This window comes from Lepidochelys olivacea, assembly GCF_965140295.1.
Source record: "Lepidochelys olivacea isolate rLepOli2 genome assembly, chromosome: 1".
Classification (NCBI taxonomy): Eukaryota; Metazoa; Chordata; order Testudines; family Cheloniidae; genus Lepidochelys; species Lepidochelys olivacea.
Window position 1 is genome coordinate 286,609,227 of NC_140411.1, and position 144,179 is coordinate 286,753,405.

General features: G+C 43.2%; 2 protein-coding genes across 3 annotated transcripts; both read right to left on the reverse strand.

Moving 5' to 3' along the window:
• Window positions 1-259: 259 nt before the first annotated feature.
• On the reverse strand, window positions 260-91,769 carry TBC1D15 (TBC1 domain family member 15). 2 transcript variants are annotated; one of them, XM_084652095.1, is made up of 18 exons: window positions 91,614-91,769; window positions 74,897-74,995; window positions 74,555-74,629; window positions 67,105-67,243; window positions 57,921-58,131; window positions 50,849-50,951; window positions 50,073-50,123; window positions 49,579-49,776; window positions 47,614-47,742; window positions 38,909-39,012; window positions 38,559-38,653; window positions 36,680-36,796; window positions 36,095-36,195; window positions 29,340-29,439; window positions 28,777-28,874; window positions 3,168-3,284; window positions 2,446-2,532; window positions 260-1,619 (listed from the first exon to the last, which is right to left on the reverse strand). In XM_084652095.1, the coding sequence occupies exons 1-18, from the start codon at window positions 91,635-91,637 to the stop codon at window positions 1,401-1,403; spliced, it is 2,067 nt and encodes a 688-aa protein (XP_084508221.1). In that variant the 5' UTR covers window positions 91,638-91,769; the 3' UTR covers window positions 260-1,400. The 2 variants fall into 2 exon arrangements, with proteins under 2 accessions (XP_084508221.1, XP_084508222.1); XM_084652096.1 differs by lacking the exon at window positions 50,073-50,123.
• A 28,949-nt stretch (window positions 91,770-120,718) lies between these two features.
• On the reverse strand, window positions 120,719-139,718 carry RAB21 (RAB21, member RAS oncogene family). Its single transcript, XM_084609925.1, has 7 exons — window positions 139,336-139,718; window positions 128,835-128,894; window positions 128,455-128,562; window positions 126,962-127,025; window positions 124,655-124,709; window positions 123,513-123,601; window positions 120,719-122,211 (listed from the first exon to the last, which is right to left on the reverse strand). The coding sequence occupies exons 1-7, from the start codon at window positions 139,489-139,491 to the stop codon at window positions 122,072-122,074; spliced, it is 672 nt and encodes a 223-aa protein (XP_084466051.1). The 5' UTR covers window positions 139,492-139,718; the 3' UTR covers window positions 120,719-122,071.
• Window positions 139,719-144,179: the final 4,461 nt, after the last annotated feature.

The window sequence follows — 144,179 nt, forward strand, 5'->3', positions numbered from 1 at the left end:
GTTGTTCCAAAGTAGGAGGGGGAAATACCTCCTCTGCCTACTCACTATCAACAACCGCCTTGAGATGAACAATATATTCTGTTCTGGAGAAATCAGATTTTTCCATTGCCCTTCGTTACTCATTCAAAACAAAATTTAAGTGACTTGGAAACTGCTATTAGCTATGTCCCATCTTCTATCTGTTTTCTCATATCAACAACCAGACAATTAAGTTTTTTCTCTAAATATGATTTAATTAAAAAACACTAAATTGGTTTTGAGGTTTATTTTATAATATGTACAATAGTTGCAAAATAACAATGAATATATTGAATCAGTTTTGTTAAATACCACAAGACTTGAGAAGATCATACAGCATGGCATGGTATAAACTCACACTGCCTTTTTCATATACAAAAGAATGTTTTATTAAGATCATTGTGATTACTGTTTTCCAATAGTTTTGTACCTGCTTTTAAATGCCCTAAGGAGTCGGACATAGAAACAGTTTAAGTAGGAGTTTACTGATCAGTTAATATACTACTAGCAAATTTAATAAACATTATTGGTAAAGATAAACTTTGCAAGAAATTAATTGTAAAATTACACCAGGCGTAGGACTGATCATGCCCACAAGAAATAGTTATTATTTAGAAAATAGTTTTCAAAAAGACCCCAGGTTGAAATTGTTGTGTATTAATTTGGTCAAACTGACTAATGAACAGTGAAGTTTATTCAAATATTGAAAATATGCCTATCCTTTTAGTATTCACAAATAATTGCTTATGTATATATATGTAAGTGAAGAGATGTTAAATGTAAAAAATATATTGTTTGTCCATTCCTGGGTTACACATAATTCAGCATCTGGACATTAAAACGTCATAAGTCAAAACGTCCATTTCAAATCTACATTCAAACAGCAACAAATATTTTTGTAAACATTTGAGAAGGAAAAACCTCTGTTCATCTACAAAATGTTCCTCTTCTGGAAATCAGCATCTTTTCAGCATGGAAATGCTGTACAGGAGCTTCAGTTTGCCCATTTTGAATCTGATCAAAACCAAAGAATCACCAAAGCTTAGAATAATAAAAGTCAAAACTCAGCAGATGCATCATTTCCAAATCACCCACCTTGTAACTATTAGCCATTTCCAGTTCATCACCAAAAAAGAAATGCACTTTGCTACAAAAATAGTAAGGAATGTTATTGAAAACAAAAGGCTATTTCGGTAGAAGTATCTACAAAAATAGTTAGGTCAGGTCATGTTGTAAAGCTTTAATGCAAGAGCATTACAGTACAGAATTTCTTTCCAAAACCTTAAAGCTTAATCAAACACCAAATTTTAAACATCCACCTCTCAAGTGCTTGAAAAAAGAGCTGCAGTAAAGTGTCTCTTCAAGAATTTAACCAAGTGTAATTATGTAGGTGTCAATCTATGGGCAATATGTGTCACAGCCATATGTTGTGCGTTATCTTTTGTTCCGTTGGCAGCAGTTACAGGCATGGAGATATTTTGATATGTTGATGCAGAACGACTCATCATAGTAACACTTTCATCTTCTCCAGTGTCTGAATCTGGTGTTGTTACAGCACTGTTCTCCATCCCCAGGATCTCACAAACTGCTTGAGGCAATTCCTATGAGGAGGAAACATTTATCATTGTATTTTTTATTCTATTAAACAAATTAAATTGAAGAGTTAATTGAAACACATTAGCAAGCATATTATGCTTAATAACTTCTTGAAAGCACTTATAAGAATAAAAGTCTAATCTGTAGTGAAAATGTGTTTAAATATTAATTTTGCGTAAAGGTTGCTTGTTTTCAAGAAAATTACCAGCTGCTATCTTTGCTCCCTGAAAAGATCTTTAAAGGTGATAGGGAACCTTTATGCCACAGTCTAAATTATATTAAATAATTAATGTAATTATTATCTGATTAACAATGCTATTCATCTTTGCTCTGAACCCAAAGTATAAGTCAAATCAAATCAAACCAACCATTATAAATTTCATAACACTGCCTAAAACTTTTTCTACCAATCTATCAATACTCAACTTTTCAGCACACAACAAAATTAAGTCTATGTGCTTTTAGTCCAGCAGGCAGCAGGGTAACTCAGACTCCCCTCTCACCCCTCCCCACACATCAAAAATCAACTCAACTGTATACCAGCTAATCTAACCTGAACGAAGTAAAAATAACCTATCCAAGAGCAAAACTCCAGCTTTTTTCACACAATAATACACTGATAGTGAATGTACAACTCTTGCCTGGACAAGTATATGAGGCTTTTGTAAATATCTAATCAAAGGCTGACAGCATATTTCCATCACTTCCAAAAACTGAACTATTTCAAAAGGGACTATTTCAAAAGCTATACATGTATATGAATATAGACAACTATGTATTTATTTTTTTACTATCTCAAATACTCATAGATATACTTTAAAATAACTTTACCTTGCAATTCATCATCTGGATAGAAATTGCTTCCGCTTTACAGAGTATATCTTCCACATCAATTTTCATAGACAGTTCATTTATATGCTAAAAATATATTCACAAAAAATAAGAATGGAAAACAGTAGACTAGAAAAAAATATGCTGTTGTATTAAAATAATAATATTCTCCTCTATTGTAAGTGCCACGATGGACATTAAGGGGTCAAACCTCCAAAATGCTCAAAACACTGCACATGCATTGATAAACAGGAGCTGAATGTGTTGAATATCTCAAAGCAATTGATCAGCATTTTATAGGATTCTTAAAATGAGTATGTATCAGTGTTTCTTACTCTAATGTAATATACAATAGCATATCACACCAGGCAACCATAATTCCCAGAGCTGAAGAGGTAATAAATAAGTGTATAGAAGATAAGGTAACAATGATTTAGATTTATGCAACTTCCTAGACGGTTTAAAAAGAGTAAGTGCTGAATATTCTATTATTGACACTTATTAACCCAACACTAGAGGTTTAACCTCTAAATATAGGTGAAAAATTACTGATTCATAATTACATTTGTTGGGTTGCCTTGCCCCTTAAAGAGTTCTGGAATGAAGTAACTATAACTGCTCAGGAGACACATTGTACATCTATGTCTTTTTCAGTGTAGAACCAGAAAAGAATCCATTCAAAAAGTTAATTTACACTTAAAATTAAGAACCTCAGCAGATACCTTTAGTATTTCATTAAAACCATAATGCTTGTCCATTATTTGCTGCTTTTCAGATTCCAGGATAGCACAACAGATGAGAAGATGAAAATTCTGGCAAGGCAACTCTGTCCACATTACCTGTTAAAACGTTAAAACTGCTTTTTAAATTGGAAATGAGAATTTATGCCTTTCTTCTGAAGAGCAAGACAGACATTGAAGTATAACAACTTTTCACATTTAATAATACAGCTTCAGTATGCTTCCTAAGCCTAATGGTTTAATTAAACAACAAGCTCCTTTTTTAAGCCAACTGAATATTACTATCACTGGCCGAAAAACAGTGATAAATAAGTCTAAGTAGTTACATGCACAGTCCATCAAGACCATAGGTCCGCTGAGGATGTCTACGATGGATACTCTCAAGCCCAATGTGCTTTTATGGTCTTACTGATGCCTGCTGGTTCTGTCCTAGTTCAAGAAAAAAAATCTCTTACGCAAACAAGAGGACAGGTAATTGTGTACAAAACATTTATGAATTCTAATTGTTTTACATGGCTTGACAGGTCTTGGTATAAAGCCTGGAGAATCCAGCAAATTGACAGAAACGCTTACTGTGCTTTCAAATCTTTACAAAAGGTTCTTATAAACCAAACTGCCCCTCCATCCTCACCCTACCACTCTATAACAAGCCTGTAGTCAAAGAGCATGTATGCAAACTAATGGCTTGCTGCTTTGGGTCAAATACTGATCAAATAAATCAATAGAAAAACCCTTCATTGCATTCAATGGGACCAAGATTTAGCTCTTTGAACACAGTACACTTATAATTATGATGGCTCCATTTTAACATTAGGATTGATGACTAAAAGAGTAGATTATAACAATTGTTTGACGGAAGGGGGAAATCAAAAATGAAAGACCGAAACCTGAAAAATCTACTTGCAAGAGTAGTCCTTATTCAAGTGAGTAAAATCACCGAAGTTAATGGGACCTACTCCTTTAGCAAAGATTACAAACAAGAGTAAGAGTTCAAAGAATCAGGCTTTGTTTAGATATGACATGGGGGGGGTGAAGAGCGAGAGGAAGGTTTACATAAAATAAGGTTCTGAAGTTGCTGCTTTCCACAAGGCCCGCACAAGTTTATCCCCCCCTTCTCCCTCCACACACAGTCATCTTGCATTCTTAAATGAATATTCAATAAAAGAGGATATTTTCTAACTAGAAAACTCTTCACTGAACATCCTTCAGGGAATAGTATGGAAATGATTAATCAAACATCTTTTGTGCCAGGTATTTTCCCCCATATACATACAGGCACGATGGCAATCGACAATACAATCAGTAAGCAATATTCTTAACATATTTCAATGAAAGAGTGGCCTTCCTGACAGCATCTTATTGGATTTTTACTTTTACTAGTGAAACAAAGCATTTTACACTTCCAAGGATTGTACAAACATCAATCAATCAATCCTCAACACGCTTTTGTGGGAAAATTGAGGCAGAATGATTAAATGACTTGGCCCAGGTCACAGTGATTCAGCAGAAGATCCAAGATTACAAAACACAGGAGTTCTTGATTCAGAGGTCCAAAATCAACCCACCAGACTATGCTATCCAAAGACAGCTTGGATTCTGGGTTTTTACACTGAGCTGTTCATGTTCTAGAAACGCAACTTTTTTAAAAAAAGAAGCAAAAAAACTGAACACTACACTAACCATATGAAGATTACGACCTAAAAATCTAAAGCTGGAGGCTATACAATTACATATAATTCATTACTTATATTAAAGTACTGCTTTGCAATCCCAGCTCAGACCAATGTCACATTGTGGCTGTATGTCCAGTGGTGGATTTAGAGTTAGTGGGCCCCGTGTGCAGCTTCATTTTCGGCACCCCACCCCAGGGGACCCAGCCAAGAATAAGAACATTATATCTCCCGCCCATTTTTCATTCTTTTTTCCTTCATCCTCCTCCTATATTATAAGTAATGGGAAGTAAATGAAAATGAAGTGAGGTACCTTGATTGGGGCAGAGGGTTGGGGTGTAGGAGGCCGTGCAAGGGTTGGAGTCTGGGAGGGAGTTTGGGTGCTGGGTGCAGGCTCTGGGCTGGGGCAGGGGTGTGGGAGGGGTTGGGCTCTGGGAGGAAGTTTGGGAGCGGGCTGGAGCTGTGGAGTCGGCACCCAAGGCAGGGGCAACGTACAGAGACGCCCCCACCCAGAGGTGGCAGGGATATGCCGGCCGCTTCCGGGAACGACACAGAGAGAGGGAGGCAGAGCGGGCAGGGAGCCACCTTAGCCCTGCTGCTGGCAAATCTCTGTGCGACCCTTGGGGGGAGGGAGGCAGCAGGCCCCTGTGCACTGCCCAGGGTGGGGGCAGCATTCAGAGTTGCCTCTCCCCAGCCAGGTGCACACAGAGAATGCCAGCAGCTGGCCCCTTCCGGGAGTGGCGTGGAGCCACTGGCCAACGGCATGGAGGCTGCCTGCCTGCGCCTTGCTGTGCCACCGGCCATGACTCAGGCAGGTTGTCAGATGAGATTTGTCCTGCATTTTGGGGGCTCCGTGCCATCGCACAGTCTGTTTCATGGTAAATCTGCTCCTGTGTATGTCTGCCTGAGCTGGGAATTACACCTCCCAAATGCTGTAACCTAAGTGACTTGCCTGATGTCACACAGCAAGTCTGTGGTAGAGCCAGGAATCTAAATCAGATCTCCTGAGTGAGTGCTTTAACTGCAAGACCATCCTTACTCTTAAATCAACTAATGATTAAGAGACCGTCAAGCAGAACTAGAAAACATTTAAAATTCCCAGAGCAGATAGCCAATTGTATAGGCTAAGCCCCACCATTCACACAGTAAGGGTAATGGCAAGAACTCAGCAAGAGTCACCGTTACTTTCTATGTTTACATTTACCTTTTTCAAATTTCCTGCCAAAATACTCTTTTGGTTTAGAGTAATACCATAATAAATATATGAAATGTCCTTTCCCCTTCACCTCCTTGCCCATGTTTCAACAAGTATCCAGCAGTTGTGTTCCACATTTCTTTACATTACTGTGGTATCTCATATAGTCCAAAAATATTTTTTTGCTGAATTACAGAAAAAACAAGTGATTTTTTTACTACAATAACTTAAGACGACTAGAGAAAAACACACACGAGTTTTGTGTCACTTTTTCCCAATCTACATGTAGAAAGTAAATGTTTTCATTTAGGTATGAGCAGCAGTACTTTCAGCAACAGTCAGGAGCCCAATTTTGTACAACTCTCAGAGCAAACAAAGGCAGCCTCAAAACTGTTCATCATGTTAAGAGTCAGCAGAACAAGCAAAGGATGTGATGTTCTGCTCCTCTGCTTCCAGCAAATGCTTCATTCTCTGGAGAGCAGAAATTCTGATTTCACCAAAGAACTCTGCAGCAATCCATTTATATTCCATTTTTCTCTCCATGTCTTTGGAAACCAATTATCCCATTTTCTTTCTTCATGCAGATTACGGGAACCCACTGGGCTCTAGGAATTGTAGGAGAGGGCAAGTTTACAGTCTGAGGCCTAAAAAAGATCACTTTTCCATGATCCTCTCCTGAGAAACTGTCAGTGGACAAAGGCCATGTCTACACTGCACACCTCTTGCAGTGGCATGTAGGGTATGTGTAGCTACACGCTGCAATGAAAAGCAGGTGTCAATGAAATCACAATTGACTCAGAGCTCTCAGATTTGAAGGTAACTATTTCCACCTCTCAGTAAAATAGGATCATACGTAGTTTTCTGAAGTCAGTTCTGACCATTCCTAACTCATGTTCCCATTTGGAGTGGGATCAACACTCAGTTTTCACCACCTCTGGCACTAGTAGCCAACCACTTCTAGTGACAGTGGTGTAGTTTTTTTTTGTTTTTGTTTTTGTTTTTTTACTAACTAGATGATTTGTCCTTCAAAGAAAATTCCCCTCAAGGAATGTGATTAAAATTCTAAGTTAATTGTTCTATTTCAGAGTCTAGGGCAACCAAAATAAATTCATCTTCTAGTTAACAGATAATGTTTACAATAATCACGCCGGGATTCAAGGGTATCAGCTGCATTCCTTCCTTCTGACTTTTTCTGGAGTTCTAGGTAGCAGCCTTGACAGCAAGAAGATTTCAGCTAGAGACATTACTTTTTACTACTATTTATTTATTCTTATTTAACAGCCTCATGTACCTCCGTGACCCCCTTTGAAAAGATTAGTACTGGGTGACCTCATCCTAAATTTATGCCCACCCAACAACCTGGGACTATAAGGTACAAGTTGATTTAATAGTATCTTCCTCACAGGGATATTAGCCATCCCCAGCTTATAGGAGGAGGACCGGAGAAGAGGCCCATCCGCTATTTAGGCAGTTTTGGAAGCTAAGGGAGGCCATTTTGGGTATAAGGTTGCCGCTGCAGAGCTCTCTTCCCACAAACCACAGGAAAAAAGTGGTCCAAGTTCTCAAAGACAACACAACTACCACATATGTGTTTGTTTTGTTTCTGTCAGGAATTAGAACAATGATGCAGAAAAATGGAGGTTCCCTAAGTGGTTTCTGAATTTTATCAGAACGTAATCATGTCTTCCAGTTAGTTTGTTTGGGATGTTTCTTTGTTTAATACACAAAGCAGCACAGCAATTCTGAGGTATGTTATGCAGAGCACCAAATCCTTTGCATCAAAAAGTATTATGCAAAAGCACCAAACCCTTCTGGAGATCATCCTAGTTCGAGGTTTTTGGCAAAAAGTCTAAGGTGAAGCAATTTTTGCCCCGAGATTATTTAAACAATTTAAGTTTTACATTTAAATCAGCACTAGAGACACATGATACTCATTCTGCCAGAATAGCAACCACTTCCAAGATTTCTCTCTGAAAATGTATTTATTATAGATATTTGTCAGATTGCCACTTGTCACTTTTACTCAATATTACTATTTCATAACTGGAGCCAAACTGAATGCTCATTTCAGTGAAGTAGTCCTCCAGTGTTTAATCAGCTAACCACTTTTCAAGTAGTATTTCTGAGGAATGTTGCCACTTATTCATCTCTTGTAGTGTAGATCTGCATAGGTAATTTCAGGTTGGGGAAAAATTACTTGCATATGGAATTCTCTGAACTTATTTTCTTTGCACAACCACACTGACCCCCTTTCCTTCCCTACTTCTTCAGATTTGTACAACTAGTTTAGAAGAGGCAGGGAGGAACCAAAGGTGGTTATGGGATAGTACCTTTTATAACCATGTTGGAACATCTGAACTGTAGGACAGCATTTACATTACTTTAAAATAGTTCTGGGATAATAAAGCCTAGCAAATGACTCTTACAGTGGGAATGTGAAGAGGCAATATATTTTGAGAGCTCGGTACTGGCAAGTAACCCTTCATTGTTTGAATTTTTTTTATTATTATTACAAACAGATTAATATGTTATTTCCAGCAAGTTTATCTCAAATTCCTAAAGTTCCACTTTAGCTAATATCTTGCAAGCTATATTATTTAAATGAGATGGGCATATAGTTACTACATTTATCTCCTCTCAGTCTCAAGTGTTATAAGTGCACTCCTGTGGGAAACAAGCAGTAAACCCTCTTGAAGGCTGTACTAAAAATGTTTCCTAAATTTTCAAACCTTTGAAGGAAAATAGAAGTTGAGACGTCATTTAACATGCCTGTTTTTCTACAGCTCAAATCAATTTAATACCAATTCCAGAGCTGCAACTGATTGACCTACATTATCTTTCTGGGAACTTAATTACCTTCGCAAATATATTTTTCAGAAAAAAAATCATTCAGTTGGCATTGGCAGGGTGACTGACTATTCTTTTCTGATACAGATTTTCATTTGAAGATATAAAATATTTCATTAACATTATCAATGGCTCTACTCAAACCTTTTTTCAACAGGTCATAGCATGTCCATTTTATTGTTATTTTGCTTGTTTTTTCTATAAATTAAAGTTTCCCTGCGTTTTCTCTCAATTCAAAAATTCATGCTTTACTACAAATAATGAAAACAGTTTAGATTTTCTTTCCTTACAGGCCTCAGGTCTAGTTTTCATCAGTTGTGTTAATAATTACTAATGAGGCAGAAACTTTAAGGAACCTAGGAGGGAAGCACTTAGAAGTCCTGAGGAAATTCCTCTACAGAACATCCAGGGCTGAAAAGAACCAGAAGGGAGCTCCATTATAAAATTCTACCACATCCCTTTTCGACAAACTCAAAAATAGAGTGAAGAATTCTTAGCTCCAGTCATCCCTGCCCAAGTATCAAAAAGAGGAACATTGCCCATGTTTTGCAAAACCTTGAAATGATGGCAACCTGGAAAAGACCTTGTTTGAAAGGCCAGGATTTTGTCTTACTGGCACTGGGTGCCAATCTCTATAGCAAATATTTGCTTGGTGGTGTTCTCAATTATCCTATCACCAATGAGCCAAATCTCACAGTAAGAGATGGGCAGATTTCCTTTAGCCTTCATGAGGCAAGACAGATGGTAGTTTGACTGGGCCAACCTAATATGCAACTCAGTTTTCCTGGTACACAGTGGATCTGACAAATAGCAGGAAGTTTTGATGCTTTCTGTAACGATGCTTTGCTTTTCAAGACTTTCTTATTAGTTGACATAGATGGCTAACGCTATGCTATTGATAAAGAGAGACTTATCTGACAAAGAACAGTTTGAGACTTCTCAGGGATAGCACAGGAGTAGCTTATCTATTACAGATCAAGTGCAGCAGCTGCCTCTGTGTCTTCTCTTCTTAGAACCATAGTTTAACCCTACACCTAAACCAAAAAAAAAAAAAAAACAACAACCCACCTGCACTTGAAGCATAAACAAGAGTACAACAAAAAAATAAAATCCAACAGAAGTCCAAAACCCTTTACCTCATGAGTGCAGGGCTCACCCCAGGTAGCTCAGGGACTCTCAGAAGTCTTTTGCCAAACAAAAACTTACCCCACTCTGAGGCTCTGTACACAACTCCCTGCCTCCTCCACAGACCTTTAAGAGGCTTATTCTGACACCTCGTCCAGGCAGTTCTTCCCTGTCTCCCTCTCAGCTAAAGACCCTACAGCAGGTCATGGCCAGTCATCAGTCACTGGAGAGCCCAGCACATTTTTGCTTGGCCACCTCACCACTCAGTGGTTTAGGACGACTTATTTTAAAGAAGCCAGCAGAATGACAAACTAGCTATGCTTCAAAGTTTCAAATACCTTAAGTATTGAGTAATGTCTACTTAAACTACATAAAAACATATTTATATTGCATTTATGGTTGCAATATCCATGTGATGAACACCACCACCATACAATATATCATGCACATTTTACCACATCAGCAACAGTCTGTCCAATAATCCCTCTCTAATGAGACTACTTGTAACATTCTAAACTTTTGAGCAGCTTTACACAGCTGCCTTTCCTTCTTATGTGGAATTTCCCTGTGTAATTATACTGGTCTACAATAAAGAGCAATCCTATAAAACAACTACAAATTTATGGTTTGGTATTTGGCAAACTATCAATGGTAGAAATGGATGTTTTATAGCATTGAAGCACTGGGAATTCCCCCTTTCCAAAATAATTTGTCATTTATTTTTAGCCCTTATTGTGTGTGAGATAGACATTAAAATAATATTAAGATGATCTATAATAACTTTTTAGAATATACATTATTAGAGGCTTCTAAAATGAGTTAGCTATAATTTTCCTCCCCTTCGTAGACCTGGTATCTTGGCAGCCTGGGAGATCACAAACGATACAATATTTTATTGGCACTATTTTTTGTAAAGGTTTTTTTTTTTTTTTTTGAAGACTTTCTAGAGTTTTTCTGGAAAATAGGTGGCTTAAACCAAATACACACTTATATGGCGAGGTATAAAGGTTTTACTGCCACTGCATAATCTACTCATAGTATTCCAACTCATGAATAATAAAAGTCATTCCAAAATCATACTGACAGAACATTTCTATCTCAACTAACCATCATAAGAACGGCCATATTGGGTCAGACCAATGGTCCATCTAGCTCAGTATCCTGTTTTCTAACAGTGGCCAATGCCAGTTGTTTCAGAGTGAATGAACAGAACAAGAAAATTACTGAGTGATTCATCCCATCATCCACTCCCAGGTTCTGGCAGTCAGAGACTAGGGATACCCAGAGCATGGGGTTGCATTCTTGACCATCTAATAGCCACTAGTGGATCTAGTCTCCATGAATTTCTCTAATTCTTTTTCTAATTCAGTTAGTTTTGGCCCTCACAACATCCTCTAGCAACAAATTCCACAGGCTGACTGTGCATTGTGTGAAGTACTACTTGCTTTTGTTTGTTTTAAACTTGCTGCCTCTTAATTTCACTGGCTGACCACGAATTCTGCGTTATGTGAAGTAGTAAAAGACAGTTACCTTTTCTGTTACTGGTGTTCTTCAAGATGTGTTGCTCATGTCCCTTTCATATCAGGTGTGTGTGCTTGCCACATGCACCAGTGCTGGAACTTTTTCCCTCAGCAGTATCCATAGGGGACTGACTCTGACACTCTCTGGAGCGGTGCCCACATGGCGTGGTGTAAGGAACGCCCCCGGCTTCCCCAGTCCCTCCTCAGTTCCTTCTTGCCGGAAACTCCGACAGTGGGGAAGGAGGGCAGGTTGCGGAATGGACATGAGCAACACATCTTGAAGAACACCAGTTACGGAAAAGGTAACTGTCTTTTCTTCGAGTGCTTCCTCATGTCCATTCCATATTAGGTGACTCCCAAGCAATACCCCTGCAGGTGGGGAGGAGTTAATGGACATGTAGATTACAACACAGCTCTGCCGAACTCAGCATCATCTCTGGCTTGCTGAGTGATGGCATAATGAGCGGTAAACGTGTGAACAGAGGACCACATTGCGGCTCTACAAATATCCTGGATAGCAATGTATGCCAGAAAGGCTACCAAAGACGTCTGCACTCTCATTGAGTGGGCTCTGACAATCGGCGGCAGTGGAACCCCCACCAGGTCCTAACAGGTCCTAATGCACAAGGTGATCCAATTGGAAATCCTCTGCAAGGACACAGAGCGACCCCTCATCCTATCCGCTGTAGTGATGAAGAGTTGAGTCGATTACGGAAAGGCTTAGTACGTTCTAAGTAGAAAGCCAAGCCTCCCTGAACGTCCAGGGCAAGAAGATGCCTCTCCTCACTGGTCTTGTGTGGTTTGGGACAGAACACTGGGAGGAAGATGTCCTGGTTCAGATGGAAGGTGGAGACCACCTTTGACCGGAAGGCTGGGTGGGGCCACAACTGAACCCTTATCTTTGTAGAAGACTGTGTATGGAGGTTCTGAAGTCAAGGCTTTACTTTCAGAGACTCGTCTTGCCAACGTCACCAGGAACACGACCATCTACGAGAGGTGGGAAAGGGAGCAGGAACCCAGCTGCTCAAAGGGTGGGCCAGTGAGCCTAGAGAGGACCAAGTTAAGATCCCACTGTGGGACAGGGGCCCGTACCTGCGAGAAGAGTCTCTCAAGCCCCTTCAGGAATCTGACTGTCATGTCATGACAAAACACCATCTGTCCTTGGATCAGAAGGTGAAAAGCGGAGATGGCTGCGAGATGCACTTGAATGGAAGTGTGCGCCAGGCCCTGGTTCCTCAACTGGAGCAAGTAGTCCAGGACAGCCTGTATGGAGGAATGTAAGGGAGAGATGCCCCATTCAGACACCCAGCAGGAAAACCTCGTCCACTTGGCTAGGTAAATCAGTCTAGTTGAGGGCTTCCTACTTTCCAGGCGGACCTATTGGACTCCTTCCGAACAGGTCCGCTCCTCCAGGTTCAGCCACACAGACAGGTGGAGAGACCTGATAGGTTGGGGTGTAGGAGTTGACCGTGGTCCTGTGACAGTAGGTCCGGTCGGTTAGGCAGGGGCCAGGAAGGGGGCGCTGACAGGCTCATGAGCGTGCTGAACCAGTGCTGGTGAGGTCACGTTGGGGGTTCATGATGACCTGTGCCTTGTCTCGCATGATCTTTGCCAGGGCTCTGTTGATGAGTTGAATCAGAGGGAATGCATACATCAGGCTTCCTGAGCACGACAGGAGGAAAACATCGGAGAGGGAGCCCTTTCTCAGACCTTGCCAAGAACAAAACTGGTGGCATTTCCTGTTCTGTCTGGCAGCGAACAGATCCACTTGGAGAGTTCCCCATCTTTGGAAGATCATGCAGGCTACCTCTGGATGGAGCGACCACTAGTGGTCAGAGGAGAAGTCCCTGCTGAACTGGTCCGCCAGCGTATTCCTAATGCCAGGAAGTTGACAAGCTTCCAGGTGGATCTCGTAGCTGATGCAGAAGTCCCAGAGACAGAGCGCCTCCTGACAGAGAGCCGATGAGCGTGCTCCCCGTTGCCTGTTTATATAGAAGATTGAGGCTGTGTTGTCTGTCAGGACTCGTACCATCTTGCCCGACAGGTGGGGCAAGAAGACTCTGCACACCAGATGGACTGCTCGGAGCTCTCTGACATTTATGTGCAACCACACTTCATCTAGGGACCACATCCCCTGAGTCTAGAGGATGCCGGTATGTGCCCCCCCAGCAAAGGTCCAAGACGGCCGACACCAACTTGATTGAGTGCTGAGGGTTGTCAAACAGAACCCCCTCCAGGACTGTCCTGCGGGCGGTCCACCATCACAGCAAGATAAGTATCACCTGGGAAATGGTAACGATCTTCTCCAGGTGGGTCTCGGGACTGGGAATAGACCATTGCCAGCCATTGCTGCAGGGGCTGCATCCGGAGCCTGGCATGGTAGACCACGTAAGGGCACGCTGCCATGTGACCCAGGAGACGCAGACAGACCCTGGCTGTAGTCAGAGGGAATGCGGAGACTTCTGTGATGAGGTTTGCCATTACATAGAACCTTTCCAGCAGCAGGAATGCCCTAGCACAGGTCAAGTTGAGGACTGCTCCAATTAACTCTATCCTCTGCATTGGCACGAACGTCAACTTTTTGTCATTTACCAGAAGGCCCAGAGAGTGGCACGCAGCTTGAAGCACCACAACATCCCTTTGGACTTGAGACCTGGAGCTGCCCTTGACAAGCCAGTTGTCGAGGTATGGGTAGATATGGATACCCCGGCGCCGGAGGTAAACCGCTACTACTGACATGCACTTGGTAAACACTCTTGGTGCTGTTGCCAGGCCAAACAGGAGGACCGCAAACTGATAGTGGTGGGGCCCCACTGTAAACAGGAGGAAGTATCTATGTCCTTCAAAGATGGCTATGTGGAAGTATGCGTTTTTCAAGTCGAGGGTGGCATACCAGTCTCCAGGATCCACAGAGGGGATAATAGAAGCTGGGGAACCCATGCAGAACTTTAGCTTCTTTCGGTACTTGTTGAGGTCTTGCAAGTCCAGGATGGGCCACAGACTGCCCTTGGTCTTTGGGATTAAAAAGTACAGAGAATAGAACCCCTTGTTCCTGTACTCAAGAAGAATATCTTTTATTGCACCCAGCTGTAGCAACCCCTTTACCTCCTGCACGAGTTGACTTTCGTGAGAGGGGTCCCTGAAAAGGGATAGGGAAGACAGGTGGGACGGGGGCAAGGTGGATTTGATTTAAATCACTAGGCAGGAAGACTATTTAATCATGGATTTTTACATAAAAGTGTATTCTTGTTGGCTGTTACAACCTTATCTACTCAGAGATAGATGTAGGTTTCATTTTTAGAAGGTACACACTATACATTTTTAAAGTGATTTATTTTAAAAACTTTTCAGATTAGTTTTACAGCTATATTAGAAAATGAATGATTGTTTGGTTATTTCATTTACCAACGGTAACTGAAGCACGTATTTATGAAGTCATTGGGAGGTGAACTATCTCCAGTTTAACAAGTTAATCATTAATATTTGGTTTCAGAGTAGCAGCCGTGTTAGTCTGTATTCGCAAAAAGAAAAGGAGTACTAGTGGCACCTTAGAGACTAACCAATTTATTTGAGCATAAGCTTTCGTGAGCTACAGCTCACTTCATTGGATGCATTATTAATATTTGGAGGATTTTCTTGCCTGGCTGTATTAGGAGGAAAACATCACCAGACAGAAATTTAAATTGTTTTATTTAAATAAAACAACAACGTTATGTACTCTTGATTTTTTTCTTCAACAGCAAACATAATATTTTAACAAAACAAGCATATGAATTTTTGAATTTAAACAGTTTTTTAAAATCAGGTTTGTTTTTGTTAAAATTGTTAATTAAAATAGTTAAATGAAATAATTAAAAAAAAACAAATTAAATTAAATGGACTATGTCAGCCAGATCAAAGGTAACTGAAGCAAATATTTATGAAGTCATTGGGAGGTGATCTTCAATTCAGAAAGTTAATCATCAATATTTGGAGGATTTTCTTGCCATGCTGTATTAGGAGGAGAACATCACCAGACCTTGCATTTCTTTGTTGCACTGTTTGCATTTTGCACACATGCCTGTCTTAAGGAACTTCACTAAAATATTCCCAAACTGGGTCTCTTTTACGGCCTGCTGCCATTATAGGTTTTCACTTCTAGTGAGAGAATGGTATGGTAAATCTCAAATCAATGAAGGCTACACTCAGAAAGACCTCAAGACTTCTGGAATATGCTGCTCAAAGACGTTTCACTTTTGTTTCTACTGCCTGTTCCTCCCTTCTCACATTTATCTCCAGACTTCTTCTCCTTGTCCAGATCTAGTCCACCCCCAACAACCTTCTATTCATTGAACTTCTTAAAACATTGTACTTTTAGAGAAAGTTAAGGGATTGACAATGTGTACACAAATTTGCAGAGGGACAATAGGGTTGAGGTCTGTTATTTCTCACCTCTATATATTTAGATATTTATTTAAAAACATTTTTGCTGTTAGCAAGCATGTTATCTCTGGAGAGACAAATCCACAGTCTGAGAACTGCAAAAATAAGCATCTCGGATGGTATCTTCTAGACTGAGCACTGAGTCCCACTGCGTAGATTGAAAGATTAACCTAAATAATCTATACAGGAGCCCCCGGAACCCCATAAGATTGGGTCCCTAATCCATGAACTACTGGAAATCATTTACAAAACTTTTCTTAAACATTACATGAATATATTGTCTCATACTATAGAATTAGAATTTATAATCCCTATTCCATGGTGAGATATCTTTGAGCTATAATCAGGGCCGGCTCTATGTTTTTTGTCGCCCCAAGCTCCAAGAGCGCAACTGCCCAAGCAAAAAAGGATGGCCAGAATGCTGCATATGCTTGGTTTGATGGTACCTAAAGCTGGTCCTGGCTATAATGTATCTTAATTAAAAATATCTTCAGATCGGTTTTTTTGATAAAATGCTTTTTGAGGAAAAAATACTATTTTTATTTATTTATTTATTTATTTTAAAAAAACATTGATTTTTATCCACCCTGGAAAGGGGAGGTAAAAAGGAACTATAGGGTATAACCCTGTTCCACTGTGCTGAGAACCCAGTGGTCCGAGGTTATAGCCTTCCGACAGGGAAGAAGAGGGAAAGGCGGTTGGAGAACATTGGGAAAAATGGATCTGGGGAATAGTATGGTAGGTCGCCCTCGGGCGTACCCTCAAAATGACCATTTGGCCCTCTGCTTATTCTAGGTCGAGCCTAACTGAGAAGAGGGTGGAGGTGGGTGGCTCAGACGGTGCTTGTAGCCCTTGGCTTGTTTATGGGACTGGTCCTGCCGAGTCTGGTTCCCCTGGCCCTAAGGCTACTGCGGTTTCAACTGCTTATGCGCCGGGGCTGGGACATAGAGACCCAGGGTCTTCAGAGTGGTGCAGGAGTCCTTGAGGCAATGCAATTTTCTGTCTGTTTGCTCTGCAAATAGGGCCCAGCCGTCGAAGTGCAGGTCCTGCATAGACGCCTGGGCCTCGGTGGACAGCCCAGAGAGAAGCAGCCAAGAGACTCACCACATGGAGATAGCGGAAGCCATAGTGTAAGCAGCAGCAATGTCTGACACCACCTGGAGGGCTGCCCTGGCTGCGGTCATGCCCTCATCGAGGATCCCTCGGAACTCCTTCCTGGAAGCCTCAGAGAGCAATTCTTCCAACTTGTTAAGTTTTGTTACTTTTTTATTTTATATATATATATATGTATGTAGCACTTTTATCCCAAATGCTTTACAACAGTTAGCAAATGGTACAAACAACATTTGGAAAGATCATTAAGTGGTTCGATGAGACCCTCAGCAATTTTCAAGTGGTCTGCGAAAAAAAAAGTTTAAGAACCACTGGTATAAACTAATTTAATTCCTCTCATTTTGTATGTATAATTGGGATTATGTTTTCTATAGTGTATTAATTTGCATTTATCAACACTGAATTTCATCTGCTATTTTGTTGTCCAGTAACCCAGTTTTGTGAGATCCCTCTGTAACTCTTCACAGTCTGCTTTGTGCTTAACTATCTTGAGTAATTTTGTATCTGCAAATTTTGCCACCTCACTGTTTACCCCTTTTACCAGATCATTTATGAATATGTTGAACAGCACTGTCCCAGTACAGATCCCCGGGGGACACTGGTATTTACCTCTCTTCATTCTGAAAACTGACCATTTATTCTTTCTTCCTACAGCATATGAAGCTCTTGATTCATGAACTAATGTCCTACACCCAGCATTTCTAAGATATAATATACTACGCTCAAAACATAAATCGAACTACTTTCACATTTTATCAGAATTTTCTACACATCCTAAACTGATAACATTTAATTTGTATCAAACAAAGGTTAATTATAAAGGATGGTATATACAGGGCAATAACTTTTTACAATATTTTCATTTTGTATGCATATGCAATATGAGAACATTACAATATTATATTGGTAAATGCTGAAATTATGTACTCTGATGTAACCTAACAAACTTTTCTACAAAAAATGTCACTATACATATATACATGAATGAGTCAATTTGAAAAGACAGCTTGTTAGCTCTATCCCATTCCAAAAGTTTTAGCAAGACATGTAAGCTCTCTTCCAGCTTACTCTGAAGAAGTTGCTTAATTATTACAATTACACGGTAAGAATGGAAAGTAGTAGTTTAGTACTTTGGTGTTGAATGACCTTTCACACTATTCTATTACATGTTTTCATTTTAAAATATTTTTGCACAGTATTACTTTACTTGACTATTTCAAGTAAGAACTCTTTCACTCAACCTACTGTATTTAGTTATTACAGGAGCATGAAAAAATGGGTTTACTCCATGGTTAGAAGTTGATCTTGCAGCCTATAAAGCAGGGGTCGGCAACCTTTTAGAAGTGGTGTGCCGAGTCTTCATTTATTCACTTTAATTTAAGGTTTTGCGTGCCAATACTACATTTTAACGTTTTTTAGAAGGTCTCTCTCTAGAAGTCTATATATTATATAACTAAACTACTATCGTATGTAAACAAGGTTTTCAAAATGTTTAAGAAGCTTCATTTAAAATTAAATTAACATGCTGATCTTACACCGCCCGCCCACTCAGCCCGCTGCTGGCCTGGGGTTCTGTTCACCTAGGCCGGTAGCGGGCTGAGCGGGGCCTGCACCCGGTACCCCGGCTGGCGAGGGGTTGGCAGCCAGAACCCCAGACCGGCAGCGGGCTGAGTGGGGCCAGTGGCCGGGACCCCAGACCAGCAGTAGGCTGAGCGGCTCAGCCCACTGCCATTCAGCCCACTGCCGGTCTGGGGTCCCGGCCCTGTCCACATAGAGTAGGTACCTACTTTCTCCCTGATTCTGGCCCATTCTCTTCCTCTCTCTGCACTGAGATGAGGGTGGGAGTGCCCTGAGAACAGGGCTGGGGGTGAAGGAGCAGGCTCGGGGTTGGAGTGCAGGGTCTGGCCAGGAGCTAGAATGAGGGAGGGGGTTCAGGGTTGGGGCAGGAGGTTTGGGTGTGGAGCGCTTACCTGGGCAGCTCCCATTTGGTGCAAGGGGTGCAGGTGTTTGTGTAGGAGCTCCCATTTGGTGCGAGGGGTGGGGATGTGGATGTGGGGGGTGCAAGAGTCAGGGCAGGGGGCTGGGTATGTGTGGGGGGTGCCGGAGTCAGGGCTGGGATTGTGCAGGGGTGAGGGCAGAGGGCTGGGGTGTTTGGGGGGTGCAGGGGTGAGAGCAGAGGGCTGGGGTCATGGAGGTGCTCCCAGCCGCCTGCCCTGAGCAGCTTACGGCAGGGGGCTGGAGGGGATATGCCGATTCCACCCGCTTCCCCAAGGTCCCCAGAGCAGAGAGCGTGCTGTGGCTCCGCTTTTCCCTCTCCCACTCCATAGCAGGGGCCATCAGCTGATCGGCCGCAGGGCAGGAGAGAAGGAGGGGCAGGAACCCTGCACGCTGGGGGAAGAGGCGGGGGTAGTGGGAAGCTTGCCTGCCCTGCAAGGAGAGAGCGGTGGGTGGGAGCGGTGAAGAGTAGGCCGGGCTGGGCAGGATTTTTAATTGTATTAAAAATTGGCACGCGTGCCATAGGTTGCCGAACCCTAATATAAAGTAAGGAGAGACTGCCAGCCTTAAACTCATAAGCAATTCAGAGTTACAGCAGACCTTTCAAATTGCTGTAAACACCTGTTGCATTTAATTTTACTACCATATAGATCTCACTTATTTCCTGTGGCAAGCTTTATGAAGGATATTCAGCTCTATACAGGAACTGTTATAATGCATCATTAGTTTTATGCTGTTACATCCAGAAATCAATAAATTCCCTAAAGCAAATGCTGTACAGAAGGCAGACATTTATTAGGCCAGTTAAACAAGCCTGGTAACAGGGAAAAGGTATAAGCAATTCCTCCTCGAAATCTTCTGGTGCTCCGTTTGTGTCTTTGATGTCAGGGGGTTGATATTAGAAGTAATTTCTATCCTAGCTAGCACAATTATAGTTTCTGCACTATTTAAGATTCGGGGTCACTGCTATTGAAGCTAAAAGAATAGTCTATTTCATTCTTGCACAATTGTCATTGCAATGCACCCAGCCCTTCACTAGAACTGCATAAATCTGAGTGATATCCAAACTAAATTCAATTAAAAATGTTTAATTATAATGCAATTAACCTTGACAGTTTCATTTTACTAAGCCATGACACAGATTAAGAATCTATTTCAAATATCCGATATTCCTTTTTGTAATTAACTGTAATTCATTCTTTAGAAAGAAACAATGTAAAAGGGTTGATAAATAGAACAAACTGTATCAAAGTGAATTGCATGCAGAGTCCACTTCTGTGATAATTTTCTTTTAATTCTGTCGTTCTCACACTATAAAATAAACACACATTGATTGCCACGCAAGGATGTTGCTAGCAATCAAATTGTTGCCCACCCCCCCCCAACTTCCCTGCAGTATACTCATAAATTCCCCTGGTAGATACATCATTATTAAGGTCCTAATTAATTCGCAATATTGAGGAAATTGTGGATTCCAGAGTATTAGGCTTTCAGCGTAATTTTGCTTTAAATTAGCTTACTTTGCACAGTCCACAATTTTACGTACATTTTGAGGTTTGCAACACACTTTTTTCCCCACTAGTACATTAAATAATCTTGGAGAGTTTTGGGTAGGGCTCTAACTAGGGTGAGGCAAGCTGTGTATCCGCCCAGAGTGCACAGCCGGATGTGGCAGTGGTCAATGGAAAAATGACTAAAAAAACGGAAGGGGGTAGAACCCTGCAGCAGGCATGGTATTGCCACTCTTACTTCTGTGCTGCTGCTGGCAGAGGCTGCACTACCTTCAGAGCTGGGCAGCTGGAGAGTGGTGGCCGCAGGCCAGGCGCCCAGCTCTGAAGGCAGAGATGCCAAGAGTAGCAGCGCAGAAGCAAGGGTGGCAATATCATACTCGTTTCAGGGCTCTATCCCCTACTTTTTCTTCTTCATTCCCACCCCCCGTGTTCCACCCGTCCCCAGCTTTGCACCCTGGATGGCTGCCCCACACACCCTACCCTGGTTATGGCCCTGTAGTTGCATCAAATTGTCTGGTTTCAAAAACATTTGAAGGCATAACATAATAGTTGAGTGTTTATATCGTTCCAGCAAATTTTTCTTAAATACATCTACTGTGGCTTTTCCAAATTACTGCTTTTAATAGAGGTCTATTACTTTTCTGAGATTTTCCATATCTTGTACGCAATTATTTGAAGATCATCCTGTGATTCAGTTAAGGTCTTAATCATTATATATAAACATAATCACTAACGTAACAGGTATAGTTACTATTAACAGAGATCTAGCAGCATGTTAAAAGGAATATGGAGCTGAAAATGTCCCCTCCAGGAATTTAAAATTGTACATCAAAACACAAATGATGGACACCAGCCTACAGTAAAGATAGTGGAATCCTATCAAAATACAGCTTTGGTTAAAGGTCTGTCAACTTGAATATTTTTTCAAGTTTAAATTTCTTTAAAAAAATGTGGTTTTCTAATAGAAACCCCTTTAAATCAGATATACTGAATTTTAAAAATATCTTTTAAAGAAGAAGTTTTTATAAAAGAGGAGATTACTCACCCTGTGCAGTAACTGACGTTCTTCGAGATGAGTGTCCCTGTGGGTGCTCCACTTCAGGTCAAGGTGCATCCCAGCGCCTTCGATCTGAGATTTCTACAGCAGTACGCCTACGGACTGCACATGTGCTGTGCCTGCTTCTTGAGCTGTCAGCGTTTGAATAGCGAGTGCATAGCCCGGGCTCCTCAGTTCCCTCTCTACAACCGTGTGCGTTACTAATTCCGAAGTAGAGGGGAGGAGGGAGGTAGTGGAGCACCCACAGGGACACTCATCTCAAAGAACGTCAGTTACTGCACAGGGTGAGTAACCTCCTCTTCTTCTTGCTCCACTTCAGGTGACTGAAAAGCAGTATCCCTTAGGATGGTTGGGACTTTGGATGAGGCAAGAAGGCTGTTGACAAGACAGCTCTACCCCATCTGGTGTCAGGTGCTGCTGTGTGGATGAGAGCATAGTGATGAGTGAAGGTAAGATTCGATGCCCAGTAGCTGCCTTGCATATGTCAGACACGGACACGGAGACAGACACAGAGAAAGGCCGTGGAGGTGGAGACAGCTCTGGTAGAGTGGGTTCTAATTGACATAGGAGGCTGTATTTGCTTGAGTTGGTAACAAAGGCGTATGCAGTCAGCAATCCATTTGGAAAGTCTCTGTGTAGAGATAGCATTTCCTTGTAAGCGCTGAGTAGTAAAGACAAAAAGTCTGGGGGTTTTCCTAAACGGTTTTGTTTTATCCAGGTAAAATGACAATGCTCTGTGAACATTAAGAGTGTGCATTGTCATTTCAAAGGCGTTAGCATGAGGTTCTGGGGAAAATGTTGGAAAGTGTATAGGTTCACTGAGGTGAAAGGAAGAGTGTATCTTAAGTAAGAACCTTGGATGCGTTCGGAGTGTGACCTTATCGCAGAAGAACATGGTATACAGAGGGTCCGCCATAAGCGCCCCCACTTCTCCTACTTGTCTGGTAAACGTGACTGCTATGAGGAAGGCAGTCTTCATGGATAGGTGGAGAAGGGAGCAGGTAGCCATCAGTTCAAAGGGTGAATCCATCAGGGCTTTGAGGACTAGGTGTAAATCACAAGGTGCAGCAGGCGGTTTCACGTCTAGGTATAACATCTGGATACCCTTCAGGAACCTTTTGGTGATTGGATGGGCAAAGACCGTTACGTTGTCAATCTTATGGTGGAAGGTGGTGATTGCTGCGAGGTGGACCTTGAGTGAGCTCGTGGAGAGGCCAGGTGTAACAGGTAATCCAGTATCAGTGGGAGTGAAGCAGAAACTGGAGAAGTCTGCTTGTCAGCGCATCAAGATGTGAACCGTTTCCATTTATGCAGGTAGGTAGTGTGCGTGTGTGTGTGTTCTGCTGTGTAGCAAGACAGTGCATACTTGGTCCGAACATGTTACCTCCGCATTACAGACCCATTAATCATCCAGGCCCTCAGGTGGAAACGTTGTACGTTGGGGTGAAATAGTTGTCCCCTGTGTTATGAAAGAAGGTTGCTGAGTGGGGGAAGGGGAATAGGTGGCTTGACGAACATGCAGGAGGAAGGGGTACCATGATTATCTGGCCCACGCTGGGGCTATGAGAATGATGTTGGCTCTGTCTGTGCGTATCTTCTGAATTACTCTGTCTCATAGAAGCATTGGTGGGAACGCATACATGAGAGTTTCAGTCCAAGGGAGCATAAAGGTGTCTCCCCATGAGTGTTTCCCCAGGCCTACTCTGGAGCAGAATGTCGGGCATTTGTTTGTTTGTTGCTGTGGCAAGTGGATCCAGTTGGGGATAACCCCAGGTCTGGAAAATGTTGGAAAGAATGGTGTTGTTGAGTTCCCACTCGTGCTGTACGGGGAACGATTGGCTGAGCTTGTCCACGGTGGTATTCTGAGAACCTGGCAAGTATGAGGAGGAGATATGGATCTTGTGTTGAAGGCACCAGTTCCAAAGTTTTACGGACTCTGCACAGAGGGAGTGTGACCGGGCTCCCCCCATCTGTTGACATAAAACATGCACATGATGTTGTCAGTCATTATTCAAATTCGGCAGTTTTGGATGATGGGAAGGAAATGGAGACAGGCATTGCGTACGGCCCGGACCTCTAGCAAATTTATGTGAAGCCTGGTTTCTGAAGTGGCCCAGAGACCCTGAGTGGTGAGGTGTCCGATGTGGGCTCCCCATCCTGTGAGGGATGCATCTGTGGTGATGGTAATTCAAGGGGGATCTCGTCAGAAGGGAATCCCGGTGCAGAGGTTGATGGGAGAGGTCCACCAGAGAAGCGAGTCCTTGACTTTCTGGGGCATAGTTAGTAACTGGTTTAGCCTGTGCTTGTTTGGTTTGTATACCATGGCTACCCAACCCTGAAGGCATCACATGTACAGGCGAGCATTTGCAACCACAAATGTGCAAGTAGCCATATGTCCTAAGAGCTGTATGGAGTCTCGGACTGCAGTCTGTGGGCTGGCACGTATCTGGGTAATAAGGATGCCCATTGTGTGGAATCTGTCCTGGGGGAATTGAGGTAGGTGCCGATGAAGTCGATTTGTTGGGTAGATTGTAAGGTAGATTTGTTTTTGTTTATTTGCGTGCCCAAGGTGCGGAAGCAGTGAAGAGTTGCAAGAGTTGCGTGGTTTGCTTCTAACTGAGTGGGAGACTTGAGGAGACAACTGTTCAGGTAAGGAAATATGAGAATTTCTTCTTTCCTGAGATGTGCTATTATAACTGCTAGAATCTTGGAGAAGACACGTGGTGCAGCGGAGAGGCCAAATGGGAGGACTTTGTACTGGTAGTGTTGCGCTTCCACAGCAAACCTGAGGAAATGTCAATGGACAGGGTGGATAGAGACATGGAAGCGTGTGTCTTGGAGGTCGAGGGTTGAAAAACAATCTCCTTGTTCCAGCATTGGAATTATCATTGGGAGAGTAACCATTCGGAATTTCGGTTTCTTGACAAAATTTTTAAAACGTCGAAGATCAAGGATGGGGCGCCAACCACCATTTTTCTTTTCCATCAAGAAGTAGTGGGAGTAAAACCTTTTCCCTCTGGGTTGAGGGGGTAACTCCTCTATTGTTCCGAGATGTATGAGATGTTGTACCTCCTGACAGAACAATTGTTCGTGGGAGGGATCCCTGAAGAGGGACGGGGTGGGAGCGAGGTAAGGAGAGGAAGGAGACGGCATAACCCAATCTGATAATTTCCAGGACCCATCTGTCCATAGTGATGGTTTGCCAGTTGGCCAGGAACAGACGCAAACGGTATAAAAAAAATGGTTGGTTGGAGTTGGCGCTGGAGAGGGTGCGAGGTTTTCCATACCCTCGACCAAGACTTCAAATTTGTTTATCTGGGTTAGGAGGGTGGGTTGCCGTTGTTAGCGGAGGGCGACGTTGTTGGTTCCTGGGCCTGTGTCGTTGTTGCGTATCATAGTGTCTGAAAGGTGGATGTTGCACAAAGGTATGGTAATGTGGTTGTTGGTATGGCTGATATCTATATTGTCTCTTCTTTGAGGCAGGTGTTTGGATGCATAAGGATCGGAGTGTGCCACAGGAGCCCTTCATAGAGTGAAGGACCTCATTGGTCATAGAGGTGAAGAGCTTGTCTCCATCAAAAGAGAGATGCTTTCCTTTTGCCTCTGGAGGGTGTCACAGAGGTTTGCTGGGTCAGACGCAGGTCTGAGGAAGTTTTCCAGGAGAAACATTGTAACCCTGAGCTCCCTGTCCTTGCGGGTCCGCGCTTTCAATTTGTTACAGTGGATGCATTTTTGGGGTACACGAGACTCCCCCAAACAGCATATGCACTGTGAATGCCTATCTGAGATGGGGATGGCATCCTTACATGAGGCACATCTCTTGAAGCCTGGGGAGCCAGGCATCTCCGAAACCACGGAGGTGGTTGTTTTTTTTTTTTTTTTAAATAAATGTATCAGCTAATGTAACTTATCACTCTAATGACTGAAACTAAACAAACTGAGAAACAAACTAACTAGCTAGTCTCAAAGAGCACTGCTAAACTCCATCTCTAGCTGGGGACAGTAGTGAAAGAATTGAGGAGCTCAGTCTGCGCACGCGCTATTCAAACACTGACAACTTGAGAGGGAGACACAGCACGTGCGCAGCCCGTAGGGGTACGGCTCTAGAAATCTCCAGTCGAAGGCGCTGGGACACACCTTGACCTGAGGTGGAGCACCCACTGGGACATCTCTTGAACAGTTTTTCTGCTCCATGATGAAATCTTATAGGGCCTGATTTAACTACCATGGAAGTATTGTTGACATCCATCAATTTTATTGGGAACAGAATACGGCTGAGAGAGCAAATGAATGTGCTGGGCTTATCCATATCCTATCCATGTGCACAGCTGCCAGCTGCTGCTTCCGTTCCAGACTTTCTGATAACAAGTCTTTCACAAAACAAGGAGAAGAGTGTACACATGAGCTCCTCCAGGGGAGTGCATGACAGTCATGTTCCAGATTAGCAGATGCGAAAGGAAGTGAAACCAACTAACAAAAATTAAATTGAGCATATACAAGTGCTATCAAAATCCACAATCTCAAAAAATTGAGAACAAGGCTTCCCCCCACCTTCTAAGTTTTCAGATACAGTCATCTTAGGGCTTACTTATGTCCACTGCTACCTCACTAGGTATGAATATCTGTAACAAGTACTAACACAAAAGTCCCAGTTCACCAGTGTCATTCAAGTCTTATGTCATTTGACTTGCACCAACGTAAAATGGGTTTAACACAATGGTGAATAAAGCCCTTACATGTGTTTAGTACATATTGCAAATACCCGTGACATAAGAGCGGAATGGTCCAACTCTGCTAAATCACACTTCTGTCTGAAAATATTGCATTTACTGTAGACAAGTAACCCCTACATTTATTGTATGTGAAAGAAGTTTGACTTAAGAAATGGAGTATTTTTCCTGTTTATATTGTACATTTGACAGCACTCTATTTTTGTATCAGTAGAATGGCCTGGGTATAAAACTGGAGTGATGTAGTGGTGAATCAGGCTCTAACTTTCTAAAAGAAAGGCATTAATCTTCAGATGGAGGAAATGTTGGCATAAATGCCTCAACTTGATTATATGTTAAATGGGTTTCTGAACATTTTAAAAAGCAAACTAAGCATGTGATTTTTAGCTCCACTTCTCCTGGCAACAAAACTGAAAAATAATGTTTGTACCATATTTTTTAAGATGCACTGGAAGGACCCAACAAATTATTTTAGTAGGATTCCACCAATATCTTAGATGTCTTTATTCATTAGTTGAAAGGGTTTAAAATAGCAAAAAACAATCACTACAGAAAATAAATTGTGTGTGTAGACCATATTTAGATAAGATAGAGATGTTATACAAAACTGACATAAAATGTCAAACCAATAATTAGCAATACTGAGTTTCAGATTCCTCTATAGACTTTTTAGAAATATATATGTGTTTATATAGTTCATTCAGAATCAATAGTGCTCAAAATGGCATTATCCTGAACTAGATTTCTCCTGATTAAATTTTGAGGGTCTCATCTTACAGCCTCTTTGTGCACAGTACCACACACACTGAAGAAAATGACAGCAGTGGTGTTCTGTGCTCATAGCACACAACTTAAGGAAGATGTTATTGAGGATATAAAAAAACCCACCAAATATGAGAGAGACAATTTAAAACTGCTATATCAGAACAACCTGTAGATCCACTGTCTGGTAACCTGTCTCAGCAGATGCTTCAAAAACGGTGGGGTGAGGAACCTCAGAAAAACAAAATAGCCAGCATACAGTGTTACAACATTAGAAAGGGAAAAGGAAAGAGGGTGGAAAAAACTTCTTCCAAACTCCTCTTTTGTGATCACCTTATGCCATGGAATAATAGGCTAAATTCTTTTGTATTTGTGAATTGTGGTTCATTAGTAAATGTTGTTTATAAAGTTACCTAATCATTTAAAATTCTGATGAACTATTTGCCTCAATAACCTCTTAAAACAGAAAATTCCATAGGCTGACTTTACAATGGCTAAAAATGATTTTCTCTTTGCAGTTTTAAATTTACTGCCCTTCCCTTTCGTTGAATGACCCCTTTTTCATTTATGGAATAAAGTGAATAAAAGTGTCAAATCAGCTTTCATTGTAATAATAACTGTACATACCTCAATCCGGCTGTCTCCATTTTTTTTTTCTGTTCCAGGCCAATTAATTCCAGTTTTATGTAATATCTTTCTATTGCAAACCCATCTGCACTGAGCCATTCATTATGCCATTTTATTTATCCTGTCTGGACCTTTTCTATTATCTACTATACCCTTTTTGAAGTAAGTTGATATATACTTGGGGTAAGATCATGCTAACATTTAATACGGTGTTGTATTTTAGTTTGTATTATTTCTCACTTTTAAAAAATATATTCAAGATTTTAATTTATTTAATTGGCATCATCAGGATAATTCCTAGACCTCCTCAGACCACAATAGTATCCCACTAGCTCAGAGTCCAACAGTATTTCCATTTTTCCAGTAAGCATTGTTTTATATTAATCTACATATTTCTGGTATTGTGCAGTTCAATTACCCAGACTGATTAGATCCCCCAACAGCATTTTACAACCCCCTCCATTTGGATTAATTTAGTTAGTTTTGTGTTAAAAGCAAGTTTCCTTGTCTCACTATTCACTTCTAGACACGTCATTTATAAAAATATGGAACACCTTTAACCCCAGTACCAATCCTGGGAATGCCCCAATAGACTTCTCACACTTCTGAGAAGCAGCCATTTATTTTGGCTGTTTCTTATGACCTAACCACTTTTTCAACCCTGACAGAGCATTACCTCTTATTCTCTGGTTATTTATTTTCCTTAAGAGTCTTTTCTGATGGATCTTGTCAAACACTTTTTGAAAAGCCAAGTAAATTATATCCATCGCATCACTCCACTATTATTAAGACTTTAAAAGTCTTCTTATAGGTTAGAGGGCCACAACTTATCTACAAAAGCTGTACTAGTTTGTCCCCATCATGTCAGATTTATTCCACTGTTTTACTACTCTGCCCTTGATTTTGCTTTCAGTCATCTTCCATAATCATTGCTCCTTATCTGAATAAGGGAACCACATTCAGCCATCTTCCGAAGACAAATGGAATTAAGTTTAGATTAAATATCTATGTTCTTACCTCCCATAATCGAAGGATATCTTGAAAGCTAAATTCTCTTTTAAATCGGATCAGAAGCCACCGGAAGCAAAAATAAAGGTATCCCGAGTCTTGAGATTCTAGGGCAAGAATGTCACATTTCTTATGAATATCAAACAAAGAAAATATGATTATTATAGGGCTGTTATCCTGCCATCAATTTGTAAAACTAAGTCTCCAATAAAGTCAGTCGGAAGTTTTGCTTAAATATCAATGGCATGACATAGCTCTGTTATATTTTGCTAGCCACGAAAACCAATTAAATATTCAAATTAAAAACATTTAATAGATTTTTTTTATTGTTCATTTAGGACAACAGTATAGATAGTGATACATTAAGGACTCTGCACTCTAGGGCTCAGAGAAATACAACAGTAAGTTTCTATTCTTTCAGAGGCATTGTACTAAAGCCAAATTATTAGAATGCGGCAGTCCTGCATTAATAATGAAACAGATTCATGTTGGAAAAGTGTTTAAGGGCACTTTAGAATGTCTATGCATCTCTCTCTCTAAAAGTAACAAGTTGTTTGAGTTATTACACATACCTAAGTAACTGCAAAATCCACTGTCTAGCAAGCGGAGCAAAGTACTCAGTTGAATTAGCTGTGTCTTCATACCCTGCATTTGTTCCTCAAAGTTCTCGTGCTTGATAGGAAATAAACATTAGCACTCTGTCAGGTATTGATACTGGTAAATAGTTCACTGGGTCAAATACTATTATAAACCACAAAACTATGATTAGTTTACATGCAAGTTAAATTAATTGTCCTGATGACAGACAGTATTATCCTTTAACTGTTTCACATACTAAGCATTTAAAAAGATGGAGCCAAGGTCTGGTAAATTTTTGCCTTCAACTGGAAGCTTAAAGCAACTAACAACAAACCGTGTCTCTCTGGCTCAGGGATATTTGTACTTAATCTTCCACAATCATACTTACACTGAAACTTGGATACAAGATTTGGAGTGAATAAATTCATCTGCCTCCAAATTGGAGCTAGAGAGTTGCAGGCAGGAATAGACAGACTGGAGAAAATTGTTAAATTTTATCAGAAGACCACTGACTGTATTTTATTTTAAACCACTGTATTTATGTTTCACAACATCCCATATACAAAGTTATTCTTGGAAATGAGCACTTGTTTAAATGAATAAAAATTATCAAAACTGTAAAAATTATATTACCCCTACAAGAGCTTGGGCATCGACATCTTTGCCGTGTATCATACAAGCAGTATACCATATATGTAATAACAGTCATTCTTTATGGACCAGACCCTCAGCTCCATCACTGTTACGCCCAATCCAGCAGGACAGAAGAGGAATTTACTCACCTTGTGCAGCAACGATGGTTCTTTGAGATGTGCGTCCCTATAAGATGTTTCACACTAGGTGTGTTTGCCTCCCTTCACTGCTGATCGTTGAACTTTGGTAGCAATGTCCGTTCGGCCCACACATGGGCTATGCCCACCCTTGTGCTCTGCCACGAGACTAGCCAGCATTGTGCAGGCAAACCCTCCTTAGTTTCTTCTCTACCACAGAGTCAATAATGAGAACTCCAAAGTAGAGGGGAGGAGAGAGGGTTGTGGCGTGCCCATAGGGGGACACATCTCCAAGAATCATTGTTATGGCACAAGGTGAGTAACTTCCTCTTCTTTTTCAAGTATTGTTCCTAGGGGTGCTCTACTGTAGGTGACTCCCAAGCAGTATCCCCAATGGGAAGCTGGGGCTTCAGAGTCGAGTCTGCTATGGATGACTGCACAGCTGAATCTAGCATCGGCATCAGAGTCTCCCATGATGGCATAATGTTTTGCAAAGGTGTGTGCAGATGCTCAAGTAGCTGCTCTGCAGATTTCCAGGACGAGGACATGGTTGAAGAAGACAACCGACCTTGTAGAGTGTGTATGGATTGTAGATGGAGGTACTAAATTGCGAGCCTGATAACAGAGTTTGATGCAGTTTGAGACCCATTCAGAGAGTCTCTGGGCTGAAATCACTATGCCTTTAGACCTATCTGCAATGGAGAGGAAGAGCCTATGAGATTTCATATAGGCCTCTGTCCTGTCCAAATAAAAAGCCAAGGCTCTCCTTACGTCAAGCGTGTGTAGAATAGTTTCTTTGTTATCCTGGTGAGGTTTGGGATAAAAGGTAGGGAGATGAATGTTTTGATCCACGTGAAAGGTGGAAGTCACCTTGAGGGTGAACTTTGGGTGTGGTCGGAGCATGACTTTGTCAGGAAAGAACAGTGGAAAGGGGGTTGCGCCATAAGAGCCACTATCTCCCCTATACTCGTTGAGGTGATGACGACTAGAAAGGCAGTGTTCACTGAAAGGTGTGCTAGTGAACAAGTGGCCATGGGTTCAAAGAGCAATCTGGTCAACGCTTTTAATACTAAAGTCAGGTCCCATGGTGGGGTAGAATGTCTGGGTTGGAGAAAGAGGTTTGTTATGCCTTTACGAAACCTCTTTGTAGTTGGGGGAGAGAAAACTAGTTACCCTTCTATCTTTTGATCTTTTGCCGCCAAGTGTACCTTTAGTGAACTAATAGAGAGTCCTGATTTCTTAAGAGTCAGAAAATAGTCTAAGACTAGTGGTAGAGTAGTCGATGTCCGGTAATTCCTCTAGAATGCACCATATCTGAAATCTGGTCCACTTTTGTAGATAAGTATGACGAGCAGTCAATTTCCTGATGTATAGTAACACTTCCTGTATCTCCTCAGAGAAGGATCTATCTATATGCTGGAACCATGAAGAAGCCAGGCTTTGAGCCAGAGTATACATAGGCTGGGATGGAGAGTGCATCCTTCTTTCTGTGAGAGGAGATAAGGAGTGGGTTGATGAGTGATCGGTGGACACACTGCCAGTTGTGACTGTTAAGGGTACCACATCTCTCTTGGGCAGGTAGAAGCAATCACTATGACATTTGATTTTTTTCTCTTTATTTTCAACAGGACTTTCAGCAAGAGAGGAAACAGTGGAAGGCGTAAAGAAGGCCCTTGTTCCATGAGAGGAGGAGAGTACCCCCCAAAGAGTGCTCTCCGAGGCCTGCTCTGGAGCAGTATTGCGAGCATTTCTTATTCAGGTAAGTGGTGAACAAGTCTATTATTGATGTCCCTCATTACTGGAGTATGTTGTGGAGTATCCAGGGCTGGCCTTAGGGGAAATGGCACCCTGGGCAAACTTGTATTTTGGCGCTCCCCGTTACTCCTGGCCCCCATGGGCTCGCTCAGCTTCCCACACCCCCCTTCACCTCTGGGCTCCGCTGCCTCCCCCAGTGTTGAATTTGTGTTGAAAGAGATGCCAGAGCTCAGCCCTGGCACAAATTAAGCACTGGCAGGGCAGCCTGATACCGGCGGGTGCTGGCTAGGCACCCAGCTCTGAAGGCAACGCCACCGCCAGCAGCAGCTCTGAGCTCAAGGAGGTAGATGTTAAGACACATCTCAGAGGGCGACCATTTACCCTGTACTGTGAGGTCATTGAGATGTGCACCCAACCCTATGAGGGATCCGTTGATGGTGAGGAGTGGTGGAGGAGGAGGCTACACAAATGGGATCCCCATGCAGACGTTTGCTGGGTTCTTCCACCAATTCAAAGATTGTTTTATCTTGGTTGGTAGAGATAGTGGTTTATTCAGGCTGTCTTTGTTCGGTCTGTAAACCGAGCTGAACCATGACTGGAGGCATCTCATACGAAGTCTGGCATGAGCCATCACAAATGTATCCATGGCCACGTGTCCCAGAAGCTGAAGACAATGTCTGGCCAATATCTAAGGGCCGGTTTGCACTGTCTCTATAAGCATGGAGAAACTGAGCAATCTGTGTTATAGAAGGAGCGCTTACACTTGGACAGAGTCAAGACTGGCTCCTATGAATTCTACACTCTATACTAGGGTTAATGTCTATTTTTGTACGTTAATTTGTAGGCCTAGTTTTCTTAATAAATCCAAAGTCGTATGGGTAACCTGCTGAGTTTTGTCAAAGGAGTGTGCCCTGAAGAGACAACTGTCCAGATAAAGGTAGATTATGATCCTCTGAGAGCGTAGGTGGGCTGCCACTACAGAGAGGACCTTGGGGAATACTATGGGAGCCAACAAGAGGCCAAAAAGGAATTCTCTGTACTGGTAGTGGTCCTGCCCTTGTGTAAATCTGAGATATCATCTGTGAGAGGATATGACTGAAATATAGAAATAAGCATCCTGGAGGTAGTGGATTGAGAACCAGTCTCCCTGTTCCAACGCTGGAATAATTGTTGCTAAAGTGACCATCTTGAACTTTTGAGCCTTGACAAATTTGTTGAGTGCTCTGAGATCTAAAATGGGTCTCCAATCTCCCTTTTTCTTGGTATCAGGAAGTAATGAGAGTAGAAACCTTTGGTCTATCTGTTCTCGTAACAGATGGTTGGGTTGAGAAAAACCGTGTGGGCAACTGTGGTAAGCCATGAACACTCCACCTGCCCTGGGTCGGGGGCCCGCAGGGCAGGGACACAGGCTGGGGGCTGCTCTCAGCCCCCTCACCCTGGGCAGATGTGGTGAGGGTCCATGGCTCCTGGCCTGCTCTGGCTTCCAGTTTGGCCTGGGGCAGGGCCATGGAGGGGGTGGGGGCACTGCCCTCCCCCACTTTTGGGAAAGCTCTGGTGGTGCTGACCTTTGGAGTTTACCACCTCCACAATGATTGAATTGGGGTTTGGGGGTGGGAGAAGAGAAATTCTGTGTCTTTCACTGGCACGTAATATTTCTTATTAGCCTGCCTACAGGTTGGCCGGACCGCTGCAGGGGTCTGCCACATAAGTTTGATTGGGTATAATAGAGCCTCGTTGATAGGGAGAGCTACTCTGGATGAGGCAGAGGGGTGTAAAATATCCAGTAACTTATGGTGGGATTCTGTCACCTCCTGTAGTGGTAACTGCAGTATGTAAGCCACCCTCTGAGCTAGTTCTTGAAAAAATTTAAAGTTGTCTGCTAACAGTGGTGGAGGGACATCACTGTTTCATCTGGTGATGAAGATGAGAAATTAGTTTGGGGTGTAACCTCTTCCTCAATATTGTCCTCCTGTTCCTTCCTCATCTCTTTAGGGGGCTCAAAGGCTCTGGCTGCAGTGGCAGAAGGAGGGTGCCTCACTGGTTCATGAGGCCACTGGAATGGCAGGAAAGGTCCCAGTGTTTGGTACCATGGCTGACCATACCAGGAGGCTGAGGGTCAGATGGACAGGGAGGCTGAAGAGGTCCAGATTGGTAATGGATACCATAAGGTGCATGAGGAGCAATGGGAGACTACCTCCTCCTGCTCATTGACTCCCTGCTAGAGAATGCGGGTGAAAGGCAAATGCAGAAGGAGAATCTGGAACTCAAGGCAGACTTGATACCAGAGCCCTGGTAGTAAGTAGAGGAGACTCCAGTACATCAGACACTATAAGGTCTCTTGAGTATCTGAAGTCAGGAGGTGCAGTAGGTAGCGGTACTGGGGGTGGACGATGGTGCCGGAGTGAGTATACCAATGGAGTTGGTGATGCGGACCTGGTTGAACGGTTCACCAGTGGTTCGCATACCTTTGATGGTACAGATGCCATTGTCCATACCAATGGAGCTTTCCCCAAGGCAGAGTATCTCTGTCTCACCCAGTCGTTACCGATGTTTCATTGCCTGGGCCCATCGGGTCCTTAGGCAGCCTAACGTGTTCTGCTGGAATAGTACCATGCGAGCTCTAGGTACTGCATTTGGATGGCTTCTGTACCGTCCGTACCGATGATACTGAGTGAACTGGCGGTTTTCGGGCTTGCTGTGGGGACTCATGGCTCTCTTTTTAAAAGCCTTGTGTGAATGGCTCATAGGTGTCTTCTTAGGCACACCCTCCTTGGATGTAGAGAGCTGTGGTGAGGATTCCCACCATACTGAGTCTTGACATGGGTCTGAAGGCAGTTGGAGAGCTGCTTCCACTGGAAGAAGTTTAAGTCTCAGTTCTCTATCCTTTCGGGACCACAGTTTCAACTGCTGGTAAAATCCACACTTCTGGGCAATGCGATCTTCCCCAAGGCAACAGACACCAGGATAGATTCTTTGCAGCTGAGATGGTGTGGTCCCAGACGTGTACGTGTACGTGAGAGAGAGAGAAACCAAAATCAAAAATAGATATATTTTTAAGACTAAAAAAGGGCACACAAAGGAAACTTCAAGGAGTAGTTAGAAAAGAAATGATTAACAAGTCTTTGGTAAATTAATAATCTGATAAACAGCCAGCTAAAAGCTCCATCTCTAGCCAGGGGTGGTAGAGAAGGAACTGAGGCAGGTTCGCCTGCGCAATGCTGGCTAGCCTTGTGGCAGAGCACAAAGACGGCCGGGGGTGCAGGGGACGGACGGACGACGGACAAACCATGCGTGGGCCGAAAGGAAACTGCTACCAAAGTTCTTTGGTCAGCAGCACAGGAACGCAAACACACCTCTACTGGAGCACCCATTGGGACACTACTCAAAGAAGAATAATGGTAGCTTTATCTTGGTGCCAGCCAGGGGCTATTTTGGCCATCAGCATAACTCAGAATAGCTTCAGGGCTGCAAGCCCTCCCAAGAGAGCTATGTTCCAGCATACAGAGATCACAGCTGCACTCAGAGAGGAAATAGGGGTCCTTAGAGAAGACACTGTCACACCCAAGACCTCCTCTTACACTAGGAGAATTTCCCCGTAGCTGGTAAACTTTCTGGAAGCTTTATATTCCCAGAAGATCAAAAGCTACCATAAGCTGTGTCAAGGACCAAATGTGTTTATTTTACATATAAACAAACAGAAGAAATATAAGGGAGAAAACAGGAGACTTGGAAAAAACCCTATCTTCCCAATTTTTGTCTGTCGCTGAAGTATGTATACACATTGATAAACATGAGCACTTTTGGGTAACACAATATAGCCAGCTTCTCACTGATGGTGTAACAGGACTTGGAAGCTGAAAGGTTGTGGTGGTGGTGTACTTTTATCAGTCCACAGATGGTGTAAACCTCTAGTGACTGACTGGCCATGATGGGCATTTGATCCTCCTATCTTTAAAAAGAGAAGATAAACAAGTGCCACCTACTTTACATGGGCATAGTCCATCTATTGGACAAATGTGCCTCTGAGCTATTCTGCAGTCATACATACACCAATATTAAACTGTTTCTTTCTGCTTTGCAAATATTAAAGACAACAGAGGAAGTAATGCAAAATTTTCAAGTCTAGTCATGAAGACATAAGAGATAAAATGACAACGTTTTACATCTAAATTCAGATAATGAAAGCTGCATGAACACTATGAAATAAATAATCTTGTTTTTACCATTTGATCCATGTATGATACAAAGCACCAAAAGGCATCCACTTCATTTTCCATGATATACAAGACAGGAGAAAGCAAGTCACTCATTCCCTGAACATACCCTTAAAAAAAGAAATAATTAAACTTAATCTTAGACTGTTAACTAGTGATTTACACAATTATGAACTCTAAATTAAATTATTTTCCTTCCTTATCTTCCAAGATGCCAAGCTTCAAATTTGTTACTGAACACTCATTGTTTGTACAATGGTACAGCAGACTGGTAGTTATGTTCCAAATCAGCATAACCAAATAGTCTGAAAATTCAATTTCCTCTGTATGACTTAAAAAAAATACGTGCATTTGATCATTAAAAGTTTATGTTCTGCAAACATGGACAGAAACTGTATACATATATACCCTTGATTCTCCAAATCTTTAGAAAACATACACCCACATTTCTATTTAATTTAACTTTAACAACCTTCAGAAAGTATATAATTATACAGTAAAAGATTTTTGAAATGCAGTAATACTCTGAAAAGTGATCCTTGCTCACTAACCATTAACTCTTTATAAAAAAATATTCAGACAAGTCCCACTTACCTAAATCAAAGTCATACATACAATAGGTCATCAAAATGTCATGAAGCAAGATCAATCCTGGATTATCTTGGCCTTCATAGAACTTGTTGGTTCGGTCTGTTCTGTTTACATCTTTTTCTGAGAAATAACCCACAGATACAAAACACTTTCAAAACAATTTTTACTAAGCCTATATCTAACAAATGCACAATGCTCTTTAAGTTACTGATTTCTCAAAACACTATTGCAGAGCTTTGAAGTGTTTAAGAAACCAACTATATTCACTGAATGTCATTATAAAATATTTAAAGGGGATTTTAAGAGTAAGTATTTAAAAGAAAATTCTTCCTGTCTGGAAAAAGATATACTTACAAGCAGATTTTCCATTTTTTTTTTTAATTGTTACACACTTTTTACAGAACCCTCATGATTAAATATAAAATATTTTTACTGAATTCAAAGCAACAAAGACGACTACTTTAGATGAGTTAATTGTAAAATGCCACTCAAATGCATATGATATGCAGCATAATTTAAAAACTATAATGGGAAAAAGCTAATATGCAAACAAGCATAAAGTGATTTTGTGACACTTGTAATTGGTTGGTTCATTATAGCAAGTATTATTAAATTTTAGTTTGTCTTGTTTCTCTAATCATTACTGAGCTGAAACTGCCTGCTTGCTCCTAGATATAGACTGTACATTTTTTGTTGTTTCAATGAACAGAGTTCACACTTCCTGAATTTGATTACAAACTGCACTTCTCTTGTATGGCTGGGGTAGAGCAGCAACTACAATTTCACCTAAAGTTGATTGAGCCAAGTGGCTACATCAGGAGTAGCAGAATTTATTGCAGTGATGCCTCCCTCATATTTATAAATTGGGCAGTAGATAGGGATATGTTCGATGGTCTGTTATGGGGAACCACACACACACACACCAAGGAGTCCTTGATTTTCCATTTGTGCATTAGATGTCCACATCTAGCATGGTTGGTTCAAATTCGGTTCAGAGGTGACCCAGATAACTATAGAAGGTCAAATCCAGGAACCTTCTGCGTGGGATCTGGCAAAAGGTGCTTATTTTTTTTTAAGTCTCGTTTAGCCCAGTCTGCTTTCCAAGCCTCCTCCTGATCATAGCCTGATTGCATGAGGTTAAACAAGTGTTCCCAGAAAGGCTTGCAGGACTTAAGACATTGTGAGGTGGGGGGGTGGAGTGGAGGGTGTCAAGGTCTTGGTGAACAGGAAGACATCTGTTTTCACAGGTTCACTGAGCTTCGCAGAACGTTGCACCAGTTCGGCGTATTGGCGGGGGAGCAACGTTAGACAGGACAGGTAGCCATGGTGTTGAAGTCAACTTAAGGGTTCTCATGATGCACCGCATCACTGTACTTAGCTAGGTATTCACAATTTGTGTGTGGCTGCATCTGCTCCATACTGGTGCACAACAGTCAGCTACTAAATATACAAGTGCTATTGCAGATGTTCACAACACTGATGCACCCCACGTCGTACCTGCTAGTTTCTGGATTATGCTGGCTCTCATTTTTATCTTAAAATGAGATAAAAATGACAAACTGTACTCAATATTGCTTTCATAATTTCAGAGCCACTGAAGACTGGATGGTACTCCTTTAAAGCAAGCCAGTGCCCTTCTTCACTGGGGAGGTCTCTTATTAATTGAGGACATACCCATGCACTCCAAGAAGCTTTTTAAGAAAGTTAAGTGAAAGCTGAGATTTTGGAGCTTGATTATGCAGCAAATTCTCTGGCCACAAGATACACTGACCAATGGCTCTAGTATTCTAAATCTCAAGAGCTTCACTTCTCTTTTTTTTTTTAAATCTTGCCATTAATCTAATCCATATGTTGCACCCTAAACCTACAAAAGGAAAATTACCTATAAGACTCTTATAGTCTCTTAATCTTGAATTTCGTTTTTCTTGCTCATCACTGACTGATTTCCACTGAAGTTTCATCCTGAAATATTCATCTCTAAAGAAAAAGAAAGGTCATTTTTAAACTAAATGCAACTTGCTAAGCCATTTCACTTTTCACAATTTGAATGTCACAATCTCTCAAAAAATAAAAGAACAGCGCAAACAGGAGTAAGCCATGGATAACTGCATTCAATAACATTAAACAGTTAGACTTAGGAAGACTTCCACATAACTACAATAAGCATATGCTTGAAAAAATTCTGAAACTATTTAAACCTACTTCGTAGTACAAAAGTATGTCTGTACTCACGTTTTTCTTTTTTGCAAATTAGTTCTTTCCTCTCTGGTACTGTGCCAAGGAAAATAACCCAAAAGGAATTTCCATACTTCTTTTCTCAAAGCATGGCAGAGTCCCTAAGGGAAAATATGCATATGCAATAAATAAGAATCAAAGAATGTAAGATTCTAGCTCTAGCGATGAAACAATGCCACAGTAAGCAGACACGGCTGAAAGTAATAATTGAAAACAAAGGTTAAGATGACTTTTCAGATTAGCTGAAGGCAAAGAGTATCCTCCCATACAGCTTTACAGTACCTACCACCTCACCTTATTAGGTTTCACAGGCGACGTCTACATTACAAGCTAGGGGTGTGATTCCCCAGTTTGTGTACACATACTCGCATTCTCAACACAATAGCAAAAGTATAATAGCAGTGTGGCCACGGTAGCACAGGCAGCAGCAGCAGAGAGACAGCTGGGCTGTGCTGAGTACATACCCACTGATTTCAGATGGGGTTGTACTCAGCACAGCTCAGATGCGCCTCCACTGTTGCCCTGGATTTGAGGGGTGTGTAAACCCCAGAATGTGATTAAGCGAATTGCAATCATGTTGTGTGCATTCAGCCACCCTGAATTAATTAAACAGGACGCCACATAGTTAAGGGTTAATTTGGACACTGGCTTTTAGAAACAAGGTCAAATCTAGCTGGCAGTTTCTGCCAATCAGAATGGGAGGAAGGGACAGACAAGTAAACAACTGAGTCTGAAAACCTTGAATTTAGACACCTCTGATATTAAAAGTTTATTGAAAGTTAGAAAAGTGATGATACAGTAGGGGTCATTATGACCTATGTGTTTTATAGAAGTAAGTTATAAAATATTAGCTAATAGAGTGTGCTTTGGAGCAGTCCTCTGAAGCCATCTTGAGAGACTTTTTCCTGACACCCTTTCTCCCCGGTGGGCCACTGGCCACTGCAAACCTGCTATTAATTACTCAATACCATTCCAGATGTTAGGTTTAGAACATCCCACGTATTTACCTATTGCTTATGTTTGTGTGTGCTTAAATCTAATAAACTGCAGTTTTAGAGCATGCTTACTTGCATTTTTCCTTGATCAGACAGAAGTGCCGAGTTCCTGTTGATTTATTCCTTATACCGCCTGGAGTGAAATAGTTTAGTTGCCCCTGTTGGGGGTTCTGAAAACCCTGGATAAGACCACTACCCATGTTACTGTGGCCTCACTACTATTTATATTCGCATTAGCTTGACGAGTAGGGCCCTCCCAAATTTCATGGCCGTGAAAAATGCGTCATGGACCATGAAATCAGACTTTCCCTGTGAAATCTAGCTATTGTAGGGGAGGGGGATTGACAGGGCTGTGGGTGCCTCACGGGGGACTCCCATGCACAGGGCTCCAGCTACTAGTCCCAGCAGGGTTTGGGAGAAACGAGACTTGCTCTGCACAGCTGCTCCTGCAGGGAGATCAGACCCACCTCCGGGTACCTCCCCTGGCTTCAGGAAGCTCCAAGGCTGTGTTCTGAAGACGGCAAACACTGAGCTTCCTGAAGCTGGGGGAGGTTGCTGGAGATGGGTCTGATCTTCCCCATGCTGCTGGGGAGTGCCCCAGCTGGGAGTTCCTAGCTGTTAGTCCCGGCCAGGCTGGGGAAGGATAGGACTTCCTCTTCCTCTGCATGGCTGCTCTCAGGAGGGAGATCAGGCCCACCTCCGGAACCTTCCGTATCTGTAGGTGGCTGCTGCCTTCAGAGCCCAGCCCAGCTCTGAAGGCAGCACAGAAATGAGGGTAGCAATCCAATGACCCCACTACAACAGCTTTGCGACCTGCCCACAAACCTCTTTTGGGTTAGGACCGCCACAGTTATAACATGATGAAATTTCAGAGGAAAACATCTGAAACCTTAAAATTGACTATTTTAAAAATATGATGGTGAAATTGACCAAAATGGACCAGGAATTTGGTAGGACCCTACTGATGAGGATCTACACCAACAGGGGAAATCACACTCCTAAGCTCATAGTGCAGACAATCAGAGACTTGGACAGAGAGAATCTGATTAGCCTTTATCTAGAAACACATTTAAAGAACCAATGCAATTGGTTTGTCAAATGACTGGAATAAAATCAAATGATTACATAGATGCTAGTGAAAACTACCAAAGCATCAGGCACAACCTGGCAACAGTGAAAGAAAATATCACTAAAAGATTAAGTCACATTTCACCCTACACTTCTCTCCCTCCTCAGAAACATCATTCTTGAACCTTTGTATAAGCATTAAAAGATAAGATAAATTCTAGACTTAAAACTCTGTACTGTAACTAACGAGTCCAAACTTTATTTTGCAACCCCCAAACCTGCTCTCCATTAGACCCAATTACCCAATACTCCAAGGTCTGGTACACCATTTGTAATATAAAATACACCTGGTGTCATAACTATAAATAAGAGCATATAACATGCAGATGATCCCACCACACAACTCATAATATGGGTGTGTACTTAAGAATGTTTATTTCTCAATAACCTTTCATAGTAAATCTGGCACTTCCTACCACATTTCTTTCCTATATCAAGGACTACTCCTGCCTGAATGTTACCTGCCTCAAATAGGACAAGCCCCTGCATCTCCTATGGGCAAGCATCTGCACTGTGCCTGGGAGAACAAAACAAATCTACTTCTTGAACACTGTTCAATAATGAAATATTAGCCACTATAGCAACAGTATTTCTTTACTCCTCACTATATTCCCCTCTTCTACTAGGTTAAAACAGGTACAATAGTGCCAAATATTTGCTGTATCACTTGGCTATGCCACCAAGTCAAGTGTAATCAAACCCAACAGATGGGAAGCAAGTTGGGACCTGGGTTTACTTCTCAGGCTGTCAGATGCTTAGGGCATTAAAACATGCTGGCCTTCTACGTTTAGGGTTTACAGGGTAATGCTGAGAGGGCAAGCAACACGCACATGGGCTGCACTGTGACAACAGCCAGCCAATGAGCCTGCTCTGCAACAGGCTCCTGGACTGACTGCCAAAAAAACCAAACATCACACATGACAACTGATTAGGAGATGTGTCCTTGCTATAACTGTTCTTCATAACTTTAGTTTGTATTTACTACTAGATTTGCACTACTGAAGCTGAATTCATATAATACAGGACTCCACAAAACAAGGCTAAAATTAACGAAAATCTTCAGGGTCAGCTTTAGCACAGCCCACAACAATTTCGCTACCAGAACAAACCACAGAGAGCAAGAAACAAGGGCAAGATAGGAGAGGAAGACTACGAATTCAGAAAAAAGGGGACTCACTTTCTAAAGAAAATAGCACTTTCATTAAAGCATTAACAGTTTCTTGGGAGGCACCTTCTTAGGCCTGGTTTACACTGCAGAGTTAGGTTGATGTAAATAGCTTTGCATCAACTTGTTTGCACTCACATTTATCTCCTGTCAATGTAAGCGCCTCATTACGGCAAGGCAGCAATACCACCTCCTCGAATGACGTTGAGCCATGGATGACATATTGTGGTCACCACAGCGCGAGCGCGGACACTGTGAGACCCGTATTGATGTTAATGATCCTCCAGCAGCTTCCCCAGTGACCGACAGTGACCGCTCTAGTCACATTTGTGAACTCCATTGCCCCTGGGTCATGGAAGCCACCCCCTTCAAAACTCTATGTATTTTTGAAATGCTTTTTTCCTAATTGCACTCCTTGGAGAGCACACCTAGCAGCTCTCCCTCGTTGTATGCGACTGCCCAACTGACCTGCTGGCTACATGCTCTACACTTGCTCCTGCCTGGAGTGGACAGGAGGTATTGGATCTCCTGGGCCTGTGGGGAAAAGAGGCTGTGCAGCCACAGCTGCAGACCAGTCATAGAAACATACACAATGATCGCACAGGGGATGCAGGTGAAGGGGTATGACAGGGATCAGCAGCTGTGCCACACGAAAGTGAAGCAACTGTGACAGGCGTACCAGAAGGCCAGGAAGGCCAACAGTTGATCTAGTGCTGAGCCATAGGCCTGCCACTTTTACAATGAGCTGTACACCATACTTGGTGGAGACCCCACCAAGCACCTCACATACCACTGTGGATACCTCCAAGGAGCCCAAGGCCTCAGCCATGAACAGCAAGGAAGAAGCAGAGGAGGGAGATGTAGCAGGAGGGTCCAGCTGTGCTGCGAGCCAGGATCTTTTTGAGACTCTACCACAATCTAACCAGTCCTACCAGCCGGGCACGGGTGAGCTCAATGAAGGGAAAGGAATCTCAGGTGTGCGCATGCATTCTCCTTTACAGTATTTAAATGTGAAAATGGCACTCAGCCCAATCCCAAAGGTAGAACTACATAGTTATCTACTTTTCATTGTTTTTCTCATATGAGAAGAGATACAACAGAGGTAGAGCTCTCATCTGCTATTTACTCCACTGTCAGGTTAGTGGGGAAAGGGGAGCCATGTGGAGCAGTTTGTTTATGCACATTGGGATGTCCCTAGAATCCTCTTGAGAGATCTTGATGAAACTTTCACAGAGGTAACTCTGCAATCCTCTTTTGAAGACTTCTAGGGATGGCAACCTTATTTCTTCCCTCACAATAGGACATTCCCATGCCACTCCACGATGACTTCTGCAGGACTCAGTTGCAGTAAACAGGTCAGCAGCATACAGACCCAAGCAGCTTTAGGACACCAGCAGCAGCTGTGTTCACTGTGCCTTTGTTGCCCCAAAGAATGAAGTTATCAGCTGAAATCATTACTCCCTATGGAAAATAGTGCCAGTACTCATTGCCACTACCCTGTGCTCATACCCATGGAAACGGGATAAAATTTTATTGTTTCATGCAACCGAACAGTTGCCTCATTTCCTACCCCACCATCCATCCCTCGCAGGTCAGACTCCCCATTTCAAAGAGGCACTTCAAAGCTGCGGCTCCAGAAGGACTCGGGCCTTCCACCCTCTGTGGCTCTTGTCCGGGTTCAGGAACCTGGGCTGGAGGCTGCCACTCCCTGCAGCTCCAGCCCCTCTTCGGCCTGGGCTTCCACCCCATGGCTCCTGCCAGGGATGGGGCACCCATTTTTCAAATTGTCCAGGGCCCCTGGGCCCATACATTAATCCACCACTGGCCCCGACGAGCAGCTAGGATCCCCCGGTTGGGGCGTTCCCAGCAACACTGGGGAAATCAGACCAGCCTCCACCTCCGGGAGCCTCCTCTAGCTGCAGAAAACTCCGCAGCTGCTGTCTTCAGAGCTTGGCTCTGAAGGCAGCACAGAAATGAGTACGGCAATCCTGCAACCCCCCTACAACAACTTTGGGACCCCCCCCACCTCCTTTTGAATCAGGATCCCCCCAGTTACAACAGCATGAAATTTCAGATGTAAACATTTGAAATTGTGCAATTGACCAATTTTAAGACCCAGCGGCTGTAAAATTGACCAAAGTGAACCCTGGATTTGGTAGAGTCCTATTAATAACATGCCTAGCAATACTCAAGGCACATCACTTGTAACAGAACAAGACCACAGAACTCACAGGTTCAGTGAAAAAGTCGTGTAATAATTATAAATGTAAAATAGACAGCACAAAGTTCACTGGTTCATTTAAAGATGTGATTCATAAATGTACACCAAGTGCTATGCAATTCCTAGTAACCCTCAAAACTTCAGGGCCAACTAGAGCATAGTCCAGCTGAACACACTACCGTGGCTGACTATTAAAGTGCTCTTTCAAGTTCTCCTATCAGCCACATAGCGTCAAGCTGAGTTCTTCTAATTATCTTTCGTCTTGCTGTTCAAAGTCAGTAGACAGCCTCTCCACCTTTGCCCTCCACTCCTGCTGCAGCAGCTTTTGCCCCTTTGCCTCACAGATATTAGGCAGGGCACAACAGGCAGATATAACCATTAGGATATTTTTCTCACTGAAATCTAAACTAGCGAGTAAACACCGCCGGCATCCCTTCAGTCTACTGAAAGCACATTCAACTGTCATTCTGCACCTGCTGAGCCAGTAGGTGAAACTTTCCTTGGAGCTGTCAAGGTGACCAGCACACAGCTTCATGAGCCAGAGAAGCAAGGGGTATGCTGGGTCTCCCAGGATCACTATTGGCATTTCAACATCACCAATGGCAATCTACTGGTTGGGAAAAAATATCCCCGCTCGCAGCTTCCTGAACAGTCCTGCATTCTTAGAGATGTGAATATCATGCATCCCTGACCAGTCCACATTGATATCCATGAAGAATCCCCATTGATCCACCAACACTTGCATAACCATACAGAAGTAGCCCTTTCTGTTGGCTGGTACCGGAGAAACTCCCCAGACTCCATTTTATATTTCTAATCTCCATTTTCTAACCCTAGCTTTCCACTTGAATAAGCAGGAGTCACTTCACCACTGAGTGTTATGGGTCACATGACCACTGCAAGTAAAATGAGGTCTAACGACAAAGTGTTTCTAGGCTGAGTATACCCAGTGCAAAAAATGGGGAAAAGGTCATTGGCAGAAAGCCAAGAATATGTAAGATGGTGACTTGGCAAAAAGTCAAGTAGGGCAAGGTCTTAACTGTGCAGTAAATAACAGCAGTGAGCATGTGCAGAATGTTAGCATACATCCAAGAATGAGGTAATGTTTAACAGTGAGCATGCTGTCAGAATAGAAAGGTTTAAAAAGGTGAGCAGTTAAAACAGTTGAGAGCAGAGCAGAGCAACTGCTGAAGGAGGTCAGCAGTGTAGCTGAAAGAAATGAAGAGCGGAGCTAAGAAGAGGGAGAACACATGCCATGCTGGTAACTAATGGGAGTTGGCAACAGCAATCAAAGAGTGACATCAACGGATTTTAGAGTGTTTGCTAAATCTCATTATAGTATAGTGTGGGATTAGCGTGTGTGTGTGTGTGTGTGTTGATAAAGGTGCATAAAATGTTGTGTTCACTCCAATTTACCTATGTAAAATTGGAAGTTCAATTTAAGAACTGCTGTCAGCACCCTGTACAGACTGGTCATCTGTAACAGAACACACCCACTTAACGTCATTCAAACTGTACTGCAGTTTGAGTTCTCTTTAATTTGCAACAAGTGATTTGTGTTTAATCCATGCTTTTAGATTACACTGTATTAGGGATTATTAGTTATAGTAATAAAAAGATACTTTGTGTTGGAAAGAACACTGCCTGTGTCAATCATTTTAATCAGAAGGCTATATCCGTATCCTCAAAGTGTTTCCTTGACTACCCTGGAGACCCATACCTAGGGAAGGACAGATTAAGGGAATGATAGGAAGATTATTCTAGGGGTGCCCGCAAACCTATTTTTCAGAGTAACAGGGCTGGGGCCAAAATAGGAACGTGCATGCCATCTATCACTCCACTGCAGATCAGGAACCCAATAGCTGCAAATCTAGCCACAATATCCTGCACACGGCCTAGAGTCACAGTCCTGCATTGCAGGATACAATTAACAGCTCTAAACGCTTGCATGACAGTGGCTGCCATTACGGATTTTCCAACTCCGAAAAGATCTCCCACTGACCGGTAGCAATACAGCACTGCAAACTTCCCAGAGTGCAATCACCACTTGCTTCTCAACTTGCAGCTCTCATTCTGGTGTCTGCGCTGAAGGGCTTGGGTGAGCGCTGTATACAGATCCAGGAATGTAGCGTTTCACATCTGAAAGTTCTGCAGCCACTGCTCATTGTCCCAAACCTGCACTACAATGTGTTCCCACTAGCTGGTGCCTGTTTCCCAGGCCCAAAAGCTCCATCATCTGCAGCTACTCCATTAATGCCACCAACAACCTTGAATTGTTTTTCACTATGTTCCACAGTCATCTGTCCTCAAAGAAATCAACATGTCCTCTGTTGTTGCAGAACTTCCTGCAGCTCTGAAAATACCAGAATATTGTTCATTCTGTGTTTGCAAGGTTAATGACAATAGCGCAGAGTTCTACGGGCTCCACGCTTCTGTCAGAGATGGTTGACAGCAAAAAGTGCCATGCGGGTTTGTGGGATTTTTAGAGAAGGCATAAATTGTGGGATGGGGACCACATTATGGGATGGGAAAAGTTGCATGATGGAATCTTGACCCTTTATTCACAGCTCCCCCTACGCACAACTTGTGTGTGCTCTACAATGCACTGCAAAAATTCTGCAAAAGGCACTGCACCACAGGGTAGTGTGTGGCATACTGTAGTATCTACCCATGATGTACCACACTTTGCATCAACACAAGCACTCCTGGAGAGCGGTCAATGCAATGCAAGCAGCCAAATACGAACTCACAAGTGATGTATTAACCACAAAGGCTTTTACACTGGTGTAACTTGCGTCAACCAACGTCTGTCGCATAGACATGGCCGTAGTTAGAACACTTTCCCTCCCTAAGTAATTTTGCCTCTTCTATTGTATTGGCCAAGGTCCAGTCACCTATCTCCGCCTTTTTACTTCCAAATTCTCTTACCAGCTAATAAAAGTCCTCTGTGTCTTGGGACTGCATTTCTTTGTGTTGCTGCAGACTTGCCTTAACATTGTTTGAACACCTCAACAGACTTTGTTTAATCTGTCCAACAACACTGACAAGTTCAAAGCCTTCTGGAAATTGCAAGCATGATGAAATCAGCTCAGTAGCACAGTTTGCAGAGAAGTGGAAAGAGAACTAAAATTTGACCGTAAGGGGTTGGTTGACTCGGTTCCTAGCAACAGCTTCATTAATGAACATAAATTACCCCTTTGAATATCATTTGCTTTATGAAGTCAGCATCTAAGATTCTTCCTTCTGAATCCATGTTCTTAGTCCATTCTTCAGCAGACACTGGCTCTCTTCTGATAACGTCAGGTCGTTTACCTAGATCAATCTAAAATATTAAAAAACCCTATGTTACATGAATGCCATTACACTGATCCATTAATTTTCTTTTAAAAAAACCCAAATGATAGTATTAAATCCAGCTCTCTCCTCCATATTCACTTGGGGCTATGGCCACAGCAGATGCACTGTGTATAGGGAGTTAAAAGGAAAGGGGGAAATGGACAGATTTGAGGAGCATGCCACAGTTCCAAAGGGGGTTCTTGCACATCATAGCATAGTAGGGATTTGGGGGTTAGACTAGCAGATCATTTGCTGTGTGTACACACTGGCTATTCTCCCCTCAACTCCGGAGAGAGGGTAGTTTTGAAAGTGCAGCAAAGCTCCATGGCCAGGAAATTACTTTCCCCTCAGTCCCCAACCCAAATATGTGAGCACTGAGTAGGGCTCAGGCTTCAGACATAGTTTCTATTTTAGCCCTGCTGCTCGAAATATTTTGCTCATGGCAGCAACAAAGCCTATTTCAGCTCAAGTGGGTTTTAACTGCTTAGAAGCCACACAAGTTTAGCATATCAAAGCACACAGGTCAACATTATCTCAAATAAATCATATACTTTCTGTAATATCCATGGTTAACTGAACAACTGCTGGGTAGTAAATCCAAGGAATCTACAGATTACATAGTTGAACTTGCTGACAATTTTCATTTTCAGCTATTGAGAAAACCTGAACAATTTGAGTTTTTAAAAAGTTTTATAAAAACTGCTTCTGATATATTTAATGCCACCTCAAAGCATTGGGCTGTTTAAATAATTTCACTGCCATGAATCACTTATATAAATAAAACATAATTATTTTATTAACTGTAAAAAATTTATATCCACAGAGTTCACAATAAGTGAGTCATGGTAGAATTACAAGTGCATGGAATTACTTGCTATCCCCCAGTCTTTACAATACAACTGATCATTCCATTTAGTATTTTGTTTTAATACAATTAGACCTGTGTAAGTATAAATGGATAGTCTAAACTGTTTAAATTAACCATACAGAAATAAGGTTAATTGCACATATATATTAAGAGAGATTGAAGGTATAAGTATATAATATAGATCTAAAACCAAACACAGGAAATAAGCCAAACATGAACTGAACCAGTTTCTATGGGGATGGTCTTGTAAGATGAGCAACCTGAGCTTCCACTGGCGTCAATGGGAGATAAATTGGATGCTAATAAGCAACAACGCTATTTTTCTCTGAATGCATGAAAGGAAGCATTTTGATATACATTCTCAAGCTATTAGTATTGATCTTATGCTATGTCATGGTTTATAGTAGTGCCCTGCAACAAGATGGGACGCAACTACAAGTGCATGGTCCGGATCGTGTGGAAAAACAACTGGACCCCCTTGGGCTCTCCTCCTCCAGTCTGTGGGGTTGGCACAGCAGTGACTGCGTGCCCTGCTCTCGTCATCCACTACCACCTTGCGGCGTCGTGCCTTTCACTTCGCAGCGCACACATTGCGCAGCAGGGGCCGGCATTCAACAGTAGCAGAGCATGCAGCTGCTGCCATGCCAACCCCACAGGCAAGAGGACAGCGGAGGTGCTAGCTCAGGTTCAAGGAGAAGGGTCAAGGTCTGGTTGGGCTGTAAAATTTGCTGACCCTCTCAGGCTCAGATTAAGTCAGGCGGGCTTGGATTCAGCCTAAAAAGTTAGGCCTGAGCAGACCTCTACTTTCTAGACAAGACATAAACCAAAGCCTCAAGAACACACACAACATGCTTCAACAATTCTAAATTCAGTGATTGTAGCGGTGAAGATATTCAGGATGTAAGAAATGTGCTTTCTGTCTGTATTATGCTACTATGCTATCTACACACTCACTCGTGTAATAACTTCAAATCCTGGTTCCTCCTGTTGATTTATCTTTAGCCCTGGAATAGCATCACTGAGAAAGTCTGCCATTTCAGATGGTGGTCGCTGTTGAGTTGAAGAGTCAATTCCTCGCAAACTATCAAAAATATAGTTTGTCACTTTGGAAAATCCTCCCATAGTTGCTGTATATGGATCCTTCTTCAATTTCTATGTAACAGTAGGAGAGGAAAACAAGTTAACAGTAACAGCCTCATATTTCACACAACTACCCTAACAAAAATATAAATTATAACCAAAATTTCTCAAAAATTATTCTGAAAGTTAAAGGTTTTATAATAGCAATTTTGCATAGCATAATTTTAATGTGCTAAAAACGTCTAAAATGAGAAATCACAACAGGTAGTAGTATAACACTAATGATTTAATTTGAGAGATTGGCCAGTGATGTGCTAGCTAAATCTAGCCTACTTATATCAGAATAATAAGTCATGTCCAGTGCTTACTTTCCAATGGTGAATGGCCCAAAATGTCTTTCTTCTGTCTAGTTGCTCTACCTTCACAGAGAAAATACATCTTGAAGCAAGAAGCATCCTGCTAGAAATCTTACAGAAAAACTCTCTTTGATCACTAAATCTGAAAACTAATACAATTTAGTCAATATTACTTCCTTTGTAAATCAAATCAATGGGATGAGATCCTGGCCCGAAAGAAGTCAATGGGAATTTTGCTATCAATGGGAGGCCAGGATTTCACCCAGTAATTGGCAGTTATAAAACAGAATAGTTTCCATCTGTGCAATATTGTGCACTGAACAGCACATATATTAGGTGAAAGAACATTATTGGTGAAAATATTCTTTCCTTGAATAATTACCTAACATTTGGGCAAGACTTGCCTTGTGTTTCTTCCCCCACCCGCCCTATGAAAAAAAGTTATGGAGTATATTTGAATAATCTAAAATACTTATATCTTTATGTATAAGGCCGTAGGCAAAGCTGAAGTAAACAAGGTTTTGCCTATTGAAATAAAATCTGTACAACATGGAGGAGCAACACTTGGACCTTAAGGAATAGCTGATCATATGAAAAATAATGAAATTTCATGAACACGTAGTTATAGTATACAGGTAGAACATAAGTTCTTCACTTTCTACAGAAAGCTTGCTTAATTGTTTGGGAAGTTTTTTTGGCAGCGGAAGGGCAGAGGTATTTTTAGATGACTTCCTTTTAAAATCTGAAAGGAATACTGAGGAGTAGTAGGTTTTATACATAGTACATACCTGTATTAGACCATATGTTGGTTCATCAAGGAGATTTTCAAAAGACTGTGAAAGACTCTTGTTCTGACAATTGACAAGAAGAATTCTTTTATCCTGTGGAGATCTGTAATAAAATACAGTTTGTATCACAAGATGCCAGTTTTTCTACAAATGTTTTTAAAATTTTAGGTTTTGTAAGTTACAATTGGTGCTGTGTGTGAGAAAAGCTGATGCTGAACATAAAATCATTCTTAGCCCCTTTACACAATACACTTACAAAAATATTTACAATATGCAATTTCTTCATTTTTATACATAGTTCTCAATCTATTTAATTGTCAGAGTCGGATTGCCATTTACAAGGTGCATTATTTTGTTATACTCATTATATTCTGAAACAGAACTGTCCTATTACAGCCCTGCAAAAAGGTATTCTAGTTTGGAATCCAAATGCTAAATCCACTCTGAAACCTGATCATCAGATGGCTGCTTTCAATGTACTTGAGCAATCTAGTATTTCAGAGAAGCATCTAAAAAATTATGACAAACCCCACCCTCCACTGCCCTTCACCTGAGGCTCACTATTCGGGAAATCAATTGGTTAAATTCACTATTTCTAGTCTTTGAAACAAAAATTATTTTATTTCATTGCTACATAGAACACATACTTGGCTATTAAAGCCTAAGATAAGAACTTTAATAACGGTTATCTCTTTTCAGTTCCAACATGACAGGATACAATGTTAATGCAGGAGGATATGAAATTCAACAAGAGATCTCATTTCAAGTCTGCCAGACCACAGTCATAGGTCTCTGGCAATGGCAGTTAATAAACCTCAACTGGGTTTTGCTAAAAGCAGCAGAGGGGACAAAGATTGAGTCATGTACTATGATTTGTCAAGCCAGGAGGATGAAAACCCTTGTAAGAAATTTCCATTTTAAATTAAACATTCTCTCTCTGGACAGATACTTGTTCAAAACAAAATGTGGAGCTACGCACATTCACAAAAGCAGTTATTCATGGAATTCCAGCTTTGACAATGTGGCATCAGAACAGGATTGTATTCAATAAAAACAGAGATACAAAGCCAAACTAAATAGCACAGAATGTTCAAAGTGATAAATCTAATAAATATATTTGTTCCATCTCAGCCACTTCAGACATACTGACTTGAGCAGTGACTGAATACTTTCATAACAGAATATTATTAGATGGAAGGCAAAAAGGTTATCAAAGTTCAGGAGGAGGGGGGAATGCCAGCCTGCCCAATTATTATATTGTTTTACAAAGCAGTTATGCTATCCCTATATGAATAACAAGGGTACAGTATGTATGAATAATGGAAACAGCAAGAAAGCAAAACATTAAATAACTGATTATGTAACATTTTTATATACTATGACATCACAGAGATAATAAAAATAGTGCCTTTTCCCAGAAAATATTGTAACTGAGGTTATACATGTCAGGAAATAAAGCAAGGAGAGATGATACTAGCAAGAGGAGGGAAGGAGATTTACACATAATAAGGTCTGAAGTTGGTTGTTTTCACAAGGAACATATGATCTCTTATTTTTCTTTATGTTGATCATATTAAGCAGACATAGAAGTTCAAATATTTGTTGGAGAAACTATAGAAAGAAGTGGGTTTAGAAGAGAGGGAAGATGTGGGGTACAGAATAAGAAAACATTATTCCAAGTTGAGGAGGGGAGAAGAAGACTGAAGAATTTCAAAAATACACATTTATTAAAATTAAGATTTTTAAAAGCAGATAAGTCAATGACACTTGATTATAGATCTGCATGGAGCTAGGACCACACTAACAACCTCGATTTTTTTTAGCTACCACAACCATGCATAACTCTCAAGCACTCAAGGCACCCTACTTCTCATCATATTAAAGTAAAAATCATTATTAGTCAAAAAAACATTAGAAAGCACTTTTAGTGTTTTTATATCAACGTACTATGCACAGTAACAAGCTGAAGAGCAAATGATGGGCAGAACAAGGAAACATCTATAATGATGCAACAATAAAAATGTAATGTAAGAACGGCCATGCTGGATCAGACCAATGGTCCATCTAGCCCAGTCTCCTATCTTCTGACAGCAGGAAATGCCAGGTGCTTCAGAGGGAATGAACAGAACAGGGCAATTTATTGAGTGATCCATCCCCTGTCACCCACTCCCAGCTTCCTGCAGTCAAAGGCCAAAGCATGGGGTTGCATCCCTGACCATCTTGACTAACAGGCATTGATGGACCAAGCCTCCATGAACTTATCTAATTCTTTTTTGAACCCCGCTATAGTTTTGGCCTTCACATCATCACCTGACAATGAGTTCCAGAGGTTGACAGTGCACTGTGTGAAGTAGTGCTTTCTTTTGTTTGTTTTATACCAGCCGCCTATTAATTTCATTGACTGACCCCTTGTTCTTGTGTTATGTGAAGGAGTAAATAATACTTCCTTATTCATTTTCTCCAAACTATTCACGATTTTATAGACCTCTATCATATCCCCCCTTAGTCATCTCTTTACCAAGCTGAAAAGCCCCAATCGTTTTAATCTCGCTGCATATGGAAGCTGTTCCACGCTCCTGATAATTTTTGTTGCCCTTCTCTGTACCTTTTCCATTTCTAATGCATCTTTTTTTGATATGGGGCGACCGGAACTGCATGCAGTATTCAAGGAGTGGGTGTACCATGGATTTATATAGTGGCATGATGATATTTTCTGTCTTATCTATTCTTTCCCTAACGGTTCCAAATATCGTTAACTTTTTTGATTGCTTCTGCACATTGAGCAGATGTTTTCAGAGAACAATCCACGATGACTTCTAATCTCTTTCTTGAGAGTTAACAGCTAATTTAGATCACATCAAAAATAAAAGTTCCGTTATCATAGGATGCACAAGTCCTGACCAAGACAAGTTGCTAAAAATTTTAAAGAATGGGCACACTGAAGATAAATCAGAACAAACAAGTAGAAAAGACTTCTCCCTAAACTGTATTAATTATTCTTTTTGGGAATTTTACTCCTCCTTCTGAAGCATTTGGTACTGGATACTAGATCTGGATAGAGAAAGCTGATTATGTTTAGCAGAGGATTTCAAAATGTGGTTTCATTCCAATTTGCAATGAAAACTAAAAAAATTTCAGAACTCTCAATGACCCAGACCCTCTTGATAGACTGTACCAGAGCTGGGGACACTTGAAACCAGAGGGAGATAGCTGGAGGAAACCAGACAGATTTCCAATGGAATCCTGCCTGGGTTCTGTCAGAACTCTGTCAAAATTAAACTGTCTCTGTGAAATGTTTAGATCTCAACCAATAGCCAAATTCCAATGAAAAAATGTTTCAGAGTGTTTCACCACCAGTGCTAGTGGACGCTACCAGAAAGGCGACACCATACTAGGAAGACCATTAGTCTGATCTAATATGGTAGTTCACATGCTCCTAATCACATGCTACTTTGGGGCCAGGTTGCAGCCTGTGCTGCATACCAGCTCAAGGGAGTAGAGGCAGGGGTGGACATGGGGACACCCTATTGCTCCCTTGTACCACTGCTTCCTGTGTGAAAAGGGAACTCGGCTTTGCAGAACTGTTAGGTTTCCCCTCCCAGACAGGTGGGCAAGAAGGAAGGGAGTCATCACGGCACCCCTCGAAAGGGCCTGGCAGCATAATACACCAGTGCATCATGAAGTGTAAACTCCTCCCAATGGTCTCGGGAAATCTGGAGGGAAACTGACTTCCTAAATCACAATCTCTCTCCCAGGCTGCTCCAGGAGCAGCCCTTTACTAAGGATTGGACCACAAACTGACAATCCAGGCTTTGGTAGAAGTATACTTTAAACAGCAGTTATATATTTGGACCTGGTTTGCACTTAAAAGTTTTGCTAGTATAGATAAGTTACTTAGGGGGTATGATTTTTTGCTGACATAATTATTCAGGCAAAAGCATTAACGCATATGTAGCTATACCAGCAAACCTTTTAAACAAGGTCTAATAATCCTGCCTTATTTCTTTTTGTGATACTGCTATTATCATGTTTATAGACAAACAAAGAAGGATGTTTGTTTTGGTTCAGAGCACACTTAACGTCTTACAAATAGTACTGAATGCATGTTGTGAGAAGGTATCGACTTTACTGTCGAAAGAGTGCCACTTCAAAGGAGAGTTGTCAAGAAAATAAGAGACCATACATTCATCTTTGGGCTACACTAATGCAACAACAGATCACGTTGGAAAGGAAGTAGTACAGAATAAAATATGGGCCAAATGGGATAGGTGGAGATAAGGATAAATTATTCTTGGCTTATTCTCCAAATGCATCAGATTTATACTTAGTTACAAAAAAGAAAAAAGCATTAAATTTTTGTGCTAACAAACTAAAGTGATATTAAAGTGTAATACTAAAGTATTACAATTACTGTATTTACAGATTCATAATTTATCTTGCTAGTTGCCTTAAATTACTTTTCTGATGTAACAAGAAAAATAAATTGAATGTGTTGCTACCTTAATGTTATTTCTAGAAAACAGCTGGAATATTGTTTAAAAAAAAAAAGAGAGAGAATTAACTCACAAATATAGCTAACATGCTTCCGAGTCACAAAGTACGTGAACATGAAGCACTCGCTCTAATCCCCAAAACATATTTTAAACACTAGATAGATCTGTAAGAAAATACAAAGCACTAGACAGCTTTTCAAATTAGAGGGGAGTTGCATATCGAAAGGATATTTTTCAGCTGGAAATTATAGTCTATAATGACTATTATGACTGTCTATAGTAACTATGTTAACCCTGTGAAGCTTGTCACACAGTGAACTGATCAAAATATTTATTACAAAATTTCATAATCACTATTTCCTTTTTTGACAAGGTGGTATGTTGTGGCCTAATGTAAAACCATCAGATTTGTACTAAGAAAAATTGTTGGGTCAAATGGAAGCCTCAACTAAAAGTGTGCATTTCTTTCCTTATACCTCACAGATCAGTACAGAAAACCTCCTAGTTTGGCTTCAGTACCCTCCAGGAGATAGGGCCTGATTCCAGGAGACTCCCAGTGAAACCGGGAGGGTTGGCAACCCTAGATCTGTCCCGAGGCCCTGTCCTTGCTCCCCCTCCGGTGGGGCCTCAGCTCAGGCCAGTGGCCTGGAGCCTGGGGCTTGGCAGGCCAGTGGCCTGGGCCAGCTCCGGGGTCAGGCCAGTGGCCTGCGCCAGCTCGGGCGGGCAGCTCAGACGATTCGGCCAAGGCTGCTCCGGCCGCGGGGCGCCTTGGGGCTCTGGCAGGCAGGGTAGGGGCACGGGCTCAGGCAGAAGGGGTGAGGTCAGGGGGCTAGCCTCCCCAAAGAGGGGGGTTCACCCCACACCCACCTAGCCCCTCCACAGACTGGAATGGAAGATTTCTACCACCAAATCTCTGTACCCATGGAGGGCAAGGGTAGTAGAACATAAACAGAGCAGAGATAGAGAAGTGGAAAAAGATCAAAATACTGCTGTAAAGATCATTTTCCTGGCTCATAGCTTTGACCACATCTACTGTCTTTCATCACAAGAACCAACTACTTGTCCTCATTTTCAAGATTCTTCACAACCTATACCCACCCTATCTGTCATATCTCAGACACTATTGGGATGCTGACTCGCCCCTCTGTTCTGCCTTTGTTGCCACCCTTCATCACCCACTTGCTTTATTTTCCAACCACCTTCATGTTTTCTCCCATACTGCCCTTCTCGCATTGGAGGAAGAGCTCCCCATTAAAAAAAAATCTTCAAAGCCATCTCATTATCACCCTTCTAATCCATTCTTTGCCATGATGCCTACAAAATACTTGATAATGGTTAGACAGCTGATGTGTCAAATTTAGAGTCTAAGCTCTTTGGGGACATAGTCTTTACACTGTACAGTGCCTAGAACAATGGGGTCCTGGTCCATGACTGGGGCTCCTATGGGCTACCGCAATACAAATAATTAAAAAAGATACCAAACAACAACTTCTGGAGCTCAATACAGTGGGAGGTATTATGAAACATAAGATATGCACCTGATCAGAAAACAAATTCTACTAGCCAGAGGCCAACACAACAGAAGTTCCTGCAAGGCAGAACCCCAGTGAGAAAACCAGCCCCTGATACTGTACATAAAGCTAGTCTAATAGTGATGTAATATCCTCTCAGGAGGGTATCAGTGTTCAAGATTTGTATTTAGTCCTTCATTTCTGGGTCAGCAGGAGCAACTTTATAAGAAACTGTAAGGATCCATGGTCAGTTTTCTTGGCCAGTTTTTTTTTTTTCCTTCAAATCCTTAAGAAGAGAATGTGAAGTTGTTAAAATCAAAACAGGAATAAATGGAATTCTGAAGACCACTTTGGAGGAAACATTTATATATAGATTTGGATGACAGGGTGTTACTTTTTTTTTTTCTTAAACGAAGTTTAACTTCTAGACTCATTTATCCTGACAATGTCACCTACAATAGAAATTATCATCATCAATAATAATTATTTTGCTTATATGTGAGACACACAAAGTGGGTGAGAGAACATTTTTTTTTGTACCAACTTATGTTGGTAGAAGGGACAAGCTTTTGAGCTTCACAGAGATTTTCAGGTCTGGAGAAGAAAGCTGACGATCTAAAGTGATTTACACCGGTTGACTATTATCACCCCTATATTTAGATGAGGGAACTGGAAGAAAGGATAAACTCACAGTCACAAAGTCTGACAATAGTGAAGTGAGCAACAGAACACAAGTCTCCTTATTCCCATTCTGTACCCACTAGAGGGTGCTAATATCATAAACCATTATAGCTTTTTGCAAAGGTTGTTTGATTTTCAATAGATTGATGAAGCTTGTTTAAATATATCAAAACATCTGAAATGAAAACATGATTAAATCAATTGTTAGAAATGAGATAAATTATTAAAGTAGTGAGAAATAAGATTAAAGGGAAGGGATTTTATTAACTTGTCAGTGTTAAATTTTCAGAACCTACTTTCATACATGCAAATGTATTACTAGAATTTACAATTATTGCCATTATTTATATGATATATTAACATAATTAAGAACTTTTTGATACTTACTCACACAACACCACATATTTTTCAAGGGACACAATCAATAATTTGCTATCACCACGATGGAAGTGAAGAGCTGGGAGGATGACATCATCCTTTAGACAGAATACCAAATAAGACCATCCCATGCCTTCTTTGTTTTGTTTGATTGACTTCAGATCTGTCAAACTGAACTGGAATGACCACTTGCTTTCTCCATTTGCATGAGTTGTAGCATCTTTAAAGACAAAATTATGACAATTACAGTTTGGCTTCCACTATTAGCATCTACATATACCCAGGAACGGATTTACAATGAAACAAACTGTGTAGTGGCACAGGGCCCCCAACGACAGGGGGGCCCACAAAATGCAAGACAAATCTCATCTGACAACCTGCTCCTGAGTCCCGGCCAGCGGCACAGGCTGCCTGCATGCCGTGACCAGTGGCCCCACGCCACTCCCAGAAGCTGCCGGCTGCTGGCACATCTCTGCAAACCCCTGGTGGGGAGAGGGGGCTCAGAGTGCTGCCCGAGACTCACTGCCCTCCCTCCCCACAAGGGGCGCACAGAGACGTGCCAGCAGCAGGGCTAAGGCAGTTCCTTCCTCACTCTGCCTCCCTCCCTCCACACCACGCCCATGCTGCTCCCTGAAGCAGCCGGCTTGTCCCTGTGGCCCCTTGCAGGGGGGATTGCGGCCAATGGGAGCTGCAGGGGTGGTGCGTGGAGACCCTGCCTAGGAGCCACTGCCAGAGGGGTGGATGCGCTGGTCACTTTGGGAGCCGTGCCACGCGAGGTAAACGCCACCCCACTGACCCCCTCCTGCACCCCACACCCAAACTTCCTCCCAGAGCCCGCATCCCACACCCAAACTTCCTCCCAGAGCCCGACTCCTCACCCCCCCCACACCCCAACCGCCTGCCCCAGCCCGCACCCAAACTCCCTCCCAGAGCCCACACCCCTCACCCTCTCCTGTCCCAATTAAAGTACCTCACTTTATTTTCATTTACTTCCCTTTATTTATAATATAGGAGGAGGATGAAGAAAAAAAAAGAATGAAAAACAGGTGGGAGGCAGAGATAAGAGAGAATGTTCTTTTTCTTGGATGGGTCCTGAGGCGAGCGAGGGCACAAAAATGAATCTGCGCACAGAGCCCCACTAACTCTAAATCTGCCGCTGCATATACCCCATATCAATGCTGCCAACTTTTCAGAAATGTAACACTAGCTCTGGGAATGGAGTGTGCACTGTAGCATTCTTCAGTTCTCACTATACCTGTCCACATCCCAGAGGCTTCTAAACAGTTGATACAGCTATCAGACATAATTTTCCTGCTTATTTCCTAGACAGTTTGTCTACCATCTGTAAATTCACTGGCTAGATGAAATCCCAACTACAAGTGCCATGTCCCATGATCCGCCTAATGGCTCCAATCAGATTGGGGCTCTGTTGTGCTAGGCACCGCACAAACACACAGGTAGGCAGAATCCTTGCCTCAAAGGGACCATTATCTAAAGCCCTGATCCTGCAGCCATATACATGTGAGTAGACTCCTCACCCCAGTCAGAAAAAAAAGTTATTCACTTGTAAAGTTAATTCCATTCTAGGTACATGTCACAGATCCTAGCAAAGTATCTCCTCCAGGCCACCCTCTAGGACTCTTGTGAGGGGAATCCAAGCCTCTCCTGCACTGGATTACCATGGTGTTTCAACCTCTTGGAGCCTCAGCTGGTTAAAGCATTGGTTCCTCCCTTGACCCCTCCAGCACATTTCCTGGGCACGGACTCTCAGTCTGCTAGCTACCACTTCTCAGAAATGGAGCTCCGCAGCCCACCTGCCCTAAGCCCCCAGGATCAGGACTGACCTTCAAGATACTCAAGTTACTTAAATACACCCTATCCCAGAATTCCACCACAGACATGTGAAGCTTTTGCTTTACAGGTTCAATCTCTCAGGGGCACACAAGCAGTTGCGAACCACATAACACATTAATTCTTAATATTACAGAGCACAGGAGAGTACAACTCATACAAAACAACAAACATCTTAAACATGCAGGGTCCTTCACAAGGGAAGGTGAGTTAGCGAGTCCTACTTGGGGAACCATCTAGGTCCAGGAAAGTAGGCAAGGTGTCCCCTGCCTCATGCAAACTGTTACATGGTGACTCATCTCTCCCTCATGGAGCCCCTTTCTCAGCTTGTGGCCCTGCTCTCTCATATCCCACATTTCCTTTTCCTGTCAGGCTCATTGTTCTTGTGCATTCCCTGATTTCAACTCCTCCTGGTCCCCTGGGCTGCCTCTCTTCTGCTCCTGGTAACGTTGTACTGCTCTTACCTTCCCCCGCTCCCTTCAGAAGGGTTATGCTAAAACCAGATTTCTAAGGATGCAACTGCTTTTCAGCCTAACCTTTCTGAGGTCTAAATACCATTGTTAACCTTGAGTATTTCGCATTGTTCCTACTAGTGTGAACCTGCTACAAGACCTGTCAGCAATAGCTGATCCCCATACACATAGGCACTCATGATACAGCAGGTTTTCATAATACACCTTCACAATATCAACCAGAATTCATGAACTGGGACTACGTTTGTACAACTTATAGTATGCATGCACCCCATGTGCTTGAGACAGGAGATTTTAGCTAGCAGTGTCCATTTGTTTTGTGTTTTAGCTAGCAGTGTCCATTTGTTTCGTTTTAGCTAGCAGTGTCCATTTGTTCTGCACTGCCCTTTATACCCTTGGTATGAGGCACAGTACTCAGCCTCATACCAAGGGTATAAAGGGCAGTGCAGAACTAACTACCACTCCAGTTTCTTTGCCATCTTGGAGCCTGAAAGTATAGGACGACTCCAAAGCAAGGGGAAGGAGGGTGGGTCATGGAATATACATATAAAAACATCTCAAAGAACTCCAGTTACTGCACAGGTAAGTAAAGTTTCTTCTTCAGATGCTTCTCCACATGTGCATTCCATTCTAGGTGACCCCCAAGCAGAGATCTAAATTAAGGTGTTAGATGCTCAGTGTCTTATCTAAAAAGAGACTGAAGGACTGTTCTATCAAAAGAAATGTCTGCTCTAGATCTTTCTGTCACGGTATAGTGGTTACTAAGGTGTGTATGGAACCGCAGGTGGAAGCTTTACAAATATCAATTATGGTTTTTTTTTCCCTCAAAGTAGCAGCTGATGCCACCTATTTCCTAGGGGAATGGGCCCTGACAATACTCGGTGGACCTAGTTTAGTCAATTCATGATGCCCTGAAACCCACCTTAACAACTTTTGAGTAGAAATATGATGGCCTCTCATCCTTTCAGCAAAGGAAACAAAGAGTCTTGTTGAAGATCTAAAGGGTTTTGTCCTCTGAAGGTAAAAGACAAGGACCCTTCAAATATCCAGGGTTTATAATCTCACGTCAGCATGTTTACGAACAGGGCTTTGGAAAAAATATGGGTAAATGAATGGCCTGATTTAAAGGAAATTCATGAACTTCGGCATGAACTTCGGACATGTCTGAGGGATACATTACCAACTTTAAAAAAACTGTGGGGGCAGGGGTATCAGCCATAAGGGTCCCTATTTCTCCCACTCTCTTTACTGATGTGATAGCTATAAGGAAGGAAGTCTTCATAGACAAGTGCAAGAGGGAGCATGAAACCACAGGTTCAAATGGAGGTCTCAGGAGAGCTGTCAAATTACATTTGGATTCCATATAGAAGATTCCATTCCCTTATAGGTGGGAATATCCTCACTAGGCCTTTAAAAAAATCTGATCACAGGTAGGTAGAAAAACACCAAAAACCCCTATGTAAGTGGGTAGTATGCCCTTATGGCACCACGATGTACCCTGAGAGAGCTGAGTGATAGACCTAAGGTTGTTGATAACAGCAGATAGTCTAAGATAGTGGGAATTTGCAACTGAAGAGGCAGAAGTCTACAATGCTCACACCAGGTGATGAAAATTCTCCACTTTGCATCATAGGTTTTTTTTCTAGTGGAGGTATTTTCTGCTGTTGATCATAATATTTTGAATGCTAGTAGAACATGCTCTTTCTACTTCCGACACGCATCCAAAATTCACAGAGATGAAGTGAGGATAGGTTGGGAAGATAGGTTCAACTCCCATCCTGAGATAAGAGATCTCATAAAGTACTAGCAAAAAGAAATATTGGGAGGGCTGCTGGAGAAACATATGAGCTCCAGAAACCAAAACTATCTTGGCTACCAATGCAGAAGTTATGAGGGAAAGTGTGACTGCATCTTGCCTGGCCTTCCTGAGCACTCTTGGAAGTAACAGAATTAGTGAATATGTACACATCGGAACACAAGACCACAGAATGAGGAACACATCTACTACATGTTCTGACCACCTCTGGAACAGAAAGTTGGGCATTTCTTGTTCTTGTGTGTCACAAATAAGTTCACTGAGGTGTGACCCCGCTTCTGGAAGAGTGACTGAATTAGAGTTGTGTATTTCGTATTCATGATCTGCTGAAAAGTGTCTGCTCAGCTTGTCTGTCAATGGGTTCTGCAGACCCGGTAAGTAAACTGCTGTGAATGTAATGCAATGCTTATGAACCAATTCCACAGCTGCTCTGCTCTCTACACAGGGGAGATGACGTGCCACTCCCTGCATGTGTATATAAAAGATAATAGTTGTATTGTCCGTCATAATCTGAATGCAGGCATTTTGGATTACTCTTAGCTCCAGAATATTTGATGTTCTGGGTGGGTTTCCCAACCCAATAGAGATGCATTTGTAACTATCACTTTTGTTGGAAGGAGGTGGGGAGAAGGGAACTCCCATGCACAGTGTGGGTTCTTCCACCAATTAATGGAGGCAAGAACCTCAAGGGACCACTAGCGGCAGGTACAAACTGTGATGGCTCAGTGTAGGGAGCCAGGGTGGCTCCCCTTGGAACCAGAGGGTAAAGAGCCACCCTCTCAGCCTGAGTGGGCGGGGCAGACCAAGTTTATTCCAATCCCCAGAAGGGGAGAGGTGGAACAGGAAGTACAAAGGGCGGGGCCCTTTGCCCAGTGAGGGCAGCACCAGGGAGGGAGACAGACACAGGCTGCTGGCTGTTCCCTCCAGACCGTGCTGCCAACCCAGGGGAGGCCCTGGGCCAGGAGAAACCTGACCAGGAGGAAGGACTGAGGCGACCAGAACTGCCAGCTGCCGAGTACCCAGAGGGGCCACACTGTAAACCGGGCCAGCGTGAGCCTGACACAGAGGGGGAGCTGGAGCTGCCAGCAGCTGAATACCCGGACGAGCTGGAGGGACCGGAGAGGCCCGCTTGAGAAACCGGGTAGGAAGTAGCCCAGGGGCAGAACTGCACAGTGTGGTGGGTGTATTTGGTCAGTGTGGCGCGGATGGTTCCCCGCTGACCTAGCGGCGGGACCCTCTCCTCCCGCCACTGTCAGGGCCCGGGGCTGGAACACAGTGGAGTTGGGTGGGCCTGCGTTCCCCTACCCCGGCCAACCCGCCTTGGGTAGCAGAATCCTGAACACCGCAGACTCGTGCCAACGCTCCCCTGCCTGAGGGGCGCACCGCAGACTCTGGCCAGCACACCTTCTCTGCTAATTCCCCAGTGACCGAAACGTGTAACTAAAGCCTGCCAGTAGGACAGTAGCTCTCCATCACCCCCTAGAGGCTCGATGGACCGATTGAAACCTGTCACACTTAGCACATGAACAAACTTCATCCAACCTTGCAGGCAGCGTAGGTGTCATCTGGCATGCAACATTATGAAAGTGCAAGAGGTCATACGGCCTAGTAAGCTGATAAAAGTCATTGCCAACTTCTGAGGCACTGTCTAAAAAGTATTGTGGTAAGTCTGGCCATAGTCTCAAACCTGTTCTTGAGGTAGATAGGCCCTCGCTGTTTTGGAGTACAGTATAGCCCTGATAAATTCTATTCATTGTATTAGAATGAAACAGCGCAAGTGCCGACTCACAGACAGAGATCCAAACAGATGGAGAATGGTCTGAGTGGAGGTCTGACCTTCTTGGTAAGAGTTCTCTTGACCAACCAGTTGTCTAGGTATGGAAATACCGATATCCCCTGTTTTCTTAAGTGAGCAGCCATTACTGCTATGACCTTTGTAAATACTCCTGGAACTGTGGATAAATCAAAGGGTAAGATACTCTTTTGGCCTACCAAAAACTACAGGAATTTTCTGTGTGCAGGATATATGGCAACATGAAAATAAGCATCCTGCAGGTTGAGAGCTGCAAACTTATCTTTCTTATTTAGCAATGGTAACGCAGATATTAAGGTAATCATCCTGAACCTTATTTGCTGAATGAAGGTACTGAGCATACTGAGGTCCAGAACAGGTCTCTAACTTTCCTTCTTCTTGGGCATGAGGAAATATTTGGAATAGAAACCTGGAATAGGACTGAGCAGGGCATGAGGTTGAGCGATTACAGGGATAGTGCTCTCTGTAGCAAGGAGGCTGCTTCTTAGGTTAATATTTTGGATGCCTATTTATGAGAGCAGCCACTTCCTCTGCTGCAGGTGATAAATTTGATACACAAGAGATGTGTATATGTCTAATGATTTCAGGCTTGCTATTAGAGTTTTTGGGCAAGTGTAACATACTGTTTTCTCGCCAAACAGCTCTGACCCTTCAAACAGTAGGTCTTTTGTAGAGACCTGTACTTCAAGCACTAAAACTTCTCTGAGAGGAAGTCTAGAGAGCTAGTTTTGTGAAAATATGTGGGAAATCTTCTCCACTATGCTAGGACTGAATAAAATATATCCGACTCAAAGGGAGAAGCTGCACAGGCAGGGGGGGTAGAAGGTAAAGCCAGCTTTGGGGTAAGTACAGGAGAGGAAGTTGATACCATTGAAGTATTAACCTCCCAAATCAAAGAGATGCACCCTTCCTAATAGTAACAGAGTCAGGCTTCCCAGTACTACATCCCTTGGTACCATGTATTTAATCAGTACCAATGTCAAATGAGCTGGGAACCTCAAAATAATATAATCCCTTTGGGGGCGGCTGTGATTAAGGTGCTCAGTACCAGCCTACCCTATGCCAATAATGAAAATCTGTGCTGATGTTACAGCACCCTAATAGGCACCGATGCCTTGGCTATAGGAACCAGACAAGTGGTACACCACATTCCACAAGAGATCCACCACTATCCATTCCAGGCCATGGAGTCTTCGGAAGCAATTTAGACCTCTTCTTAGAGCATTTATGGAGAGATCTGCCTCTAGATTGAGGGAGATGGATATCCTTCAGCTCTTTCCCCAACATTTCCCTCCAGGATTGTTTAGTAGATGAAGACCTATCTTGTCCCACGTTCTTGCATTACTGGGAGCAGAGCTTGAGGGGCACACTTTGAACTTGCTGACCAACAAACTGGGGGTGGGGCTATTGACGGGTCTGGCTCACTGGCTGGTCCCAAGGAGTAGTCCGATATTTTCAGTCTTGTCTCCGGTTTTCATACCCTTTTTGAAAAGGACTTATACACACTGCTTTTTGAGGGGGATGAGTGATTCCCATAACAAAAGACAACATTGAGTACATCCATGACTAAGAGGAAATGCTAACTTGCAAGAAGAGCAATATCTGAAGCTAGGTGATTTAGGCTGAGGCATTATTACCCAAAAAGACCAAAAAACCCTAAGGGGGGAGGGGGTGGGGGGGAAGAGGAAATGTGAATGAAAGCTTCCTCATAGCTAACTGAAACCTATCAAAAAATTATAAACAGCTATAAAATGATCATCAACAGGCAAATCACTAGTCTAACATTAAATAATCACTATGTGCAACAATAAAATAATAGGAGTGCAGGACACTGAGCCCTCCATCGCAGTCTTGGGCAGTGAGAAGGAACCGCAGTGGTGGTTAGTCCTGCATCGTCCTTTATACCCTTGGTTTGGGGTACAGGGGTACTTAAGGTGCATGAATAGACTGAACAGTCACCGCTAACTAAATATCTCCAATATCCAGCACAGACGGCTCATGTACACCTGGAGTGGAATACACGTGGACATACACTCTAAGAACCACCATCATTGATGGGGTGCCATATAAACATAAGGGTCCCTTGTCACCAGCTCCTGGTGTGGTCTTTTGTGGGGTCTCTGCTGCCCCCGACTGGTCCTCCTTAGTTTGCCCCTGGGCAGGGCAGTTCTTGGACCCTCAGCTCAAATTAAATCTAGAAGTATGTTTCAGTCTCTTGGCTGTTCATAGAGGCAGCCTGGTGCAAGGGTGTTACCCATTTGCTGTCTCAGGCTGTTCTGCATCCCTTTCCTTCTCTGCACTCTCCCCTTTATAGCAGGCTTTGTTTCCTCTACTGGATGAAGCTCTTGGAGCCTGCCTCCATGACTGGCAGCTCTGGCAGCTGCGTGAAGGTGTGGTCATGCTGTTTGCCTACAAGCTGTTCTACTCCCCCTTCTGTCTACGCTCAGTATGGGGTTTGTTGGCCCCATTACAATCCCCAGTTACAGGACTGGTGTTTAATATAGTGCAAGACCATGAATATAAAAAGATGGAGGGGGATTACAGAGGGAGGACAAACCTAACTGTAAGAAGATCACACAATTACAAGCAAAATAATAATGGGAAACATAAGAACTGTGCACACGCTAGCTATGCAAACTTGATGGTTCCAAATTCTTTAATTCTTTCAATTTTCCTGTATTTATTTTCTTATTTTACCAGAACTTGAGTGTTAGGTGTGAATAGAGTACAATTCTCCAGCTATATCTCTTTTTTTCTGATGTGCAAGCTCTCACTGCACAGTAATATACTCAATCTCCCTCTGGTGTTCCAGTAGTGAAGTAGCATCTGCTTAATACAGCATTAATCTTCCCATTCTCTCTCCTAACTATTGCATACATTTGTTCAAGTTTCACTTGCTTAAGAGAGATGTGAAGGTATTATGCATATTAAGACAGGCATACCAATGCTTTGTTACACAGTAGGACGAGCTCTTAAAATGCTGGTTAGACATAAGCTTCAACCACACAATTCCCCCTGGAGTGATTTGGAGAGGAAATCAGACTGAAGAAGCAGACAGCTTTGTGGGTGCAGAGATCAATTCAGCTGGGAAAATGGAAGCAATTCAAGCCACAAGTCACCTCAGCATTTCAGTTCCTGAGGGAACACATTTGAGAGTATTTTTATAAACTAATGATCTTTCAAAACCAAGTTAATACCAAGGGAAATATTTAAAATTTCAGAATTTATTTTTTCACGTACCTCCATTAGAACGTGGCTTCTTTTTAAACGAGACTGTGTTGACCATGTCCCATTCTGCCTCATAATTATTCTGGTGGTCTGACCCTCGTGGAGATTTTTCTTTAGGGGTTTGTGTCCACTCTACAACTGAACTGGAATCCTAAACAAAATTTAAAAAAAATAAAAATAAAAAATGAAGTCATAAAAACTAAAACTAAATTTTATCAGTAGTGAATTTCAAGATTTAAAAAACACAAACACAAAGGTGGGGGAGTAGCACTGTTTGTAAGGGAGCAGTATGACTGCTCAGAGCTCCGGTATGAAACTGCAGAAAAACCTGAGTGTCTCTGGATTAAGTTTAGAAGTGTGTGCAACAAGAGTGATGTAGTGGTGGGAGTCTGCTATAGACCACCGGACCAGGGGGATGAGGTGGATGAGGCTTTCTTCCGGCAGCTCACGGAAGCTACTAGATCGCATGCCCTGATTCTCATGGGTGACTTTAATTTTCCTGATATCTGCTGGGAGAGCAATACAGCGGTGCATAGACAATCCAGGAAGTTTTTGGAAAGCGTAGGGGACAATTTCCTGGCGCAAGTGCTAGAGGAGCCAACTAGGGGGGGTGCTTTTCTTGACCTGCTGCTTACAAACCGAGTAGAATTAGTGGGGGAAGCAAAAGTGGATGGGAATCTGGGAGGCAGTGACCATGAGTTGGTTGAGTTCAGGATCCTGACGCAGGGAACAAAGGTAAGCAGCAGGATACGGACCCTGGACTTCAGGAAAGCAGACTTCGACTCCCTCAGGGAACGGATGGCCAGGATCCCCTGGGGGACTAACTTGAAGGGGAAAGGAGTCCAGGAGAGCTGGCTGTATTTCAAGGAATCCCTGTTGAGGTTACAGGGACAAACCATCCCGATGAGTCGAAAGAATAGTAAATATGGCAGGCGACCAACTTGGCTTAATGGTGAAATCCTAGCGGATATTAAACATAAAAAAGAAGCTTACAAGAAGTGGAAGGTTGGACATATGACCAGGGAAGAGTATAAAAATATTGCTCGGGCATGTAGGAATGTTATCAGGAGGGCCAAATCGCACCTGGAGCTGCAGCTAGCCAGAGATGTCAAGAGTAACAAGAAGGGTTTCTTCAGGTATGTTGGCAACAAGAAGAAAGCCAAGGAATGTGTGGGCCCCTTACTGAATGAGGGAGGCAACCTAGTGACAGAGGATGTGGAAAAAGCTAATGTACTCAATGCTTTTTTTGCCTCTGTTTTCACTAACAAGGTCAGCTCCCAGACTGCTGCGCTGGGCATCACAAAATGCGGAAGAGATGGCCAGCCCTCTGTGGAGATAGAGGCGGTTAGGGACTATTTAGAAAAGCTGGACGTGCACAAGTCCATGGGGCCGGACGAGTTGCATCCGAGAGTGCTGAAGGAATTGGCGGCTGTGATTGCAGAGCCACTGGCCATTATCTTTGAAAGCTCGTGGCAAACCGGGGAAGTCCCGGATGACTGGAAAAAGGCTAATGTAGTGCCAATCTTTAAAAAAGGGAAGAAGGAAGATCCTGGGAACTACAGGCCAGTCAGCCTCACCTCAGTCCCTGGAAAAATCATGGAGCAGGTCCTCAAAGAATCAATCCTGAAGCACTTGCATGAGAGGAAAGTGATCAGGAACAGCCAGCATGGATTCACCAAGGGAAGGTCATGCCTGACTAATCTAATCGCCTTTTATGATGAGATTACTGGTTCTGTGGATGAAGGGAAAGCAGTGGATGTATTGTTTCTTGACTTTAGCAAAGCTTTTGACACGGTCTCCCAAAGTATTCTTGTCAGCAAGTTAAGGAAGTATGGGCTAGATGAATGCACTATAAGGTGGGTAGAAAGCTGGCTAAATTGTCGGGCTCAACGGGTAGTGATCAATGGCTCCATGTCTAGTTGGCAGCCGGTATCAAGTGGAGTGCCCCAAGGGTCGGTCCTGGGGCCGGTTTTATTCAATATCTTCATAAATGATCTGGAGGATGGTGTGGATTGCACTCTCAGCAAATTTGCGGATGATACTAAACTGGGAGGAGTGGTAGATACGCTGGAGGGGAGGGATAGGATACAGAAGGACCTAGACCAATTGGAAGATTGGGCCAAAAGGAATCTGATGAGGTTCAATAAGGATAAGTGCAGGGTCCTGCACTTAGGACGGAAGAACCCAATGCACAGCTACAGACTAGGGACCGAATGGCTAGGCAGCAGTTCTGCGGAAAAGGACCTAGGGGTGACAGTGGACGAAAAGCTGGATATGAGTCAGCAGTGTGCCCTTGTTGCCAAGAAGGCCAATGGCATTTTGGGATGTATAAGTAGGGGCATAGCGAGCAGATCGAGGGACGTGATCGTTCCCCTCTATTCGACATTGGTGAGGCCTCATCTGGAGTACTGTGTCCAGTTTTGGGCCCCACACTTCAAGAAGGATGTGGATAAATTGGAGAGAGTCCAGCGAAGGGCAACAAAAATGATTAGGGGACTGGAACACATGAGTTATGAGGAGAGGCTGAGGGAGCTGGGATTGTTTAGCCTGCAGAAGAGAAGAATGAGGGGGGATTTGATAGCTGCTTTCAACTACCTGAAAGGGGGTTCCAAAGAGGATGGCTCTAGACTGTTCTCAATGGTAGCAGATGACAGAACGAGGAGTAATGGTCTAAAGTTGCAGTGGGGGAGGTTTAGATTGGATATTAGGAAAAACTTTTTCACTAAGAGGGTGGTGAAACACTGGAATGCGTTACCTAGGGAGGTGGTAGAATCTCCTTCCTTAGAGGTTTTTAAGGTCAGGCTTGACAAAGCCCTGGCTGGGATGATTTAACTGGGAATTGGTCCTGCTTTGAGCAGGGGGTTGGACTAGATGACCTTCTGGGGTCCCTTCCAACCCTGATATTCTATTATTCTATGATTCTATGATTCTATGATTCTATGGTAAATTGGAGTTAAGGCTGAAAGTACAGACTTGAGTGTTAAAATCCTCAGAAGAACATAGTTATCAAACAACTATTAGGAAAAAAACAAGAAATTCCATGTTCAGTTTAAATTCAAAAGAAACGCAAACATTTGAAACTTATAGAAGACAGTGAAGATCACACAAATAATCTTAAATCTGCCCAACTAGAGATGCACTAAGAACAAGCAGAAATTTTAATACAACCTTACCTATTCATAATTAACAAATTGATCTCATCCCAGTAATGACAGATGTATCATTTATTACTCTAAATTGTACAATTCTTGAGCCACTTCCACCCTTCTTTACGACCACAGACAACAGAAAAGGATGCATTTTAACAATTACAAGTTAAATAAATAGTATTTTAAAAGCAATCATTCCCAACTCCCTGTAAAGATTCAATGTGTCAATTATACCATAGCGAGAAACAGAATTGGCCTTTGTTCTAAATCAAGATCACAGCATTAAGGCAGCAACACAGAAAGAGTAAAAGTTATTAAGATGGCAAACATTATACTTTGTGTCCATATTGTGTGCATCCACCAATAGCGATGGTTCGCCATGTGCAGCTGCTCTGTGAATACCAAAAGTAATCTAGAATTGTTTCAGTCCATGGCACGCACCACAGATTCCTGTTCAGATTTGTAGCTCATGAAATACTGCACGATCAGCCAAATTATGTTCATAACACTCATCACAAGACCAGAGGGCAGTGCAGGATCCATGTTTTTAGGCAGAGATGGTAGGTGCACAGTTTACAGGGCTGGTTGAAAAATGCCACAAAACGTAGTTGGAAGCTCATGAAATGACACGACACAAAAAATGCATCATGGGACAGGGAACCCACGCCCATGATGCACTGCAATCCATTCCCACAACTTCTAGCAGCAGAATGTGTCGAGTTGCACAGTGAGATAGCTACCCACAGTGCACTGCTCGCTCTCTCTATGCTAGAGCATCAACTGTGCATTCACTCTGACACAAGGAGCACTGTGTGAACACGCAAAAGCAATGTAATGTATAGCGGGTTTCAGAGTAGCAGGCGTGTTAGTCTGTATTTGCAAAAAGAACAAGGAGTACTTGTGACACCTTAGAGAGACTAACAAATTTATTTGAGCATAAGCTTTCGTCAGCTATAGCTCACTTCATTGGATGCAGTCAGTGAAAAATACAGCGGGGAGATTTATATACACAGAGAACATGAAACAATGGGTGTTCCCATACACACTGTAACGAGAGTGATCAGGTAAGCTGAGCTCTTACCAGCAGGAGAGCGCGGGGCGGGGCGGTGGGGAAGAGAACCTTTTGTAGTGATAATCAAGGTGGGCCATTTCCAGCAGTTGACAAGAATGTCTGAGGAACGGCGGGGGCGTGAGGGGGAGAGGAGATCATTTTACTTTGTGTAATGACCCATCCCACTCCCAGTCTTTATTCAAGCCTAAGTTAACTGTATCCAGTTTGCAAATTAATTCCATTTCACCAGTCTCTAGTTGGAGTCTGTTGGAGTCTGGAACCCCGACCAGGGATATTGTATCTGCTGCCCAAGATCCATAAACCTGGAAATCCTGGACGCCTCATCATCTCAGGCATTGGCACCCTGACAGCAGGATTGTCTGGCTATGTTGACTCTCTCCTCAGGCCCTACGCTACCAGCACTCCCAGCTATCTTTGAGACACCACCAACTTCCTGAGGAAACTACAGTCCATCGGTGATCTTCCTGAAAACACCATCCTAGCCACTATGGATGTAGAAGCCATCTGTGCCAACATTCCACACAAAGATGGACTACAAGCTGTCAGGAACAGTATCCCCAATAATGTCACGGCAAACCTGGTGACTGAACTTTGTGACTTTGTCCTCACCCATAACTATTTCACATTTGGGGACAATGTATACCTTCAAATCAGCGGCACTGCTATGGGTACCCTCATGGCCCCACAGTATGCCAACATTTTTATGGCTGACTTAGAACAATGCTTCCTTACCTCTCATCCCCTAACGCCCCTACTTTACTTGCACTACACTGATGACATCTTCATCATCTGGACCCATGGAAAAGAAGCCCTTAAGGAATTCCATCATGATTTCAACAATTTCCATCCTACCATCAACCTCAGCCTGGACCAGTCCACACAAAAGAGATCCACTTCCTGGACACTATGGTGCTAATAAGCGATGGTCACATAAACACCACCCTATACCGGAAACCTACTGACTGCTATGCCTACCTACATGCCTCCAGCTTTCATCCAGACCACACCACATGATCCATTGTCTACAGCCAAGCTCTATGATACAACCGCATTGTCTCTGTCTGAGGGGTTGGAGCAAAACATCTACAAGATCTCCATCAAGCATTCTTACAACTACAATACCCACCTGTTGAAGTGAAGAAACAGATTGACAGAGCCAGAAGAGTACCCAGAAGGTACCTACTACAGGATAGGCCCAACAAAGAAAATAACAGAACGCCACTAGCCATCACCTTCAGCCCCCAACTAAAACCTCTCCAACGCATCATCAAGGATCTACAACCTATCCTGAAGGACGACCCATCACTCTCACAGATCTTGGGAGACAGGCCAGTCCTTGCTTACAGACAGCCCCCCAACCTGAAGCAAATACTCACCAGCAACCACACACCACACAACAGAACCACTAACCCAGGAACCTATCCTTGCAACAAAGCCCGTTGCCAACTGTGTCCACATATCTATTCAGGAGACACCATCATAGGGCCTAATCACATCAGCCACACTATCAGAGGCTTGTGCACCTGCACATCTACCAATGCGATATATGCCATCATGTGCCAGCAATGCCCCTCTGCTATGTACATTGGCCAAACTGGACAGTCTCTACATAAAAGAATAAATGGACACAAATCCGATGTCAAGAATTATAACATTCAAAAACCAGTCGGGGAACACTTCAATCTCTTTGGTCACTCGATTATAGACCTAAATGTCGCAATTCTTCAACAAAAAATCTTCAAAAACGAACTCCAACGAGAGACTGCTGAATTGGAATTAATTTGCAAACTTTGGCTTGAATAGAGACTGGGAGTGGATGCGTCATTACACAAAGTAAATCTATCCCCCACCCCCACCCCCAGCTGTTCCTCACCCATTCTTGTCAACTGCTGGAAATGGCCCACCTTGATTATCACTACAAAAGGTCGTGTGTCCCCCCGCTCTCCTGCTGGTAATAGCTCAGCTTACCTGATCACTCTCATTACAGTGTGTATGGTAACACCCATTGTTTCACGTTCTCTGTGTATATAAATCTCCCCACTGTATTTTCCACTGAATGCATCTGATGAAGTGAGCTGTAGCTCACGAAAGCTTATGCTCAAATAAATGTTACTCTCTAAGGTGCCACAAGTCCTCCTTTTCTTTTTGTAATGATAGCGATTTATGATCGTCAGCATAGCTTGTGTCAACTTAAGCTATATCTACACTACAGAGTTAAGTGAGTTCAGTTTTCAACCACAGGGTATAAAGGGAATGAAAGAGAAGTTGGAGACTGACATTGCCATGAAGAAAAGAAAGTTATTTGGGTGACCTTAATTGTGCACTCTCACACTTTCATATGTTTGTGCTTTTAGTAACTATCAACACAGAATTTCCTGGCTTTCTAGACTTGTGGGTCATGTGTTTTAAGCAACAACGTGAAAGGATCTTTAACATTCTAATCTTTTATAGTGCTTTTATTGTAACAGACTTAGTAGGCAGAGGCCAAAATTGGGCTTCTCATAGTGGGGAAGTAGAACCACAATAGCTGAGGTAGATATAAGCTTACTGTTAAAGCACTTAGAAAAATTGGAAGTTAACATCTACATACATATGAATATTGCATAGATCCCTGACCAGCCCATGCAGAGAGAGTTCTGCAACATCAAAAGAGGAATAGGAAAGAATTACTTGTCTTAGGCCTAGTCTTTCTTGACTAGGATTTAAATGTCTGATGTTCGGTCATGTTACCTACCTCAATTTAAGACCTTCCAAAATGCTAAACAAAACAGGGCAAATTTTATTCATTTGTATTATAATAGCTTTGTTTTAGCACATACCAAACTAGTACAGTTAAAGCCTCTAGGCTTTAATCGAGATATTTTCTCTCCTAAACTTAAACCATTTTAGTTAGGGTGTGTGAGCTAATATCCTAACACAACATCTTTAAACCCTCGTATAGGCAGATCCACGGAGGTAGCACTCCCCTCTTTCATACTCTGAAGATCAGGTTTCATTGGACCCTAGCACCCTCCACTCAGACAGCAAAACATAATCATCTTTTTGTTCTGTCTGAACAGTGCTTAGCATAATGGGGTCCAGGACTAGGGCGCCTAGGCACTACAGCAACAAAAATAACCATCACCCTGAATAAGTAAACTTCCAGTTTTAGGATCATCTAGCTAAATTTAACAGATGAACAATACATACAAAACCTGCAGAGAGAGATGAAAAGGTGAATGCAAGTAATTAATAAGCATACCTTTCCAGCACAGAGGATATTGGAAGAGTCCAAAGTATCATCCAATGGTCTCCAGTCTACTATTACTTCAGCTTCCTACAATACAAGTTACACTTATGCATCAGCACAAACTCAGTAAGATTATAATTAAGAAAATGAAGATCTCCCTATTTATGCAAAGAATTATGTAGATTTACTTTATACATACATTTTAGGTATAGCTGCCAAACATCATGGTGTACATTAACAAATACAAACACTAAGGATTTTTCTTTTAATATTTTAAACTTGCAAAGGTATGTTAGATGCACTGAAGGTAAATGTAAGGAAAAAAAAAATCTAACAACTGTATTAAATGATTACCTTTTCTATGACACGTAGTACTCCTGATATTATACTGTCCTGGTCGTCATTTTTTGCACAGGATGAATGAATGAAAACCCCTTCTTGTTCATACACAACCTGGTGGGGGGGCAGAAAATGGATCAACATCTTGTTTTAATGGCAGAGCAACATTTAGACAACGTAAATACCTAGATGGATAATACAGGGGGAACTTTACTCTCAGTATTACTATCATGTCCTAAAAATCAGATTTACAGCACCAAAATGGTACTATACAATTAATTTGATCTATAATTTTGATTTGTCCTGCAATTCAAAATTAATCCTGCTGCACAGACACAAAAAGTGAGTTGCCACATCCTTATTCTGGAAAAAGCAATAGCTGTTGCACAAAATACTTGATTTCAACTTCAGTATACTGAAAGATTAATTTATAGGATCAATGAAATACTGTAGTACAAAGTTACTTGGGAAGAATTTTACATCTTTAAAATGAATCTGAATGGTGATCTTTGAATGTATCTATATGATGTAAATTTAAGTGCATCAAAAGTTAAAGACTAATTGTGTAAAAGTTAAAGACTTATTGTGTATAATCTGCTGAATGAGATTATATTTTCCTTTATATACAAATTAATTTTCAAAAATCTGAACACTGTGTTCTCTGCCAAGATTCAGCATGATCTCCTGGGCTGCTTGATATAAATAACCTTAATCAAAAGTCTACCAAAGGAAATGAAAACCAGGGTCGTTGTAAACCTGAACCCACCCATTTTGCTGGGGGGGGGAGGGAGAGAGGGGGAGAACCCAGTGAAAAAACCCCAAACATTCAACACTAAGGGTTTGAGAAGTGAAAACATAAAACATTATGTGATTCATTTTGTGGACATATTTGTTCCTCAAATATAAAACAGTATGCATTGTTCAAAATGGAGAAATGTACACATCTGGAAATAAAACGTAATAATCCCCTCTACTAACTAGTTTCAGAGTAGCAGCCGTGTTAGTCTGTATTCGCAAAAAGAAAAGGAGTACTTGTGGCACCTTAGAGACTAACCAATTTATTTGAGCATAAGCTTTCGTGAGCTACAGCTCACTTCGTCGGATGCATACTGTGGAAAATACAGAAGATGTTTGTATACATACAAACCATGAAAAAAAGGGTGTTTATGATAATCAAGTCGGGCCATTTCCAGCACAAATCCATACCTTTTGTAGTGGTAAACACCCATTTTTTCATGGTTTGTATGTATACAAACATCTTCTGTATTTTCCACAGTATGCACCCGACGAAGTGAGCTTTAGCTCACGAAAGCTTATGCTCAAATAAATTGGTTAGTCTAAGGTGCCACAAGTACTCCTTTTCCTTTTACAAATGTATTTGCTTTTGAAAAGTTGTTGCCAACTTAAATACTTTGTCACTAGATTTAGTGACCTTTTGGTTTCCCTAGCGAGAAAATAAAGTGTCAAACTGACCAGTGACAAATCTAGCGACTTTCACTGCCAATTAGTGACATACAGAGAAAGAAGTCACCAATATGTATAGTCAAAAAATTATTCACAAGCAACTCAGTAGTGTTAACAGAATCCATTCCATGTTCTTCTTACTACATTCTTTTGCACACCAAGTCAGTGTCATTACATCTCAACTGAACATGTCCTCAGAAGGAATCGCATTCCAGGGCTTCTTGGACTGAGATCATTATAATCTGCAGGAGAAGAAAAGAAGACTGTGGAGGCTAATTAAATACTTCGCTAAAGTCTGGCACACTTTGGAGAGAGCACCACATTAGCCAGGGCTTATTTTACCCAAATGTGTTCTTTCTTGCTGCTCCATAGTAGGTAGAAAACCCTGTAATGCAGGGAAAGATGGCTAATGAAGTGGGCAGGATTGGGAAGGCAGGTTAGCTGGTGAGGAGAGCTGCGCGGATGGAAGGTGTGGTGGGATGAGAGAGGGCGATGTGCGCCAGTGGGAAGGGGGCACCAAGGATGAAGATGGGATCAAAGGTAGAACTAGCTTGATTTCAGCTCCTCTTCACTCTTTCCCCCGGTTTGGCTTGGGGTTAGGGGCCCAGCTGTTTTCAGAAATCAAATCCTGGAAGAGTGGGGAAGGGGTCTGGCTAGCAAATTTTTGTTTTTAAACCTACTTTCTTAGCTCCCTGCAGCCCCGAGCTCAGGTCAGGTGAATTCTTTTTTTTCCTCTGGCTCTGGACTCTCCATTTCACTAACCTGTCCGCTCAAATCCAGGCTGGCAAGAAAGAGGCTCAGCTGAAATTAACCAACCTCAGACAACCTGGGCTGCAGTGTACAGAGCCTTCCCAATGAGCAGAGGGCTGCAGTTTCCTTTCCAGTGAGCAGAGGGCATCCTCCTGATGAGGACAGTGTACCGTACTAGTTGCTTGAGGTATGTAGCAAGAAAAGCATAGAATGGATTTTATTAACACTATTGAGCTGCTTGTGACTATATGTGCCTGCATGCGCACGTGCATGTATGTAATTCTCTGGAAATTGTGTTAGTCACATTTTTGACTCCTTTTAAGTGCTTAAACAGCTACATCTAATGACTTGCAGAAAAAGACAGAAAGAAAGACAGAAAGAAAGTCAAGAAATTGGATTGTGTGTGGAGTCAGCATGCTCAACCACCATTCTGCTTTCCTTGTTGTCTTTTTGATGGATGCAGTAAACAACAACAACAAAAGTATCCGTGTTTTGCATGTCTGGTGATGGACTCAAAAGTAACTAAGATCGGGTTGAAAGCCACGAGCACACGTCTGTCCATTTTTCACTCTACTTCAACTGGAAAAAAGTTTGAAGAACCACACTGGAATTGATGGTGCTCTTCAAAAACAAGTTGAGGAAGAAACCATAAAAAGCCATGAAATTTTGAAATGCATCTTAGATGTCACATTGGTTTTAGCTGGTTTCATTTTGCAGATCTAACAGCAAAACAGGAGACCAAGGGAACAGCCTTTTCTTTTGTACTTTACCACTGCTTGAGGTATCAGAATGGAGTTCATAAGAGACGGTTAAAACCAAATCCAAAACACTTATCCAAAATGTACAGAAGGCATTCTACTACGATATGACTGTTGCCAGAAAACCAGATGCTTCCTATAGAGAGCAAATTATTTTTTGCTTTGTGATACGCTCAAACTCAAGATAACATATGGGAAATTAAAGAGTGCTTTTTGATGTCTGAGGACTCGGGGGTGGGAGGGTGGGAGAAAGGACATTGCAGAGCCAATATGCAGAGTACTTGAAAAGAGTGGTATCGACCTTCAAAACTGTAGAGGTCAAAGACAGGACAATGGGTCCAACATGGCTAGAATTTCTGAAGGAGCACAAACTAATTTTACAGAAGAATCCTCAGGCAATCTACTCTCCACATAGTTCATGCAGTCTGAGTCTTTGTGGAGTGCACACAGCAGACCCAAGTGTGACATAAAGAGTTTGTTTGGAAACTTCAAACTCTGCAACTTGTTCAATTCCAGCCCTGCCTGATGAAAAGTTCTACAGAAAGCTGCAAACATTTTGTTGCAGACTTAGTGGAATTCAAGAACTGAAGCAGTGAAACCACTATCAAAGTAATAGCCCTGGCCTACACTAGCAGTTGAGGTTGAATTTAGCAGCATTAAAATCGATTTAACCCTGCCCCCGTCCACACGATGAAGCCTTTTTTTTTTTTTTTTTTTTTTTTACTTAAAGGGCTCTTAAAATCTATTTCTTTACTCCACCCCCAAAAAGGGGATTAGCACTGAAATCGGTCTTGCTGGATCAAATCTGGGGTACTGTGAACACAATTAGACAGTATTGGCCTCCGGGAGCTATCCCAGAGTGCTCCATTGTGACCGCTCAGGAAAGCGCTCTCAACTCAGATGCACTGGCCAGATAGACAGAAAAAGGCCCGTGAACTTTTGAATTTCATTTCCTGTTTGGCCAGCGTGGCAAGCTGCAGGTGAGTGCAGAGCTCATCAGCAGAGATGACGATGATGGAGTCCTAGAATCGCAAAAAAGCTCCAGCATGGACCAAAAGGGAGATACAGGATCTGATCGCTGTATGGGGAGAGGAATCCGTGCTATCAGAACTCCATTCTAGTTTTCGAAATGCCAAAACAGTTGTCAAAATCTCCCAGGGCATGAAGGACAGAGGCCATAACAGAGATCCAAAGCAGTGCCACGTGAAACTTAAGGAGCTGAGGCAAGGCTACCAGAAAACCAGAGAGGCAAACGGCCGCTCCAGGTCAGAGCCCAAAACATGCCGCTTCTATGATGAGCTGCATGCCATTTTAGGGGGTTCAGGCACCACTACCCCAGCCGTGTTGTTTGACTCCTTCAATGGAGATGGAGGCAACACGGAAGCAGGTTTTGGGGATGAGGAAGAGGATGATGATGATGAGGTTGTAGATAGCTCACAGCAAGCAAGTGGAGAAACCGGTTTTCTTGACAGCCAGGAACTGTTTCTCACCCTGGACCTGGACCCCTCGAACCCACCCAAGGCTGCCTCCTGGACCTGCCAGGCGGAGAAGGGACCTCTGGTGAGTGTACCTTTTTAAATAGTATACATGGTTTAAAAGCAAGCGTGTTTAATGATTAATTTGCCCTGGCATTCGCGGCCAGTACAGCTACTGGAAAAGTCTGTTAACGTGTCTGGGGATGGAGTGGAAATCCTCCAGGGACATCTCCATAAAGCTCTCCTGGGTGCACTCCCAAAGCCTTTGCAAAAGGTTCATGGGGAGGGCAGCCTTATTCCGTCCACCATGGTAGGACACTTTACCACGCCAGGCCAGTAGCACATAGTCGGGAATCGTTGCAGAACAAAGCATTGCAGTGTATGTTTGCTGGCGTTCAAACAACATCCGTTCTTTATCTCTCTGTGTTAGCCTCAGGAGAGTGATATTCATGGTCACCTGGTTGAAATAGGGTACTCTTCTTAAGGGGACATTAGAGGTGCCCATTCCTGCTGGGCTGTTTGCCTGTGGCTGAACAGAAATGTTCCTCGCTGTTAGTCAAGGGGAGGGGTTAGCCACGTGGTGGAGGGAGGCAAAATGCGACCTTGTAATGAAAGCACATGTGCTACATATGTAATGTTAACAACAAGGTTTACCGTGAAAGAGAGTGTACCCATTGTTCTATAAAATGTGTCTTTTTAAATACCACTGTCCCTTTTTTTTTTTTCTCCTTCCACCAGCTGCATGCGTTTCAAGGATCACAGGATCTTCTCCTTCCCAAAGGCTAGCAAAGATTAGAAGGCGAAAAAAACGCACTCGTGATGAAATGTTCTCTGACGTCATGCAGTGGGAATATTGGTTTTGCTGAGGTCTAACCGAGTCAGTAAACTGCGCCAGAGCTCTTTTAAACGTCCAAATGCCCACTCTACCACCATTCTGCACTTGCTCAGCCTGTAGTTGAAACTCTTTCTTCTCCATTTTGCCCTGGGCCCCAAAAACTTCTGAGTAGCCCTAAGTCTTAGCCAAATCAAAACTCCCTTACATGGCAAAAGTATAAAATGTGGGGCACGTAGATAGGCTGTTGCCATACTCAAATGTGGTCTCTTCACCTTCACAAACACTTTCCTAGTTCTCTGAGATTTTTCCTTCAGTTGTTGGAAGTACAAATTGTTCATTGCATTGGGTCAGAATCTTTACCAAATTATCTAATTTTAGACAATTTCAGTTTCCAAGAAAAAATAAAAAGAAAGCCATCAGCAGTTAGCTTAACTACTGCAAATTATCAGAATGTTAATATGTTGGTGTGAAAGCCATATACATTAATGTAATGCAGCTGCTATCCAACTAAGATGCTGGAACATGCAGGTCACTCTTGGAACAGCAAATTAAGACCTTTGAAAATGCCTAAGAAAAATATGAATGTATTCTTTGACTATATCTCAGCATATGATGATTAGTAACTTTAAAAGTTATGCTACATTGTACTGAAACAGAAGTAGAACAATTGATTGTAATAAGACTACACTTTACATAACTACTTCCAAGCACAACAGGCCAAAGAGGAAAATGTTTCCTTCATTAATATTCCAAGAATGGAAACTATCCACTAACTATTAATGTTTTTTCCATATCTGGTGCTCTTCTCCTTTAATTCCTTGGATGGGTCAAATTGTCAATATGAGTATGCTAAGAAAAGAACCACCGTGTAAGCACCAGCTTTCCAACTTCCTTTTATGTCTGAACCATGAGGCTTATCACAAAAAACATACCACTATGGCAATTTCATTTTATTTATTTTTTAATTATGGGAAAGGAAACAGAAAGGTAGTTATACAGATCATGATAAAAGTGCAAGCTTTTAAAGATTCTGAAGTTTACAGTTTAGAATAACATGCATGCACATCATAAATTAGCTAAGCAAAACATTGTGAATGGTAACTGTCTATGCCCTGAAAATGTATCTATATACTGAAAATACTCAGGGTGTGTGTACTCTAAAAACTTAAATCGACCTACATTAGGTCAACTTACAGTCACCCCAGTAATTACTGCGGTGGTGCATGTCCACACTACCCTCCATGGGTTGGTGGTGCACATCCTCACCAGGAGCACTTCCACCAAACTAAGAGAAACAGTGTGGGGAGCTGAGAGCCCCAGCTCTCTCAGCTCTGCTGGAAGCTCCCTGCCAGGAGCCTGGCTGCCCCACAAATTACCAGCCTTCCAGCTGGCCTCCCAGGGCTTCTCACCTCCCAGTTCCCCACCAGAAGCGGGGCTTCTTGCCCCTGGGGAGCGGAGTCCAGCTCCCCAGTCTTCTCATCCACCTCAGCCCCCACCTGCTCCCCACCATGAGCTAGGAAGCCTTGTCAATTTCACAGCTCCAGCATAGAGCTGTGAAAATGACAAGACAGCCAATTCCCAGCTGAGAGCAGGGGGAGAGAAAGTCCTTGGGAGCTGGGTCCATTCTTGCACCAGCTCTAAAGGCGAGCGAAGGGAGCTCAGTTCTAGCTGCCCAGCTTTCTTGTCAATTTCATGGCTCCGCTGGAGAAAGCTAACAGCAGATATTAGTAATGCAGTCCACAGACACTACATCGCACTAACTACACTTACATAATCCCTACACCTCTCATGGAGGTGGAATTATGTTGGTGTCATACAGCACTTACATTGCCAGGACAAGACTGCAGTATAGACAGTGACAATTAGGTTTCAGAGTAGCAGCCGTGTTAGTCTGTATCCGCAAAAAGAAAAGGAGTACTTGTGGCACCTTAGAGACTAACAAATTTATTTGAGCATAGGCTTTGGTGAGCTACAGCTCACTTTCTCAGATGCATGCAGTGGAAAATACAGTGGGGAGATTTATATACACAAAGAACATGAAACAATGGTGTTACCACACACACTGTAACAAGAGTGATCAGGTAAGGTGAGCTGGGGGGAAAAAACCTTTTGTAGTGATAATCAAGGTGGGCCATTTCCAGCAGTTGACAAGAATGGGCAAGGAACAGTGGGGGGAGGGAGAGAGGAATAAACATGGGGAAATAGTTTTACTTTGTGTAATGACACACCCACTCCCAATCTTTATTCAAGCCTAAGTTAATTGTATCCAGTTTGCAAATTAATTCCAATTCAGCAGTCTCTCGTTGGAGTCTGTTTTTGAAGTTTTTTTTGTTGAAGAATTGCCACTTTTAGGTCTATAATCGAGTGACCAAAGAGATTGAAGTGTTCTCCGACTGGTTTTTGAATGTTATAATTCTTGACATCGGATTTGTGTCCATTTATTCTTTTATGTAGAGACTGTCCAGTTTGGCCAATGTACATAGCAGAGGGGCATTGCTGGCACATGATGGCATATATCGCATTGGTAGATGTGCAGGTGCACAAGCCTCTGATAGTGTGGCTGATGTGATTAGGCCCTATGATGGTGTCTCCTGAATAGATATGTGGACACAGTTGGCAACGGGCTTTGTTGCAAGGATAGGTTCCTGGGTTAGTGGTTCTGTTGTGTGGTGTGTGGTTGCTGGTGAGTATTTGCTTCAGGTTGGGGGGCTGTCTGTAAGCAAGGACTGGCCTGTCTCCCAAGATCTGTGAGAGTGATGGGTCGTCCTTCAGGATAGGTTGTAGATCCTTGATAATGCGCTGGAGAGGTTTTAGTGGGGGGCTGAAGGTGATGGCTAGTGGCGTTCTGTTATTTTCTTTGTTGGGCCTGTCCTGTAGTAGGTACCTTCTGGGCACTCTTCTGGCTCTGTCAATCTGTTTCTTCACTTCAGCAGGTGGGTATTGTAGTTGTAAGAACACTTGATGGAGATCTTGTAGGTGTTTGTCTCTGTCTGAGGGATTGGAGCAAATGCGGTTGTATCATAGAGCTTGGCTGTAGACAATGGATCATGTGGTGTGGTCTGGATGAAAGCTGGAGGCATGTAGGTAGGCATAGCAGTCAGTAGGTTTCCGGTATAGGGTGGTGTTTATGTGACCATCGCTTATTAGCACCATAGTGTCCAGGAAGTGGATCTCTTTTGTGTGGACTGGTCCAGGCTGAGGTTGATGGTAGGATGGAAATTGTTGAAATCATGATGGAATTCCTCAAGGGCTTCTTTTCCATGGATCCAGATGAAGATGTCATCAATGTAGCGCAAGTAGAGTAGGGGCATTAGGGGACGAGAGGCAAGGAAGCATTGTTCTAAGTCAGGCATAAAAAAGTTGGCATACTGTGGGGCCACGCAGGTACCCATAGCAGTGCTGCTGATTTGAAGGTATACATTGTCCCCAAATGTGAAATAGTTATGGGTGAGGACAAAGTCCAGTCACCAGGTTTCCGTGACATTATCGGGAATACTGTTCCTGACAGCTTGTAGTCCATCTTTGTGTGGAATGTTGGTGTAGAGGGCTTCTACATCCATAGTGGCTAGGATGGTGTTTTCAGGAAGATCACGGATGGATTGTAGTTTCCTCAGGAAGTCAGTGGTGTCTCAAAGATAGCTGGGAGCACTGGGAGCGTAGGGCCTGAGGAGGGAGTCTACATAGCCAGACAACCCTGCTGTCAGGGTGCCAATGTCTGAGATGATGGGGCGTCCAGGTTTATGGATCTTGGATAGCAGATAGAATACCCCAGGTCAGGGTTCCAGGGGTGTCTGTGCAGATTTGTTCTTGTGCTTTTTCAGGGAGCGTCTTGAGCAAATGCTGTAGTTTCTTTTGGTAACCCTCAGTGGGATCAGAGGGTAATGGCTTGTAGAAAGTGGTGTTGGAGAGCTGCCTAGCAGCCTCTTGTTCATATTCCGACCTATTCATGATGATGACAGCACCTCCTTTGTCAGCCTTTTTGATTATGATGTCAGAGTTGTTTCTGAGGCTATGGATGGCATTGTGTTCTGCACGACTGAGGTTATGGGGCAAATGAAGCTACTTTTCCACAATTTCAGCCCGTGCACGTCAGCGGAAGCACTCTATGTAGAAGTCCAGTCTGTTGTTTCAACCTTCAGGAGGAGTCCACCCAGAATCCTTCTTTTTGTAGTCTTGGTAGAAAGGTCTCTGTGGGTTAGTATGTTTTTCAGAGGTGTGTTGGAAATATTATTTGAGTCAGAGACGTCGAAAGAAGAAGTCTAGGTCACCACAGAACTGAATCAGGTGGTGGGGCAGAAGGAGAGGCCCCGAGATAGCCCAGCAGAAGAATTTGTCCTAAGAGTATAGTTGGATAGATTAACAATATTGCTGGGTGGGTTAAGGGAACCACTGTTGTGGCCCCTTGTGGCATGTAGTAGTTTAGTGTCCTTTTTCTTTTGTAGAGAAGCAAAGTGTGCGTTGTAAATGGCTTGTCTAGTTTTTGTAAAGTCCAGCCACGAGGAAGTTTGTGTGGAAGGTTGTTTTTTTATGAGAGTATCCAGTTTTGAGAGCTCACTCTTAATCTTTCCCTGTTTGCTGTAGAGGATGTTGATCAGGTGGTTCCGCAGTTTCTTTGAGAGTGTGTGGCACAAGCTGTCAGCATAGTCTGTGTGGTATGTAGATTGTAATGGATTTTTTACCTTCAGTCCTTTTGGTATGATGTCCATCAGTTTGCATTTGGAAAGGAAGATGATGTCTGTCTGTATCTGTATGAGTTTTTTCATGAACTTGATAGATTTCCACTCCATACGGCTAAATTCAGTGCCTTGCATAATGACAGGTTTCAGAGTAGCAGCCATGTTAGTCTGTATCCATAAAAAGAAAAGGAGTACTTGGGGCAGAAAAGGAGTACAAAAGGAGTACGGAGGCTCGTTCATCTGCACATCTACCAGTATGATATATGCCATCACGTGCCAGCAATGCCCCTCTGCCATGTACATTGGCCAAACTGGACAGTCCCTACGTAAAAGAATAAATGGACACAAATCAGACGTCAAGAATTATAACATTCAAAAACCAGTCGGAGAACACTTCAATCTCTTTGGTCACTCGATAACAGACCTAAAAGTGGCAATTCTTCAACAAAAAATCTTCAAAAACAGACTCCAACGAGAGACTGCTGAATTGGAATTAATTTGCAAACTTTGGCTTGAATAGAGACTGGGAGTGGATGCGTCATTACACAAAGTAAAACTATTTCCCCACGTTTATTCCCCCCACCCCACCCCCACAGACGTTCTTGTCAACTGCTGGAAATGGCCCACCTTGATCATCACTACAAAAGTTCTTTCCCCCCAGCTCTCCTGCAGGTAATAGCTCACCTTACCTGATCACTTTCGTTACAGTGTGTATGGTAACACCCATTGTTTCATGTTCTCCGTGTATATAAATCTACCCACTGTATTTTCCACTGCATGCATCCGACAAAGTGAGCTGTAGCTCACGAAAGCTTATGCTCAAATAAATTTGTTAGTCTCTAAGGTGCCACAAGTTCTCCTTTTCTTTTGACATAATTAGGTCAATGTAAGGCAGTTTACGTTGACCTAATTGTGTAGTACAGACCAGGTGATAGAAATGTTTAAGTACTAACTAAACAGTTACTTATTTTATATTTCAACTATCTGGAATAGTTGCAACTTTAACCATGGGTCTATCACACAAATCTGTTCAGTTCTAATGACAGCTTTTGTGATGCCAAACCAAACCATGCTAAAGAATGTCCATATCTGACTTAAATAAAACAAAAAACCCTAACTCAATAAGTCACACATGGATAATACAAGTCTGGAAAGGAGTGGAGACATGGTACTCCAGTTTTATCAACTATAATGGACATAAAGGTCTCAATGAATCAATCCTAAATAGGTATTCTGTGGTACAGTAACCCTAGTAAATGATGAAGCAGTGCTAGCAGTCATCAAAATCTCTCTATTGCAAGGCTTTTCCTAGGAGCAGTGGGCTGAGGAAGAACTGAGGCTGAAGACTCAAGATAAAAGCAGTGCAACAGTTCATATCTGGAAGCTTATCTTTCAAACACTATTTTTAAATTAAAGCTTAAATTCTGCAGAAATTGAGGGGTCTGGGTTCTGGTATTGCCAACCATAAGCATTCAAAAAATATCAATCAGGCCCCTAAAAGATCATGAGATGGCTTAGAATTCAGAAGCTTTTTTAAAAAATTAAAAAATAAACTGAGTCTTTATGGGGCTTCTGCTTTTGGAGCATTCAGGGCTCACGTCTTCGAGCGCTTTCAGGGCAATGATGAGGACTAGAAAAATCAGCTTTTTTATTTATTTATTTAAAGTGGAATTCTCATTTCATTCCAGGAGTTGGGGCTTTAAGTAAAAATCCACCCAATACTGAAAAGCTTGCCAGAGTTGGAAACTATGGGAACCACACACACAGTAAAGGTTTCTTACTTGACAGAAATAAGCAAATTTTTCAAGTCCTGCCATAGATGCATTGAAAGTGTCTTGAGCTATTAGAATAATTATACAGTAACAGTGATATTTAAACTAAAATACAAGTCTCTTAAGCACAGACAGGAGAAGAGCCTCAGGTAGTAATAAGCAAATTTTACTGTAAGCATTTATGCAAGAGAAGTTCTATAATGGATATAAAATGCAATTAAGAATAAACAGAAACTTTCGAATTATGAGTAAAGGAGAGTTATACTTTATCTCTTCAGCACAGTGAAACCATAACTGAGGCCTTGTCTATACTTAAAAGGGTTTACCAGTACAGATATATGCTACAGCTTAAACCAGTTCCCTGAATGTAATATACTATGCTAGCAAAAAGTCTTTTTGCCCGCATAGCTTTCGCTGGCATAGCTAGGTCAGTTAGAAATGTGAAAGGCGCGGGGAGTGGGGGGAAAAAATCACATTCTTAACAGACATAGCTACACTGGTAAAACACTCTAATTTAGACAAGGCCTAACATTCAGAAGAACTCCATGCAGGCACAGGCCTCTGCTCACAGCATACTATGAGGCTTGGTCTACACTAGCAACTTATGTCCGTATAACTACATCACTCAAGGGTGTGGAATATCTACACCTGTAAGGGACACAGTTATGCCAACCTAACTCTCAGGTTAGATAGCACTATATTGAATGGGAGGGCTTCTCCCATTGACATAGCTACTGCCTTTCTGGGAGGTAAAGTACCTATGCCGACGGGAGAAGTCCTCCAATTGGTGTAGGTGGTGTCTTCAGTGCAGTGCTACAGTGGCGCAGCTGTGCTGCTGCAGCAGCATTTTAAGTGTAGAGAAGCCCTACATCAATCTGTCTGTTAAGCGATGCCTTAGATTTAGAGGATATACAGAAAGGCCTCTAATTCCATGAAGGTTACAGAGATTCCTTTGAAGCAGCACATATCAAATGACTGGAGATGGCTGAAATCAAATATTGAATAAACTCACATAATGGAAAATGTATATTGGTCTTAATGACCAATATATTTAATTAGAGGGCTATGCACGTAACACAGAATATTCCCACCTATACAGCGTAACAGAATGTTCACACCATGTAAAGAAGCACACAAGAGAAAATAACCTCCCTAATGACAACTGTACCAATGAGTGTGAGATGGTAACACAGGGGGAAAGATCTAACAGCCAAAATACTGAAAATACACAAACTCCAAGAACGTAAAAACTGTATTTGTCCATAAACAGACTAATTATAAAGTATCCTATCTAGTGAGGTTGCTTTTCAGACTTTAAAATAAGATTTTATGCCACAACTTTTTATTTTTACTTGATTTTCTAACAAACCTTGGTTTCTGTAGAAAGAATAGTAAATATGGCAGGCGACCAGCTTGGCTTAACAGTGAAATCCTTGCTGATCTTAAACCCAAAAAAGAAGCTTACAAGAAGTGGAAGATTGGACAAATGACCAGGGAAGAGTATAAAAATATTGCTCGGGCATGCAGGAGTGAAATCAGGAAGGCCAAATCACACCTGGAGTTGCAGCTAGCAAGAGATGTTAAGAGTAACAAGAAGGGTTTCTTCAGGTATGTTAGCAACAAGAAGAAAGTCAAGGAAAGAGTGACAGAGGATGTGGAAAAAGCTAATGTACTCAATGCTTTTTTTGCCTCTGTCTTCACGAACAAGGTCAGCTCCCAGACTGCTGCACTGAGCAGCACAGCATGGGGAGGAGGTGACCAGCCCTCTGTGGAGAAAGAAGTGGTTCGGGACTATTTAGAAAAGCTGGACGAGCACAAGTCCATGGGGCCGGATGTGCTGCATCTGAGAGTGCTAAAGGAGTTGGCGGATGTGATTGCAGAGCCATTGGCCATTACCTTTGAAAACTCATGGTGATCAGGGGAGGTCCCGAACGACTGGAAAAAGGCTAATGTAATGCCCATCTTTAAAAAAGGGAAGAAGGAGGATCCTGGGAACTACAGGCCAGTCAGCCTCACCTCCGTCCCTCGAAAAATCATGGAGCAGGTCCTCAAGGGATCAATTCTGAAGCATTTAGACAAGAGGAAAGTGATCAGGAACAGTCAGCATGGATTCACCAAGGACAAGTCATGCCTGACTAATCTAATTGCCTTCTATGACGAGATAACTGGCTCTGTGAATGAAGGGAAAGCAGTGGATGTGTTGTTCCTTGACTTTAGCAAAGCTTTTGACACCATCTCCCACAGTATTCTTGCCAGTAAGTTAAAGCAGTATGGGCTGGATGAATGGACAGTAAGGTGGATAGAAAGCTGGCTAGATTGTTGGGCTCAACAGGTAGTGATCAGAGGCTCCATGTCTAGTTGGCAGCCGGTGTCAAGTGGAGTGCCCCAAGGGTCAGTCCTCGGGCTGGTTTTGTTCAATATCTTCATTAATGATCTGGAGGATGGTGTGGATTGCACCCTCAGCAAGTTTGCAGATGACACTAAACTGGGAGGACAGGTAGATACGCTGGAGGGTAGGGATAGGATACAGAGAGACCTAGACAAATTAGAGGATTGGACCAAAAGAAATCTGATGAGGTTCAGCAAGGACAAGTGCATAGTCCTGCACTTGGGACGGAAGAATCCCATGCACCGCTACAGACTAGGGACCGAATGGCTAGGCAGCAGTTCTGCAGAATAGGTCCTAGGGGTTACAGTAGACGAGAAGCTGGATATGAGTCAACAGTGTGCCCTTGTTGCCAAGAAGGCCAATGGCATTTTGGGCTGTATAAGTAGGGGCATTGCCAGCAGATCGAGGGACGTGATCGTTCCCCTCTATTTGACATTGAGGAGGCTTCATCTGGAGTACTGTGTCCAGTTTTGGGCCCCACACTACAAGGAGGATGTGGAAAAATTGGAAAGCGTCCAGCAGAGGGCAACAAAAATGATTAGGGGACTGGAACACATGAGTTATGAAGAGATGCTGAGGGAACTGGGAGGGAACCGTTTAGTCTGCGGAAGAGAAGAATGAGGGGGGACTGGATAGCTGCTTTCAACTACCTGAAAGGGGGTTCCAAAGAGGATGGATCTAGACTTTTCTCAGTGATAACAGATGACAGAATGAGGAGTAATGGTCTCAAGTTGCAGTAGGGGAGGTTTAGGTTGGATATTAGGAAAAACTTTTTCACTAAGAGGGTGGTTAAACACTAGAATGCGTTACCTAGGGAGGTGGTGGAATCTCCTTCCTTAGAAGTTTTTAAGGTCAGGCTTGACAAAGCCCTGGCTGGGCTGATTTAGTTGGGGATTGGTCCTGCTTTGAGCAGGGGGTTGGACTAGATGACCTCCTGATGTTCCTTCCAACCCTGATATTCTATGATCCTATGATTGTTTTATAAGGAAAATCCCTTGGGGCTGGTCTACACTAACACTGTAAGTCGATATAAGATACACTAGTTCAGTTACATAAGTTACATAACTGAAGTCGACATAATTTTAGGTTGACTTACAGTAGTGTCTACACCGCACTATGTCGACGGGAGGCACTCTCCCATTGACTTAGGGTATCTTCACCAAACCCGCTAAATCGACACCACCGCATCTATCACAGCAGTGTCGATTTACCCAGTAGCGTAGACATGGCCTTGGAGACCATTCCCAAAGACAAAGAAAACAAACTGGCCTCTGGTAAGCAGCAGAAATAGGTAAAGGTACCCATGCTGAGGCATATAATCAAAAGCACCAGGGAAGAAGGTCCTCATTCCCAAAAAAACACTAGCTGTAGTTACTTGCATGCACAGAAAAACATGATGACTGCAATGAAGAACAGAGAACTGAAGCGCACGAGTGTTTTAATGTAGACGGTCACTATTTGAAAATGAATCTGAATCATAACCATAATTCAAAGAAAACAAATACTTTGTTGTGGGTGGAATTAGGTGGGGAAAAAAAAAAAAAAACCCAGACTTTAGTAATCTGCTGTAAAACGTTAAATCTCTCATCAGTTCAGCATATAAAAATTGTGTCTGAATTCTAATTATGTATGTAATGTACTAAATGACCATGGTTTGTTTTTTAGTAGCATGGGGGTATCAGTCTCTCTTGCGGGATTGGCAGGATCTAAGGTTTTTGCAGGGGGAAGTGTGATAAAAATGCAAGAAACAATGCAGGAGTAGGTGGAAGTTGGAATTGCAGAGTCAGATGGGATTAAAAAAAGTCCCATCCCGGGCTCGACCATGAATCAAAGAACACAGATATTCATGTTAACGCAATTATTAGATTTATGTTAAACTATCTTCTCTTTACAGACCACACTACATCCCAAAGTATCAAAAGGTGGACACACCCACGTCAGTGAAACCCAACCAAGCCTGCCAAAGAGCGCGGCTGCTAAACACCAGGATACCATGGCCAAGGACAATGGGACAACTCCACTTCTTCACAAAAGCGCTACGATTTTAAACAGCCACAAACTGACCAGCAGCCTGGCATTCTCCTCGGAAACACACACACACACCGCCGAGCGAGTGGAGCGGGGCTGCCTCCGCCAGAGCAAGGGCCGAGCAACAACTCGCCGCCCCCAGCACTGGGGACACGCTGGGGCTGCAGCGGGATAGGCTGGCGGGCCCGGGCAAGACAGACGCCGCCTCAGTCGGGGCCAGACACCCGATGTCACCAGCTCCTCGGGAGGGAGCAAGGCGCTCGCTGTCTGTCACCAAGCACCTCCCTTCCCCCACCAAGGAGTCCCCAGCGAACCAGCGCAGGATGCCCGGCCTCCCCCCCCACACACTGGGCGCCACGGCCTAGGGAGACACCCCCAGCAGCAAAAAGGGATTTCCGCTGCCCCCCGCCCCGCCAGGGCTAAGGAGCAACAGAGCCCAGCAGTACGAGGGGCCGGGCCTCGCTTCCCCCACCAGCCCAGGACAAACAGACACGCGGCGGCGGCACCCGGGCCGGGCGCTCCCGTCGGCACAGGCCTCGCCCCCGATCCAGCCGGCGGGCAGCAGGCGCCCCCTTCCCCCGTTACCTTTCCGCTCCCAGGAGCCGCCATTTCCCCTACTAGTGTTTATGATGACGTTGCGCGCTTCACGTGCTTCCAACAGCTTCACAACAACCTCGAGCCCCCGCCTCTCGCGAGCCCCAGGGCCAAGCGGCCGGCGCATGCGCCCCGGACAGCTCGCCTCGTGGCGGCGGAGAAAGGCGAATATGGCGAACCGGGGGCGGGGTTGTCCTGACCTCACGCTCGCCCCGCCGGAGCCTCTCTCCCGGCAGCTGCCGGCGCACCGCTGGGCCGCCTGCGGGTGGGGGCGCGGCCGATGCCGCCGCCGCCGCGGGCGAAGCTCGCCCCTACCCACTCCCACATGCTAGGGCATGGCCGTTCCCCTACACACCACCACGGACCCCGCATAGACGTGTCCCTGCCTCGCATACCGGGGTTTGACCCCCTCCAGGGTATCGGGGCCCTGCGGAGTGATGCTGCTCCGGTTCCTTTCTAGAGCTGCGTGGGAATCCTCTGTCTGAAGTGACCTCTGTGTGTATTCTTCCGGACCTGTATATTCTAAATCCTTTCTTTTATTTTTCTTAGTAGTGAGGTTTAGTCTAGTTAGTGTAATTTAGTTCTTCCTCCACCCACCCCCACACCCCCGAGCATTTCTCTGTAAAGACCATGCCCGGAGTCAGGGTGTCTTCATTCTTTCTCCATGAGTCCTGAGCACCAGTGTTGCCTTTATTGCCTTGGGGAGGGTCACATCTCTTTCATGTACAGCATTTGTCAGTCCTTCCCTCTGTGAATCATAGAATATCAAGGTTGGAAGGGACCTCAGGAGGTCATCCAGTCCAACCCCCTGCTCAAAGCAGGACCAATCCCCAATTTTTGCCCCAGATCCCAAATGGCCCCCTCAAGGATTGAACTCACAACCCTGGGTTTAGCAGGCCAATGCTCAAACCACTGAGCTATCTGTCCCCACCCGTTGTCCCCCAATGAACCCATGAGGGATGATGGCTCTGACTAAAGAAGCATCTCATGGAGAAGGCCATAAGAGCTCAGCTGGACCTGGGCTAGAGAGGCGCCCTCCAGACAACCGCCTCAGTCAGAGGGCAGTGCCCCTCCAAGCACAAGCTCAGGATCCAAGGCCAAAGCAGCTAAGCCTCAACAACTGTTACCTAGGGCTTCTCACAAGAGTAAGGGGCACTTTTGCAAACACAAGAACAGATATCCTTCCAAATCTGCACCTAGAGTAAAAGATCTCTCCCTGACTCCATCCAAGTCAATTGAGTCCTTGCATGCATGTCCTAAGGACTTAGGTCCAGTCAGATCTTCTGAACATGAAGGTATGGCACAAAGGAATAAGGATCTGTCAGTACCAACTTCCGTTCTAATACATAAGCCCAAGGATCAGCACCTACAAACACCATCTAGGAGTTACAGATGAGACTCTGCTCTGGCACTGGCAATGCCCCACAAGAAACCACTTTCCATCACAACTTAGGATGCATTGGATCCATCTGTCCTGACCACTAGAAAACCCTGCACTCTAGGATGGACTGAAACCTACAGCTCCCCAGAGGATATCTTTACCCTACCTTATCCACAGTTTCCTCTCCTGGTGGGTATGACCCTATTTAGGGTCATTACAGCAGTGGAGAAAGAAGCCAATGTGAAGAGACAGGAATGCTCCCCCACCCATCCAGCCAGAGTATTTGTCCACCAGTACCAATGGCTCTGTTGGTTGAACTGGAACTTACCTTCTCATTGGCCAAGTCAGAGGCTTCAGACAAAACATCACCTCCGCACAGGGATGCTAGCCCAGACAAAAACTCTCAAAAGTCTGGGATCCATCCTTCACCCAGACATGCCTGTCCATGGGGACTGATGGTACCCAATGTCATAGGGTCCACCCAACCAGTCAACCCTACATACTGGCATTATTGGGGTCCATGGAATTTCTATGCTAGACACCCTGGACCCTTGTATGAATCTCACCTACCATTTCCTAGCCAAAACCAACCAGCTTTGTTAGAGTACAAGAGAAAAGAAAATCAAGCCAGATCCATTGGGACCAACAGTTCCAATGGGAGTATCCTTCTCATCAGATGAGGTGATTGTCCCTCCATCATCATTCACTCCTGATGACCACAGGCAGTATCAAGAGCGCCTGCAAAGGGTGGTGACTGAGTTCTAGATCCAACTCAAGGAGGTCCAGGATATTCAGCATAGGCTCCTAGACATTGTGCAGCCTTCTGGTCCTAGGTGGATGGCCCTTCCAGTGAATGAGGCTATTATGGAACCAGCCAGGGTAGTTTGGCATATTCCTGCTTCCTGCACCCCCCGCCCCCAAAAGGGCTGAGAAGCATTATTTTTGTACCAGGCAAGGGAGTGGAGTTCCAGTTTACACCCCCAGCACCCAACTCCCTGCTAGTGTAAGCAGACACAAAAAGGGCTAGGCTACCGCATCTCAAGGCAACACCCATGGACAAGGGTACTAAATGCCTTGACTGCCTAGAGTGGAAGGTATTTTCTTCCACCAGCCTTCAGTTTCGAATTGTTAACTACCCGGTCCTGTTAGCAAAGTATGATTTCACCAACTGCTCCAAATTCTGGACTTTAAGGACAAACTCCTTCAAGAGGACATTTCCAAGCACTCATTGATGAGGGCAGACTGATAGCTAAAACATCTCTTCAGGCTGCAGTGGATGATGCTAATGCCACTTTGACAGGGATAGGTACAGCAATTGTCATGAGGCGCAAGTCTTGGTTCCAATCCTGAGGGTCCCGCAGGGAGGTACAAAATACCATTGAGGACCTACCCTTTGACGAGGCTAACTTATTCAGTAAATAAAATTGACGAGTCCCTTTACTCACTCAAAGACTCCTCATTGTCTGGGTAATTTATACCCCCATCTCCATAGAGGAAACACCACAAATAGAGGTATAGGCCAAGATTGCCCCCTAAGCCATTCTGTGACCAGCACCCTTACAAATTGCTGTTCATACACAAGAAGGTACAGAGACCTAGATCTGATGGTGCAGCGAGTCAGGACCTCTTTTTGCCTCTGGAGGGGACTAGCAAGTCCCAGCACTCCAGTTCTGGCATGCCTGAAGCAGGGAAAGCGAGCTCAGGTAAGCACACATTTTGCTTTGATAGTGCACAGTGAGAGGAGATTGAGCTGTCATGTACTTTGTTATTTGGTAGAGGAGTGATAAGGGACTGCAATTAACAGATGATGCTATGCAGTGGGGGCCCAATGGGAAAGTTTGTTAATGTACACCAGGATGTCCCAGGAATCCACAATAGTGATCTCTAGGAAAGTTTCCTGTAAGTATTCTGCAATCCTCTGCTAAAGGTTCCTTGGCAGAGCTGCCTTGTTTGTCCCCCCGCTGTAGGAAACTTTGCTGCACCAACTGGCAATTATTTCTGCAGGGACCAAAGCAGCATATGAACCCAGTCTGAAGCCACACGTATGCAGGAGATGCACCCTTGCATCCTGGGTTACCCTCAGGAGTGAGATATCGAGTTCGATTATCCCAGCCTGTGGAAAAGGGTGCCAATATTCAGAACACTCTCCCTAGGTGCATTTAGTGACCCTCTTCGCAAAGCACCCAGACCCTTTGTCCCTTCTTGCCCATTCCCTCTTCAGTAGCCACCCCCTCCCAGCCAAACTCACCATATTTCGGGCTCTCGCTGAGCTGTGTGCTAGCAGAGAGACAGTCAGAAAGAGGTGTGTGTAACTTTTGTGATCATGGCTGTGAGTGAACTCACAATACCGTCTCTGTTCATTGTTTCTTTGGTTTTGCAGAAGTGCCCTTGAGGACCTACTGCTCCACACTGGTGGAGCTCCTTCATCGGATAAGGTGGAAAACCGGGAGGAGTAAGGAGGATACATTTCACAAAGTGCTGCAGTCAACAGATGTAGCACATAGTGAAACAAGAGAGTAGAGTAAGACTATAAAAGAAAGACTCGGGCTGGATAGCCTGGAAAGGACACAGGGGCAGCTGGAGGACCAGACAGAGATGCTCAGGTCCCTCATTTCGCTGCAATCTGAGCACATCCATGCATGACTCACCCTGCAGGCAATACAGAACTCCGTTCCATGCCCTCCCCAAACTCCTGCGCCACATTCCTCGCATGTTCCTGGTCCCTCGCAGTACCCCATGCACTCTTCCCTAGGAACTGGTTTTACAATGAAAGCTGGAGTTACAGTCAGCTGTGAGAGTCGTAACCGAGAGACTGATCCTCATTTCCACGTCCCCTGTTTGACAAAAATTTTGTGTTTTGTCCTGTTATTACATATTAGTCTTTGAAATAAAATGAGACTTTATTTGTGTCATACACACGTTAGTTGGTGCTAACATTCAAACACAATGGCTATATGCAGGAATATTTGCTCAGTACAATTAATACGCAGGAAGCAAGTACTGCAGGGGTCATTTAAGATGGCAAGTAAATATTGCCTGGCTGAATGCGTCACATAAAGACACATTACTGGGAATCATTGTCAGAATGCTCCTTCAAAGCCTCCCTCAGTTGATCTACCTCAGTGCTCCTTTTCCCCCTTTGCTTCACAAATGTTATGCAGAGTTAGTACAGCAGGCTTCAATGATCCTTGGAATATTTTCCACATTGAGGTGTAATCTGCCAAATGGGCAGTGCCAGCAACCTTCTAATCAGCCAAAGTCACATTCATCAGTCATTCAGCACCTGCTGAAGCGCTCCTTGCTGCTGTCTAAGTTCCCTGCGTTTATAAGCCACGGGAGCAAGGGGTAGGCAGGGTCTCCCAGGAGAGACTATGGTCATTTCCACATTGCCCATTTGAATCTTTTGGTCTGGAAAGAAAGGCACAGCACACAGCTTGCTATCAGTTCCGTGTTCCGAAAAATGCGCCTTCCCTGACCCTCCCACATTGATGTCAGTGAAACAGCCCCATGATCCACCAGCACCTGCAATACCACAGAGAAGTAGCCCTTTTGGCTGAAGTATTCCATCGCAAGATGGTCTGGGGCCAAAATTGGGATATGCATTCCATCTATTGCCCCACTGCAGTTAGGGAATCCCATTGCCTCAAAGCCATCTAGTATTTCCTACATATTACCGAGAGTCACAGTCCTTCGTAGCAGGAGGCAATTAATGGCTCTGCGCACTTGCATCATCGCAGCCCCCAGGCTGGATTTTCCAACTCGAAACTGATTCGCGTCTGACTGGTAGCAGTCTAGAATTGCCGGCTTCCACACAGCGATTGCCACTCGCTTTTCCACAGCGAGGGCAGCTCTCATTTTGGTGTCCTTGCACCACCGTGCTGGTGCGAGCTCTGCACACAGTTCCAGGAAGGTGGATTTGTGCATCCAAAAGTTCTGCAGCTACTGCTCATCATCCCATACATGCATCACAATGCGATCCCACCACTCAGTGCTTATTTTCTGAACCCAGTACAGATGGTGTACTCCATGCAGCTACTCTTTGAATGCCAGCAGCAATCTTGAATTATTTCTTTCCATGACACACAGCAGGGCAGGCACCACCAATTCACTTTCTGATTCGCAGCTCATGAAATACTGCAAGACCAGCCGCGTTGTGTTCATAATGCTCATCACCAGACTGGTGAACAGTTCAGGATCCATGTTTTCAGGCAGAGATGGCGGGCACTCAGTTAACAAGGGCTGTTGAAAAATGGTGCGAAATATAGCCGGAAACCTATGGAATGATGGGATGGAAAGAACTGCATCATGGGATGGTGAGCACTCCCTCATGATGCACCGTGATCTGTTCCCAGAGCTCCCAGAGGCAGAGGGTGACGAGTTGCGCAATGGAATAGCAATCCATGATGCAACGCTCTCTCTGTCAGTGCAAGAGCACCAACTGTGGACACACTCTGCCAACACAAGGAGTGTTGTGTGGACGTGCACAACCGATGTAATTAAAGCGGCTTATGATCATCAACATAACTTAAGTCAACTTAGCTCTGTAGTGTAGACATGGCCTTAGGCTTGACTGACAAGCACTAATTTAAGATGGAGCTCATCTGGGCAGGAGTAAACAGACGTGTATAAAGCCAGAAAGGGAAAGCAGAATGGGCTGTAATGTGGAAGTCTGCAATCAGTCTCTGGGCCTAGTGAGGAGAGAAGGAGGAAACCCAAGAGGAGAACAGAAGGCATGGGATCCTGATGCTGAGGGAAGGGGTTTATTGAGTAATAGAGAAGAAAGCCAGCAAATGGCAGAGAAGGAAGAAGGCCAGGGAAATGTGAGCAAGGGTGAGAGGTGCAGACCTTGACTGCTGAATGTACGGACTCTGGGATGGAACCCAAAGTAGCTGGAGGGTGCAGGTTCCCCAACCAACCACTGGGAAATGGCACAATCTTGAACAGGAAGACTGCCTGGACATCAGGTCTGTTGAGATTTTGTTACCCCAGAAGGGGAAGACCATATATTGACTTGGCTGGAGGGACAAGCCACAAAGAGAAAGTACTGCAACTCCTAGAGACCAAGAGGGGCTGTGGCATGAGTGACTGAAGGAAGGGATCATCAGACCAAGCAGAAGTAATCCCATGTAACCCATCTGCTAGGTGGAGTTGGCAGCACAAAGGGCTGGGTTCAATATTTAGGGGTTCCTCTTAACAATACAAAACCGAACAGGCTTTAGCGCCACCCAGTAATCTGGGAAAACGTATCACCACTCCTGTGCACCTCCAAGAGGCAATATTCCCGCTCTTGCAAGCACAGAGTCTGTGTATAACAAATGAGAAATGTTAATAAAAGGGAAAGAGAATCAAGCATTAGTTTGGGAAAACACCACAACCACATTCAAAAGCACACAACCATAAGCAAACACCCGACCGCACAATGTGTTGGGCAGTGCCCTTTTCCTGAGTTTCCCACCTTTTGATGGGAAAGTCTGACAGACCTTTAACACAACACTCCCCTCTCCCTCCATTGCACCCCACCCACAGTTGGCTGTCCAAGGTCAGAGGTGTGTTTGCAAGGGTTCACCTCCCACCCCAGAAGGGTCATTGAGCAATGTCTCTGCGGTCACTGCGCACCTCAGCAACTGGCTGGGTTTACTGCTACTTCTGCTGCTTTTCTGTGCTGCCAGTGGTTGCTTGCTGTCACTGCTATTCTGTGCTTCTGCCATTGGACGCTTACTGCCACTTCTGCGATGCTATATTCTGAGGTTCCTCACTTAACCCAGGTCTGTAGTGATTTCAACTCTTAGCGATTTCACTGGGTAGCAAAGAACCTCATTGCCAGTACAGCCTCTGCAGTGTCTTTTCCTTTCACCATTATCCCAACACCAGGGTTAAGGCTTATCTCCTTGTTTTGCTTATCACTGAACAGAAAAAGATACTCTCAATTGAGTCTAATTAGCTCTGTCATTAAACGCTGGAGAGGAGAAGATCAAATGGTGTCTAAGACTCTTTAGGCAGTCCACATCACCAGGTAGGAACACCTGTTCTCACTTCCCCCTTTCACTGGTATTTGACATCCCTACTCCCTGCTTACCAAATAGGATTCAGTTTAGGGTGACCCCCCTCAATCAGGGCAGGCTAAATGTAGTTCTGCTGCTCTTTCCTCATACAGTAAGGATAACAACGTTTCATTACCCCACACTCAATATTAAAGTGATTTGTAACACAACATAAGCCAAACATGATAATTTTGCAAATAATCCATCATGCTGCTCTGTGTAAACACGGTCTGTTCCTGAAGTCTTTTCCCCCCAGCTCATCTCTAGATGTCAGGGGAGAGCTCATTCAGACCCTTCTTATACCCAGATTCAGACACAGGGAGGTACCCCAGCGATGAGCAAACCCTGTGACACTCCACCTTAACTGCTGCTGCTCAATCCCACCCATCACCTTGGGGTTTCTTTTGATGGGACATTCACGAACTGTGTTCCTCTCTTAATACCATCCTACACTGCCCCCAAACTTTTGGTGGCCACCTCACCCATTTCACTCACAACTGGAAAGCAACAACAACAGACAAGTGGGTGGCAGAGATCATTCACTCCAGCTGCACGATCAAGTTTGTCTCTGTGACGCTGCACTCCATAATGCTTTATAAAAATATGCATATGAGTGTAAATATGACATAACTGGAATATGTTTTATGCTAGATATGCCATGTAACATATCTTTGCAAAGATTATGAGCTACTGAATATATTCATCCTATTTGTATGCATGTATCATTTTTATATCTGACTTATGAGCATTGGCTCTATACTTGTATTTAAAGTGTTTGCTGTAGGGAACACATAAGAAAGGTTTGACCAACATGTTGTGAAGGAATTACTCAAGTAATTGGGAGTACTTAACTAACAATGGACTTTGGGAGATGCCAATCCACATCTGAGCTTTCCTGGGAACATTCAAACTAACATGTAAACAATGGCGTTGGCCTTCAAAAAGCTGAATCATTCATGGATACGTGACTTGCCCAGGTGGCTACAAACTCCATCTTGTTGCTGTGATTTTGCATACCAGGTCATAGTCCCAAGGGGATTTCTGTGATCCAACCCATCACAGTCTCATTTCCCCATAACAAACCCCCTTTCTGGTACCTCTTCAGGGACCACTCATGAGGAAATCCTTCATCAGGAGATGGACTTTCTTCCTTAGCAAGTACTACTTCACCAAGGGAAAGGATTTTACTCCCCATATTTCTTAGTTCCCAAGAAAAACAGATGATGGAGGCCAATTCTCAGTCTACACCAACTGAATGTTGGTATTCAAAAATCAAAATTCTGCATGGTCACATTGGCATCAGTTATCCCCTCTCTGGAGCTGGGCACATGGTTTGCGCCTCTCAATATGAAAGATGCTTACTTTCATATAGACACTCACATGTCCTGCACAACGTTTCTCAGGTTCCTGCTAGAACAGGAGCACTACCAATTCATGAACCACATGAACAAGTTTAAACCAATTTACCTACTATTGAAGTTAGACTTACTAGCCTGTCATTGCCAGGATCACCTCTTGAACCTTTTTTTAAAAATCGGCATCACATTAGTTTCCCAGATCTAGTGACTCAAGAGAATGGTGAGATCAGACATACCAACCCACACCCTCTTCATTTCAGAGCTTGGGATTGGGATGGGCATCAGAATTAGAGTGTTCTTGTTCAGAGGCCTTCCAGTCTATTTTCCCTGAGCCAGGACCCAGAGTAGAGAACAGACACGGGTCGCCCTACCAGCCACTGGTGGAGTGGCACCAGCGAGGCAGTGAGCAGGAAGACTGTCTGAGCCCATTTGTTAAGAGGGATTTTGATACCCTGGAAGGGGGGGATCATATATGGTAGGATTGCCAGGTGTCCAGTTTTTGACTGGAACACCTGGTCAAAAAGGGACTCTGGCAGCTCTGGAAGCACAGCCTGGTGAAAATGAGCAAGTGATTGAGATTGGAGGAGAGCGAGTGACGGAGGGAGGGAGGGAGGATTGAGTGAGTGTGGGGCAGGGCCTCGGAGAAAGAGCATGGCAGGGCAAGGGCATTTGGTTTTCTGCAATTAGAAAGTTGGCAACCCTTAATCGTGACCCATCTGGAGAGTCAAATCATGAATAGGAGGCTGCAGTTCTTGGAGTAAGAGGGGTCTTCAGGGCGAGAGGACGATGAGAGAGATGCCGCCGGGGGGGCACAATGCCTGGCCTGGCTGGAGCTAATCCCCAGGACGGCCAGCAGGAGGTACCACCACCAATGAGTGGATCCCATGATACCCAGTGCAGTGCTTTCTGCAGGTTTGCAAATACAGGAGAATTGTGTGTCCTCTATTTGCAACATTCATGAGGATAGCGCAGAACTCTATAGGGTGCATGCTTCTGTCAGAGATGGCAGACACTGAAAAGTGCTACTCAGGGATATATATTTTTTTTAATGATGGGATATGGATAGCATTATGGGATGGAGAAAATTGCATTCTGAGAACTTGGCTTCCGAGTTCCCAAAGATCCCCGAGTGAGTCATTTCTATCCCACAACACATTACAAAATTTTCCCAATAGTCATTGTGCCAGATGGTGGCACGTGGCATACTGGGATGCAAACCCATTTACTCACCGCACTTTCTATCGACACAATCACTTCTAGGGAATACTCGCAGTGCTGAGGCAAGCAGCCAAATATGCACATGTCCAAGCAATATACAAGCTTCAGCAGCTGTACACCAACATAACTTGTGTCAATCGCAGTTTGTAGTGTAGCCGTGACCTAACATTAGTTGTCTCATCTGCATATGCCTGTGAGTGTCTCTGCCAGAATCAAACTCTTCATAAGAGGCTTTTCCTGTCAGTGGCTGTGAGGATGTGTTACTTTAATCAGAATCAACTAAACACAGCAGGAAAAATACAAAGAATAAACAGCAGAAGATCATTAAAGTCCTGGATACATCTGTTATTAGGCATTGCATTTTATTTTATTCCCACCAAAGAGAGAGAAACAAAATAAAATTGGGAGGACTACGAATAAGTAGAGAGACAGGAAAGGACAAGACAACAGGGTAATGGAACTGAAACATATTCAAGTAGAGAGAGTAAAAAACTAAGTGGAAAAAAAGTTTAAAACAGCTATAAATTTGTAAGGCTATAGATCTGAAAATCAGTCTGATCTGGTTCTCTTGGGCTAGTGAAAACAGCAGCAAAAAGGGTGAAATCGGTTAAATCAAGTAGTGAAGTAGTGCAAATAGTGAAGTGAGAAAATTCAGTGTTTTAGTTCCCACAGCAACCAGAACTATTAAGATCCATTAGTAAATTACCTTCCCAGTCTTTCAAGAGACATCACATGCTTTTTAATTACTGTGACGTACTTCCCTGGGGTGCAACCTGGAAGTGGGGTACTGCTGAGCCCTCTGTACTACCAACCTGGGCTCCCTCTCACATTGTGATGCTGTGACAAGCTGCAGACCCCTCCAGATCCTGCACTCACACAAACAGTCACAGACAGAGACACACCTAGCTATGTTACATGAATGCTTTCACTATTTACCCATGAACCAACAATACAGAGGCTCCAGCCAACTTTCCCTAGGTCTCCAGCCTAAGATCCCAGACCTGTACCGTCTTGCCCTGGTCAAAAGCCTGACCAGTGCAAGTTATTAACCAGTCCACCCCCTCTCAATATGGAAAGGACAATGCACCAGCCCCTGTTCTTGAGATTTCCCTTTGCACTTCAAACAACACACTGTCTTAGGTAAAAAAATATAAAACAGATTTATTAACTACAGAAAGATAGATTTTAAGCGATTATAAGTAATAGTGTACAGATCAAAGTTGGCTGCCTAAGAAATACAACAAAATCACAATCTAAGTTCTATACTCTAGACAGGATTTGAATCAAGCAGTGTCTCACCCTGATGGTACAAACAGTCCACCAATCTTCCATACACAAAGTAGAAATCCTTTCATCCTGGGACCACCTCCCTCGTCTAGCCTTTGTTCCTGAGGTGTTTCCAGGTGTTGAGTTGTGGGGGGATTTCTGTTTGAATAAGCACTCTTTCTTTTTCTGTTTCTTTTTTTTTTGTTTGTTTGTTTTGTCACCAAATTGTCCTTCATCTTTATCATTCCTTTTTTTGACAGTGTTCATGTAAACTCCATTTGAGGCTCTCTTACCTCTTTAAAACAGCTCCCTGTGAAAGGCCCTATCTGAAGCATTGGCATTTTAGTGGAAACTTTCCATCATCTTTCACAGATATAATAGGTGATAAATATTTATCTCAGCACATCAGCCTTTCAGAATTTCAGCCAAAAATATATTTGATAAAGCCTTTCTGTTCAGCAAAGCCAGTGCTGAGATGCTTCGCTCAAAGCATTCAATTGGAATCCTCACTTCACTAATCATTTCTTCAAAGAAATTTTGAGTTTTTCCATTTTTCTAATAAAAATGACAGGTCTTGTAAACCATGTAAAATTCCATAAACAAAAATTACTCGTTGAAAGGAATTAAGAATGGTGAACCATATCAGGTCTGTATCATGAATGAATTGGAGAACTAGGAGTGGAGAGTGCTTCTGGTGTTGCAAAATGTGACAGATCTTGTCCAATTTGCCATAGAGGCCTTTATCACGGATGTCAGTTCCTCCAGTGATTCCCCATGTATGAGCATCCAGTGAAGGTCCGTACAATTGTTCAAGAGTATCCTGTCTGCTGGCAGCTTACTACGGTCGTACAAAAAAACCCAGGTCTTTTTGTGGTGCTTCATTTGTCCAAACCTTTCTCCTATGGTCACTCGAGCAGTGTCAATGAGTGAGCTGAAAAAGTCCGTATTGAATTTTTCTTCCAAACTTCCCATCACCTCATCTCTACACTTGTAAACAAACTGTCTCTTCTTCTGATGCATACGAGTTTTCTTGAAGACTGGTTCAACTCCTAAGTTTTCCACCATTTCTTTGGCAGCAGTGATGGCATCTTCAAATCCGTTATCTCTGTAGGCCACAATGAAATCAAGGCAACTTCTCATCAAAGTAGTAGCGGTCACGATGTCCATTGACTGAGTTTGTAATGCCTTGCTTACAACATTTACTTGGAATAGGATATTGTGCCAAACAACAATTAAGACCAGAAATCTGAAGTCAGTGATCTGGTTCGCCAAGCTTTTAGCCTCATCTCAGAGTCCAGCCTCAGCTTTACTTGACTGCGCTAGTGTGACGTTCTGTACCTCGGGGAAACACCCAGCACCCCCATGTTCATCCTTATAATATGATTGTGTGGTATCTAATGGAAAGTTTGTCATGTCAGGTATCTGCAGAAGGCTCATGATGCACTGAGCATTGTTGTTATAGTAATCATTGTTATAGTAATGTTATAGGTTGTAATTTCATATATATAGTTATGAGGCTGAGAATGTGTCCTCATGACTTAAAGCAAGCCCAGGCAAAAACTCTCCAAGAGCAGAGGGGCAGTTCACACCTCATCAGGGCATGTTTGGGACAAACCCAGCCCAGCCTCACAAGAACAAAGGACACTGGCCTAGGAAACAACAAAGGATCTGTTGGACTATCGAGTGAGTCACCCCTCTTCCTTTGGTCAGTTTGGGACTGCGATGAGGGAATGCTCACCTGACTCTGAAGGTGTGGGGGGGAGCAAAGCCAAGAGGAAAGAAAGACCATGATAAAAGGGAGAGACATTTGCCATGCTCTTCCTCTCTCTTCCACCTACATCTACAGACAACACCACTGCCAAGCGACTGAAGCGCTGATCAAAGGGGAGAGCCTCACTGAAGGGCAACCAGCCAGCCTATGGTGAGCAGCATCTAAGTTTGTAAGGGCACTGAAAATGTTAAGATCAACTTAGAATGCGTTTTGCTTTTATTTCATTTGACCAAATCCGACTTCTTGTGCTTTGACTTATAATCACTTAAAATCTATCTTTCATAGTTAATACATTTATTTGTTTATTCTACCTGAAGCACTGCGTTTGGTTTGAAGTGTGTCAGAGACTCCCCTTGGGATAACAAACCTGGTACATATCAATTTCTTTGTTAAATTGACAAACTCATATAAGCTTGCAGCATCTAGTGGGCATAACTGGACACTGCAAGACAGAGGTTCCTAGGGTTATGTCTGGGACTGGAGATATTGGCTAGTGTCTTTCAGTTACAAGTAGCTGGGAGCAGCTTACATGCCAGAGGCTGTGCATGAACAGCCCAGGAGTGGGGGTTCTCACAGCAGAGCAGGGTAAGGCTGGCTGCCAGAGTCAAGGATTCAAGTGACCGAGCAGATCACCAGTCCAGATAACACCAGAGAGGAATGTCACAGCCAGTTCTCTCAGGATATCATAAACCTCAGTAACTTGGTACCTCACTGGCCTCATGCTGTCAGTGCGGCTCTCCCAGCTTAGCAGAGTCACGGTTAGATTTGTAACCTTGTCCATGAGGATCTTCCACCTGATATTTGATGCTGAAAACAAGATGTACGTCCTTTGCAGTACTCCGAAGAGAGATACTGAATCTAAAGAAGATGATGCTGCATCTGACACAACCAGGTTGAGGAAACGGCAGCCACAAGGCATGAAGAAAGCTCTTGGATTCAGTGCAAGGATCATTGCCTGGACGCCACTGTTTCTTCCCTTCGTGTTCATGCTGTTGTCATAGCCTTGGCCGCAGCAGTCCTGAAGATTTATTTTATTCTCATTCAAAACATTCATAAACAGTTCTGTTAGACCTTTTCCAATAGAGTCATCCACAGACTGGAAATAGATAAAGTGTTCCTTTACTTGGATACAGCCATCCTCGTCATGAACAAAACTTACTGTAAATGACATATTTTCACTGTGACTAATGTCAGGGATGTAGTCTATTACTACTTCATCAGTATGTTATCAAGCACCTTCCTTGCCATAAGGTTAATCAATTCATTTTGAATTGTTTTGCTGCAGTAATTGTAATAGCTACTTTATGAACTACTCAACGTAGGTGCTTAGTCATGACATCATCATATTTCCCAAGGAGCTCTACCAAATTGAGGAAATTACCATTATGTTCAGTGAACAACTTATCCGACAAGCACCAGAAAGCCAAATTATTCTTTGCAAGGAAGAGGGTAATTGAGATCAGACACTCGAGCACATTCCTCCAGTGCTGGGTTTCTACATTAATAATGCACTGTTTTTCTGCATCTAGGCATTTATTCAGCTTGAGCCTGGATTTGACCTCCATCCATTTGGAGTATGCCATAAAATGGCTGGATGACTTTTCATGTTGCTTCAGAACATCAGCAGTTAGGCTAGTAATTGTACCTGGAAAGTGCAAGCAATGATTTGGCATTCTTGTCAAATATTTTGCAACAAAAAGAGAACACTTTTTCAGTTGATTTTGAGTAAACTAGCCAACACCAATTCAGTTTCTCACCATTCTTGAGCCGTTTTTTGCAGTGTGACTTTGAGTAGTGTCACTTCTGCTCATTTACTGGAAATGTCATATCCTCAATTTTGCCTGGCCTGTTCAAAATTGTACGATCAATATCAGCAGACTTTAGGATCATCGGCCATAAAGCAGGATCTGACATATCGATTTCTGGGGTGTAGTTTTTCTCACTGATGTTTCTGTCATCATGCAAAGCTGATTCTTCTTTATCATTTATCTCCTTTTCATGTAAACCAGATCTTTATTTGTCATTGCTCTCCTTTCCATGTGAGCCACATTCTTCTTTATCATCACTCTCCTTTACGCCATCAGGAAAACTTGACAATTCTCTATCACTTTCCTCACATTTGCATTCCTTATATTCAGGTAAATCTGCTAATTCCTTAGTAATAACACTTCCATCATTTACACTTCACTCCTCAATTTCTTCTGCACTGGGACAATCGCTACTGTCTAAAGCCTGGTCTGTGTTGTTCTGTTTCAGATATTTCCCCATCAGTTTTTCCCCTTGGTGCAAACTAGATTGCAGCTGAGCTTTTCACTTCCTACACTGAGCTCCTGAAGGCTTCCTCAGAAACATCTTTTATTTTCTCTGGGGAAAACAGACAGTATTAGGGAGAACAAAAGTCTATGTTCTGCGGTCTAGAAAGTCTCAGACATTATGTGTTAAGCATGGCAAAAGAAGTAACAGTATTTCATTTATATTGTTGCGTAGATAGGGGTTTGATAGATATCTCTCGTGTCTCATTAAATATGCTCTTTATTAGTGACCACTTAGATGTCTTCAAGTCTTAAAAGACAAGTACACTTTCACAATTACACAATAAAACATGGTTCACAATATAGCAGCTGGGCACTTACTTCACTTCACTTCACTTTGTCCTTATATCTCACTGTCTGACTGGCAATGCCCAGCCCCTTATAAACCTATGAGGGCATGGCTGACAACTTTCTAGGACGCATGAGGAAAATGTAGTTCTCAGAAAGTCTGGAAGGTTCCACAAGATTCTACAAAGGTCCAGAACATTCTAGGAAGTTAGTGACAAATGAATACACATATGGAATACCTGAAACATTTTGCTTCAAACATTTTATTTTTCCTTTTGTCGCTAACAATAAAAACAGCACCCAAGCCCAGCACCCCCCAAGCCTGGCACCCCAGGCTGGGTCACCAGCCCCTAAATCTGGCCCCGATGATAGGGTTGCTCAGTTTGAGATTGATCACCGTATGGATCTTGAGGCACAGAGGCTGAGTCATAAAGAGCAGCAGATTCAGCAGACACAGGCTGTTATCTCTTCCTCAATATCAAGCTACATATGCATTCAGTGCAGAAAGGACTGCCATTTGTGCATTGGCCTTTTTAGCCACACTCATACTCACAGGACATAACACATATCATCAGTGTCATCTTTGGTCACAAAGGACAACAACGTACATATACTTTACTCTGTCAAACTCCTGTGAAAGCTGTTAGTTCTGCCTGAGTGAGGACTGTAGAGTAGGCTCTAATCATGCAAACATACTGCTGCAGCGTTTAGGTGAGCTGTCATAAATATAAAGGGAAGGGTAAACACCTGTAAATCCCTCCTGACTAGAGGAAAAACCCTTTCACCTGTAAAGGGTTAAGAAGCTAGGATAACCTCGCTGGCACCTGACCAAAATGACCAATGAGGAGACAAGATACTTTCAAAGCTGGAGGGGGGTGGGAAGAAACAAAGGTTCTCTCTGTCTATGTGATGCTTTTGCAAGGAACAGAAAAGGAATGGAGTCTTAGAACTTAGTAAGTAATCTAGCTAGATATGCGTTAGATTCTGTTTTGTTTAAATGGCTGATAAAATAAGTTGTGCTGAATGGAATGTATATTCCTGATTTTGTGTCTTTTTGTAACTTAAGGTTTTGCCTAGAGGGATTCTCTATATTTTGAATCTGATTACCTTGTAAGGTATTTACTATCCTGATTTTACAGAGGTGATTCTTTTACTTTTTCTTCAATTAAAATTCTTCTTTTAAGAACCTGATTGCTTTTTCATTGCTCTTAAGATCCAAGAGTTTGGGTCTGTGTTCACCTATGCAAATTGGTGAGGATTTTTATTAAGCCTTCCCCAGGAAAGGGAGTGTAGGGTTTGGGAGGATTTTTGGGGGGGAAAGACGTTTCCAAGCGGGCTCTTTCCCTGTTATATATTTGTTAGCTGCTTGGTGGTGGCAGCAATAAAGTCCAAGGGCAAAAGGTAAAATAGTTTGTACCTTGGGGAAGTTTTAACCTAAGCTGGTAAAAATAAACTGAGGGGGTTTTTCATGCAGGTCCCCACATCTGTACCCTAGAGTTCAGAGTCGGGAAGGAACCTTGAAATAAGCTTTAACTAGTTATATAAAGTGGCTTTACAGAGAATCTCACTCTGTCAATAGAAGAATTGATAACATAGTTAGAGCCATAATCTATTAGACTTTATTCCCTGAGTAGTAACAACACAGAGAAAAGCCCACAAAAAGGAAAGCTATTTACAAGTAAACATTAAGCTTTCAGTATGCAGCCACAACAAGGATCAGCAGGCTCAGGCTACCTGGAGTAGCTGGCAAATAATTGGAAGATTCAGGGATAAATCCTGCTCACATTACTCATGCAAGTAGCCCTATTAGCCTGAATGCAAGAAAAGTAAGATAATATGGCTTCAGCTCATAGGAGTAAAGCAGGGGTAGTCAATTATTTTTGTCAAGGTCCAAATTTCTTGGTCAAGGTAGAGTCAAGGTCCAGACTCTAGAGAAAATAATAATAAATAATAATAAAATAACAACAACAACAAGTAAATAAGAAGATTTTGGGATCTGTTCAAAAGTGTCTGGTGGTCCAGATTTGGGCCGCGGTCCACCTATTGACTGCCTCTAGGGCAGGGGTTCCCAGACTTGGTTCGCGGCTTGTTGAGGGTAAGCCCCGGCAGGCTGCGAGATGCTTTGTTTACCAGCTGCGTCCACAGGTATGGCTGCTCGCAGCTCCCAGTGGCCACGGTTTGCCGTTCCCGGCCAATGGGAGCTGTGGGAAGCTAGTTCCTTTGAGTGGGATAGGGAAGTGGTTTTTAATACCAGACAGCCAAAGCAGAGTACTAAAATGAAATGCTCTGAATTTGCCAATTGGAGAACGTTGCATGGTTGTATCAGCCTCCAGATAAAGTAGAGCAGAGGTGGGCAAACTACGGCCCATGGGATACATCCAGCCCATGGGACCGTCCTGCCTGGCCCCTGAGCTCCTGGCCCGGGAAGCTAGTCCCCAGGCCCTCCCCCGTTGTTTCCCCTCCCCTGCAACTATGCCACCGCGTGGACAGTGGGGCTGTGAGCTCCTGCAGCTCTGAGCGGCATGGTAAGGGGGCGGCGGCGATGTGCACATGGCAGTGGGGGGTTGGGTAGGGAGTCCCAGGGGGCAGTCAGGGGACAAGGGACCAGGGGGGGGTTGGATGGGGCAGAGATTCTGGGGCAGTCAGGGGTTGGGGAACGGGGGGGTTGGACACGGCCAACAGCAGGGGATGGACAGGGAGCAGGGGGGGTTGGATAGGGAGTCCTGGGGGGCCTGTCAGGGGGCGGGGGTGTGGATAGGGGGCGGGGCAGTCAGGGGACAGGGAGCAGGGGGATTGGATTGGGGGTGGGATCCAAGGGGGGCAGTTTGGGGCGGGGGTCCCAAGAGGAGGCAGTCAGGAGACAAGGAGCAGGGGGGGTTGGACGGGTCGGGGGGTCTGAGGAGGACAGTCAGGGGGTGGGAAGTGGGAGGGGGCGAATAGGGGGTGGGGGCCAGGCTGTTTGTGGGGCACAGCCTTCCCTACCCGGCCCTCCATACAGTTTCACACCCCAATGTGGCCTTTGGGCCAAAAAGTTTGCCCACCCCTGGACTAGAGGGATGGGAGGTGATCCTGTGAGTGGTGACGAAACAGAGGCTGATGTGTTGCTCGCTGACTGGCAAATGGCAATATTGCCAAATCTGAGCGTTCAAAAGCAGAAGACAAAAATAAGCCCATCCCCAGTGCACATGCATTACAGCACTATTGCAATTAGCAACATTTCCTGGAAAAAGCAGAAAACGTACAGGACAATTACTGTAGGGTGGGGATAATCACTGCTGTACCTCGCTTCCCATTCAGAAAGCGCGGCTTATGACTTGGCCATATTACACAACAGCTGCCTCTTCCATCAGTGACCCCCTTCCTCCAGCCCACCTTCAGACCCACCTCAGAGTTCTCTATTTTTTTCTAGCCAGGCTGCTACCCTGAGCCACTCAGCCTCTTATTAATAATAATAATTTGTATTGTGGTGGTGGCTAGAGGTCCAGTCAAGGTTCAGAGACCCATTGTGCTAGGTACTGTACATACATAATGAAAAGATGGCCCATGCTCTAGAACTGTTACAATCTAAATATACTTTAAAACTTCTTTAAGCCTGGATAATCCATCCACTTCCCTGACCAATAGGAGCTGGTCTCACGGTCCAGCAGTGCAATGTGGCTGCTGTAATGTCATAACAGATTGTCTTCTGGGACAAGGATCTCCCACAAAATAAGATTAGCTGTGTTGAATGCCTCTTGCTAGGTGAGATATTCAACCCTGAACTATGATTACAGGATGTCATTCAAAATAACACATTTGCTGAAACATAGAAACATAAATGGGATAGTGACAGTGTGTGGGAAGAAGTTTGTAAAACGAATTTGCAAAGGACCCTTTTAAGGTGCTGACAGACTAAACAACTATCTTCATGGTTTTTTACTGTGGCACTCATTAACAAGAGAGAATGAAAGGACCAGCCAGTGCCAGAAATAGCCCAAGCGTCTGCCACGTTGCCCTGCTCGCACACTCCTAGTCTCATATCAGCTGTCCTAGCTAATTCCTAGGTTTTCTTGTGCAGACACTTTCAATGGCCCAGTGTTCACAAATGTCCATTAGTGACTTGTGACTCAATCAGGATTTGAACAGAAATCACTGGAGTTAAAAATCCAGGGCTGAGCCTTGGTTCCGCCTAGCCTTTTGTGCTGCTCCAGTAGTATGCAAGGGATAGAGACCGACCCTGCCAGGGCAGGGTGGTGTAAAATGGGCATATGTGGCTCTCTACCACCTTCTTCTTTCCACACCCCAGGAGGCATCGGGGGCTTTTCTGGGTAACATGGACAGGTGAGGGAGGGAGAGCTGCACTCTGATGATGCCCAGCCTGTGGTATAGTCTTGAGGGGACTGTTTTAACTAACTGGTATAATTTAGAACAATCCTTCAGCTGCTCTGAGTTCTGCCAGGGCTGGTTTGGCCCCTTAGAGCCACCTTCTGCCCCAGCATGGGTCCTGTGCTGAGTGCAGCTCTGAGGGACCCAGAGTCTGGAGCCATATTTGTCGCATGTGCATTAAAAAGAGTTGCAGTCTCACCAGCGCTCATCTCTCACCCTTTTAGCAAATCTTTATTTATCCAAGCTCTACATTTTCTCTGCTCTAATAATTCCAGGATTGGCTGTATTTCAGACTGTTCATCACTGACTTTGAGTCTTGTGGCTTGCTATCCTTTATATTGTACAATAATGCTACTCAATCATAGGCCGAGTGTTTTAGACTCTCCGGCTCTATTTTCTTTTATCGATCTTCAGTACACTAATGGTGTCCCATCTATTGATCCACACTACCTTGTATTAAGAGTGTGGTTTCTAAATATTTTTTTTACCTCTTGTATTTGGCATTGAATGAATAGCAGTCATACTAAAGGTGGTCTTTAATCTTGTTTCCCTTTCTGTTTGATTGATAGGTTAGTATTCCTTGGAGTTTTTCACGGAATTGACTCCAGTTAAAAATGGTGTTGAATAAAACATTTGATCTAAAAGGTTTTCAGAATTCCAGCAGCAGTGATACATTGGGAAAGTGAAGGTTTTGTGAAGTACTATATATACTATTTATGAGGGTATCATTTCTAGTCTCCCGTGCTTTCCAATTTCCAAATGGAATCCTTCTCCAAGACCTGACTTTGCCACTTTAGCTGATGTATGGTTTGAAGTATTGCATCTTTTTCATTTACTCCTGCTACTGTGGTAACTTTTATTTTTGGTTTGGAGCACAGTATTCTATCAACTTGATAGCCCTTGATGAGCAACATTCCCTTGATGAAAAAGGTTCATTGTGACAGCCTCTGAGATACCCTAGTGGGAATAAATAGGATCAACAACATGACACTCTTTCTGCCTCCATTTCTCTTATTTTACTAAGAGAAATAACCCATTTAGGCTTTGTTTAATTTTCTGGGTTGCACAGGGGAAAGTATTTTCTGTCCGACATGACAGGTCACAATCTAATAGCCTTAAAGAACTGAATAATTGGTCACCATGGTAATGGTTCATAAATAATCTCCTTTTAGTCCAAAATATCGGCATGGGAAATGCAGACTCTTTCCTCCACTTTGCCAACAATGCCTACAAACCACTTGACAATGTTCAGGCAGCTGGTGTTTTGTGATTGCTGTTTATAATTGTCTCACGGTTTGTGCTCTCCCATATCTCCCCTCTGTCTGTTGTTGCTAATCTTAAATGTAGATTGTAAACTCTTTGGGGCAGGGATCATCTTTTTATTATATATTTGTACAGTGCCCAGACCACAAGGCCCTGGCCTCTAGGTGCTACCACAATACAAATAATGATACAGGCAACATGGAACACTATATTTTAACTGGCTCTAGTCAGGTAAGTGTTGTGCAAGTTTTGTCACACATTTATGACTGCTAAATCAGTTCATTCTTGACCTGCAGACCCTGACTAGTCTAGTCCTCACTCTTTTCTAGGACAGCTAGTATGGCAGTTTAGTATCGTGGATAGACATTCCCTAAGGATGCAGTGGAGACCACCAAACTAATTTCATCAAAGGTGACCTTTAGTAGTAATCATGGAGGGTCTGATTAGCAGAGCTGTGAGACACAAGGAGGTGCAGGAGGGGAGATGGCTTAATTCCACCCTGCAGCCCCTCGATTATAGGGGTGACTAGGGTCCAGTTCTTGCCCTGACATAAGTTAAAGCAGCCTCAAGGCTGCTTAGACTTACACCTGGCTGCTAGCAACTGAAAGGGGTCATTACAATAACCAGTAATAGTATGAGCAGAGGGACTCTAGCCCCACCACCTTTCCCTTGGCCATGCTCCTCACGCTGGTGGCTGTGAATGGAAGTGGTATGGAGCAGTATGACATCTGTACACTACCCAAAGATTCTCCTACACTGGTGCAATTTCCAGATGCACTAGCTTTATGGACAGTTTGTACTGGCAGAGGGTCTATAGTCTGATGGAAAAATCAGGGCCTGAATTTTCAACCAAGCTATTGTCCACTGCTCTGGCCAGGTCAGATGTGATGGAGCTGTAGAGCTGGATGTCAGTTAGCATACTGTATGCATTGCAACTCATGTCTCTCTACTAATCTTCCCAATGGGCTCATATCTTCATTGCAAAAGAGGGGTGACGTTATAGGGACCCGCATGAGAGAGCAATCAGGGCAAGGCAAACAAGTAATTACTATTTGGGTTCTCTCCACAAAATAAAAGTGGACTCACTCCTGCTCAAGTCTAAAATATTATGACCAAGACCTCTCAAAAGCTGCTGACAAATCTAAAATATTCATTTATTGGTAGAGGAGATCATCAGCTAGTGCTGTTTCTAACCTATACCCAGGTGTATAATCCAAATGACTGGGGTCAAGGAAATGTAAGGATATTAAGTGTAGTGAGCCCAAGGGTAGAAGGGACTATTTAGCATAATAATAGGGGTGGCAGATACAGGCTAAAATCAAGGTCCAGATTGAGGCTGGTCCTGCATGAATGCACAAAGTGGGGAGGAGAGGTTCTTTTCCCTACCCCCTCACCATCCCTGTTCTGGGACCAGCGTCAGCGTGTTTGGGGAGTGCAGGCAAAGCACTAGACTCCCTGAAAAGGGAGTCAGGAGGGGAGCACCACATTTCCCAGTAGCCAGCAGAGCTGCCTGGGTGCAGGCAGGTGGAGTACATTCTGTATCCATCTAATGAGTGGCAGAGCCTCCCTCTAATGTGCATTCACAACACAACGCTATGTTTTAAAAGCATAATCTAACCCTATCGAAGTGGGAAATTAGGCTAAATTAGAGGAAAATCCTTCCTGACAATGAGTGTAGTCACCCATGGGGAAATGGTGGGAAGATACATCACTCAGAAAATTTAAAAGAAAGCAGGGTTTGGGAGCCCTTTGGGGCAGCAACCATCTGTGTGTTCTGGGTTTGTGCAGCACAATGGGCTCCTGGTCTACGACTGGGGCTCCTTGATGCTACAGTAATGCAAATAAATTATAATAAATTAGCTTTTTAGGAGTTCTCATTCTGACAAATGAGGAAAGTCATCCTATGCTTTGTGAGGAAAAATACTAGGGTCCAGATCCACAAAGGGACTTAGGTCCCAGTTTTGGCTCCACTGCGGTGCACAAAACTCCAGCCAAACCCAGTTGACACCTAAACTTACTCGGTGCCTAAGTTTTTAGGGCAAAAGTTCGCTAAGCACTTATGTTTCTGCCTCTGGGCATTTGCACTGCTGCTTCCCTCTCGGCATCCAGACACCTATCTCCAGCCTACATCCCAGAGCAATTCACAAGCCAGGGGAATACAAGCATTCAGCTGCCTATGTCACATGTGGGGCCAGATCGAGGAAGCATGCTCAGGAGCCACATACTGAACTGGGTCCCTTTCAAAATTTCACCACAGAAGGCAGTGGCACCAGCCTTCTAACTTTGAGCCAAATGGTTCAACTACTCACCTGGGATGTGTGAGACCCAGGTTCAATTCCTCCCTCTCTGCTAGAAAGGGAGAAAAGATTTGAATAGGGCTTTCCCACTTCTCAGGAGCATGCTGTAACCCCTGAGCTATGGGATATTCTGAGGTGGGCGGGAGGGCTCCTTCCATTTTGCCTGTTGAAGCTGTTTCACTATGGATAACTAACGAAAGAGTGATTAGAGTAAGAAGACTAAATCTGGGGGTCTCTCTCACCTCCCAAGTGGGTGCTCTAACCACTGGACTACAAAGTAATTCTCATTCTTTGGCCCAGTGACTGTTCCATTGTGGATAAATGCTTAAATGGCCAGAGGAACAGAGTGGGCATGATTCTGTAGTCCAGTGATTATGGCAACCCCCTGGGAGGTAGGGTACCCCAGACCCAGCCACCTATTCCAATCATTCATTTACTATATATCCACGCTGGAATAGTTTCAACGGGAGCGATAGAGTGAGCCCCACAAAATACGTGAACTGTATACATTTCACCAATGAAAGTATCATTCATCTCACTGTCTAGGCTAATCGATTTTTAAATGTATTGGTATTGTCTCTGGAATTCTGTTCACACAGTTAATAGTTGTCTCTATCTTTATTAAAACAACAGGTAACTCACTGAGGAGGAGTAACCTAGGAGACCAGTTTATAGGAATCTACCTGAATAATCTAATTACCATCATTAGATGATAACCTAGCAACTCCACCAGGTCCCAATAGCTCAGGAGACTGCAGAGCTGACTTTCCTAGCTTCAATAGCCCAGTGCCAGACCCCTCACTTGCCTATCTCTTTCTATCCCACTTCTTCCTTCTGCTCTCATGACCTCCACCTCTCCCTTTCTTCCGTTCTCCCGTACCTTCATCTCAGTGCTGTTTAGTCCTCCTCTTCATAGCTGCTAGTGACAACTATTCTACTTCTGGTCCCAAACACCCCTCCCTTACCTCTCTTTTACACTATTTATGCTAACCCTGTTACTTTTCGCTGCACCATCCCATCTCTTCTGGAAACTCCATTTATCTTCCATAGCCTTTTAATGTCTTACAAAACTCCTTTTCCTCACCTGACTTGAAACCTGGGAGAGGATAAGGGTTGAAATGATTACATCTGTTTAAGAGAGGATTGAAGGTGGAGGACTGGCTGACTGAGTCAAGCAGTTAGAGTGACAGGAAAAATGTGATGGAATAAAAGAATTAATAATGTTTTTAAATATTATTGGAAGCAAGCAACTACTCACAATCTGCTGTCATCACTGAGAAAAACTGGCAAGCCAGAAGAGACTTATAACTGCTTAATTGTCTCACTAAATACTGGAGCAAGCTACTCTAGTTTAACTTAAAAAGTTAATTACCACCAGACATGGACCCAAGCCACAAAACTCAGATTTGAATTTCAGATGCCCCCAAGTTTGGATCTGGGGTTTCAGATATTTGCAAAATACAAATTTAGATTTCAAATAAACATCCCCAATGTTCCTAGACATTCAGAGTTTGATTTAGGCTCATCTCTAAGGATCATAAGTCTAAAATAATTTTATGGATAGGGATTTCCTCTATCTTCTTGACTCACAATCAGCCTCTCACTTTTTTATTAAACCTCTCCTAAACAGATCTTCTAGCCTAGTAGATGGTATTTTAAAAAGTTCGAAAAGACTTTTATTTCAATACATTCTAGATAGCTTGTGCTAGATAATAAATTACATGGTGCAGCATAAAAGTTTTATTGACATTGGTTTGTGATTTTTGATTTCCTCAAACATAAAACAATGAGTGGAGGCGTGTAGGTCATCCCAAATGTACACCAATAAAACCTTCATGCAGTGCTATTATGTTCTATGTATGCCACATGGTTTATAGAGAAACTAATATAAAAATGCTTTAAATTTATTTTTTTTATTGGTAGTATATATAAGAAGGGTCTGAATGAGTTTTCCCACAACATCTAAAGTGATAAACTAGGGGAAAAGACTTCAGACTGACCATATTTGCATGGGCACACCTACTCTACCTGGGTGTGTAACAGACGGAGCTGCTTTGCCAAGGTGATCAATTTTGGTAGATTTTGGGTTACAATTCACTTTAATATTGAATGCAGGGGTGATGAAATGATGTTATCCTTATTGTATGAATAAAGAGCTGCAGAACTGTACTTAGCTAGCCCTGACTGGGGGGGGGGGGGTCACCCAGGGATAGCAGTGCCCAATTCTAATTAAAAAAAGAGGGGGTGGAGATGGATATTTCTATGTAGTGGTGTAGACTTTGCTTAAAGTGTCCTGGCTGCTCTCCTCAGTGTTTAAACTCAGAACTGATCGGACTCAAGGGACAATCCTTGTTTCTGTTCTATGATCACTGGAGCTAAACTTACTGATAATTAGATCCAGGGGCTAAGCCTTGGAGTTGGGGTGGGGGCAGTGAAAGAGACTGCACTAGCAGTGTGGTTTCCAGCTACCCAATGAAATCACTGAGGTGATCTGATTCTAAGTGGTAGAACCTCAGAACACAACATGGCAGAAGCAGCAGTGATCAGGAGCAGCAGCAGTGATGACTAGGGCCCTACCCAATTCATGGTCCATTTTGGTCAATTTCACGGTCATAAGATATAAAAAATCATAAATTTCATGATTTCAGCTACTTAAAATTGAAATTTCACAGTGTTGTAATTGTTGGAGTCCTGACACAAAAAGGAGGCTTTTGGGGGGTTGCAAGGTTATTGTAGGGTGGGGTTGTGGTACTGCTACCCTTACTTCTGTGCTGCTGTTGATAGCGGCGCTGCCTTCAGAGCTGAGCAGCTGGAGAGCAGTGGGTGCTGGCCGGGAGCTCAGGTCTGAAGGCAGATCTGCTTTCAGGGGTGGGGAATCACTTTTGGCATGTTGTCCCTACAAATGTGGCAAACAGTCCCCTTTGATTAAATGGCTAGGGCTGCATGCTGAGGTAGGAGAACTACAAGTCCCATCCTGCTTTGGTAACCATCTGATCGCTTGGAGGAGAGAGGAAAAAACGTGCTTCACTGATAGAAGTCAAAGGAGTCTGGAAATGTTGGAGTTAATAGGGCCTGGCGCTCATGTGTAAATCAGCAATGCTGTAGGCCTGCAAGCTGAGCTGGGGTATGTATGTTGATGACTCATACAGGTGCTGACAGTCACTCACCAAGACATATCTAGACATCACCATAGAGCAGTGGCCTGCTGTTTATATGTGCAAGGCACGCATTGCGTGCCCTGCATGCTCAATCAGCTGTGTGCTGTCCAACTGGCAGCCTGTGGGACAATTCTGACTGGACCCTGTGATAAATGAAGCAGGGAGTAGGAAAGCTCCTTTTTATGGATACCCAGCTGGCTAGTTAGCTATGAAATCCCTGTTTGTGGCTGTTCTCTACTTGCTTTACCTGTAAAGGGTTAAAAAAGTCCACAGGTAAAGGAAGGGAGTGGACACCTGACCAAAAGAGCCAGTGGGAGGGCTAGAACTTTTTAAAATTGGGGGGAAAAAAACCCAAAATTTTCCCTTTGTCGGTTGTTGTTGTTCTCTGGGGAAGAGGGGAACAGGGCAGCAGTTATGCTATGAGAAGGTTTAAGCCAGGTATGAAAAATCATCAGGTCATCCCTAGAACTACTTATTTGAAACCCTCCAGCTGTGTAAGTAGATCAGGAATGTTTAGAAAGATGCGATTAGGTTTCTTTCTTGTGGTTAGTGGACTCCTCTTTGCTAACCCAAATGCTTTTGTTTTGCTTGTAACCTTTAAGCTGGACCTCAAGAAGATTATTCTTGATTAATTTTTGTAAGTGGGATTTTTAAATCCAGCAAAGGCTTAAGTTCCAGATTTATTAAAAACAAAAAATACAATTTACCTTTAAGAACAGGATTGGATTTTTGGTGTCCTAAGAGGTTTGTGCATGTTTTAAGTAGCTGGTGGCAACAGCTGATTTCCTTTTTCTTTCTCAGCTCTCCCTGGCCAGGGGGGCACCCTACAGGAAGGAATTCCCAAGTGTGTCTTCCTGAGTCCTCAAAGGAGTTTCGCACTTGGATGGGTAGATGCTGCCACCACCCAAGGTCAAAAAAAACCCCTGTAACCTTGGCAGTTTAATACCAGCCTGGAGGGGCCAGTATTAATTTTTAGAATCCTTGCGAGCCCCCACCTTCTGCACTCAAAGTGCCAGAGTGGAGAATTCAGCCTTGACAGACACCATGGAGGATGCCATTTTGGCACACTTAAAGTACGCAAGTGAGTTGTTGCACGTTTAACTAAAAATGTTACTGTTGTAGAACTTTTCATACCTTCATATTTCCTCCAGTTCGGACAACCACCAAAGCAGAAAGATACTGTTCCTAAACCGACTGGAGCCAGCAACAACTGAGTCTGTGACACTGGTATGAAGAGGGAGGATGTTGTCAAGACAAGTGTACTGTGTTCAGCTCCAATCCAGGGAGTAGCTGACCTCTGGTCAGTTTTTAAGTGTCTTCTCCTAGGGTGGGGTCTGCAAAGGAACTTGGGTATTGCTGTGCTCACTGTCCCAGCACTGTGGATGCATGGGAAGAGACAGACCCCTTACAATGCAATCCACAAAAGCCAGTATGCTAGGCAGCACCACACCTACACTAGCCAATGGGATATTCTGATGAGGTATGTGCACTAAGCCCTACCTGTCTCTTGGAGACAAGAGGCCTAAGTCTGGGCTGAAGAGACACCTATTTCTGTTTAACAATCCCTGAACAGGAACCACTGGCAGCAGAAAGGAAGGAAGGGCAGGCGGCCAGGGGCATGGATCTCCCACTTTTTAAAACTGAACAGGACTGGCCTGTCCAGTCCACTTTTTGCCATGGAAGACAGGCACTCCTGCCTCCACATCCCCTGCAAAAGCCCTGATGCAGAAGAGAGAACAAGCAAACAGGGAGTTCAGAAGTATTTTTAAATGATCCATAAATTAACCCTGTTAAATTTATTCCCAACTAACCTAAGGAAAGAAGAGTGACAGACCTACAGAGAGACATGTACTGGTATCAAAAGTTAGCTCCTTTAGTATTTTGAGCTACTGATAGAGAATTATGCGCACTTATTTCAACATAGTAATATGGTTCTGTAGTGCAGCTAGTCTTTTAACAGAATATTTAAATCTTGTGATCAGACTTTTCATTAATATTTTCCACACAGTCATTTACAGAGGCCAGGCAATAGCATGCTATGTTTTCTTGCTAGTTAAGATGTATACGCCCTTTACACAATGTTTGAAAAGTTACCTAATTAGGTGTGCCTGTCACGTTTAAGACTAAGGTGGCTTTGTTTGGCTTGTGGAAATGTAGGTTCCTACTGTTTTACCATGAAGTACTTAAACTAAATTCTATCATTTTTGGGCAGGGAAAAAAGGAATAAACTGAGGATATTGTGTATTCTTGTTGTAGTATAAATGGATTTGCCATCACCTATATACTGTATAATAGATATTTCCTACACCTTTCAGTGCATTTACAGTTGCTTAAGTGATACTGATTCCACCCTTCAGAAAAAGGAAAGCCAAAGAATATTCTATTTTATCAGACATCACTTTTACTGTTTTTTCCAAACATGACAAATGTGTAAAAAAAGTCAGAGCACAACAGTTTAAGTTTTAATTGCCACCATGTGTGTTCCTTCTGCAGATTTTTTTTAAACACTTAATATTTCCAAATAAATCTCTGCCCAAAACCTTAAAGTAAGCTTCACCAAGCTTTACAAAACCAGCAGAGCAGGAATATAATTTAGTCCTTTCTAGTGTTCCTATAGTTACATTGCATCTTGCAAGTTTTTACATCTTACATTTATAGTCAATAAACCACTCAAAATCAAAAGTAACTCAGGAAAGTTAAATTTCATTTACTTGTTCACTCAAGCTTTGTAGTATGAACTAATGCTCATTAAAGTTTAAAATGCTGTCTTGGGAGGCAAGGGTACTAATACAACTTTTCACAAACATTGTTTAGTGGCTACCAGATGGACAAGGGCTAATTTAGGATTAAGCTTCCTTGGGAGACTAGGGAGAGGATGAAAGCAATTGCAGACTTGAGAGGGCAGGGTGCTCCACTGTTCATCTGGGACTCAAATCCCTCTGGGTTAACTGGAGTTTAAAGGAAGTGCTCCCTCCCTGTCACCAGAGGTGCTCTGTAGCATATTGCTGCTTGCCAGGAAGAGACTTTTAAAGAGAGCTGTGTAACTGAATACACCAAAACCCCTGTTAGGAGTCTGCAGGAAGAGCGGGTGAAGAAACGAGCAATCTTTTCACCGACTGTTATTCACTTGACACTCACTGACAAGGCTGATGTATGTATTTCTGCACCTGCACTTGTAAAAGCAGATAAAATATTTAATATGTAATTTACAATGTATTTTACCAGCTTGGCATACAGACTGGATATAGAGTATATCAAAGTAGTTGACAGTTATGGGCTTGTGTAAGCCCTGCAAAAAAAAAAAAAAAAAAGGTTTAGGTATCTAATTTAGAAAAAAAATCCGTTTGCAGTTTAGAAGTGATACAGTTGAATCTACCACAAAATACAAACAGCTGCAAAAACATTTGCCATTCTAACAGTGTATATAAGTTATTAAATAATGATCTGATTTAAAAGAATATAAATGACGCCTTTAAGTAGGTCTTTTCTACATGCATATTATTCCTCATTAAAGAAATATATGTAAAAAGGCCATTGGTAATTGCTTTAACCACTGTAGAAAATGCCAATTCTCTGGTCTCAGACTCCACTAGTTTAGCACTTGAGGTCTCTGCAGTGTTAAGAGATATTTTTCAATACTGTTAATTCTATTATTCCATTGGTAAAGAACGCAGGACTTGAAATATGGCAGTCTTCATATTGAGGGGGCAATAATCCACAGTTTTATACAGTTATCCAGAAGAACAGCACCCTCCACTGCCCTGTGCTTGTGGCTCATCATCAATAATCTGTACACCCCGCCTTGTAGTTCCTGACTGGCTGGAACCATTGCCTCTTGCTCTTTCATCCACTTGAGCAGTTTCTATCATTCCTGGAAAATAAGAACTCAAATCAGGATGACATTCCATTACCATTTTAAAATATTTCAAAGCTTTGAATTCTTCAACAAGCTATTTAATCTCTATGCACACAGAGCTGTTATCAGCCTGATTTAGCAAAACGAGAAACAAACTGAAATTTTTCAATATTCAAGTGACTTTTTTAGAAAAGTGATCCATCTGATACCACAAACCAACATTTTAAAACAGGTTGCTACATATAAAGTCCAAAACCATAATTCGGGCCCAGAAATGCAGAACATCTAGCAGCTCTGATTGGACTTCAATAGGAGCATTTGAGTGCTCAGTAGTTGAGTTGGTAAGACTATTTGGGCCTAAATAAATGACCCCTCAAACATTAACTACCGCACTAGAGCCTGTACACAGGAACAAAAAGTTACTGCTGAAAATTCTACAAATAAAAGAAAGCAACAGCAGACAGCTGAATGATTCTAGATCGGTTTTCTTCCTAATTTGGCTCCTTTGAAGGTTTAAGATGCAGGTGTTCACAAAATTCAAAGATGCAGGGAGTAAGACACCTATATTCCAATCCAGACCGTTTGGAATGAGGTTTAAGATCTGTGCAATAAACTTCAAGTTGACTCTGGACAGCAAGTGAATAGAGAGAACTTCAAATCAGAATTCTGAAGCCAAGTTTCTGTGGGATGGAGGATTGGAAGGGAGCAAGAGTGGAAGGAGAAACAGTCATAAGGAAAATGGAAGAGGAAAGTGCGTTTATGTACTTTTTCCTGTTTTCAACCAACCAATGCTCAGATACGGTGAAGGGGAGACCTTGGACAGAGTGCAGAGGTATAAGAATGTTTAAAATAGTTGACTAATTTTGAACACTATATTCCAAATAGCCTGTACAAGCCTTAAACTTGGTTTTCATTTTTACTTTGTACACTAGACCCCCTATTTTAACAACTAATTCAGGCAACTGAATGTCTCAAAATTACAACATATTAATCATTCAATAATATGCACATAACAAGTGTATGCAGTGTGGCTGTTTTATCATCTTTGGCACCAAATCTTAGTCTTTTCAAACCTGCAGCAGCTTGAACATTGGCTCAAGGACTGAAGACATTCAGCAATAGAAAGTTTGGCATCAAAAGATTAGGTAAAACATCAATCTTATGAATGAACAGTTATGTTAACTAATCTACTGTAGTTTAATTTAATATCTGTGAAACCCATCTTCCAGCCTATTATGTGAAAGGACTTTATTCTGATGTGGGCTTTTTCATCAACTTGTACCGTGTAAACTCACCACAGCAAATGCAATACCTACTTTTACAGAGGTCAAGGAAGAGTTCTTCAATTCCTTTGTTTTGTTTGGCTGAAGTATGATAGTGTTTTGCTCCCACTGATTCTGCATACCTGTATGTAGTGCAAATACCAAAAAAGCTTTTACTTATGAGACCACATGGAATGTTAAAGAAATCAAAAATCCTTTCAAGCCTTCATACTTTGAAGTGTACAATATTCTTTGTAAGACAAATATATAAAGTATGGAGGATATTTACCACATTAAACTTTGCTATTTAAATTTGTTGCCACTCCTGTATATTGCATGCGAAAAACCCAAACCCACCTTTTAGTAAACAATAGATAACAGAAGCTTGGAATGGCAACAGAGCATGGATCACTTGATGATTACCTATCCTGATCATTTCCCCTGGGGCACCTGGCATCGGCCATTGTTGGAAGACCGGATACTGGGCTAGATGGATCTTTGGCCATACCAGGTCAGACCATTCTTATGTTCTTTTCAAGTACATAAAAAGGTTGTTAGAAGGAGGGAGAAAAATTGTTCTCCTTAACCTCCGAGGATAGGACAAGAAGCAATGGGCTTAAATTGCAGCAAGGGTGGTTTAGGTTGGACATTAGAAAAGCTTCCTGTCAGGATGGTGATTAAGCACTGGAATAAATTGCTTAGGGCGGTTGTGGAATTTCCATCATTGGAGATTTAAGAGCATATTATACAAACACCTGGTCAGGGATGGTCTAGAGAATACTTAATCCTGCCATGCATGCAGGGGACAGGCCCAGATGACCTCTCAAGGTCCCTTCCAGTCCTGCCGTTCTATGACTAGTGTAGATTGAGAAGCATCACTGAAAGGGAGAATCTACTATTTTAAAAACACTTCAGAAGCTAAGTTTACTACAGAATATACTGTAATTTAAGAGTGTTTTGTATAATTTTGAAGCTTTAAATCCTTGAATACATGTGGAGTAGAACAGGGATGGAACGTTACTATAGTATTAATTTTGGCAGATAATACAAAAGCTATGGTAATTAGCTACAATCGTTCACTAAAAGCACTACTGTTTCTTTAGTCTTGTGATAAAGGCACTAGTTATAGCAGAAGTGATTTAACTAATTTAAAGTTTAAGAAAAAACCAAAAGCCAAAAAAAAAAAAACCACTCACGTTTCTGCTTCTTGAATTGAAACATGCCTCTCTTTTTCCAAGTCTATTTTGTTACCTGTCAGAGAGAGACACCAGTCTTCAGATCTTTTCAGTGTGTGTAGAACAAACTAAAGAAAAAAAAGTCTACGGACTATTGATCAGAGGTGGGCAAACTATTGCCCGTGGGCCACATCCGGCCCATGGGACCCTTCTGCCTGGCCCTGGAGCTCCTTGCCCGAGAGGCTAGCCCATGGCCCCTCCCCCACTGTTCCCTCTCCCCTGCAGCCTCCGCTCACTGTGCTGCTGGTGCAACGCTCTGGGTGGCGGGGCTGTGAGCTCCTGGGGCGGAGCAGCGCAGCTGTAGAGCCCGGCCTGACCCACCCGTGCTCTGTGCTGCGTGCTGGTGTGGCTGGCTCCAGTGCCACCCATGCTCCAGGCAGTGTGATAAGGGGGTAGGAAGTGAGGCGGAGGGGTGGAGTGGATAAGGGTTGGGACTGTCAGGAAGGTGGGGGGGTTGGATGGGGGTGGTGGTGGGCAGTCAGGGGCAGGGTTTCTAGGGGCAGTCAGGGAGAAAAGGGTGGTTGGATGGGGAAGGGATCCCAGGGGAGGCTGTCGGGGGTGAGAAACGGCAGAGGGTGGGGGGCAGGCCACACACCCCTCCCCTAACTGGCCCTCCATACCATTTCCAAAATCAGATGCAGCCCTCAGGCCAAAAAGTTTGCCCACCCCTGCTATGGATCTTTCTTCCTATCACTTTCCAAATACCACCTTCAAAACACAATCAAGCTGGTTTTCTTTAAAAATGTTTTACATGTTAAGGGTTAGCAGTATTTAAAGATTTTCCCCTTTCACCCAAATACTTAGGATGGGATCCATAAAGTCCCAATTTTAGGCTCCATTGTGAGCCAAAAAACTCCTGCCAAACCCTGTAGGCACCAGATAAGTTTAAGTACTTAAGTTTTCAGGGTTAAAAAAAAGAATTTTCCTAGTGCCTATTTTCTTGCCTTTTATCATGCACACTGCAGCCTTCCTCTAGGTGTCCAGACACTTATCTCCAGCCTGAGCTCCAGAGTGTCCATGGGCAGGTGAATGCTCTTCCCCAGTTCATCTCATATGCAGGGCCTGATCCAGGAGACATGCTCAGAAGCTGCCTATTGGATCAGGGTCCATTCAAAGTGTGACCACCAGAGGAGGAGGTGCCCACCTTATGACTTAAGTCAGCGGTTAGAGCACTCACCTGAGAGGTGGGAGACCCAGCTTCAATCCCCCTCGCCACTTAGCAACAATAAGATATGAACAGGGAAAGGGTTTCCCACCTCTCAGGAGAGTACTCTCACATGAGTGTCCCACAGCTCAGTCACTGAGAGACAAGGATGGAGTCTGTTGAAGCTGTTCCACTGTGGATAAATAATGAAAGTAACTAGAGCAGGGGAATTGAACCCTGGGTCTCCCACCTCTCAGATAAGCATCCGAACCACCAGGCTACAGATTCATTCCCATTCTCCTGGGCCAACTCACTTTCATTTATTCATAGTGGAAAGCTCTAACAGGAGAGATGGGGAAGCCCCACATCTGAAAATCCCATAACTCAGTGGTCAGAGCACTCAGAAGTGGGAGAGATCCCTGTTCAAATCCTCTCCCCCTCTGGCAGCGGGAGGGAATTTAACCTGGGTCTCCCTAGGCAAGTGCTCTAACCACCAGGCTAAAAGTTAAAGTGGGCAGCCCACCACCTCCAGACATTTTATGTGGGGTAAAACAGGCCCCTAACTCATTCCCACAGGAAACACCTGAAGTACCTGAGCCACCTGACTCCAAGAGACAGGTTCAGGTTTACAGATCATTAAGCAGGCTGCTATCTCCTCTCTTCAGCATCTCCCATTGGCTAGCTTAACTGGCTCCTCACCTAGTGAGCTAACTTTTGTGGATTGCTTTCTAAGGTACCCATCTCTTCATTCATTGTATAGGGAGCCCAGGCACCTAACTCAGTCTTACGAATTGCAGTGTTGTTCCTGTGATTTTCTAGTAGCCCAAATGTTATGCACCAGTTTCAGTGTTGTGACACCCAAGTCCATTTATAGATCTTGGCCTTAATACATACTGAGGGAGCTAAAGTTAATTTTTCTTCCCACACCAAATCTTGCATATACTCAACAGATATTATATATTAATGATACTTAAACTCTTGAGTTTACATTTGGTAGCAGGCTGATCTGTACTGTAAGACTATGTTTCATCACCACAAAAGTAATCATGCAATGTTTAAATAACTGCACATTTACAATAAATTACTCATGCACTCAAAGCAGACTAAAAATAAAATAGCCTTACCAACTATACATAAACAGATTTCGTTCCCCAACATTTTTCTTAATTCCTTGACCCAGTTTTTTACCTGCATACAAATATCAGTTAGATGTATTCTCATTTTAAGAGGCATGTATCATCATTTTAAGGTCATGGATCCAACTATACAGCTTTAAGACTAAGACAGATATCTATGCAAATGTCTTCCTGACTTTGTCCTTTTAATTCTATAGAGGGCGATCTGGAATCCAGAGAAGTTACGCACCTCTGAGTTGTACTAAAGGTAATCCAGCATCTGTTATCCCAGTCCCAAAGAGCAAGTTACAGATCACATGTGTGATATAAATGCACATGAGGTTGCCTTTTAGGTCAAATATGAATTCTGTATTGACTGCTACATAGATGGGTCAGTGATATGTTAGCGTGCATGGTATTCTACTAGAAGAACTGGGGCCTGCTCAGAGTGTTTTATAATCCAATGTACACATAATAGATGGACTGTTTTGGGAGGAACAGAACCAGACAAGAATATTACTTTTGCAGGCATGGTTGGAGATAGGCCAATAGAAAATACACTGTCCATACTGGGACTACATGAGGAGTGTATAAGCTTATGAATTTCTATTTCATTATGAATAAGTAATGAAGGAGGAAGTTAACTGCAAGAAAGTCAAATAAAAATTAGATCCCATGATACAGACATACAAAAAAAAACCAAGCTTTTACATGCTAACAAAAAACCACACATTTCTTTCAACAGAGTGCGTCTCCATTCATGATGGAGAAAAACTTCATTAAAATAAAATCCTTCAGAATCTTACCAAGTAATATTCTAATAAGCAAATCATTTAGATTTATAGACTAAACTCTGGAATATATCAGCAGCTCTATATAGACACACGAGCTCCAAACCTTGTCTCTACTTACTGTTATAAGGTATTAATAATCCAGGGGCACTGTTCTTGGAAACAGTTTCTTTAGTGTCGTAACTTGGAAATTATGGCAAAGTAGTGCATTCCACAAGCAAGGCATGTTGTAGCATGCTATGTTTCAAATAATTAAGATATATGCAATAAGCATGTATACTACCTACTGTTATTGTTCCATCACTACCACATTACTATATATTTACAAGCACAGCACTTAGAGTAGATTTGACCTAATTACTTCAGAATATAAATTAAACTCTAATGACAGTGCCATAACAGCATTACTGTTTTACCAGGAGCAAAGAGGGGGAAGGAGGAAAAAAAAGTTCCATCTTTCCTTAAACTGTTCAGTTTTAGGAATTATTTTCTATTATATTAGATAGAACAATTTAGATCATTCAAATTGATCAGTTATAAAAAAACTGCAGTACATTCAATTATAAACTAAGTTTATAAGGCAGTCATTATCTAAATTAGAAAGTACATTTAGTTACTGATGAAATGGAAACTTCCAAGTTGCACACTCATACTGCAGGGAAGCTTTGAACCTGTTTACTTGCGGGGAGATGGATGCATCTGTCACAGTACCTTCTGAAAAGAGTCTTCATCCGTTATGTCATATACTAAAATAGCTCCATTAGAATCTCTGTAGTAAATTGGACCCAGTGCATGGAATCTTTCTTGACCAGCTGTATCCTGCATGTGATAGATACATTTGTGTTAGTGTTCATTAAGGCAAAACTGATGACATCATTCAAGGAAATCCAATTATTGAACAAGAGTGACACCAGAAATAAGTAAAACTTTGAATTCTTGGCAAGAATTCAACCAGAATCTCAAATGTGTATTCATTTATTTTGTGCTTAGTATTTTAACCAACAAGACTTGAATTCCATTGTAAAAGTGAAAAGTTGAAGTTTATAAAAGCAGAGTGAATAGAAACGTAAAAGGCAGATAAGCAAACATACCCATATTGCAAGGTTTACTCTTTTCCCTCCAATATTTAGCTTCTTTGTTAGAAAAGATGCCTAGAACAGAAATTAAAATATGTATGAAATAGTTTAGAGACTAGAGTCATTATGGTTAATTTTTACATTTATGGCTGATCCAGAGAGTTATTTATAAACCTGTCATTTGGATTATTTTTGTACTCTTATGGTTTTAAAGAGAAAAACAAATCCTGAAGCAAAATCTGTTCAGACCACCATTAACCATCAGGAGGTGTGGAGGTGACACAGACCAAAAGATATATTATCATCCAAGGCTGGGGATTAGCCTAGCTCCAACAAACCACACTTTCAGTTTGCCTTTTCAGAGTATCTCCAGGCAAGTCTAGAAGAAGTTTTATAACATCTCAATATTGCCTCACCATTTGGGCAGCATCTAAATTCATGTCATCTATTCAGTCTGGAGTGAAAACAGGTAAGAATAAATTCAGGAAATTTTTCCCATTATTATGTTACAAATTATCTGGCATCCCAAGACAATTATGTAATATTTTAATTACAAGATCTAGTTATTTAATGAGAACAAGTAGTTATGTCTTAACCCATAAATAATGGACAAATTTAAGTTTTGAGCATTAAACAAGTTAATCAAAAATACACTCATCAGCCTTAATTAGTGTGACTATTAGCTAGTTATTATCCTTTGGCATCCATGTTCACTTCTGATCCTCCATGAGAACATCCCTGCCTTCAGATTAGTCTGTTCTCCTTGATCTGAATCCTAGAGGTGTTTTAGTTATACCATAAGCCAAGTGATTTTTTAATTAATACCACACCCCATTTGGAAAATATCAGGGCAACTGAACCCAGGACTGATGTAGCCCAATTTAAAGAATTAAGAGCTCAAGGCATGACAAGTTTGGTGGCACAGTGGCCTTAGCTACCATAGTGACTGAAATCTTCCTTTGAGGGGATCTTTTTGAGGCTTGGCAAGAGAGAAATACTATGTTGCAACTTTCCCCACATGAAATAGACTGGCCCTTCTGTTTGAAATTAAATGTTTGTGGGCAAGAAAACAGGAAAAACCACCACCAGTGCAGCTTCTTTCATAGAAAAGCTACAGAATCCAGATTCAGACTACAGCAGCCAATTCACACGGTTAAAAATACTACAACTCCAGACTGCAGCCAAGTAAAATAATGATCTGGACACCATACATATTATGGATCTATCAGATAACTTTAGATACTATGAGGAGGTAAAGGTACCCCCAACATTTAGATTTCAAACCAGATGGACATTCTTCAGATTTCATTGTTTTGAATTAGACTCAGAACTAAGACTAATAAATTACTTCAATCTCGGCCTGGTAGAAATGGCATTTTAAGTTTGTATTAAAGCTAGAGACAAAACTAAAGTTAAAGCCTGAAACAGTCCAAAAAAATGAAAAGCAGAAGTGTTGTCGGTCACAGGAGCAAATGCTTCATGTAATTTGCTTGAAACTGTTGCCCAAAAATTGGGACAGGCATATTTTCTTTGATGAACAAATGTAAAGTCTTAGCTGCCAAACAACAAGTGATTAGAAGATTTTTTCCCCAGCCTGAAGCTAAGCAAAAGCAGGCTTCAAGTTATATTTTTATGATTTGGACAATATGCTAGAGTTACAATATAATGCACAACTGCTTTACCCCTTTAAGTTGCACGTGTAGTTTAAGAAGTTAGGCAGCAGAGGTAACTCCCCTGGTTGGTAGGCCTCATTATTGGGTTAACAGAGTTTAAATAAATTTTCAAGCAATGTCCCTAGTCACTTAGAATTTCTAGCATTTGTGACTATAAATATGCTAGTATATTCAGTGTAAGGGTTTGTTCTTAGCATGTATACACCAGTGCATTTTAGTCTTGGATTCTTAAGGGAAAAAAGCGCAACTTTAACCAGTTAGATTTCCAATTGCAAGAAGGCTCTTCACTTCTGTTTCATTCGACATTAAGAGCTGCAGTTCTGAGAATTTATGCAATGTAACTTGGAAGATACTAGATTCTTATTCATTTCAGTCCTTTTGTAGCTTTACTAAATATAAAACATTAGTGGACTGAGACTAGTTTAAATCTGAAAGTCATGAGTTTTAATTTCTAGTCATTTCTTTCAACTTTTTTTTTTAAATTTCTATCGCAATTTTTTGGATGTGGTTTCCAAAACACGAGACCAGCTGAAGTTAACTGCAACTACTATTGATTTATTGAATCTTGTGATATCTTCTGATTTTTCAGTCCTTTGATCTCCAGTGAATGCTTCAACCTACAATTTACACTAAACTCAGTTATGCTTAACTTATTAATCTCCTACAATTGCTAAGAAATGGTCTTCCATCTATGGGCACACTGAGGTGTTAAATATCATTCCTTTAAAGGGCAAACGCCTCATCCCCGCTCCAGTCCCTTTATTCTGGATAAGAGCCTAAGCAGTATTAGAAAGGCCCTAAAAGCCCCAGATCCAGTTAGGAGAGGATTCCCTTAGGATGCCCTCAAGCCCTGATGTAGTGGGAATGCCAGGGGCATGCTGGGTGCAGGATTACTGCGTGCAACACTGGAAATTCCAGACAGTGCTGCAACCTATATGGCAATCTAGGGAGGCTATCATAATTTAGAGAAGCCCCCGCAAGTCTACTTAAATTACATACATGCTCCAGCCCCCAGAGCAACCCAGGATCAGGAAGGTGCAAAGTTTACTTAAAGCTGCATTAGCCCCTCTTCATCTGGACTCTGTGTGCCATTCCTCTTTGTATTTACTGTAGTTTAGATTTGAGAAATCATTCCTAAAGACAAAAAATCCACCTATTTCAGACAATTGTTTATCACTTCAGCTCCAGAAGGCAGATTAGCAACTTCCACCATTTCAGTGATTTGCAGTGCTTATCACTTTAGCAATAGACATGCATTATTGAACTGTTTAAGATCCAACTTGAAATCAAATATGGCTGACATGAATGCATTAGTCTATACCCATGTACTAGCAGCATCCTAACACCAGAGTCCTGGGGAAGTTTCACCTAGAATGGATATTTTGCCTACCAGGGTTCTCCCTGTAGTTTCCAATGGAAAAAAAACAAACAAAAAAAAAAAAAAAACACCCTTTCACGGTTAAAAAAATCTTGCTAAATTCTGCTAGTACAGAAAAACTACACTGCACTGAGTGAATTTGTGGAAAGTAGCACTGAAGAACTATGGGACTCTGATGGGGATGAGCTGGATACATATAATGTAACAGATCAAACAGGTCTGAGGATTTTAACTACAGCAAGAATATTGCTATGCACCAGATTTAGAGATTAGTTCATATTAATGAATTTACAAAAGCTGAACTAGGTTTATTCCTTGTCTGGGAAGCACTAGGTAAGGAAAGAAAAGATTAAAGAAGCCTGTCTCCACCCATAAAGAGTACACCCAGCCCATCTTCCAATGCTAGGGAGTGAGCCAGTTCTGCAAACAGAGCTAGCTGGCCACACTGAGGGCATTTCTGGACAGGGCTAATGCCTCACCACCCTCCTGCATGTTAGAATGGCTCCAACTTTTCAAGAGTTTAGCATGACCCACATTGTACTGTTCTTCTCCCCTCTTATCCCATGGCAAAGGGCAACTTTTAAAGAAAGCAACAGTACTTCCTGGCCCATCCCCTCTCCTTCACATGGCTCATCATATGGCCCAATTCAACAAATCATCAACTTCAAAAGGAACTATTCATATGCTTAGGTACTTTGCTGAACTGGAACCATAATGCAGAACTAAGTCCTTACAATCTATTAGACTATAAATATTTTTTACAAACTAAAAATCTGCTTAAGAACAATTTAAACCACACCATTTCACTGCTTGATCATGCTTCAGGATAAATGAGAATACATTCTTAGTTTAAAGTTACTGCCAGTTTCACTGTCAAGTCATAACTGGAGGAGCTTACAAGGCTTTGTGCTCTCAACTTGAGAGCACATCTGCCTAATGTGCTAACTGATCTGATGCACCATTCAGAGAATGTTCTAAGCACCAGTGGCCAGAACTCTATTTTTCTGGGGGGAGGAAAATCAGAAAACCAAGGGGGGGGCGCGGGCGGCAGGGGAAGGGACACATGGAGCCCTGCCATCTATTTCGTGCAGTCACAGCTTCAAGCACTTCTCCAACTGTCTTAAAAACCAACTGTTTGACAGCACCCATTAATACCCATCTCTCATCTTGCTTATCCTTCCAACAACAACATGCTGACACACTGAATAACTAAGTATCAGAGGGTAGCTGTGTTAGTCTGTATCCACAACAAGGAGTCTGGTGGCACCTTAAAGACTAACAGATTTATTTGGGCATAAGCTTTGGTGAGTAAAAAACCACTTCTTCAGATGCATGGAGGCTCTGCAGTATAGATATAGCCTTTTGTGCCAGACAAACAACAATGATCAGACCAATGATCCACCTAGCCCAGTATCCTGTCTGACAGTGACCAGTGCCAGATGCTTCTGAGGGAGTGAACAGAACAGGGCAATTTACTGAGTGATTCATGATCTGTTGTCTACTCCCAGCTTCTAGCAGTCAGAGGTTTAGGGACACCCAGACCATGGGGTTGCCTCTCTGACCATCTTGGCTAATAGGCACTGATGTGCCTATCTTCCATGAATTTATCTAGTTCTTTTTTGAGCCCAGTTATACTTTTGGCCTTCACAATGCGTTCCACAGGTTGACTGTGTTGAGTGAAGTACTTCTTTATGTTTTAAGCCAGATGCTTATTAATTTCAGTGGGTGCCCCTTGGTTCATGTGTAATATTAAGCAACAAACATCACTGCCGTATTCACTTTCTAAAAAATCCTGAATGGTGTGGAGATCTCTTTTCTAAGATGAACAATCCCAGTCTTTTTAAATCTCTCCTTATATGGAACTTGTTCTATACGCCTAATCATTTGTGTCCCCCGTCTCATATCTTTTAGGACTGAAAAAGATCAAAATGTAGGTAGGTCAAAAAGATCTGCACAGTATTCTAAGTGTGGGCATAACATGGATTTATGCACTGGCATGATATTTTCTGTCTTATCTACCTCTTTCCTAATGGTTCTTAGGATTGTTAACCTTTTTGACAGCTACTGTGCACTGAGCGGAGGTTTTCAGAGAACGACCCACAATGACGCCAAGATTTCGTGAGTGGTAACAGCTAATTTAGACCATCATTTTGTATGTATAGTTGATTCTGTTTTCCAAAGTGCATTAATTTTCATTTAACACTGAATTTCATCAGCCACTTTGTTGTGCACCCAGTTTTGTGAGATCCCTTTCTAACTCTTCAGTCTGCTTTGGACTTATCTTGAGTAATTTTGTATCATCTGCCAATTTTGCTACTTAGCAGTTTACCCCCTCTTCCAGATGAGGATATTCATAAATTAACAGCACTGGTCCTACTACAGATCCTTGGGGGACTATTTACTTCTCTCCACTCTCCAAAAAAAACCTGACCATTTATTCCTAACCTTGGTTTCCTATCTTTTAATCAGTTACTGATCCACGAGAGAACCTTCCCTATTATCCCATGACTCCTTACTTTGCTTTAGAGCCTTTGGTGAAGGACATTGTCAAAGGCTCTCTCAGAAAGCAAGTACACCATATCCACTGGAATCATCTACCTACATGTTTGCTGACCTCCCTCAAAGAATTCGACTAGATTGGTGAAGCACGATTTACTCTTCCTCAAGATGTTGTGCTTGCTTATGTGTCGATAATTGTTTTTGTTTTACTATAGATGCAACCAAATTTGTCTAGTACTGAAGTTAACTAATATGGAGCCCATCTGGTACAAAGGCTGATTTAAGCAATACATTACATACCGATGAAGTGAGCTGTAGCTCACGAAAGCTTATGCTCAAATAAATTTGTTAGTCTAAAGTGCCACAAGTCTTCCTTTTCTTCTTGCGGATACAGACTAACAGCTGCTACTCTGAAACATACCACAGTTAGTAAGTATTTCTGCAATATCATATTTGAGTTCCTTCAGAACTCTTGGTGAAGGCCATGTGGTCCTGGGGACTTACTATTGTTTAATTTATCAATTTGTTAATAGAAGAGATTTTGGAACAATCTAATACAGTTCCTCAAATTTGTCACCTAAAAATAATGGCTCATATGTGGGAATCTCCCTCACATCCTCTGCAGTGAAGACCGATGAAAAGAATTCATTTAGCTTCTCCACAACAACCTTGACTTTGAGTACACCTTGATTGTCCAGTGAATTTAGTACATCAGAAGCTGGAAGCCTGCCAATCTACCTTTTGCTAGTTGCTCTTCAAATTTGTTTTCCTGCCTAATTAATATATTTTAAACACACTTGACTTGCCAGAGTTTAGGTTCCTTTCTTTCTGTTTTCCTCAGTAGGATGGGACTTTCAATTTTTAAAAGGATGCCTTTTTGTCTCCAACCACATCTTCTACTCTGCTGTTTAGCCACAGTGGTGTTTTTTGGTCCCCTTACTATTTTTTTAATTTTGGTGTATCCATATAGTTTGAGTCTGTATTATGAGTTTTCTTTAAGTACTTCCATGAAGGCATTTCCTTCTTATGACAGTTCCTTTTAATTTCCATTTAACTAGCCTCCTCATTTTTGTGTAGTTCCCCTTTTTGACGTTAAATTCTACTGTGACGGGTTTCTTAGATATTCTCCCCTCCCCTCAGTACGTTAAGTTTAAATTACATTATGGTTGCTATTACTGAGTGATTCAGCTATAATCATCTCTTCAACCAGATCCCATGTGCCACTTCGGACTAAAATCAAGAATGGTCTCTCCCCTTCTGGGTTTCAGGCCTAGCTGCTCCAACGAACAGTCATTAATGGTGTCAAGAAATCCCCTCTGCATCCTATCCTCAGGAGACATGTCCCCAACTATATATGTTGTGACTAAAATCCTCAATTCCTGGGTGTTCTGTTTTTGTAGCTTCTCTAGTCTGAGACTTTCACAACTATCATCTGGATCAGTAGATTATTCCTTTTACTAAATGCTTATCAAGCATGGAATTTGTATCCCTAGAAATTCTAAAATATACTAAAAATTTCTATGAATCAAACTGTATTTGACTATGCTTTTTTCACATGTAGCGCCACTCTCCACCACCAGTGCAACCTACTCAGTCATTCCTATAATAGTGGGGGAAGCAGGACTGGGGACATGTAGGCATGCAGTACAGGGATGAGAGCACAAGAGAAATTGGGGGACGCTAGTCTGGAGAGGGAGGCCTGGGAAAGGGGCACAGAGCCCCTTCCATGTGGAAAAAACAGAAAATGCTGGAATGGGAAGAAAGAGAATGGAGGCACAGAATCCCTGGCAGGGGGAGAATGGAGGGAGTTGCAGGATGCGAGGGTGGCATACAGGGAATTTGTGGGGGTATAATGAAGGGACATAAGGAGCCCCCGGTATATGCAAAAAGTTTAGTCTACGGAAGCCAGGAAGCGTGCGACCCCTTAGTTTAATCCACATGCTGACCATATATGGTAGTAAAATACACTTTAAAATAGGATACAGGAAAGCAACTACAGTAAGAAGTAGTTTTGAAATGTGAACTGTTCACACAGTTAAGTTCCAACACCAACTGACCCTGCAGCTTAACGTTTTTAGAACTTAGGGGTAAATATGTTGGGAAGAGAGAAGAACCAGGGTCACTGGAGAGAGAGGATATATAGTAGGATTCACTGAAGAGATGTCCAGAAATGTACCACTGACACCTCAGTATAGGATGCAGATACACAATTTCTAGATACCATTAATGACTGCTTCTTGGAGCAGCCAGTCCTGGAACCCACAGCGGGAGAGGTGTGGGGAGAGAAGAGAGAATTCTTCATTTAGTCTTAAGTGGCACACAACATCTGTTTAAGAGATGACGATATCAAAAACTATAAGTGAGTCAGCTAAGTCTAGTGATGTTACAGCCCCACAGAGATTTCATTTTTGTATATCCAAGGACTAATGATAGAGCGCCACCCCTTTTCATGCAATAAGGAAGTGCATTCTCCCCACATAAGTCCCTACTCCGAAAGCTTGTTTACAGGAGGTTTAAAAAAAAAAACAAACAAAAGACACACACTCCTTTAAAAGCAATAAATCCAGAGAGGACAAATTCATTCTTTTGTTTTTATTTTAAAAATTGAATTGGTGGACCTGTAGCTTCCCTCACTCTGTTTCCCCAATATCCACAGAGTATTTATTCAATTCACTTTTTAACCTCAAGGAAAAAAGTGCCTGAATTTCGATTTCCAACTACAAATTACACCCACATGCTTAGCTGAAACTGAGACACATCAGATGACAAAACTATTAATAGTCTATTGTCACAGCCTTTGGTTTTACATTGATATCAGAACTTAGGTACCCACTGGAGGCACAGGGCTTGTTTACACTTGCAGTGCTACAATGGGGCAGCTGTAGTGCTTGGTGAAGACCCTACTAATGCTGATGAGAGAGCTTCTCCCATTAGCATAGGTAATCCACTTCTCCTATTGACATAGCTATCACCACTTGGGGAAGTTCTCCCATTGACCTAGCACGGTCCACACCAGGGGTTAGGTTGGGGTAACTACATTGCTTGGGGGTGCAGATTTTCCAGGACATAGTCTGGATTGGGCTAGTTCCAAAGCAGTGACATACACTTTGTCCTTATTATATCTGAAGTGCTAACATTGTTCTGCTACAACTGCATCCATTGCAGACATGTGCTGTCAGCAAGTACAGGAGTATTTAGTTACAGTTTAAACTCTTCATTACCTCTCTAGAGCTAAAAAATTTGGGAAGAAAGGTTCGTTAAAGAATCAACCCCAAGCCATGCACCTTCAATTAAGGTAAGCGAGCTCACACCTCAGACCTCCAGAAAACAACCAAAAAACAGAAGATCAGACTCATAACCATGAAAATATTAATGTAGAATGTTTTAAAAGTATTTCAAGCCCTTATGATAAGGAAGGAAAAACTAAATACTTAATCCTTTTGGTGCCATTCTGGTCTCCATTACTGGAGTATCATACATATCTCAAAATATTTAAAAAAGTGTAAATTTTCTTCACAGAGCTGGTTGAAAAAGAAAACTAAGTTTTTCTTGAAACAGATAAAGCACAACTTGCTTGCAGCTCCACTCTACGTTGTCATCCCTAAATGGTTTGTTCTCACTCTAGAGCAGTATATCTGGAACTGTGGTTCACAGAGCAGTGGGACACCCAAGACAATTAAAAAGTGGTTCCAGACTCTTAAGGTATGTGTACACAGCAACTAGACACCTGCAGTTAGCTTGTGTCAACGAACTCAGGCTTGCAGGGCTGTTTCATTGCTGTGTAGACTTCCACGCTCAGGCTCCAGCACAGGCTCTAAGACCCCCGTGAGGTGGGAGGGTACCAGAGCACAGATGTCTACACAACAATGAAACAGCCCTGCAGCCCAAGCCCTGTGAGCCCAAGTTTGCTGGCATAGGCCAGCCATGGGTGTCTAGTTGCTGTGTAGACACACCCAAAGAGTCTGAGAATCACAGGTCCTGAGAGTTTATACATGATACATAAGCTTGTACATGCACTTCAATACATGTCAAATAATAAATGTACAGTGAACTACAGGATTTTGGTGCTGCAAATCTGAGGCCAATAATTTAGACAGATTTATTCTCAAACATTTTAGCTGTTGAACAATTACATGGAGTGGCTCTTTCAATATTTAGGATGTTAGCATTTCTGCAATATGAGGCTTAAGCCAGTTTTGGCCAAGTTCACCAAACTTTCTAATTTAGCCTATTTCACCAGTAATATTTACTACGTGTTTTTGTTGAGTTTTGCAAAAACCTAAAGATGAAATCTGAAGGCACTCACAATTTCTTTGAAGATACTGACCTTCCTCAATACTTAACTTTCACCACTTAGAACATTAGCCACAGCAACAAAAGCTGGAATTTGCATACAACACTTAGTCATCAGGCCACTCATATTGCCTAGTTAGTGAGAAGGAATTAACACTTTCAGATCACGTTTCCCCATACCAGGATTGCAAAGGCCCGAATGGAGAAAGCTGAGAGCCTGAACAGAAGGTCATAGAAATCAGAGAAGAAAGATGAAGTATTTAAACCCAAACCCCGACCATTTGAGGTGTAAATGGAACTACAGAACCTCCCCCTCCCCCAAACCAGGAAGTAACCAACAAGGCTGGCCACTTAAAACCAACAATCAGGTAGGCAGGGAGAGAGAGAAAAGAATGAATACACGTATGCCATTCTTCACCCAAGGAAAGGGTCATGGTCCCAGCCTGGACCTCACAACAGCAGCAACGACAGGAGCAGAAAGAGACAGAGCCCTCTGAACAGGACTCAGCCCGGGGAAGAGACCAGAGAGATAGAGAGGTCGACTGACACCAAATGGGCGTCGTAAAATAAATAACTAAATAAAATGACGTGTGCCGGGAAGAGACAGCGCAACAGCCCGACTGCCCTCAATACACAGAGAGAGGCACACAAACCCCGCGGCCCCCGCGCGCACCTGCAGGGTGGTGATGTGTTTGTCGTTGAACTTATTCTCGCAGTAGCGCAGCACCAGGGAGGTTTTCCCCACGCAGCCCTCCCCGAGCAGCACCACCTTGAAGGAGAAGCTCCGGCCGCCTCCCCCCGCGCCGGAACCCGCCGCCGCCGCCGCCATCCGCAGCGAACCCGCCCGCTCGCCGGGCCGCGGCCTCACATCGGCGGCGCAGCCGCCGGACACCGACCCCGGCGGGGAAGCCGCCGCGAGGAGAGCCCGGGGATGCGGGGACCGAAGCGGGCAGCCGCGAAGCTAGCCCGGGATGGAGCCAGGCCACTTGTCAAAGCCGCTCGGCCCGCTCCCTCTAATGGCGTCTTCTTCCTTCTACGTCACGCTCCGCTGGGTCACGCGACATGTTGGCAGCCAACAGGAGGGGCAGACGCTGCGGGAGCCGAGGCCACGCCCAGAGCCCCCGGAGAGGGAGGGGGAGAAGCGGGGGCGGGGCCTAGCGAGTTTCCCAAGGGGCGGGGCTAGATGAGATTCCGGAGGGGACGGGGGCGAGTCTGACCCGCCGTGGTCTCCTCAGGCTGCTGGGCCTCCGCCCCGGGGGCGAGAGTTGGCGCCGGCCTGGGGCCCAGGCTTGTGTCGTTAGAAGCAGGCGGCAGCCCCAGGGCTCCGCGGGGCCCCTGCAGGCCAGGGGCGGGGAGGCTCCTTCGCCTGTAAGAGGGAGATCCGGCTGGGGTCGGGGTGAGCGCGCAGGGCCCGCCCGAGGCCAAGGCACAGCCTGGTATCCAGCGGGGGGCCGCAGCTGGCCTGGCAGGCCGGGTGCCCCTACGCAGTAGTGTGGTAGCCTGGCGCTGAAAGGTGCCCTGTCCGATGGCGTAGGCCGACGAATAACTCCCTGAGCCGCAATAGTCTTGGGTGGTGTAGGGCTGTGCTGGGCACTGGGGATGAGAGATCCATGCTGGACTTGTGGCTAAAGTGTGTGTAAAGCAGGTGTGAAAAGCAGGTGTTTCCTCACTTTACATCCAAGCAGCCCCATCAGGCCGGCAAAGGGTGGAGGCAAACCTCACACTGACAAGTGGGGGAAGAGACAGCCAGGAGTCGGTGTCCCAGCAGGAGAGAGAGCGAGACGCTTGGTCTGGGTTTTCTTTTTCAGAAGGATCGATTTCAAAGGTTTACTGGTCTGTGAAGACAGGAGGCTGAACCTCAAATGCTAAGCAGCTAAATAAACTGATTGCATACGATATTGCCGTATTACAAAATTGTATAGAGTGAGATCTTTTCTGAAAGCTAGTGACAAAGTGGTGATTAAACTCATTGAGAAATGTATGTATTAACACTATGTAAGGAATTATGAATACTCATTGATATTAGGCTGGTTTCAGAGTAGCAGCCGTGTTAGTCTGTATTCGCAAAAAGAAAAGGAGTACTTGTGGCACCTTAGAGACTAACCAATTTATTTGAGCATGAGCTTTCGTGAGCTACAGCTCACTTCATCGGAGTAGCTCACGAAAGCTCATGCTCAAATAAATTGGTTAGTCTCTAAGGTGCCACAAGTACTCCTTTTCTTTTTGCGAATACAGACTTACACGGCTGTTACTCTGAAACCTGATATTTTGTTTTGCTTTACTTGTAATTCTATCTTCAATCCTTTTACTTGAACTCACTTAATCCATGCTCTTTTTAATACAATTATTTATATTTACTATAAACCAATGCTGTGTTTAAGGGGAAGGATGTATGTATCTCTGTTGAATTGATAAGTTGTAATGTGTTTTTGTCTCTTTACAGGAGCAATGAACCTTATTATTTCTCTGAGCTGTCCTGGAGTGTGCTGGACACTTCATGGCAACACAGTTTGGGGAAAATTCGGGACTGGGAACATAGGCACCGACTCCGTGGGTGCTCTGGGGCTGGAGCACCCACGGGGAAAAATTGGTGGGTGCTTTGCACCCACTGGCGGCTCCCCGTCCCGCCCCCCTGCCCCAGCTCACCTCCGCTCCGCCTCCTCCCCTGAGCACGCTGCCGGGTCCTGCTTCTCCCCCCTCCCTCCCAGCGCTTGCGTTGCGAAACAGTTGGTTCGCGCAGCAAGCGCTGGGACGGAGGGGGGAGAAGGAACGTGGCACGCTTGGGGAAGAGGCGGGGCAGGGATTTCGGGAGGGGTCCAGTAGGGGCAGGGAGGGGGCAGAGTCAGGGCAGGGCCAAGGTCACACTCTGAGTGTCCATGTATAACTGCAGCCCTGATCCAGCAGGGTGGGGGGGCATGAGCACCCACTGTCACCAATGAAAGTTTGTGACTGGAACGGTTGGGGGTCATCTTGCTGGTTGTAGACAAGGTTGGTAGAAACCACGGAATCTGACTTGCTGGCAGGCTGCTGGGGTCAGAGTTCCTGGATCAGGGATGCAGTTATACACGGTCACTCAGAGTGTGAGCTGCCTTCTTGTTGCTGACTGTGACTGTCCCAGGAAAGGAGTTACAGTAGCAAAGCATTTGAGGCACCCAGGGTTACAGGGCCGGCAGTGACCTAACCGCTTACTCGTCTGAATTGCCCCTGAAAGCGTGACACATAAGCATTATTTTTCTTGCTTTTAATGTGCATGTGCATAATTTTACCTAGCTGAGCAATCCCATTAAATTTAAGTGCATAGGTCAGGGGTGGGCAAACTACGTTTTAAGCCATTTTAAGAGTTTAACTTAAGCCGTTTAACTTAACTAAGGGTATGTCTACACTACGAAATTAGGTCGAATTTATAGAAGTCGGTTTTTTTGAAATCGGTTTTATATATTCGAGTGTGTGTGTCCCCCCAGAAAATGCTCTAAGTGCATTAAGTGCATTAACTCGGCGGAGCGCTTCCACAGTACCGAGGCAAGCGTCGACTTCTGGAGCGTTGCACTGTGGGTAGCTATCCCACAGTTCCCGCAGTCTCCGCTGCCCATTGGAATTCTGGGTTGATATCCCAATGCCTGATGCGGCAAAAAACATTGTCGCAGGTGGTTCTGGGTACATGTCGTCAGGACCCCGTTCCCACCCTCCCTCCCCCCGTGAAAGCAAGGGCAGACAATCATTTCGCGCCTTTTTTGTCTGCTGCCAGCCAAAGATGTAAAGGATCGATGGAGTGGGTCAGAACAAGACATAGACCAGATTTGTTTTGGACTCATTTTCCTCCTCCCCTATCTAGATCACACTGCAGTCAGTCACAGAGAAGGCGCAGCGAGGTTAATCTAGCCATGTATCAATCAGAGGCCAGGCTAACCTCCTTGTTCCAATAAGAACGATAACTTAGGTGCACCATTTCTTATTGGAACCCTCCGTGCAGTCCTGCCTGAAATGCTCCTTGATGTACAGGCACACCCTTTGTTGATTTTAGCTCCCTGAAGCCAACCCTGTAAGCCGTGTCGTCAGTCGCCCCTCCCTCCGTCAGAGCAACGGCAGACAATCGTTCCGCGCCTTCTTTCTGTGCGGAGACGCCATACCAAGGCAAGCATGGAGGCCGCTGAGCTCATTTTGGCAATTAGGAGCACATCAACCACCACACGCATTATCCAGCAGTATATGCAGCACCAGAACATGGCAACGCGATACCGGGCGAGGAGGCGACGTCAGCGCGGTCCCGTGAGTGATCAGGACATGGACACAGATTTCTCTGAAAGCATGGGCCCTGCCAATGCATGCATCATGGTGCTAATGGGGCAGGTTCATGCTGTGGAACGCCGATTCTGGGCTCGGGAAACAAGCACAGACTGGTGGGACCGCATAGTGTTGCAGGTCTGGGACGATTCCCAGTGGCTGCGAAACTTTCGCATGCGTAAGGGCACTTTCATGGAACTTTGTGACTTGCTTTCCCCTGCCCTGAAGCGCATGAATACCAGGATGAGAGCAGCCCTCACAGTTGAGAAGCGAGTGGCGATAGCCCTGTGGAAGCTTGCAACGCCAGACAGCTACCGGTCAGTTGGGAATCAATTTGGAGTGGGCAAATCTACTGTGGGGGCTGCTGTGATGCAAGTAGCTCACGCAATCAAAGATCTGCTGATATCAAGGGTAGTGACCCTGGGAAATGTGCAGGTCATAGTGGATGGCTTTGCTGCAATGGGATTCCCTAACTGTGGTGGGGCTATAGACGGAACCCATATCCCTATCTTGGCACCAGAGCACCAAGCCGGCGAGTACATAAACCGCAAGGGGTACTTTTCGATAGTGCTGCAAGCTCTGGTGGATCACAAGGGACGTTTCACCAACATCAACGTGGGATGGCCGGGAAAGGTGCATGACGCTCGCATCTTCAGGAACTCTGGTCTGTTTCAAAAGCTGCAGGAAGGGACTTTCTTCCCAGACCAGAAAATAACTGTTGGGGATGTTGAAATGCCTATATGTATCCTTGGGGACCCAGCCTACCCCTTAATGCCATGGCTCATGAAGCCGTACACAGGCAGCCTGGACAGTGGTCAGGAGCTGTTCAACTACAGGCTGAGCAAGTGCAGAATGGTGGTAGAATGTGCATTTGGACGTTTAAAGGCGCGCTGGCGCAGTTTACTGACTCGCTTAGACCTCAGCGAAACCAATATTCCCACTGTTATTACTGCTTGCTGTGTGCTCCACAATATCTGTGAGAGTAAGGGGGAGACGTTTATGGCGGGGTGGGAGATTGAGGCAAATCGCCTGGCTGCTGGTTACGCGCAGCCAGACACCAGGGCGGTTAGAAGAGCTCAGGAGGGCGCGGTACGCATCAGAGAAGCTTTGAAAACCAGTTTCATGACTGGCCAGGCTACAGTGTGAAAGTTCTGTTTGTTTCTCCCTGATGAAACCCCCCGCCCCTTGGTTCACTCTACTTCCCTGTAAGCTAACCACCCTCCCCTCCTCCCTTTA

Bases quoted from the DNA above. Each gene is read 5' to 3' on its own strand.
- TBC1D15 (XM_084652095.1), bottom strand. From the start codon at position 91,637: ATGGCGGCTCCTGGGAGCGGAAAG. The intron at 36,797-38,558 runs GTAATTTTCCTT...GTTATTTCTCAG, and splicing joins AGACTATAAGAGTCTTATAG to AAAAAGATGTAAACAGAACA. The intron at 2,533-3,167 runs GTATCTGCTGAG...ATATATTTTTAG, and splicing joins GTTTTAATGAAATACTAAAG to CATATAAATGAACTGTCTAT.
- RAB21 (XM_084609925.1), bottom strand. From the start codon at position 139,491: ATGGCGGCGGCGGCGGCGGGTTCCGGCGCGGGGGGAGGCGGCCGGAGC. The intron at 127,026-128,454 runs GTACTGTGACAG...ATTTGTATGCAG, and splicing joins ATGAAGACTCTTTTCAGAAG to GTAAAAAACTGGGTCAAGGA. The intron at 122,212-123,512 runs GTAGGTATTGCA...CTTATTTTCCAG, and splicing joins CTTCCTTGACCTCTGTAAAA to GAATGATAGAAACTGCTCAA.